Source organism: Acinonyx jubatus, chromosome A2, assembly GCF_027475565.1.
Source record: "Acinonyx jubatus isolate Ajub_Pintada_27869175 chromosome A2, VMU_Ajub_asm_v1.0, whole genome shotgun sequence".
Taxonomy (NCBI): Eukaryota; Metazoa; Chordata; class Mammalia; order Carnivora; family Felidae; genus Acinonyx; species Acinonyx jubatus.
This window is the reverse complement of record NC_069383.1, coordinates 2,775,809-2,898,428: the sequence shown is the minus strand read 5'-3', so window position 1 is coordinate 2,898,428 and position 122,620 is coordinate 2,775,809. Positions and strand designations below refer to the sequence as shown.

At 58.6% G+C, this 122,620-nt stretch overlaps 3 protein-coding genes across 3 annotated transcripts; 1 reads left to right on the top strand and 2 right to left on the bottom strand.

The window, feature by feature from the left end:
- The first annotated feature begins 63,781 nt into the window (after positions 1–63,781).
- Positions 63,782–68,770, top strand: EN2 (engrailed homeobox 2). Its single transcript, XM_027051262.2, has 2 exons — positions 63,782–64,478; positions 67,801–68,770. The coding sequence occupies exons 1-2, from the start codon at positions 63,782–63,784 to the stop codon at positions 68,115–68,117; spliced, it is 1,014 nt and encodes a 337-aa protein (XP_026907063.1). The 3' UTR covers positions 68,118–68,770.
- Positions 68,771–79,402: 10,632 nt separating this feature from the next.
- On the bottom strand, positions 79,403–99,395 carry LOC128314662 (basic proline-rich protein-like). The gene is made up of 9 exons (XM_053217779.1): positions 99,289–99,395; positions 98,884–98,972; positions 98,612–98,676; positions 97,628–97,733; positions 96,332–96,471; positions 96,069–96,172; positions 83,685–83,928; positions 82,733–82,903; positions 79,403–79,651 (listed from the first exon to the last, which is right to left on the bottom strand). The coding sequence occupies exons 1-9, from the start codon at positions 99,393–99,395 to the stop codon at positions 79,403–79,405; spliced, it is 1,275 nt and encodes a 424-aa protein (XP_053073754.1).
- Positions 99,396–103,945: 4,550 nt separating this feature from the next.
- Positions 103,946–110,438, bottom strand: CNPY1 (canopy FGF signaling regulator 1). The gene is made up of 3 exons (XM_015078096.3): positions 109,913–110,438; positions 108,069–108,165; positions 103,946–104,423 (listed from the first exon to the last, which is right to left on the bottom strand). Exons 1-3 carry the CDS (start codon positions 110,054–110,056, stop codon positions 104,362–104,364), a joined length of 303 nt encoding a protein of 100 aa, XP_014933582.3. The 5' UTR covers positions 110,057–110,438; the 3' UTR covers positions 103,946–104,361.
- Between the last annotated feature and the right edge of the window lie 12,182 nt (positions 110,439–122,620).

The following is a 122,620-nucleotide window of genomic DNA, read 5'->3' as shown; positions in this document are numbered from 1 at the left end:
AGGAATCAGTAGGAGCTACGTAGGGAGAGATTCCAGGGGAAATGCCTGGTTAAATGAAACCACACGGGTTTATCATTTCAGGACTTGCCAGAGCCTTTATTATGCTTACACGAATATCTTCACCTCTGGGAGGAGGCTCCAGATGGTGGTATGCCCGACTGTTTCTTCACGGAACCCCCTCGTCCGTTCTGCATGGCACAGACTGACATTCCCAGGAACACCATTTGGGAAACATGGACCCCGAGGTTCGGACCATGCGGGAAGTTCTGCCTGGTGCTCCCAGGAGGCATGTCACTTCCGGAGCTAATCAGGCACAGGGACACCGACGTGTAGCCTGGCTCTGAGTGACAGTCCCCATCGTTTTTATGAAGAGGCTCCGGGCCCTGGTCCACAAAAGCTAAAGAAGGGCCACGCTCTGCCTCACTTACCTCTGCCCACAGCTCCTGCCTTCCAAGAGGAAGAGAGAAAGGGGAACAGACAAGTGGTCTAGGGGGAGGAAAAAGAAGATGGGGAGGGGACAGGGAGGCTGGTGCAGGGGTGGCACCCCTCTGCGCCCTCTGGAGCTCTCAGCGGACCCACTCCCCCCGCCCCTCCCGTGGCAGCCAGGCCACAGAGGGACCAGGAGGGACCAGGAGGGACCGGGGCTGGACGCGGCGTGCACGGCCCTGTCCTCCTGGCCTCAGGGCTGTGCTGTCACTGCACAGACAGCAACCCTTTTCCACCACGGGTTTCCGGGCACATGTGCAGCTGGGCCCCGCGTGGCCCCCCGGAAGGGAGCCCGGCACGTAGCAAAGCTGTGTTCCCCCCTTCAAGGTCATGGGCCCCAGCTCCTTCCTGCTCTAAGCAAACACCTACGGACCGCGGGGGGAGGGCCGGGCAGCAGGCAACGGCAGATGGGTAGCAGTGTCCTGTCCTCGGGCGCCCGGTGACACGCAAGGACCCCCGTGGTCCCTGAACCGTGGGCACGGAGCGCCCCCGTGGAGCTCTGCCACTCCCCTGCAGGCGGAGCTTTGCAGATAAAGCACAAGCCGCGGACAGAGCTCACACGCCTGGCCTCTTCCCTGCGATCCCTCCACCTGACCTCGGGTCCCCCCCCAACCCCGAGCCAGCTCTTCCGGGCCTTGGACCCCCTCCCTCCCCAGGGAGGCAGGCGCACCTGCGTGGCTGGGTGAGCCAGGCGGCTGGCGGGCAATCCCGCGTCGTCCCTGCTCGGATGTGGGGCTTGTCAAGAGGAAGGACAGACGAGCGTTGCGGGAGCGGGTCCGTGCTGTTTTCCGTACAGTGTGTGCTCTTTCTGCCCCGGGGCAGCCATCGCAAACCAGCCACTCCACGGCCACAGAGCCACACGCCCCTGTCTGGCCTGCGAGCCCCCGGGGGTGACCCTCTTCTGCCGTCATCACCCCAGAGCTTGGAACCCACTGGAACGCTTCGAACCAGCCCTGCTGGCCTTTCCCTCGGGAACCCCGAAGCCCTGCCTCCCTCCTGCCCCTCTGCCCACCCGCCCCGCCCCACCCCGACCCTGCGTCCCCCGTGGCCCTGCGAGGCACGTGGCCACCCCTCAGGGTCCTGGGAGTGTAGGCAGCGGCTTCTTTCCAGGCCTGGCTGTCATCCCCTCCCTCGGCCTTTGCCACACCCCAGCCCACACGGAAGCTTCTGGAGCACGCAACAGCCCAGGCAGATGTTCTTGGGTGGGGGCTGGGACCAGACGGAAGGAAAGGGCGGAGGGAGTTTCCCGAACCCTCACAGCCCAGCACACCCTGGTCCCGCGTGTGCCCTGCCGGCCCCCCTCGTCAGGGCAGACGGACGAGGACACACGGGCATCAGGAACAGCACCGTGGCATCGCAGCGGGAGGGGGCTCCTGTGTCCCCGGCCTGGCTGCCACCCGGCCTGCCACGCCCCACCACCCTCCTCCTGCGGAGTCTGCAGAAACAGGGTCCCACAGGCGGGGGGCTTGAGCGGCAGAAGTGGACTCTCTCCCAGCCTTAGATCCCGGCTAAGCTGGCACCTTCAGGGGAGGCCCCCTGCCTCTTCGGGCCTCTGGGGGAGCCTGCAGGCCTCCCTGGTCCCTGCTTGTGGATGCTCGGCCCGGCCTCCACCTCCATCGTTATGTGGCCTTCCTCTCTGGATGTCTCTGTGTCCTCCTCTCCTCCAGTCAACGTCTACAGGGCCACCCTGCTCCAGGATGACTAACGACAGGTGCAAAGACCCCTGAGGGTCTGGGAAGGACGTGACGGGGCGGGACACTGTCGCCCCAGTACAACCGTTGTCTGTTCAAGCCCCCACCAGCACAGTCCTCTCCCCTCCTCTAAGGGAGGGGCAGCCTAGAGACCCCAAAGTGTGATGTGGGGCAAGGCTGTGTCCTCTGGGGCCGGAGCCAGAGGGAGCCAAACCACAAGCCGGGGAGGCCCGTCCCGCTGTCTTCTTGGCGCCTGGTCTGGGACATGACACGCTGAAGCGAGTGCGTCCCCTCCAGACCCCAGGTTCTCGGCACACCGCTCAGACCACCTAGGGGTGGGGACCGCTCATCACGAGTCCTGAAAGTCAGATGAAGTCATACGCTCCAGGGTTACTGCAGAACACAGCCTTCCCGCAGCCCTTCAGGCTCTTAAGGCCCTTCAGGAAGTGCGGACGCCAAGGTTGGGGGGGGGGGGTGCGCTGAGAGTCTGCAGGTGAGGCCGCAGGTGCTCCCGGGGAGGAGCGGGGACACCGGCTCATCCTGGGTCCGCCCGAGGGGCCACCAGGGGAAAAGAGACCCACACGTGGCTGGCACAGGTGATAACACAGATCAGGTGCTCTCACCCCACGGCTGTGGGTGTTTCTCTACCCCTCGTCCGGCCACTCGTGACACGTGACCGAGGGAGGGCCTGCCCTCAGGATGCCCCGCTCCCGGGGGTCATCGGAACTGGGCCAGCTGTATGGGAAAAGCCTGCTGGACACACAGCCTCCAGGTGCCGCGGAGACCCTGCGGGGCGCCTCTGGGACTTGGGCAAACACTGCATCTATAGGCCACGTTCCGATTTGGACGCTGCAAGGAGGGTGCACTTAGCCAGCTCTGCAGCAAAGCCATCCACTCGGTGTGGGGACGGTCGTGGGGGAGGGGGTCAGCAGAGGTGGGCAGGGCTTGGGTAGTGCTTCCTCGGCCGAGCGTCACTATCCGGGGAGCTGGTTCCTGTCTGGAACGGCGGCCCACACCTCGGTCCCCATCTTCTCTGGTCAGGCACCCTCTCAAAGGATTTGATCTTCTCTGAAGGAAAACCCATTTGCCACCTGAAAGGTGGCAAAGCGCTCGGCACCCACACTTCAAAGGCTCCCCGGCCCCCAGCCCTGCAGGTGTCCTTCCCCTTTCGTTTAAACTTCAATTTTGCAGCAGCTGTGGATGAGGCCAATGTCAGGAGGGATGTTTTTGAGGCAAGGTCGTTGGAGGCTGGGTGAATGTGACCCCAGAAGCAGGACGGCTGGGGGAGACGCTCACGAGTGCTCGTTTCCTGTAGAGCACAGACCACACGGGGGCTGCAAGCAAGTAACAGCCGCTACTCGGGGGCCATGCCATCTTGGGGTTCAGAGACCCCCAGCCCCTGCTTCACCCGGGAGCGGCTGTGCCCCTCCTCAGAGGAGTCTGCAAAAAAGGCTCATGACAGTGAAATCCAGACCTGCCCGTGTGTCTTCAGGTCTCAGATGGTCTGGTTAAAACAAACACCTGCAGCATCCGTTTATGGGGTCTGGGGTAAAGGAAAACTCGCAGGAAGCGAGTAATTTCCCCAAACTCCATCAGGCTGTTTCCGTGCCCCCAGCCCCCGAAGTGTGGAAGCCGGGAACCCCGACGTGAGTGTGGTTTTGTTCCAGAGGCAACAGGGGCACAGTTTCAAGCCGGACAGGTGAGGTAGGCTCCCTTAATAAGAAAGGCTCTCCACTTTAATATTATTTTCCCTACTTTGGAGGGAATCGTCTGATCCGTTACCAAACATACTTCCCGAGCTCTTGTCGCAGCGTATTAAACAGGCGTGGCTGTTTCTGGATGGGTTGGGAGACATTCACTTAAGGGGGCCGGTGACAGCTCCACTCCAGCTGTGTTTCTGCCGCCCTGTGGGAAGACAGGAGGTTCGGGGGACAAGGGTCGCCAGTGGGAACAGGTGTTTAGGCCGAAGAATCCCAAAGAGGCTGGCGTTGCTGCCCGGATGGTGGACAGAAGCAGATGGACGGAGGCCAGGTCGCCAGCGGGGATTAAGTCTCATTAGATCAAAGCTAAGGACGGGGGGAGGGGGGGTGGAGGGGGCCCAGGGTCAGCATCGGGAATCTCTCACGGCAGGGGTTATGGGACAAATGGCATGTGGGGCCAGCTGCGCTCTTTGATTTGGGAACATTGGAGGCTTCCTCCAGCTCACCCTCAGGGCGGGGACCAGGAGGCTCCGGGGATGAAAGGCCGGGTCCCAGCAGCCAGGTGGGTGGCCGGACCTCCGTTGCCTCCTCCTTCCCCGTCCGTTGTCCTCTCGCGACAGTGGATGGTGGGCAGGACGGGCCTCTCTTTGTGAAGGTGACGCTGTGCAGGGCCAGACCGTCTGGAGACAAAGCCTCCATCGCTTACCTGGGGGCGCGTCACTTGGGCAGGTCACCAAACCTCGCGGTGCCTCGGCTTTCTCCTCTGTAAAATGGGAAGAATGAGGCTGGAGCCTATCCCCCAGGCTCGCTGTGAGGCTGCATTCCCGAAGCGGCAGGCACGGCGATCGCTGCTCAGGGAGTGCTCCCCAAGTACGCCTGATATCAGCTGCCGGGGCTCCCCTCTTCCCCGCCCGTGGCTGGTGGATGGTCGGTCGATCATTTCATCTGGCAAGGCCCTGGGGAAACCCCGCCCCCACCTTGCACCTGCCCTCCCGAGGCTTCTTACCTGCAAAGGTGATGCACCTTTGGACCGGAAGTGGTGGGAGGTGGGACTCGTTCCCCGGCCGGAGCCCCTCTCTGCCCCCCGGAGGATGTGGTCCTAAGGGGTCAGGAGAGCAGGTGCAGAGGTGGCGAGAACGGCAGAGGCTTGCGCGAGGCAGCACGGTCTGCTCAGACCCCTGCAAGTATAAAAGGGGCCTTCCACGGGATGTTCTAGAGCATGATTGTCCTGTGCACGTGCGTTTAGATACATCTCCCTCACCTGTCGTTCTCTCACTGGCCCAGCTCAGCACAGGTGAGGAGGCGTCTTCACATGCTGGGCACTGGATCCAGGCTCGAAGCTGAGGGAAGCCGTCCACAGGAAGTGGACAGTAAAAATGGGGGAGTGAGTTGAGCAGCTTTTTCGCCATAGTGTGGAAGGTTCTAGATAGGCCTATCGGTGCCCCATTTATCCAAGCAGTAACTAGGAAACTATGCTGGAGGCCGCCTTCCTTGAGTTAAAGCACACAGATCGTGGGGTGCCTGGATGGCTCAGTCCGTTGAGCGTCCGACTTCGGCTCAGGTCGTGATCTCATGGTTCGTGGGTTCGAGCCCCGAGTTGGGCTCTGCACTGACAGCACGGAGCCTACTTGGGATTCTCTCCCTCTCCTCTGCCTCTCCCCCCCACTCATGCACATTCTCTCTCTCTCTCTCAAAATAAATATATAAACTTAAAAAAAAAAGAACACAGGGGTGCCTGGGTGGCTTACTCGGTTAAGCGTCCGACTTTGGCTCAGGTCACGATCTCGCGGTTCGTGGTTTCGAGCCCCACGTCAGGTTCTGTGCTGAGAGCTCAGAGCCTGGAGCCCACTTTGGATTCTGTGTCTCCCTCTCTCTCTCTCTCTCTCTGCCCCTCCCCCACTTGTGCTCTGTCTCTGTCTCTCAAAATAAAATAAAAACATTAAAGACAACCACACATAGTGGGGCAAGCTCTGGGGGGCTACAGGGCCCATGCACCTGCATATCCCTCAGCGCACTTAAAACCATGTTTGGCTCATAGCAGGTGCTTGATAAAATTTGCCGAGCACTGCTGTCCAGAGATCTTGGATTCCAGCATTGTCTCTCCCAAAGGACTCGACCCCACCTCCTCCTAGTCAGCTCCGTGACTCATCCACTCACATCGGAAATTTGAAACACAGTCCCTGATCGCTTCAGCGGGTTAAAAATCATCCCAGCGCAAAGCGCTCTCTTATCTGACAACGGCCCCCCTGCTCCGAAGGGCATGGCCATGGCAAGTGCACGGGGCAGAATCCAACACGCGCTTGGCCATTTGGGCCACAAGGAAGCAAAACACGTCCCGCCCCACACCACTAAGAGCAAATGTCATGCGTTGAGATATTTACGCATTTCTGAAGAAACGTATAAATGAGTATTTGCTCATCCGTTTTTAGTCTAGGCTTCTTCGCTCCAGGGTGAAGGGAGTAAGGTCGGCTGATCATCATTTTACAGGCCAGTCATCTGAGACCCCCTCTCCCAAACCCGGCGCAGAGCGGGCTCCCCACGGGCACACTGAAGGGGTCGGCAGAATATGTCAGTTCTCAAGGCAGATCTTGGTCAAATTCTGACCAACTTACTAGCTGTGTGGCCTTGAAAAAGTTGTTGCCCTGTTTGTGCCTCAGTTTCCTCACTGGATGGGATAAATGGACCTGCCTCACTGAGTCGTTGGAAAAGATTAGCCACAATAATCCACGAAGAGCGCTGAAAGCCACCTGGCCCGTCCCGTGGTTATTGTTACAAAGGAGGCCCTGGCTACACCGCCCAGCCACAGCCGCCCTCCGCCTGGGGCCCGTGAGGCCGACTCCCATGGTCACAGGAATTATTCCCGGGCCCCTCAACTCTCGCCGAAGGTCCTGTTTTGCACGCAGCTGGGTATTTTTTGCTAAGATTCTGCAAGCATCCAGGCAGGCTCCAGGGAAGGGTCTAGGGCCCCAAGAGGAAAGGGTCAGGATCCGAGGAGCTGTCCCCTAAGCTCTCCGCAGGGTTCCGCCGGCAGCCCTGAAACGTGCAGAAGAATGTGGGGACCCCATCCAACCTGTGACAGTCCCTGGCTAGATTTCCGGTCTTTGTCAGCCGAACAAAGGCGCGTCTCCCCGCTCCCTGCACCCGGGAACTAGACCACCGTGAGCGGAGGAAAAGGAAACATAATCTGGCTGCGGTTGTTGGCGGAGAGTTCAAGAACAAACTCCCCTTTGTGTCTTCTGGCTCCGTGCAGGAGAGTGATAAAGCCAGCCAGGGGAACAGGAAGACAATTTCTTGACTCGCTCTGTCGCCTAGCTCCCTTTCCCAGGACGAGCTGCTGGAGCAGCGCTGGGCGTGGGCTGGGTGCGCCCTTCTCCCCTGGGGCGTGGAGGCCGCCAGGGCGCAGCGCAGCGGGTGGGAGCGGGGCGGGATCTGGGGGCCTGGAGAGCGTCGCTCCGCCGCCGCCGCCGCCGCCGCCGTATGGGGCGCAGCCCGGAGGCCAGGCCCGCCCTATCCTGGGAGCCATCGAAAGCGCCAAAGCCTTGTCTGAGGTGATGCCCATGGTCCCACATCTCCCAAGAGCTTCTGGAAAAGTCTATGGCCCTGCATCCTGGCCTCTCTGAGCCGGAGGAGCCCTTTCTGTGGGCCCCACCCACCCCTTGAGCAGGTTCCGTTGGGGAGAGAGATCCCACCGGGTGGGACAGCGGCGCCGGCACCAAGAAAGGTCTCCTAAGCAGACCCGAGCCCCTGCCTCCACTCGCATCCTTCCACGTCTGACCTTACTCCAGCCTCATCGTGGAGGCCTATGCACTGGTGGACTCGGACTACTTGTTCTGCATTTATTCGAGAATGTTCAAGGGAGAAACCACATTTCTCTGGACCGGGCCAAGAGTTTAGGGCAGGAGTGGCGAAGACGGTCTGAAAGGACGAGGGTGCGCGCCTTGGCAGCGAGCAGACGGAATCCGCACTCCTCCTGATCCTGGGACGCAGCCCTGGAGCCGAGCCAGTCCCGCGCAAGACGCCGGCTCCGGACCCGGCCTCCGGGTCCCGCCCGTGGCTCCGCCCGCCCTGGCGCGCCCTCCCCCAATCAGGGAAGTGCTCGAGGGCAGGTGCTCCTGAGGTAGGGGAACAGCCGGCAGAGCCCAAGACCTGCGGGGTCCCTTCTCCTGTGGGGAGAAGCTCGGGGCTCCCCACCCGCGGCTGCCCCCAGAGCTGGAGGCTGGCGCCACGGGGCGTCTCAGCGCGCCCCCTGCTGATTGCGCGGGGCGGGGGCAATGCCACCTCCCTGGGGAGGCCCCGTTTCAGAAGGCGGAGAGGAGAAAGGCATGTGTCCCGGGCCAAAGACATCTGGTTTCGGAACGAAGTCTCCAGAACGAAACAAAAACCAGCCTGGCGGGACGCAAGCATTGGTCAGCGTTCCCTCTGACTGGTATATGGCCAAGGCGGGGAAGAGAGGCCCCTGCCCGGGCCGCCTCCCTCTTTGCTGACCCGCCTCGACCGCGGGCGACCCCAGAAATCAGGTCTCCCAATGGGTCTACCGCTTACACAGAATCCAGGGTCCTAGGCATCTGCGGGTCCACGTGCACCCGCAAGGCCAGAGGAAGGCCTGCTCCCTGAAAGTGGCCCGGGGTGGGACGGGACTGAGGGCATGACTTGGCCGCGGCCTCTCCCGCCCGCAGCCCAAACGCGCCCGGTCTCCTTCCTTGGGCTCCAGGCACCGAACGAGAACCGCTCCGACCCCGGATTTTTTCAAATCAGTTTTGCTGGTTTTCCGCGGCTTCCCTCCCGAGAGGCTTGGTTTCCGGCCAGCCCTCTCGCCTCCTCGCCCCACTGCTCCCTCCGCGCAGCCCTAGGGAACAGCGCTGACGCCAAACGCGCCGGGGCCCGGCAGGCTCGGTCCTCGTCCGAGTGCGCTGAGCGAGCTGCTAGGGGGCGCGGCGCCTCCCGGGTCCCCGGGAGCGCAGTGCGAATCCCGGCGCCAAGGCCCGGCCGGGCGCTCCGGTCTCCGGGCCCGAGCCCCGCCGCGCAGCTTCTGGCGGGCGCTTCAACCCTCCGAAAGCGCAGCTTCATTTATTTATGTGTTTTAATGTCGTCAACGGGCAGCTAAATGAATTGCAATTTGTAATTTTTATGGTTAATTGGAAATCTCGCTCCTGTTGGCTAATCCTGTTAGTTGGCGGCCAAACAAGGGGAAAGTCGTGTCGCCGCCGCGGTGGTTCTAACGGGCATTTTACGTGAAATGACACCGGCGGCCGGAACAAAGGGCGCAGCCGCACCCGCAGGCCCGGCGGCCGCGGCGGGTCGGTGCCGGCGCCAAGCGAGCCGAGGCCCGGGCTCCGCGCGCCCCAGCCACGCCGCCCCGACCTCGAAATCGGGGGGCCCCGGTTGTGGCCGCGAGCTCCCCCCCTCCCCCCGCGCCCCAGAGCCTCGCCCCGCGGCCCCGGAGCCGCCCCGGCCTCGCCCACCCCGCCGGGCGTCCGGGCCCTCCTGCGCTCCTCGCCTCCTCTCTGCCTCCCCGGCCGCTCTTGGCGCCGGGCCCCACGGGGAGCGGAGCGGGGAGCGGGGCGGCCGGGGAACGCCGTCCCTTCGCCCCCCTCCCCCCTCCCAGGGGCAGCCACCGTGCGGGGGCCCCAGCTCCTTCCGGCCCCCGGCGCGGCCCGGATGGGGGGGTCCCCGGGGCGGAGCGCGCGTCAGTGGGGGCGCTGGAGCGCGCGGCTCGGCTTGTTCGCGCGTTGTCGCCCGCGCCGTGTTCCTTGTCCCTGGCGCCTGCTCGGTGCCGTCCCAGTGCGTTTGATTGAAACGCGGCTGCGAGAAGGTGTCGAGCAGGGAACGCGGCGCGCGGGGCGGGCGGGGCGAGGCCGCCGAGAGGGAAGGGGACCCGGGCGGGGAAGGGGCCCCCGGAGAAGCCCGGGAGCGCGGCGGCGCTGCTTGCAGGACTCCTATTTTGAAATCGGCGGCTGTGCCCTCCGGGACGCAGGATGCAAGGGTCAAGTGTCACTTCCTCTGGCAGTCAATCTCCAATATTCCTTGTAATGTTTCTAAATGGACGAATTCATTACGCGGGGGACACGTGAATGGGGAGAGGCCGCTGGCGCGCCGGGTCAATAGCGTCCACTAATGGTTCATTTTGCACAGCGGAGCGCGGCGCCGTGGAACCCAATCAATAGTGTTCACTTCCTCGCCGCCACGGGCCTAAAGGTCACTTAGGGAAGGTGGGAAAGGGCAGGCCCCCGACAAGTCCTAACTGTCTCTCCTCTCCCCCTCCCACCGGTTCCCCCCCCCCCCCCGCGACCTCCTCCACCCTGGCGGTGGAGAACCGGGTGTCTTCCGGGGGCGGAGGGGGTTGTACGTCGCTTTTGCAAGGACAGGGGCTCTTCTGGCTAAGGGGAGGGCGACAGGGTGGCAAGCCAGCAGGCGGGACCGCGGTCTCTCCTCCCGCTGTTTTTCAGAGGAAGCGTTGAGTACAATGAAAAAGGGACCATCTTCTTGTCCCTTCCCGCGGGGACCGCCAGGACAGGAGAGGGCTGGGGCAGGCAAAGCCCACTCCTTCCAGGGGAGGAGATTTCAAAATGATCCAGGAGAGGCAATGCCCAGAGAGGAAAGCCTGCCTCAGCTGGGTGGCCTTGAGGGCTTCCCCGAAGGGGTCCTGGAGCTCAGAGGAGGGAAGGACACCCAGAAGGCCACCCAAAAGTTTCTCCTGGGGAGATGTCAGACGGGGCTGGCTCCAGATTACAGGGTGGAACGAATTCCCTGAGTTTGGTGAAGGGAAGTAAAAATTTGCCTCCTGGAAACCCCTCCATCCCTGCCCACCGCAGCAACCAGAGAACTTCACCTCTCTTCCCTTGTCTTCCTGGGGTTCCCACGGCGAGGAGGAGGAGGAGGAAGGTCATGGGGTTCACACTTGGGGGGGGCATCGAATGGTTGCATCTGACCCTCTGAAACCTGTGACGCTCTGGGTATACATGGCCGTCCCCCGGACACGTGTCTCTCGCGGGAGCCGTGTGGATGTCATAGAAGGCAGACTTTGCACAAACCCTGCTTGGCTGAAAGGAGATGGAAGGGGTTCGAGTCGCGGTAGGAGGTGCAGTGTGCGCTTACTTATGGGCGTCAAGGCCAAGGTCAGGGGAAGAGAGGGTCCTTGGTGAGCGACCCGCAGAAAACCCAGTGAGCTTCCGCTGCTCTCTCCCTTGTGGCTGGTGGCTGGCGGGGACCCAAAGGCAGGGACAAGAAGGCATCTCCGCTCCCTTTGGATGTGAGGAGGTAGAGCGGAGTGGAGGTGAATGGCTCCGAGTTAAGACACAGCCACCACCTGCTTGTCTTGGCTGCTAATGCGTTTCTCACCTCCCCAGGCTTCAGACATATCTATTCCCCCGAAAAGCATGCTTTTAAAGAAACTCAGATGTGAGGACTGTGGCAGTGCTGACTGTCCACAATGCATCCCGTCTTGGCTTATGGTCAGACGGTTCGTTTCCACCATCGTCTGCGGGTCTCTTTGCAGCAGGGGGGTTAAAACTGTTTGCACTTTGATTTACCTGGAAACGCACTTCCCTCCTCCAGCTCCGTTCCCCACGTGCGGCTGCCTGTGAGGCCACTTCCAAACCTCCTTGTCCTCCCCATCGGGTACCTGTGCCCAGGGAAGGCTAGAGCACTTTGCTCAATTGAAGGAAGTAACCTGTACGAATAGGTAAACGCAAGCTAAGGCAACACAGCTAAAATCTTTGGCCAATTACATCTGACATTTTTTTTTTTTACCAAATTCCGGATCTTAAGTTATTTATTCAATCTTCAGTTATCCTATTAAAAGGACAAACATATATCCTATTAAAAGGACAAAGGGACCTTTGGTGCCAATATTTTTTGGAAAGCAAGCTCTTGTACAGATTCCCACAGAATACGTTCTTTTACTTAAACTTGTCTATAATCGAGCTTCTCGAATAATCATATGAATGCTGTGTTCTCATCGTCGGCCTCCTCTAAGCCTCTGAGCCAAAATACTGTAAGGTCAAGCACTTGCTTTTTATTTATACATATTAAAATTGCTCCTAAGAGTGGACTTTTCGCACACGATGTGTGTCAGGACAGGAAGCAAATGTTGTTTGAGGGGAAGATTCCAATAACAACCCCATTTATGCAAGCACATCAGAGCAGAAAGAATCATTTCTGTTAGTTAACATTTTTAAGCCAGAAAATTAAAAACAAATATTTAACTTCCCAATTTGGAATTCGGGTTGGCATTTGACTGCAAAACTTTTACAATGCATACTCAATGAGTTAAACACAATCTTTACTAGCCAAATAAAACGGCCTTCGTGTGGCTCAAAAATAAGTATGAATAAACTGAAGGATAAATAAAACGTGTGAGGATGCCCGGGGAGGGAGCTGATGTGTGCGAACTTGGCCAAGAGACAGCTTTTGGACTCTGCCCAATTCAGGGGTTTTAAGAAGTCTTTTATTAGATGCTATATTTAGAGAAGACAAATATTGAATAAATACGTACACTTACAAACATTAACAGTTCCCGCTTTGTTCTCTTCCACGCCGACTTTACGGTCTGTTGGGGATAAACTTGCCCTTCTCCGGTCTCCATTGCTCCCTTTCTGTTTGGGGCTCACGCTCCCCCTCCCCCTGAGTGTTCTGTGATTGTGCGTGGGTTTATCTCATTTCCCCTACACAGGCCACCAGTGGGGAGCAAGAATTGGAACCTCGCGGCTCACTGGACGGCCTCTTGTGTGCTCCGAGCCCCTCCAAGTGAGCAAAGGAAGGAGGTTTCTAATGTGGGGGCCGCCCCGAAGCCCTAACATGATGTCCCTTCTGGTCCCAGCACACACCTGGCTAGGCCTCCCTAAAATGCAGCTTAGCTGGCCTCCGTGGTCCTAGCGCTGAGTTCTGGCCAGAGACATCCTAATATTTCCTCTGTGCTCTGCCGGTGCACTCCAAACCCCTCTCCCAACACGCACAAAAACATGAGAGCTCTCGAGCCAGGAGCTTGGGCTCCGGCCTGACCAGGGCTCTGCTGGGGCCGGGGCAGCCCCGCGTGGGCCTTGGCAGAGCTCCCTGGGCCGTGGAGCCCCGGCCCCCCTGTAATCTGCGCTCTGGAACCAGGGAGCAGCTCTCCCTTCCCCCCCCTCGGTGCGACCCCAGCTCATGTCCCGCCCCTGGGCCCCAGATCATTTGAGCTCAGTTCGTTCACCGTTCACCGGTGCAGACCGCCGTCCTTCCAGCTGGAGGCTGCCAGTCCCAAGGCCGACAAAGGCACAAATACAGTGAGAGCCCGCTCATGTCTGTGGGCTCGGAGATGGGGAGGCAGGGGAGGGGGCAGGGGTGCAGACTAAATGGCCTGAAGGAAGAGGCCGGCCTCTGGGTTTCTCCAGGGCCCCTACAGGTACAAAAGGAAAGGCCGCCCTGTCCCCTCCTAGGGATACCCTGGAGAGGAGAGTCGCCCCCACACCTATGAGCTCGAGCTCTTTCCTCTTTCACCTGAGAGGAGGGTTCACCCCTACTTGTAATTTCTGGCTAAACAACAAATGTTATAATTAATCCGGATAAAGACAGTCTCCCTCTAACACATACACCTGCTGGTTATGCACAAGCTTGGGAAAATCAGCAGAGGGTGTACATCCCAGGCCCAAACAAAGGTGTGTGAGTGAAGGGACGTTCTGATGTTTTCTACACCTTCGGTCAACACGCAGCTGCTGTGGAACTCTCCCCCCCCCCCCACTGTCCCTGTCCTCCATGTTGACAGTTGTTTAGCCTGGCCCGGTCTGGGGACGCCTCTGTGTCACTTTAAGCTTGGGGTTCAGCAGAATGAGCCAGAGAAGGGCAGGGGAGGGGTGTGCCCCACGTCCTCCCATCGTGCAGCACCTACGGGGGGGGGGGATGGTGGTAGGGGGGTCGAGTAATGATGGCAGACGTCTGGGAGAATGAAAACCTCACTAAGAGATACAGACCTGAGTAAAGGAAAACCCCCAAATGTGATAAAGATGGGGAGAAGAGGCAAAAAGGGTCAGATTCTTTGGGCCTTTAGGACCGTCAACTGTCTCATGTGTTCAATGTGTTCACTAGAGGAACCAGACCAGAGTTCAGACCAACGAGGTCGTGGGTCTTACCCCACCTATGAGAAAATAACGGGCCCTGGGGTCCTGAAGCCTTAGCAATAAGTGAGATTATTGATTAGTTTTTAAAGGGGCACCCGTGCATGAATTCGCAAAGCAAGCCATTAAAACATGGAATCAGTGAGATGCGGCCTTGCAAAAGGGCTTCGTTATTGCTAACGCGCGCGCACACACACACACACACACACACACACACACACACATACACACACACTACGTTACATCTGGGAAACAGGAAACATTTTAAAAATAAACAAATCCCTGACTGCACTCCCACCAGATTGATCAAAAGGGAACCACAGACCTCTTGGATTCACCTAAACGCATCGCCCAAGAAAACTATGAAAACGCGTTATCCAGGACTTCGCCAGCCTGCCCGCGGGGAAGCTCTCAGATAGCAGTTACCCAAGGTAGGCGAGGCCAGGGCTCAGACGAAGCAAACTTCTCTTTCCATTCCCCCAGACAGGACACAGCCAATCTGCCTCTGTGAGCAGACATCGGCAGACATCTACCCAGCGTTCTGGCCCTGCACGGTTCTTCTGGGGACACCTGTCTCTCCCTATAGAAACTGACGTTCCAGATCTGTGCCCTCCCCGGCTTACCGAGTAGGGAAGCCGAAAGAACCCCCTGGCCGGCCTCTCTCCCCGCCCTCCCCTCAAGGGGGAAACTTTGATCAAGCAGAACTTTTCTTTTCCTTTGGCCCCCCGAGCTTCTGCGGATGCACATTTTACTCTCAGCCAGAACCTCAGAAGCCTTTTGGATTAATTCTGTCCCCTCTGGCTTTCTGTCTGCAGCTCATCCTGAAAAGCGCTCTCAGAAATGCCACAGACAAGTCAGATTCAATGACTTCCCAGTGGTTCATGAACTGACCGTGGCTACCTCGGGAAACGCACCCCGGGGCCCCCAAAGTTCATGGCTCAGCGCTGTGCACACTGAAACAATTAGAAACGTTCCCTTGCTTTGCCCCAAAGAAATCGTGTTAATGTATGACACACAGGAGCCCGATTAACAAATCGAGACTAAATCTGCATGTGGCGAAATGCAATAAAGATCTACGTATTTTTCTCAATAGTAGAAACAACAGGCTTTGCCATGGAGTTCTGCAGTCTCTGCGTTTCTCTGCTTTTAAACACCGAATCTGTCTGGGTATTTAAAAAATGAATCGATTGCTGTCGCTGCCTGTGGGGAAGGAGCCTGTCTGCAGCGCGTGGGGTGTCCTTCCATCAAAGGGACGCCAGGGGGCAAGAGGCGTTAACAAAGAACGGGCGTAGACACGCTGCCTTTATCTGCCCCTGCGTGTCACTTTCCAGGGCGAAATGTCATTTTGCAAGGTTATACGTTTCCAATTCCACACAGAGCCTTATCGTTCATCATTTACCTCTTGGGCACAAACAAACATCCTCTTTAAATAAAACCAGGGAAGGGAAACGTATACCCTCGCACAATTAAAAATCACGCAAGAATGCCAGACTGTATTGAACATTGCTGATAATCCGACTTACCTTGCTGATACTTTGGCCTAATCCTATTTTCTCCTCGCAGGAGAAGGATTCTGCAAGGCCATGTTTTGTTCTTCGGGAGGATGGTTTACCTGGCCGGTGGGTCAAGGGGTGCAGAGCCCTCCCCCCCCAACACCCAGGCCACCTAAGGTGGGGAGGGGGAGATGGCGGGCTGCCCGCCTGGCCCAGCAGGTTGGATGTCCGAGTGCAGAAAGCAAACGAAATCACTCAAGGGAAACTTGGCTGGAGACAAAACACATTCAATTTCCTGACTCCTCGGCTTTCTCTCCCGAATTATTTGCTTTTGCAGGGGCACGTTAAACAAATTAAACACTAAAAACAGAACCTCCCTGGCTCAGAGCATCGTCGTTGTTTTTTCTTTAAGGCTATGGTAATAACAGTAATAAAAATGAAAGAAAACAATGGCAGCCTATCTTTTAAAAAATAAACTCAATTTGTCCCCTACAGTCCTTTTGGCAAATTCTTATCAGGCAGGGCCGAGCAGACAATGGGAGCTTTGTGCTAATGGCTGCTGCACTCCGCTAATGGTTCTGGAAGCTTCCACACTGCTTATTTGGGCTCCTTCCTGCACCTTGGCCCTGCAAACAGCGGCTTCTGGGGACTCTGACATCAGCCTGGCTCCCCCGTCCGGATCTGTCCTGAGAAAGGGGCCTGGTCTGAGCGTTGCTGAGGAGCCCCGGCGGTTTAGGATTCTGTTTCTCCTGCACACCCTTCCCTACCCACCCCCCCTCCCCCCCAGTATCATTTCTCTTTGAAATGTCATGAACTTGGCGCTTTCAGACCCAACCGCGGGCTCAGGCCCCAGACAATGGGATTGTCAGAGGGCCAGCGCCGAGTTTTTTCTGCGTGTGCACCGAGCGTTAAGCCTTTTCGCCCACAAAACGGCTCTGTCTGACCGGGTCAGACAAAAGCCAACTTCCACCCTCCGCCTCGGAGGGCATCTGGGCACGGCCGGGGTGTCCAGCGCCGCGCCGCCCGCTCCCCCTGGGGGGAAGGGGGTCCCAGCCACCCCGCCCCCGCCCCGCAGCCCAAGCGCAGGCTTCCCCCCCTGCCTCCCGCCGCGGTGCGATCACCCCAGGCCCCCGGGGCTCCCTCTGCGCCCGCCCCCTCCCCGCGGCGCAGCAGCTGGGGGGCCCCCCACCCCCCGGCCCGCCCCTTCGTTCGTCCGGCGGGCCCTGCTCTCCGAGGCCCCCCGCGCAGACATGCAGACCCTCCTTCCGCACCTCCCCGGGCTTGGGCCGCGGGGCCCTGCGGCAGGGGCGCGTGTGAGTCTGTGCGAGCGCGTGAGTGTGCACGAGCGCGTGAGTGTGCCGGGGGCGGGCGGCGAGCCGGCGCCAGGCTCCAGGAGGGACAAGAGGCCTGCTCGGTTCCGAAAAGACCGATGAGAACGCGGGCGCGCCCGACTCCGTGCGGGTGAGTGTCGGGGGGCATCTCTCTCCGGTGGCCCTGGGCTTGGGGGGTGGGGGGATGGCGGCTCCGGGGGTGGTGGGGGACCGCTGCCCGCCGACCCCCTGGCCCAGCCCGAGCGAGCGCGGCCTCCCGCCCCTGGGCGCCCCGCTCCACCTGCGGGACGAGGGGGAAGCGAGCTGGCGGCTGCTGAGAGCTGCTCCCCGGGTTCACGGTCAAGGGCGGCCCAGCGGCGTGTGCGGGGCGGGGCGGGGCGGGGAGGTGGGGGCCCGGCGCGCCCAGGGAGCCCTGCAGGCAGAGCCCGGGAGCGGGCAGGAACCTCAGGCGACGGGCGGGCGGGGCCTCGAGGCAGGCTGCGGAGGGAGGATGGTGCACTCGGGGGACGTGGTTTTGTTCCTCCCTCCTCCCCCGTGGAGTTGAGTTTCAGCACGGGCAGGGGGCGGGCTGGAAGGAGAAGGAGGCCGTGAGCGCAGAACGCCCTCCCCCACACACACCTGCAGCAGAACGTGGGCAGGTGGACGTCTTCCAGCCACAGAGTCATATGCAGCGACCCTGGGGTCTGGGGAAGGAGAGCGGCGGGGACGGGGCTTGGGAGGCCTGTTTTCCATCCCGGATAGGCCGAGGAGCCCCTCACTAGCCGTGGGGTGAGTGAAGGTGGACTGGACAGTGTCCCCCCCCCGCCTCTGGAGCCCTGCCCTCCCAACAGTGACTTCTCCCATCTCTGTCAGTGTCCTGGGGCCATAACAGGGTCCTGCAGGCTGGGGGCTTGAGATAGCAAATGTATTCTCTCCTGATTCTGGAGGCTGGAAGTCCGAAATTGAGGTGTGGGCAGGGCCTTCGTTGCCTCTCCCCAGCTTCTGGAGAATTCTTGGTTCTCCTTAGCTCCGCGACGCAGCATTCCAAGAGCGCATCGTCACCTGGCCCTCTTCTCCCTGCGAGCCTCCTGGCCTCATCTTCCCTCAGTGCCCGCAGAGGCCTCTGCTCCTACCAGGCCTGAAGATGGCCTTGGGGGGACCCTGAGAGACGACCATGGGTCCCAGCAGCCCAAGAGGCCGCCAGGGGACAGCAGGAACAGAATAGCAACACTGCCCGGGGAGCCTTGCACGTCGCCTCTCTGTTCCTGAGGAACCAGGGCTTGGAGCAAGGTGGGCATCTTGGCTGGCTCTTTCCTCCCAGCAGAACGCCGTGTCGCCCCGGGATGCGCTCAGGGTCCTTCCCCCTCTTGACCTCACCCCATCCCCTCCTCCCTTCCCTTCGGGGCTAGAGTCTTGATGGAGCGGGGACTGAGCGTGGTGGCTGACGTTGGCCGTTCCCCAAAGGCGTTGCGACAGAACAGCGCATCCCCAGGAGACTTGGGGCTCTGTGGCGCCCTCCAGAGTGAAGGGTTCCGGGGCCCCTGGAAAACTTCAGCTCCACCGAGCCCTCGGGCTGTGAGTGGGTCTCACGCATGGCTGGGACCTCAGGCCAGGGAAGGGGCAGTCACCGTGCTTGCAAACTTGTTGGTCCCTTCCAGCTCTAAGAACTTGGAACCTGTTACAAGCTAAAGCTGGCCTCCTCCCCCAGGATGCCCTTCCCTGCACTGTTTCCCCACCTCCTCCTAATTCCAGGCCAGGAAGTGTGTCCCTCATCTGGATCCTGTGACACCAGGCCCGAGGTCTGTCACCACACCAGTTCCATCGTGCCCGCTCCATGCTTGCACACGTGAAATCCCGACGCGATGCCTTTGTTTCTGTGTCCCTGGCTGACAGGGACTTTCATGGGCCCGTGTGCAGTAGGTACTTAATTAATGGAAGTGAATGCGTGTCTGGCCACCTCTCCCTGGATGGGGATAAAGGGAGCACTCCCCTGACTTAAGCCCCTTTTCCTGCAAGTTGTGTTCCAAGAAGACAGGACTTGTAGCAACGATCCACGCGTCCCTCGTTCTACCCAAACTTCATCTACAGGGGGAAAGGGAAGGAAGCCGTGTGGATTGAAACTCAGACAAGACCCCCAAGCAGAGAATTCGGGATTCCCGAGTGTGATCGCTGGGGCCGTATCCCCCCGTGGGAGGGGTGGTGCTGCAGACCGGAAGTGGGTGGAACAGACAGCTCTGGGGCCGGTGCACCTGCTGGTCCGCCCGGAGCCCCAGGCCTCGGGTGTGTTCCCGTGTCACACCAGGCATCTGCACCTCCCAGAGGGTTTGCTGCCCCCTCAGCCTCGGCAGGGAGCTGGCGAGCACCTTAAGGCCCCCGGTTTCCTTGACCTTTGCGTCAATTTAATTGTAGGAATGGTGAGGCTGGTTTGTGCACCGCGTGACGCTGAGTGGATGCGTGTCTGAAGAAATGGTCGGCGCCACAGGAATTCAGGCCCTCGGGCAGCAGGTACCGTGTGCCGGGCGCGGTTGTTCACGGGACGCACCCGGCCAATCCTCACGTGGAGTCTGCAAGGGTGGCGCTTTCGTCATCCCCACCCTCTGCAGGACGGAGCAGATGGGGGGGGGGGGGGTCAGCGTCTGCTCGGCCACTGGGGAGGAGGGGCCAAGCCTCCGTCCTTGGGCAGACCACTCAGCTCGCCCCTCTGTGAACACCTCTACGCGTCCTCCGCTCCCCGAGACGGTGAGCTGTAGGTCGTTTGGAGGGCGTCCTGCACATTGTGCGCGGATCAAGGCACATCCGGCCCCATCAGCACAGGGGCATCGTGCAGAACTTAGGGCTCCGTGTCAGAAGGAGCCCGGGACTAGGCCCGCGGCATCTGGCCCCTCATCTAGGTAGGGGAGTCTTGGGGCAACTGATCTCTCTGGATGTCAGCTCCTACGCAGGCTGCTTTCTCATCTGTACAAGGAAGCCACTGCAAGTCAACTCTGTGGGGCCATGGGGACCATCCAAACGGGGACAATGGAAGCTCCCTTGAAAAGTGCCGGGCAGTGCACAAAGGCAGCCGTCTGCTGTTGTGAAAGTGAGCCCCCTTGGAGGACACCCTCACAACACAAGTAAACCTGGGGCAGAAGGTTCTGGTTGCTTAGACCAGAACAAAGCCCTTCATCCCAGCGCGGAGAAAAGAGAACTGGCCAGGAGTCAGACCATTTGGGTTTTAGCCTGTCAAAGCCTTTTAAGTGTTCTGCTTCGTCAAAAGGTGTGTTACAAACTCAGCTTATTTTAAGGTCCCCTTCGCTCAAAACCTTTGATGTTTCATATTTGAGTAGGAGGCTGTTCCTCCCTCAGAGAGGGGGTCCTCGGCTTTCTCCGCCGAGGCCCCTGCTCACGGTCGCGGCCCCTGCACCTGCAGACCAGTGTGTTCTCCTCGGGGGTGCGGTCGTGGCCTTGGAGAGGCCTTGGGGCTGGGGGCCCGGGGGCCCGGGGGCTGCTGGGTGAGGAGGTGCTGGATGGAGCCTCTGTAAGACAGGACCAGATAGGAAGGGACGGCCAGGCCTAGGGGGGCAACACTCCCACCAAAGTGGGGAACAGGTGCCCCGGCACCAGGGGGGGTGTGCCCCCCACTGTTCGCGGGGAGAAAAAGCAGACTCACTTCCCACCCCGTAGCGTCGAAAAGAAGAAACTGGGGTTCTCAGTGGTCCAGTGAGTTACCCGAGACCCCAGACTACACTCTGTCTGTCCCACTCTTACTGATTTCACCAACGCACGCGTTTAGGTTAACGAGTCCTGCCCCAAATGTGGCAGTCTCGTTAGGAGAGCGCCACCAGCGCTAAGGGCACAGTGACGGAAGGCTGGGGGCCAGTGAGTAGCTGTGCCGTGTCCTCGTGGTCGGTGCCGGTGCAGCGGGAGTTCCAGGGAGGCGGGGCCTTCTCAGGGTTTGCAGGACACCAGGCCCTGACCGTGTGCGTGTGCCGGTCCCCCCGCTCGAGACAGCCAGGCCTGCCCTGTCGGGCACCTGCTGGGTGTCCCTGGGAAGCCTGCACGCGGGCTCTCTGCGCCCCTCCCTCCCAGCCTGCGCTGTCCTCTCTCACACGGTCCCCAGCACGGGTGTCCCAGGGATTTCCCCGAACCCGACATTTGGCCGCTCTCATCTTGGGGACTCGAGGAGGCCAAACACGGTCAGCGGCCAGGGTGGGAGAGATCACCCCTGTTATGCAGAACCCCCCAACATTTCCCGGCTATAGATTGACTTTACCACTTTGCAAGAGCTGCTCCCGTGGGAGGGGCGGTGCTGACCCGGAGGCTGAGGAGCTGGCCAGGTCTCGGGGGGGGGGGGGGGGTCTGGCCGGAACGCCAGTGAGCTGAGACTCGGGCCCTTAAAGGAGCTATGTGGTGGCCCAGGGGGCAGTCCAGCAGAAGAGTGCTGGGGCGGGCCGGAGAAGACAGGACTGGCCTGTGGGGCCACCTAGAGGACGCCTCCTCCGGCTTGGGGCTAAGGGACTGGTGGGCAGTGAAGGCCGCTTGGAAAAGCAAGAAGAGGGCCGGTGACGGATCTGGACCCTCATCCCGAACACAGCGGGTTGTCTGGGAACAGCTTGAAGTTCACGGTCAGCTTGCAACGAGCGTCAGTCGCGTCCCCAAGGGGAGAGAGGTGGCCGTGGAAGGGGACATGGGTGTGGATGCCTGGGCCGGTGATGGCAGGCAGCAGCCCCCACCCCGTGGCTTAGGGGCGGTCACCTGATGCTAGAGGAGAGGGGACAGACAAGGAGCAGGGGACGCGCACCTCTGATTTCCTGTTGACCTCCCACTACTCAAACCCAACTGGAGCCAAAGGCCAAGGCAGCTGCTGGGTTGTGCCCAGTTAGCTCCTCCAGGCGCAGAGCCTCTGGAGAAGGGCAGGCAGGTGGGGACGACCCGTCCCAGAGGCCGTAGGACCAGGTGGCCCCCCCTCTGTGACGGGGAAGCCCCCACGCCTACCACTCCTCGGTCCCCGGTTCACGAATAGAGAGGAGTCCCGGAGGGCCCCCCTACCCCGGTCCGGCATAAACAGCCCTGCGGTGATTTATTCAGAGAAAACCAACCAGCGGGAGCTCTGGCCCGTGTCGAGGGGCCTCTGTCCACCCACAGGGCTCCGCTCACGCTCCCCGTTTGGCACGTCACTGCCCTCATTGCCCCCGTCACAGGCACGTCGTGCAGGGTGCGGTGTGGCCAGCCTGCGGGGGCGCGTGACCCAGCCTGTGTGGCCAGCCTGCGGGGGCGCCGGGCCTCCCGCCAGATCCCAAATGGCCCAGGCCACGGGCTTTCGTCAGCGGCCGGGGTGGGTGCCGTGGAGTAGGAGGTACCACGTGTGTCCCGGGACCGTCAGCTGTGCGGTCCCCCCCTTCCCACGTCAGCCGCTGAGTGATACGCTCTCTGAACGAAGCGAGGGAGACCCAGGCTCTCCGGTGGGTCCTTTCGTTGGGTTCTGGCTGCGAAGTAAAGGGAAATCCAGAAACGCCGTGGCTGGAAGCTTAGGGCCCAGGTGTGGGGCACACACGGTCCTCAGCGCTACCCGGCTTCGTAAGAGACGCCAAGGTACGGAGCCCGAGGGACACAGGGACACCAACAAACTTCTCGCCGACTCCGTGCACCCAGGACGGGGGGAAGGCAGGGCGGGGTGGGGGGCAGTCTTAATCAAGGCAAGTGACTAAATGGCAGTGACATTCAAATTAACATTATTCACCTTTGGTCTGGAGAACAGTGAGCGGATGATCGCAGGTCGTGTATGTTTGAGTGGCAAGTCGTTAACTATAAAAACTCACAGTATGGTGTCTCTTGAAAAATACTGCAAAATGAAAAGCATAAAGCCTGTATTTTCCCATTTCATTAAAATATGAGTGTGACCCCCCCCCTCCCCCCACCGCCCCGCCGCGTGGGAACGTAGCCAGCGGACCGCCTCTGGCTGGGCTGAGAGTTCACGGTCCCCGCCCGGCGCTCAGGACCCCGCCCGCATGCCGGGCCCAAGGCTGCCCGAGTGTTTAAAATGTCGGAGAGCCACTCTCAATATGCACGGCCTGGGACGCGGGCTTAATAAAGCATCCTCCTTCACAGTCGCGGGTCGTGCCGACAAAACGCAGCCGCTGAGGCCGGGGAAGCCCGCGAGGCTGCGGCCTGGAGTCACGCGCTTTCCAACCCCGGGCGGGAGGGGTGCGGTGTGTAGAGTCGTGTGCAAACCCCGAGTCTGTCTGTGGCTTCATTTCCACGCCAGGCCCGGCGGCAAAGTGATGCGGTGGGAGACGCGTGGTGTTTTGGGGCAGGACCGACACGTCTGCTCACAGGCTGAGCTCCAGGGAGCCCTGGGGACCCCGGCCCAGACGCTCCCCTGGCTGGTGGCTGTGACCTTCCCCCCCCCCCCCCCCGTGGCCCCTGCGGCCAAGAGGGAGGGCAGGGCTCCTCTGGAGGGAGGGAAGGGGCAGAAGGCCAGGAGATCCCCGACGACGGGGCGGAACAGCCCAGAGTCAAGGTGCTTGTGGACCACTGGGTTTAGAGGCTCGTCTTCTTTGAACGGGGCTCTCAAAATCAGGAACCAGGGCCCTATGCGATTCTGTACAGTCTGTAGAATTTCCATTCCCAACATTGGAAAGACGTGTAAAAATACGAACATGTGCAAAAAATAAACAAGTGTAGAAAGTAAAAAAGAAAAAAAAAACCCCATCCACCACCCGTCAGAAGTAAGAGTGAAATGAATGTGTTTGTTTTCCATAGAAAGTATGAAAAAAACAGCTCTGTGTTGCTTTAGGAATCGGCCCTGGGCTCTGAAAGCCGGGGAAAGAAATCATTTAAAATTTAATTTTAAACGAATGACGCTTTCTTGAGAATCTCCATTCTGGGCCCATCGCCCTAGCAGCACAGACCACACTTTCCTCAGATACCAAATTAATTGCTTTGCTGAGAAGCCCCGCAGTCACCCAGGAGGGACTGAGGGGCCGCCCCTCCCCCGTTTCACCTGCGACCTGAGAGCTGGCGCCTCCCGCGGTCCTGGCCTTGGGGACTGTGTCTGAAACAATGAGGGAAATGCGACTGTTGTACAAACTGGGTTTGAAATGCCTTTTCCAGACTTGCTTCTGGAAAGGCACCGTTTGGTCTTTGGACGCCATCCAGGCGATGTCGAGATCACCGCCCTGAAGGGACCCCTGGTGGTCTCTCCCAGGGGGCAGAGGTCCTGGCCGCCGGGAGGGAGGGCTGCCCGCTTCTCCCGTCCCTCGATGGAAGCCGGCCCGTGGTCAGGGGGTGCACTGGCCTCCCGCCCACCACACACAGCCGCTCGAGACCGAGTCTGCTCTGTTATCGACTCTCCGCCCCTTGAGGACCACAGGGACCGTGGGGAGGAAACGGGGAGACCATGGAGGGGCTGAGGAGCCTCAAGGCGGGCGAGGCTGTTGGCCTGGGTGCAGGCCGCGGGGGACGCCTTAGCGCCCACCCTTGTTGGGGCGCCCACGGTTGTCTTTCCGGAGACAATGGCATGGCTCCCTACTCACACTCTGGGAAGGGCATCCCTGCAGGGGTGGTTCCAGCGGGCCCCAGGCAGCACCCTCTGCAAGTGCTATTTCCTGCCCACAACGTTTCGGTTCCAGTAAGTCGGGTGTGTGAGCACTAGACGCCTCAGAAAGCCAGCTCGGAGGAGCACTCCCCCGCGGTGTGGACAAGGAGGACGACGGCACGGCCTCAGCCTTGCCCGAGGACACGGACGCTTACCCCAGCTCCCCTCTCTCCCCAAACGCCATGCAGCCCGCGTGCGTGAACCCCTTTGTTCTCCTGGCTGCCGTTCCGAATTTACAATATTTGATCGAAGCTGCACGAGAATAATGATCCCCACTCCTGAATGTTTTCACGACGGCACACTGAGGAGCCGGCGGTGACGAAACGGCGAGGGGCGCCGTGTGATTCCCTGGCCAGCCAGAGGCTGGGGGCCGCCGCTGAGGGTCCCTGCCGCCCCCGGGGCCCGGCGTGATTGATGAAAACCCTCCCGGAAGGCGCTCCCACTCGGCCATGCTTTTAATATACGTCTTAACACGGTTATGCTTTTAATACACGTCGTAGCGCGTGGGAGCGTGCTGGGGCGGGTGCCGCTGGCCTCCTCGGCCTCATCCGTGACTGTGGGTCACCCGGCTGCCCCAAGGCCCTCAGACGTCATCATAAGTGACACTGCTCCCACCACCCGTGCGTCAGTGACATTATCAGGTGCGGAACGAGGGGGAGAAACAGACCGCTGGCCTCACCCTCTGACAGCTTACCGCACCCCCACCCCTAACCCTTCGGGGACAGAGACGTTGAGCTGCGGGTGGGAGTTCCTATTTTCTTTATTCTTACATTTTCTTGGAACCAGAGAATCTGCTCTATAAAGGGAAGCAACGATTTTCTAGGAGAGCCGAGGTCAAGGCGAATGAGCCCGGGAGAGATGAACACGTCTGGGTTTGGGAGTCCACCAAAGTGAGTTTGGGTCCTGCCACTTGCTAGCCACGAGTCAGGCAACTCACTCTCCCAGAGCCTCCGCTACCGTCCCCGTAAAATACGGGCAAACGTAACGGGATGCTGTGACTGCCAGACCACAAACCGGGGCTCAGGCACTCACGAAATAGCGGGTTCGCCCAGTAAGTGTCCTCGGACCAATTGCCCCATGTGATCGCTGTTGTGTCAAGGTTCAGCTTTGGGCTAGCGGTGCCACCTGTTTACTGGGCACCTATTATGCGTCAGTGCTAATGCGGAGACAAACCGTGCCTGGTGCTGCCCCGCAGGGCCTCACAGATCACACACGTGGAAAGACGAGTAGGTCGAGAGGCTGGAGAGGGTGCGGTGCCCGAGGCGGGGTCGGAAGGTGCGAGCTGGAGCTTGGAGGGGTGGATGACGCCAGGAAGGGCATTTGGTCACGAGGAACAGCGGTCACAGAGACACAGAACCACGGCCTCCCTGGTACGTTGCCGGAGCCTCCGGGAGGGCTCGTGGGGGGTGAGCTCAGGGCGGGCTCCTGGACGTGTGGCCGTGGGCTGGGACCCTGTCCTGCGAGCAGGAGGGCACCATAGGGGTGTCTGATGAGGGAAGTGACATGGTCAACATTTTGCTTTGGGAGGACAATTCTGCCAGGAATGTTTGCCTGGGAGGAAGTGAGGACAGCACGGGGGACAGCGGCTACGGAGGTGAGCCAGAGGAGTGTGGGGCAGAGCTGGGGTGAGGTCTCAGGGAGACCGCAGAACGGAAGGCAGGTGCGGGCCAGGCAGGACAGAGGTGACAGCGCCTTGGACCAAGAGGGCACATCCCGTGATGCAGGGCTTCCCGGGGACTCTCCTCACAGCAGCCCCGGGGGGGTGGGGGGGTGGGGGTGGGGGCTGGCCATTTGTTGCTTGCACCTACCTTACAGGCATGGCCCTGGGGCTGGGACAAATGTAGCCATCCGTCCAACCCACGTCGCTGGCGCACGCTGAAACCACCCAAGGCTTCCGCACTGCTTCCCAGACTCGACGTGCGCCTCCCAGGACCCCAGGGATGACGCAGGGAATGCGTCCCCACGCACCCCCTCTGGGACCACCTTCCCCTGTCTCCGGGTGCCAAGGGCGCTGAGCGAGGCCTCGGCCAGGACCGGCCAGTCGGCCGGCAGGCCGCAAGACTTGGGGCTGACGCGATGTCAACTCGGTGCGGTAACGGTGGTTTTCCCGCTACAAACGGGGAGTAGTGTCTGTGGAAACAGTGCAGGCTGCCTGGTGGCTTGTGGGATATGTTTTAAAGGTCTAGCGTGGGGGCGCCTGGGTGGCTCCGTCGGTTGAGCGTCCGACTTCGGCTCAGGTCATGATCTCTCGGTCCGTGAGTTCGAGCCCCGCGTCGGGCTCTGTGCTGACAGCTCAGACCCTGGACCCTGCTTCGGATTCTGTGTCTCCCTCTCTCTCTGCCCCTCCCCTGCTCATGCTCTGTCTCTCTCTGTCTCAAAAATAAATAAACATTAAAAAAATTTTTTTAATAAAAAAAATTAAAAAATAAAAAGGTCTAGCGTCATAAGAATGCAGAAAAGCTGCTCCTGACTCTCCATTCCCTCCTGCAATCCTGCCCCAGCCGCCCAGCCCCGTGGGGGCTGCTCCCCTGCCCAGCTGGGCTCTTCCCACTTTGCTGCCTGAGAGCTGCGGGCTTTTTTTTTTTTTAAGTTTATTTATTTATTTTGGGACAGAGTGCACGCGCACAAGCCACGGAGGGGCAGAGAGAGAGAGAGAGGGGAAGAGAGAATCCCAAGCAGACCCCACGCTCAGCGTGGAGCCCTACGCGGTGCTGGAATTCACAAACCTTGAGATCGTGACCTGAGCCGAAATCGAGGGTCGGGGGCTTAACCGATGGACCCACCCAGGTGTCCTGAGACGCGCGTGTGAGTGCTTAGCCGCGGTCGGCCAAGCAGAGCTGGGGTGCTGCCTGAGTAGGAAGCTGGCTTGTCTGGCTGATGAACACACTTCCAGACGCACGGGCCTCGTGTTACCCGTCGCGGATGGTGTCATCCTCCGTGCCCGTGGACCGTCACGCAGCAGCTCGGTACCCGCAAGAACGGTCTCACCTGAGGGGGGAGGGGACGGGGCGAAGGGGGGGGGATCAGGCTCACCTGGGCAGCTTGGTTACCCAGACGCCCTCAAGCTACTTACACAGGCTGAAGACACAGGAGGGCGTTGAGGGCAGACCCCTGGCACAGGGGTCCTGAAGTCACGGTCCGGAAAGACATGGGTGGGAATAACACCCCACGGATGCAGCGGGCAGCCAGAGTCCCTGCGAGCATCTCTCTGGAGCTGCGCGTTGAGAGCCTTTGGTGTTGAGCCTTGAGGTCAGCCGTGGTGGGAGCATTTCTACCATGAAATCCAGCGAACGGCACAAATCGGGCGCCCTGCCCCCACCCCCGACCGAGCAAGCCTGCGGACACATCCCCGCGGAGAACGGTCTCAGGGCCTGGACGTCCCAGAGGGGTCGCCGGCCACCTCGGAAATAAGAACGAACCCGGGCTTTGAGGGTTCGCTGTGTTTAAGGCCTGTCCACCTGGCCAGGCCCGAGTCCAGATTTAAGCAGCCCGTGCTGGTCCCCACGGCCCGATCCCGGCCACTTGCCTGGCCCTGACCTCACGTTAGTTGGGTGCTGGGTCTCGTAAAACTTCTCACAAGACAACAGCACTGTTGTCTTATTTATTTAGGTGTTTATTTAGCACCTGATATGTGCCAGGCCCCAGTGCGAAGGACCTCATGCGCACAAATCGTTTCATTTTCATTTTCTCCAAACGCCTACGAGGCGGATAATGGTTTCCACATTTTAACACCGGAGGAAGCTGAGTGGGAGGAGTTGAACCACGTCCCGCAAAACTACGCTACGGTCCTACCCGCGGGAACCCCAGAACGTGCCCTGTGAGTAAAACCGGGGTCATCGTACAGGGACTGAGCTCAGGCGAGGTCGCCCTGGTGGGTCACGCACAGGCCCCCACCCTGGGAAAAGGAGGGAAGTCTGGACGCAGACACAAGGGAGGAGCCGCGTGCGGGCGAGGCGGAGACGGGGCGGGTCAAGCCACAGGTCACTGGCAACAGCAGAGCCGGGAGAGGAGCAGGAGACCGGTTCCCTCACAGCCTCAGGAGGAAGCGACCCTGCCGACCTTGATGCTGGGCCTCTGGTCTCCAGAGATGCCGGGAGGCTCGCAGAGGGCAGGACGGGGCCGCGTTCACAGGCGCCCGAGGGGACACGACCACAGTGTGACGCCCCAGGGACCCTCAGGAGCAGATGGCCCAACCCCTTGGTTCCCAGAGGCAGACACTGAGGCTCGAGGAGGAGGGGACGCCTGGAGCGTCGCGGAGCAGGGGCCAGGACCGGAGCGGAGGACTGCGGAGTCCCCGCGTGTGGCCCGGCTCCCCAGCCCGCCCCGAGGTCGCTGTGTCCCCAGCCCTGGGTGTCCCCCCGGGACAGCTCACCGTGTGGCCCCAAGAGTCCCCCGCTGCTGCCAGGCCCCGCCTCGCCCGCCTGCCCACGGACCCCCGCACACCCCTCGAGAACTTTGGCTCCTCGCAGGTGGCATCTGAGGCCCCTGGAGTTTTCCAGAAGGAAAAACATAGTCCTTCCTCCTTTCCCTTTGACTACGTTCAGTCATCTTTGCGCCAGGGAGAAGTCCCCGTGTGACTTCTGTCGGACGTCTGACACTTCCCTCTGAGCAGCAGCCCAAGGGGCCCGCCGTAGAGGCTGAGGCGGGAGAGGCTCCTCTCGGGGGCTAATGATCGCGCTGGCCTCAAATGGTTGCCGCGAGAGGGACCGCGGCCAGTGCACCGTAACCTCATGCGTTAAGGAGATCAGTGAGCGCATGAGCAGAGAAGGCTGCCCGACGAAGTGTGTCCGTCTGGGGTGTGCCCTGTAACCCAGAGGGATACGCGGTCCACGGGGGCCTCGGTGGCAGCCCAGACCTCACGCGGGTCCCCCCTCCTGTCTTGCTGCCCTTTCTGCTGTGCGCTGGGCGTCCCCCACGGCTCCCAGCCTCCCTCGAGTCTCCCTCGTGCGTCACAACCAGCACAGACACGGCCCGTCGAGGTACGGCGGTGCGCAGGACTCGGACTTGCGTGGAAACTTCTAGAAGGGGCTGGAGGGGCTCGCTGCAACGCCGTTAGGTCCCAATCACGCTGGAGGTGACTTCCCACGCCGTCCCCTTGCAAACGTGCAAGTCACATGGGAACATCTGTAAAATGCTGGAGGCTCCACCACGTGAGCTGCAAAAAATGAAAGTCCTCTGACTTCGCCAGCTCAGTACCGCGGCCGGGGGCCAGTTTGTGGCGCTTCTGCCAGAAACCCAGCTGGCATGAAAGGGGGTTTTTAATCCAGCCTGGAGTAGCCTCCCGCGTTCAGAAATCCTTTGCATGACTGCAGAAGTCTCCAGCAGGCCCCGTTTTCCCTACAGCTAGAGGAAGCGCGACGTCTCGGCCGGCACCGTTCGGGAGCCAGATCCGCGCGGCCCGAGCCAGGGGCAGAGGCCGGGCCAGCGGGTCCCGTCTGCGAGCCGAGGGCCCCAGCCTGGGGACAGCTCTGACGAGGGGAGGTACCCACGTGGGATGCAAGCACAGCGTTCAGACCAAAGGGGAGAGCTCTCTGAAGAGACACGAACAGCTGAATTCAAGAGAAACAACACAGATCGGTGACCAGGCTTTTCAGCCCCCAATTCTCTTTGTGCATCCGGTCTAGCTCCCAAAACCCCGGGCGGAATCGGACCCCCGCTCACGTGGCTCGGGTGCAGAGACCTTCGTCCACTCCCCCCGCCTGCGGAACAAAGGCCACGTGCGTGCTTCATTCTGCCTTCTCTCCTGCAAAAAACAGAACGGTTTTTAAACTGATGGTGAGGATTGTGTTCGTCGAGCCCGCAGGCTCCCGTCCATTCGGCCAAAGGAGCCTGTCCATTGGGTGGGGGCGGCGGCCCGCACCCCAGGGCCCGGCCGGGGTCGCTGTGGGACGCTTGCACGCTGGCCACGTTCTCTGACCTGGGGCGGGAGGTGGGGGTGGGGTTGCTGTTTGGGCTTACTTCCGTCTCTCCAAATCTGCTCCTGGGGTCCCGGCACGGTGGCCAGCTGAGTCACGGAATCCTCCGAGTGCGCCCCGTGGCCTCGAGAATACCGTCCTGGTCTGGCCTCCACAGCCTTCGGAGCCCTCCCCGCCCCCTCGCCCACAGCTCCCTGGACACCAGAAGATCTTCAGGCCTCGCACCCGGGCTCGCACACTCTCCCCCTCACCCCCACCCGCAGAAAACTTGCTCGCCTCGAGGTCCAGGACAGACACCCCTCCTTGTGAGCAGACTTCCTGCTCCCACAGCCACGAAGTCCAATGAACTGCCCCCTTGTCTACAGGCGCGACCAGAGACCACACCGTTCCGGCTGTCCTGTGCTTCCTGTCCACGCTCGGGGCACACACGTTACTGCACAATCGCGTGCAAGTGCCTGAAAGAGAAAGGCTGTAGGTTGGTCCTCTCTGCCTCTTGCCTGATGCCGTGGACAGAATCTAACAGACGTTACAGGTTTTTAAAAGTGCGAAGAAGGGTGTGTTAGGGGCTGAATTGTATCTCCCCGGATTCGCACGTTGAACCCTAACCCCGGGACCTCAGAACGTGACAGCATTTGGAGACGCGATGTTTAAGGAGGTGATTGAGGTAAAAGGAGGTCACCAGGGTAGCCTTGATCCAATTCGACTGGTGTCCTTATAAGAAGAGGAGATCCGGGCATAGACGCACGGGGGAGGATGGTGTGAGGGGAGATGGAGGGAAGCAGAGGCTGAGGGCGGAAGGGAGGCCAGCCGCCCGAAGCCTCCCCTCCATGCCGAGAGTGGCCCTGGACCTGACAGACAGCGCCCGTGCTGGTTCCTCCTGTGCGTGCGCATGCCTGCGTAAACGCCCCCGCCACACCCCTGCAGGAGAGCCGCCACCAGCAGCTGCGGGATCAGGAGATCGCAAACCCGCTCTGTTTTGAAGATGTCAGCATTCAGGCGGATCAAAAGTCGAGCCCGGAGGCGGCTGTCAGCCTCCCAAGCACATAACTTCATACAGTTTCAGAAGCCCCAGTGCAGGGCTGTGGCTGGAGGCAGGCGAGCGTCCGCTCCAAGGCTGCGGGCAGCAGGGAGGGAGGGAGAGGGGCGGGGTGGGGGGGGGGGGGTTCTGCAGGGTTGTGGGCAGGCGGGGCGGCATCTCTTCTGAGCACCCTTCCCGGGTCGGCGGGGGGGGGAGGGCCCTGGTGGAGGGGCCGAGACACCGCACCCCCCAGCTTCTCCAGGGCACCCCAGAGAAGCTCTGAGACGGCAGTGTGATTTCCTCCACGGGGCAGCCGGGAAAGCAGGCTCAAAATTATCTGGGGGGGATGAGCCACAGCCAAGGCCTCCAAGTCCTAGAGCGCTGGGAGCAAGGAATAGCGGGGAAGGGCGGGGGGCCGGGGGTCACGGTCGATCAGGAATTGGTTGATGCACCATGTAGGACTGAGCGGATAGAGCTGGGTCTGTGCGAGCGTGCGAGCGTGCGGCCCCCCCATAGCACCCTCACAGGCTGCGTCCTGCGAGCAGTCGCTTGTATGTTTCTGCGGGCCTCTTCCCCTGTGTCCCCGTGTGTCCCCTCCCCCTTTCCTGCATCCTTAAGTCTCATTCATGGGTCATGAGACACCACCGGCGTCTCCATGACCTCACTGGGCCCTGAGCTCTAGGCGGGGATGCCTGCCCCGCTCCCAACTGTACGAATGGAAGAAAAGACCAGAGGGGGGATCTTTCATCATGCCCATTGGAAAGGCAAGGAAAGTGAGGCACAGAGAGGCCAAGACACTCGAGGTCACATAGCTCACAAGTGGAAGGAACGCACAAAAATCCAAGCAGTCTGGACCCAGAGCCTATAATGTTAAGCACTCTTTACTTACAGGGATAATTCTTCATTTTTGTAAACCAATTTTCCTGGGGTGCCTGGGTGGCTCAGTCGGTTAAGCATCTGACTTTTTTTTTTTAATTTTTTTAACATTTATTTATTTTTGAGACAGAGAGAGACAGAGCATGAACGGGGGAGGGTCAGAGAGAGGGAGACACAGAATCCGAAACAGGCTCCAGGCTCCGAGCCGTCAGCCCAGAGCCCGGCGTGGGGCTCGAACTCACGGACCGCGAGATCATGACCTGAGCCAAAGTCGGCCGCTTAACCGACTGAGCCACCCAGGTGCCCCTCGTCTGACTTTTTATCTCGGCTCAGGTCATGGTCTCGCCATTCATGGGATCGAGCCCCCCATCAGGCTCTGTGCTGACGGTGTGGAGCCTGCTTGGGACCCTCTCTGTCTTCCTCTCTGTGCTCCTCCCCTGCTCTCTCTCTCTCTCCCAAAAGAAATAAATAAACACTAAAAAAGATTTTAATTTTTCTAAGTGTAACTGTCTCCATGGTAACCTGTGGCCACATTGTCCGGGTACCACTTTCCCGAAGAGATCCCGCTCAGCTCCCAGTGTGGGCACCCGGCACACCAGCAGGGGGGCTGGGAGGTGGGTCAGGCTGGACATGGACAGGGTCACTCTCCTCTCCTCTGGGGGGTCCTCCTGCCTCTTCCCGCCTGACCCCAGCGTCCCCCTGCCTACACCCATCTCCCCTCAGGATCCCATAGCTATTAGCACCTTGTGTGGATGCTGTCGACCTGGTGACCCTCCTCGGAGTAAAGGAAGCCTCACCCGAAGGAATGAGCATCTAATAGTGAAAATCTAGGCCCGGAAGCACAACGATAGGAAGCTATTTGGGATGGGGGGAGAATTTCTCCCGGTCCCTGTGCTCAAACCGCTGGGACTGGGCGGACCGCTGTGTTTGAGGACGGCGCCCCCAGGAACGGTCTGTGCTCAGAGCCTGGGTTGTTCCAGGTCGGTGCTGACCGCAAAGGGCAGAGCCTACGGGCTGCTGGGAACACCCGCGTCTTGGTGCGCGGCGGTTACAGGCCGCCCTGCAGAGGTCTGTCCGGCCCCACGCTGGGGGTCTGTCCCCACCTAACCCGGGGCACCAGGAGCCGAGTGCGAAATCTGCCTCCTAAGAGTGCAGGTGCCGGGGGCTGTGGCTCCTGGGCAAATGTCCTGGCGGCTCAGGGTTTGAGATGGTTCCTAGATGGGGAGCGTGTGCGTGTGCGTGTGCGTGTGCATGTGTGTGGGGGTGTTTCCTGTCTCTGGAACAGTCCTCCTCCAACAAGGATTTCCCGATCTCCAGCGGGGCCCGGTAGGCCGGGGCTCCCGGGAGCTGGTCTCTTGGAGAAAGCAGGGGCGACATGGGTGTTGGAAGGATACTCGCAGCCACTGAGCTTGGCCTGCTCTGCCCGTCCCTGGCGCCCCCAGTCTCTCCGAATCTCGGAACGGGATGAGGCTCGTCGGGCTTCTTTGGGCCACGCTTTCAGACCCCCCCTCACCTGTGTCTCATCAGCCGCGTCTGGACGCGGAGACGGGGCTCTGACATCCAAACTCCACTCACCTGCCCTGCGGACGCCCCGGGGACCCCCGTGGCTGCAGTTGGCCTGCCCTCGGGCCCCCCCTCCCCGTGAGGCAGGGATGGTAGGGCCCACGCTGGAGGCCCACACGGACGGAATACACAGCTCGCCAGGAGTCACAGAGCACGGAGGCTCCCCTGCCCCCACCCCCACCCCCGCAGTGAGTCCCAGAGGCGCGTGCAGAGGAAGTTGCTCCGTTAGCATCTGTCCGCGAGCCGGCTCCTGGAACTGGGGGCCAGGGGACCTGAGCGGTCATGTACGCCCCGCGCGGCCCTGTTCCCGAGGACGGCTTGTCGCCGTTCCAAGTTACGTTACCTCTCACCTGGCTCCCTGCCTCCGTAACCTCGGACCTTCCCCGACCTCCGGCAACCTGGGGGAAGATGCAGGAACCAGTTCTGGGCTTTAGGTCCTGTTCTAGACGGTCGTAGCTTCCCATTCCTGCCGTGACAGAGGACCAGACGCAGTGGCTTTGAAACAACACAAACTCACTGGCTCACAATTCTGCGGGTCGGAAGGCCGCCGCCGGCTACAGGCGGGTGTCCACAGGGCTGGTTCCTTGCGGAGGCTGCAGGGGGGGGATCCATGTCCTTACCTTTCCAGCTCCCAGGGGTGCCCACACTCTGCTACTGGCCCTTCCTCCCCCTGGGGTGCCAGCGACACGGCGCCCCTCCCGCCTTCTCCGTGCTCACACCTCCCTCCGGCCGTGGCGGGGAAAGGACCCTTGTGACCAGACGGGGCCCACCCGGATGACCCAGGCAGTCCCCTATCCCAGGTCCCGATCACGTCTGCAGAGTCCCCTCCACCACCCAAGGTCCCATATCCACAGGTTCTGGGGATCCGACCGCGGGCATCTTGGGGGGCACACCTCCAATCCCAGAGAACCCAGAAACCCCGCCCCTCAGTCACACCCCCCACGTCTCGGGCCAGGAGCCCTCAGGAGCTCTCTGCCTCTCCAGTCCTGAGCTTGAAGCCGGTCCGGGGGCCTGACCCGCACCCTGTCCCCGCCGGTGCTGCCTCAGGCCCCCCACTGCTCTGCTGTGTCATGACCCCGTCTGGGCCCTGCAGTGGCCCTGCCTCCCCACAGCTCCTTTCTCAGAAACTCGGGGGAGGTCAGGGCCCGCCCACTGCCGCGGAGACCCCTGGGTGCTGCCCCACCGCAGGCTGCAGATGCTGGGGTACTTGTGGCTCCTTCCTGTATTGGACGGCATTCAACACATGCCCTACAACCCAGCTGTGGGTCCGCAGCGTCGCCCCACCCTCCTAAGCCGCATTGTCACAGCCACCGAGCAGCCAGGGCTGGCCCTCCCTCATGTGGACAGTGTGACGGGGAGACGCTCAATCCTGCTAAGCCTCAGTGTGCCTCTCTGTGAAACGGGGGTGATACGAAGAGCACCAACCTCATCAGGCTGCCGTCAGGCTGAAACGAAGTCCTGTGCGGGGCGCCTGGCTGGCTCCGTCTTTGCGGCATGCAAGGCTTGACCTCAGGGTTGTGGGTTCAAGCCCCACATCGGGTGTGGAGCCGACTTAAAAAACAAAAAAGAAAGAAATGAAACCCGATGGGCCTTGGGTACGGCTGCAATACAAGTGCTCCTACAGGTTAGCCACCATGATCATCACCGTCCCTGTCACCGTCGCCTGCAGACGAGTTCCATGAGGGAACCCACGTGAGGAAGGCCGAGCTTTGGGTCCGAGCCCAGTGCCGCCACCAACAAGTTCTGGAGCTTGACCGAGTCACTTGTCCCTTCTGGACCCTCCTCGCCCGTCAAGCCCGTGCCACGGGAGCGGCAGAGAAGCGGACCCACAAGGTTCTGGAAAGCTGCAAGTGACCGCGTTGCCAGAGCACGGACGTGAGTGCTCCCTGGCACAGGATAGGGTGTCAAACAAGGGCACGTGGAGGCATTCCCACCTCTGGGGTCCTCACAGCCTGAGAACGCTCTGCGCGTCCTCTCCCTGGGCACTTGGAAGGGCTCGTCACGTGGCCCCGGGGGAGGCCGGGGCCCAGGGGGGCAGAGCGTGTGCCCCGGGCCAGCAGCTGCCAACACACGGCCAGGCCTCCTGTGCCGGATTCGGTCCTCCCAGCACCCTCATGGTGTCCTTGTCCCGGGAACATATCCCCGGTCTGCAGAGAGGGCCGGCGCCGAGGAGGTGGGCTCCACCCTGTGCACGAACAGCCATAGGACTGGGGCCCCCGCTGCTCCATCACTGTCCCCTGCCACTGGCCCGCATGTGCAGAAAGCCGCCAGGGGAGGGGCATCTGAGTCAACTTGGAGAAAGTGAGACAGGGCGTTTGGGGCACAGGGTGGTCCCGACACAAGGGCCCCAGAGGGAGAGAGGGACTTGGGTGCCCGGGAGCTGACCTGCTCTGGGCTGCATCGTAGGAAAGAAGCCCCAGGTGCCCCCCCCCCCCATCACCACACCAGCACCTGCAGGAGCCCGAGTGTCCCGAGTGAATGGATAAAGTGTGGTGTGTGCACAGTGGAACATTACTCAGCCCTAAAGAAGAAGGAGATGTCGCCATTTGCAACCACACGGTTGGACCCAGAGGGTGTTGTGCGAAGTGAAGGCAGTCAGACAGAGAAAGGCAAATGCCACATGATCTCAATTGTATAGGGAAATCTAAAACAACGACGACAACAAATGCAGAAACAAGGGCAAAGCAGAGACAGATGCCCCAGTGCACACTGGTGGTGGCCAGAGGGGGTGGGGGCGGGGGAGAGACAGGCTTCCGGTTGTGGCCGAACGAGCCCCGGGGATGAAAGGGACAGCGCAGGGAATCTCGCCAACGGTGCTGAGGTACCGTTGTGTGGCGACAGCACAAGGCTGCACCTGCGTTGAGCACAGCACGGTGTCCACACTTGCCCGGTCACTGCGTCGTACCCCGGAGACTCAGGGCACATTGTGGGTCAACTACGCTCCCGTGAAAAACAGATCAGTGAATGAATCATCAAAGAACAAAAACAATTTGGGGCTCCTGGGTGGCTCAGTCAGTTGGGTGTCAACTTCGGCTCAGGTCATGATCTCACGGTCTGTGAGTTCGAGCCCCGCATCGGGCTCTGTGCTGACCGCTCAGAGCCTGGAACCTGCTCCGGATTCTGTGTCTCCCTCTCTCTCTGTTCCTCCCATGCTCACCCTCCGTATCTCTCTCTCTCTCTCTCTCTCTCTCTCTCTCTCTCTCTCAAAAATAAATAAAGATTAAAAAAAGAAGAAGAAGAACAAAAACAATTTAAGGAAAAGAAAAGCGCCCCAGCTGTGGCCCCGGTGTCTTGTTCAGGATGGTAGGGACGCCCACCCAGGCTAGGAGCCAGTTGAGGCCAAGAATCACAGCTTGGAGTGATGCTGTTTGCTCACTCCGCAGATATCTAGTGGGGCCCCCGTGGGCCAGCACCACGCTGGGGGCTGGGATGCACCTTCTCCCCTCGCTGACGGAATGGGTGATCGGACTAACGCGGCATTATCTACCTTTTAAAGATCTCCGTCTTGTTGACACACACTCATTTGCCTGTTCATTCATTCATACAACAAATGTTTCCTGGGGGCCTCTGTCCTCGGCACGGTGAACACAGCCGAGAACCAGACGGACAAAAGTCCACCGCAGAGTTCCTGTCCCTTGCTTCCGATGAGGAATAACCAGCATTCTCTCGGCGTCTCTTTTTCGTGGCAGCCGTGGTTATTAATCCATGCCTGACTTCGAAATGGAAACTCCGAGACCGAGTTAATTGCCTAATTACTTTTGGAGAATAACCCACCATGGGTGAAGGTGAGTCTAAAACTGGATATAAACGCTCAGAAATGAATGAAAATATAGCATCTCTCCCCCCCCCCCACCCCACCTAGAGTGTCTGTGTTTCTAAAGACACTGAAACATTTTGAAGGATAAAATGTCGATTTCATTGTTTAGCACGGGGTGGCTCTATGTTGTGTCTGGGTCTTTATTCTCATAAAATGATTTCAAAAAACTATGCACTGGGGAGATTCTGTAACCAAAATCAGTGTCCGACGACAGCACGTGAACAAAGAGGGAAGCCGGGCGGTCGATACCACGTGGCAGGGCAGGGTCTGGTCGGCCTCTGGGCCCAGTCACTCCTCAGCCCTCCTCTGCCCGGGGTCGCGTCTGGACGAGGCCGGGACATGGCGTGAGGATTCATTGCAGCAGGAGAGGGAAACAGACACTTGTAGGCTCAGTTGGTACGTGGGGCTTCAGGGGAAGGACGTCTGTCCCTGCGTCTGAGGCTAGACCTACATAACCCTCGGGTCCGTGACCTTGAGATTCTCTGTGAAGCTACGAGAAAATGTCCTTCTCTACGTGAAGACAAAACATGGTAATTCTGCGGGGAAATCTACTTATAAATAACACAGTGTCGTGGTCCCAGGCAACTCACATCCACCCACTTTGTATCTGAAAGAAACGTCAACAAGAGAGGTGGAATGTTTGACTTTCCCCCTAAATGTCCACTTCCTATACTTACTAAGTGGTTGTGGTTTTTTTTTTGGAAGGCAGGTTTTTTTTTTTAATTTTCTTAAAATTTTTTCAATGTTTATTTTTGAGAGAGAGAGGGAGAGTGCAAGCAGGGGGAGGGGCAGAGAGAGAGGAGACACAGAATGCAAAGCAGGCTCCAGGCTCCGAGCTGTCAGCACAGAGCCCGACGTGGGGCTCAAACCCACAAACTGTGAGATCATGACATGAGCTGAAGTCAGATGCTTAGCCGACTGAGCCCCTCAGGTGCCCTGACCGTATGCATTTCTAATAGATAAAGGCTTTTTAGGAACGTGACCACCACCCTGTTATCATGCCTACCAAGCCGGCTAACGCCCCCATTCCAGCAAATGCAGTGTGGACACCGTCCGTCAGCGGGGCCAACACCTTGGTCTCGTCCGCGGGCGTCTGCTCACTGATGGGGGCACGTGTCCCTAGGGTGGTCGTCTTCTGCCGGAACCAGGCCATTTTGTGAATCCTCTGTTCTTAGCTGACTCTGTCCCCTCTGCCCTGGGGCACCATGGACAGTGACCGGGCCCCTCCGCCCGCCGGAGCGGACTGTCCTGGGGCCCGTATGCCCCCTCCTCCCACAGCACCCCCAGAAGTGGACCAGACTCCTAGTCCTCAGCGTGGTTTGCAAACTGCTCTGAACTTTACGTTGAACGTGAACTGTGTTAAAGACAAACAGCTAGGGGCTGGGGGGCCCTTGTTCCTCTCCGAACTCTGCCGGTGAGTCGCATGCCCTGGCCAAGTCCTCTGACTTACCTTGGCTTGGATTTCCCTGTGGACAGGGATGGGGGTGTCACTTCAGTCACCCGGAGAGCCACGTATGCCCCCCCGTCCACGGAAGAGAAGGAAGCCCTCACCCTCCAGAACCCTGAGTCACCCACCGATCGGATCACCTCGGCTCTCGTTTTACGCCTGGCCGGGGAGGCAGGAGAGGGAGGACTGAAGAGGGTCATGTGCAAGGCCGTCGGGCCGTCTGATGAGTGGCCGCCCCTCCAGCACCCACGGCCGACTCTGGGGCCCCGCAGGCAGACCCCAAGCTGAGACAGGGCTCCTGCTCGAACATGTAAAGCCCTCCTGCATCATTGCCCTGGCCCCGCCCCCACCACCGCGGGAGGCCAGCTGCGGGCTGTGTGTGCAGGTGGAGTGGGGCGGTGTCTCTGTCCCCACGTGGCCTCGTGGACGCGCCCCCCCGTCAGTACCTTCAGCGCTCATCGGGCCCGCAAGAGCAGAGCTGTGCCCGCAGACTGGGCAGCCGTGTCCCCTGCCCGCGGCGGCGCACACAACCCTCTGCTCACACGCGCGTGCCCACGCGTGTGCACGATGCAGCCGCGCGCGCACACATGCGCAAACCTCCAAGCTCCAAACGACCAGAGTAACTCAACAAAAAGTGCGAGGCACGTTTCCGGGAGACCGGGATGCTGGCACCAGTTAAGCCCCACCGCGGCGAGAAGCCGCGGGCCAGACGTGGGACTTACTGTCTCCGGGTGTCTTAGCGGGGTCTCGCGGAACTCAGCAAACCGGGGCAGGAGATATTTCTAAAGGAATTTTACTGCATTAAAAAAAAAAAAAAAAAGGGATACCTTTTTCTGTAAGGCCTCCAGTTTAATAAGTATCCGGGGCTTACCCTTAAATTCACCGGGGCTCAGCGCTAAGGACTTTATGACAGATTTGCCACTCATCTGAGAAGTGGCCTGAATCCCGGCTGTTATAGCTGATAGATTTATCAAAGCCGCTCTCCTCGACTCCCGGGCGCGTGGGGAGGGCCGAGAAGCCGGGAGGAGAGACGGGAGAGGTTTGGGAGAATTAGCCGCGGAGACTGGAGCCGCCCCGCCCGGAAATGGGCCATGCGTGGGCTTAGAGACGAAATCTTTGGAACGGGAGGCACGTCTAGTTACTGGGAGCCGCGCAAAGCCGGCGCGCCGCTTCCACAGGCCGGGCTGCACCGAGTAGGGGCCGCGTGGACGTGGAAGTGGACGCCCCCTGCCCACGGCCTCACACCTGCTTCCTCCGGGGGCGGGCAGCGCGCGTTCCAGCTCCAGGGTCCCCCGCTAAAGGGTCCACCAAGGGTGGGCAGAGCAGAGTGGCGCCCACGGCCACGTGGACGCCCCTCACGCCCACTGACCACGGGGACGTCCCATTCACTTTCCTGGGTGCGCCTCTCCGAACCATCGCTGAGGGCGTTTCGCAGCGAGAACACCCAGGTGTGCGGGGGCCCGGTGAGCGAAGACGTGTCCCCCGGCCTCCGACGTCCCTGCCGGCGCCTCGACCAGAGGTGTCCACGGCGGCCCCGCCGTCTTCTCTCCCCACCAGGAACTCGCCCTACTGTGAATGGCCCCGGCAACCCGTCCTCTTGGGTGGAACCCACGCGTCCCGGGTGCCCCTACTCCCCCCAGTCCCACACCCCAGCTGCTGTGTGCCCCCCTCCGTATTCACACATTGAAACCTCCTGGTTGTGCAACCACGTTCGAGTACTTTGCAATTTCTTCACCCGTAAACTTCTTCACCCTCGTAGTGGCTACGAGGCCTAAATGTTTTGTTTAAATGCCATTGTCGTCCAGCTCAGGTACGGCCGGCGTCAGCCCTTCTGTTGGTCCCGTCGCTGAGCGACGGGAGCCGCTAACGAATGTGCAGCGACACCGCCCCTCCCAGGAGTGCTGGCCTGCGTTGCCTGCCGTCTGGTTTGGGGTCCGCCCGGAGACCCTCGCCGGGGCAAGGGACGTACCTGGAGATTCAGAGATTTGCAGAATGGCTTCTTAGGATTTAAGGGCTGGGAGGGACCCGAGTCCTCACCCCCACTTGGCACATGGACGCTGAGGTCCCTAGAGGGGCGGCCCCTGAATCAGCCTGGTCCCCTTTGAGCCTCAGGACTCGGTATGGAGCCGCCACAGCCTTGCCCGAGCTGTTCCGCGGGGCTCGAGGCCTCTGCCCGCCCCCGGGGCCCTCCCCAGGCCCCAGCCCCCAGGTGACCGCCCCCCCCCCCACGCACCCAGGCAGGGTGAGTTCCCAGGGGCCTCACCCCAGCTCCCCCAGGGATCGGCCAAGGGGATCGCCATTCGCCCCGGACTGTCACTGGTCAAGGGCTCCTGCATGCAGAGAAGGGGAGTCAGTTACCAGGCGGGTGGACCAGCTCCCGGTGCCTGCGGGCCAGTGGCTGTACCCGTGCTGGGTGTCAGGAAGGGAAGGCCGTGGGCGGGGGCGGGGCCCTCAGCAGCTGGAAGGCAGCTGACGGGTGGAAGGGCGCCACCATGGCTGGCTGCCGGGGGGACCGTGCTCACAGGCGCGGGCTGGTGAGGGACGGGCGGGTGCAGGGCAGCCAGTGCAGGGCGGCCCCAGCTGTCCCCCACCCCCAAGCTCCCCTCACCTCCAGGACACCGTCTTCCATTTCAGTCTATTTGCGCCTGATAAGCCGGACTGGGGTACATGGGGTGAAACGATGTAAATCTCTGAGCATTCTTGTGGCCCAACTATGCGTCGGTCTGCCTGGTGGTGATGGCGGCTGTGGATCGTGAGACGCAGTCAATCCTTGGTCAAGGTTCTGGTGGTCATCTGGAGGCTGATGCCGGCCCACCCCCTTGGGAGCCACAGCCGCCAATCCCTCCTGGACCGAGGGTTGGGTGGCCCAGGAGGGGGACAGCCCTGGGCCCCCGCTCTTCAGCCCATGCTTCTGGAAACGCCCTGAGATACCTCCTGACCATTGGCTTGGTTGAGGTCTAGCGGGACAGGCCAGCCACCATTAAACTCCCCCCTGGGAAGTGGGTTTCTGAGCCGTGGTTCAGCTTGTGGAGGTGCCACAATGTGTGCGTGGTGGCCATCTGCCCCAGGATGGCCACGCCTGACCCTCTGGGTGTGCAGCCTGGGTGGAGGCAGGGCTTTTAGACGGAGACCCGAACTCCTGGGGTCTAGTCCCACCTTCCCTGGAATCTTCTGGTCACAAGATGAAGAACGAGAGACAGTTCGAGAGAAGCAGACGCGTCACAGCTCTGTGTCCCGTATCCTCATTGGTAAAGTGCACAGGTCAGATCCGGTCACCTCCCGCACCCTCACAGTCCCATTCGGTGGCCGTGGCTCCGTCTGCTACCTCAGGGTCCATTCAGGTCCGGGACGATGTCATCCCATCAACGATGTTAAGCCAAAACCTACAAAGTCTGCTGCCTGGACAGCCTTACCACCTGTCACGAGACCCGATGGTGGGCTTTCCCACCTCTCCGGCTCCAGATGAGGGACTGAGCCCACGAGGCGAGGAGCTGCCCGCAGCGCCTGACCACACCGTCCCCCGTGGGTGTGCGTGGGGAGAGACGATGCGGGAGTCTCTTCAACAAGCGACTTGCCTCAGAAACTCTCTGCCCTGCCCGCAAAGCGAAGACAACCGTCTACCCATCTGGCAGACCGTCAGTGCCCCTACCGTGCGCTCTCTCCACTGGGTCACCGCACGCCTGGTGGCATTATCAGCGGTGTGGCCTCGTGGCCCCGGGATCAGAAGCCACTTGGGGTAAACTCAGCATCACTAACTGCGTGAGCCCGAACAAGTTACTTGGGCTGTCAGCACACGGGTTTCCCCTTTCCTGAAACGGGAGTCATTTCGGGCTGTGCCCGGATTTAAGCTGAATCAAGGGAGGTGGGGCTGACAGACGATGTCAGGCAGGGGTCATTCAGAACCTGTTACGAGGACAGCAGTGACACTTGGGGACAGCGGAACATATGGTCACCGTCACCCTCCGCTGTGTCTGACCCTCAGCACCTCATGATGCTCTTACCTGAAGCCACATCGGGACTCGAGTGGTGTTTTTTCCATCGGGTGCAGAAAACATCCGACTGAAGTTTGAGTCTTGCCGTGCGTGGGGAGATCCAGTGAGATATCCTTTCTGGAGAGCGAGAGAACCTGGCCTCTCTGGGCCCTGGGAGTGTGGGAGGGCAGTGAGCTTGAGGGCGAGGCCCGAGCTCCAGGTAGAGCCTGACCCGGGGGCATGTGGCCTTGGGTGGAAGCTTCCGGGCTCCAGAGGTCTGTGGACATTCATGTCCAATATGGCGGTAGGGCAGCCAGGCATCCCAGCCCAAGCTGACTCCGGGCGTCCTGTGGCCCGCTGGGGGGCGGGGGGTGAGCCGCGGATGTTTGTGGTGCTCTGTCACAGCAGCCCGGGAGATCATGCACAGAAAATGACAGAAAGGCCAAGAGAGCCACAGGACACAGAGCTATACCACGTCTGCCTGCCTCTTTGCAGAGAAGAAAGGGCTGGTTTCAGTCCCCGTGAGTTAGGTTTCCTGTTACTTGCAGGCAAACGCACTCCCCGCTGATCAAACTGTTCAAACGGGAAAGGCTGGAGATGTTGTTAAGGGACTGCTTAAGGTGCCGTGCTCTCAGCGGGCAGGGGGCTGTCGGAAAGATCCGGTCTTTCTGGGAAACAACAAGGCGCGTATCTGGGGATTCAGTAGGTCCGGGCCCCAGCAGGGTAGCCTCTTTATAGTATTAATGAGTATTTCGGTAGAGGCGTGAACAAGTTACACACGGAGTTTTCTTAGGAAGATGAATCTTCGCTGAAAACACCTCCGTGGGCGCCTGGGGGGCCCAGTCGGTTGAGTGTCTGACTCTCAATTTTGGCTCAGGTCCTGATCTCACGGTTCGTGGGACGGAGCCCCACGTCAGGTTCGGTGCTGACAGTGCAGAGCCTGATTGGGATTCTCTCTCTCTCTCTCTCTCTCTCTCCCCCTCTCTGCCCCTCCCCCCACAAATAAAGAAATAAACTTAAAAAAAAATAAAGAAAACACCTCCCTCCCTCACCAGCACCCTATGGTGGGTCAGACGTTTTTCAAATGTGCCCCCCAAAGCCCAGGTGAATGACAGTGGCACGTATCACAGTCTCCCTGTCCCTCGCTCACTCCAGCCTGGGAGCACTCGATAATCAGTCTTTCAGGGTGGGAAACCCAGTGCTAATAAATGTAGGACCCGACTAAGCACTTACTGTGGGTGCGGATTAGCAGCCGAAGCAATAGAAAAGCTCTTGGGCGCCTGGGGGCTCAGTGGGTTGGGCGTCCGACTTCGGCTCAGGTCATGATCACGGTCCATGGGTTCAAGCCCCGCGTCGGGCTCTGTGCAGACAGCTCGGAGCCTGGAGCCTGTTTCGATTCTGTGTCTCCCTCTCTCTCTCTGCCCCTCCCCCGCTCGCTCTCTCCCTCCCGTGCTCTCTCTCTCTCTCTCTCTCAAAAACAAACATTTAAAAAATGAATGAATTAATTAAAAGGAAAAAAAAGAAAGAAAACTCTCCAAGCTCATACTCGCTTAGGACCTAAGTGGACGAGTCCCTCCCAGGCTCTAACCCTCCCAGTTCTGCTACCCGCTGAACTGAAGCTTCGAGAAGACGTGTGAACGCGCTGACCCCCGCATCTGTGACTGCGGCCTTATTGGGAAATAGGGTCGCCGGGGATGCAGTTAGGTAACATGAGGTCAGACCGGAGTGCGGGGGGGCACTACTCTAACGTGCCCGGGGCGCCAAGGAGAGCCAGCACATGAAGCCAGACGCACAGGGAGGCGGCCCTGCGGGGATGAAGGCAAAGGCTGGAGCCAGCTGCCAGCCCAGGAGCACCAGGGGCCATGTGCATCCGCCAGAAGCCGGAAGAGGGAGGAAGGACCCCCCCTCCCCCTTCCTTGCAGGTCTCGGAGGAAGCAGGGCGCTGCCGCGACCTTGATTTCAGACCCCTGGCGTCCAGAACTGGGAGGCATTTGCGTGGTTTGAAGCCCCCAAGTTTGTGGTTTGCAAGGCAGCCGTAGGACAGTAATATTGATCACGGACACCCAGGGAGCACTTTGCAGTAAGCACACCCAACCCCCGGCCCTGAAATCCGGTTTTAATGGCCTCAGGGTTGGGGCTGCGTGTCTGTGACTTGGACCCAGCAGAGCCCGTGTGATGGACCAGAAGCGTCCCCGCCACGTGCTGGGTGAGGATTAGCCTCCGTCTGCAGATCGGAGGCTCCGGGGAAAACGTGCAGTGCCCGATGGGAGCCACGGGCTCACCTGCTCGGCACCGTCACCCTAGGACCCTCTGGGCTCCGACAGCCCACAGACCGGCAGGGGCCCCAGCCCCGGCCCCGGCCCACGACCCCCAGGGCCCTCGACTCCCTGAGGCCACCATGAGCGCCCGCGCCCCTCTGTGCCTCCTTTTTGGTCTGTGTGTTTACAAAGCCGACCGGAGCCAGATCCCAGGGAGCCACTAGGTGCGTCCGTGCCCAAGACGGAGAATTAATTAAATTTACGGCTCCAGGTGATGTAAAATAAATTAGGTCTCTGTGTCATTGATTTAAGTCCTCATACCTTGACAGCAAGTTTACTTAGGATGTGCTATCTCTGAGTAAAATAACGCACACCTCAAGAAACGGAAGCCGAGTGTAGAGATTACATGAGCGGCTTCAACTTTAGGAAGTAGGTCACAAATGAGGTTTTACCCTGTGCGTGGAGAGCTCAGGGTCGGCTGAATTATTCATGCAGTCTGCGCTCCACTGTTTTAAACTCGACAATTGAACACTGGCTTGGAAGGTCATTAACACCCAGGAAAAATGCAAATGGTTTTTCTCCATCTTTTTAATTGTCATAGCATGAGAATCACCAGCACGCAGAGATGAGACGAAAGCAGGTCCCCTCCCTGGTGGGGGAGGCGGCTCCCACCTGGCACACTCCTCTCGGATGGAGACTGGAGAAGGTTCCCGTGGGCAACTGCTTCCCCGCAGAGACCCTGGCTCGGTGGGTGAGGAAGCAGATTGAGGTGCTATTTAAAGCCGTGTTCTCATACGTGAATAATCAAGAGCCTCTTTCTTTCTTTTCTTTTTTTTTTTTTTCGATAGGGTGGAATTGGGGGCAATGCTCAATTAGCCTAGAAACTATCCCCTCGCCTGGCCACCTGTGGAAGGAGAAATCCCACGTAGATCGCAGTGGCAGAGGGGACTCTTCCCAAACCTTCATCTTGGAAGTCCACAGAGGTGTGGAGATTCGCCCCGAGCGGCTCAGCGACTTAATGATGGTCGGAACCGGCACCCCCTCCCGTCCCCAGCCCAGTGCCCGATTCACTGCACCCCCTGTCCCCCAGGCGGCAGATTTGAAGGGCTTATGTGCAGAACATTTAATATCTGTAAGTGCAGCTGGAAAAAAAAAAAAAAAAAAGAACCGAGCAGGTTTTTAACTGTGAATCCCAACCTCGGGAAGGCTCTGAATACAAATCGTAACCGGTTTCTGTTTCCTGAATCCCTTCGGGTCAGTGGGGGGAGGGGGGGTGCCACGGCCACCCAAAATTACAGGGTGCGGCCGGGGAGCCGGGAGCTCCTTCACGGAGCCCTCGCCAGGCGCTGCCTCAGGGTTCCAGTTCTGGAACCCGGTCTGGTGGGGGAGACAAACAGAACACACAGGCAGAGGGGCAAGAAAATGGGGTGTGCTCACTGAGGCCTGGGGGGGCCAGACGCGGGGGCCACGGGGAGGTCCCAGCTTCGCCGGTTCCTAGTTTGTTAGCCAACGGCTCATTGCGTCCAAGAGATGGTCAGATCTTAGCGTGCGTGCCAATGACCCGAGGGGCTTGTTGAAAACACGGATTCCCAAGCCACACCCTGGACTCCAGGAGGAGCTTCTGACTCAGGAGATGTCGATGAGGCCAGGATTCTGGCGGGTGAGCCTCGCTCGCAAGGTGAGAGACACCAGGCTAGGGAGAACTGGGCCCACCGTCCGGAGACGCACAGGTGAATCCTGGATGGGCTCCGAGGTGCAGACGTCAGGGGAGCAGAGGGTGAGGTGTGCAGCTCTCGGGACATCCCTGCCTGATCCCACAGACCTGCTGCGTCAGCATTATGGCCCCGCAGAGATGCCGCCGTCCCAGGCCCCGGAGCCTGCGCGTGTGTTCCCGGTGGGGACTTTGCGAGCCCCACATTCACGTGTTGGAAGCTCATCTTCAATATGACGGTGTCAGGAGCTGGGGCTTCGGGAAGTGTCTGGCTCACGAGGGTGGAGCCCCCACGATGGGCTCAGTGCCCGTATGAGAGAGACCCCACAGAGCCCCCTCCCCGCTTCAGCCGCTGGGGACACAGAGAGAGGCTGCCGTCAGTGGACCGGGAAGCGGGTCCCCACCAGACGCCAAAGCTGCCCGCACCTCGTTCTCGCACTTTCGGCCTCCAGAGCCACCGGGCTATTTATGCGGCCCGTTCTGGGGCCTGTTGTGGTGGCCTGAGCTTACGCGGCAGAAGGAAGGGACTCTGCAGATGTGACTACAATCTTGAGATGGAGACATTATCCCGGATCCCCTGGGTGGGTCCAGCGGACTCACGAAGGTCTTTATCACAGGAAAGTAGGACGGCCAGAGGCAGAAAGAGGACCCATCAGAAGCCAAGGCTGCGGTTCTGGGTCCGGGCGTGGAGGCGGGGCCCCAGCCAGGCTGCAGGTGCAGCTGGAAGCCGGACTTTGTCCGGGAAACGCACCCTCCCCTGCAGCCTCCAGGCCACCACCTTGGTTTGAACCCGCTGAGACCCGCTTCAGAACTCTGACCTCCAGAGCAGCAGGGTAGTAAGTGCGGGTTGTTTTAGGCCCCCCCGCACACTTGTGGTGATTGTTTTAAACAGCACTTTGCTGTGGCAGAGGGAGGAAATGCATCCACCTCCCAGTGAGTAAATCCGGATGGAACCGGATGGAACCGTGCCCGCGGCTCCCACCTGCGCGCACCGACCTCGTTCTGTCTCTGAGAAGCTACCCCACCCCCAGGAGGGCACGCCTACCTCGCCAGCCCCGAGCTGCCTCCTTCCACAGGACAGGACCAGAAGCCTCCAATTCACTTAGGGCACCGTCACTCGGCAGGCGGACCCAGTCCCGACCGGGACATTCGGGCACCGAACTTTCCCCCCCAGTATCACAGGTGGAAACGCGTTCCGGAATGTAATCAGGAGACGTTTGGAGCATCTTGTGGTGGGCTCCATCCTTGGGGACAGAACACACAGCGGCTCCAGGGTCAAGGCCACCTCCTTGCCAAGTGTGGAAACAGACCTCGAGGGCGAGCTGGGGGCGCGCGCTAGGGGTGCAGTGGGCGGCCTGCTCGGGGGCAGGGCTGTCGGCACCGGGTGCCTGTGCCCACCTGTGCTCCCCAGAGGGCCGGCTGTGTGTCTGAGTTAGGTCACTGTCCTCGGTAAACAGCTGGACACTGTCCCCACCTCCAGGCTGTGAGCTGACCCCCTGAGGTCCTGGGAAGGAAGCCGAGAGAGGGGGCCAGGAAGAAGCCATGGTGAGGCCCCAGGACCGAGCCTGCGTGTGGGGGTCACCGACACCGGTCCCCGGCTCTTCGTACGCAGGTGCGCCCACACCGGACAGGGATGGACCTCCACGTGCACACGGGCTCAGGATTCCCACGGCAGGTGCGTACAGCACGTCATTTACCCCCTGGCACAGGTTTATCTGATTCTCAGGTCACTGAGCCCAAGACTCATGTTACGGTGTGGAAACCACAGCTGAGGACCCTGGAAGAGCCGCCCATGCCCTCAGGCCCCGGTTCCCCGTAGGGGTCACTGCAGGCTCACTTCCAGCCCCTGCAGCTTCAGGATGCTCAAGACCCCTCCCTCCCAAGGAAAACTCGGGAAAGCCTGGCCGGTGCAGAGAAGCCGGGAGAAGGCATGGGTGGCTGCCCCCACCTCCAGGGTGGGACCTTTCCCAGTTCAAGGGCTCTCTGTCCTCCTAGGACTGAATGACAGGCACTGGGGAGCCAAGGAGAGGTGGGTTGGGGGGGCAGAGCTAGAGGACCCTCCCGAGGTCCCCAGAGTCACAAACCCTCAGCTGCCCCCTCTTCCTACCAAGCAGCCTGATGACCCCAGCCCAGCCTCTGCACCAAGCCGTTAACTTTTCCTTGTGAAACTGAACATGGGGGGAGGTGGGGAGGTGACTTTGTCAAGCTCCCTGATCTTAGTTTGGATTCACTTCCTAGCCAGGAACGAAGGAAGGCAGCAGAAGTGGGGGGCCTGGGGTCTCGGGGACGGAGCCCAGGGGGCAGGGGCTCTGGGCGTGCAGGGGACTGCCCTGGGGAGGCACCAAGGCTATCGGCCCTAAATAGGAGCGTTGACACCTTCTCGTTTTGTCTTGGGTGGCACGGCCAGCCACAGTCTCACGACCAGCACCACAGGAGAGGAGAGAGACTGTGTCAACCAGGCCACAGTGGGGTGCATGTGCGTGCGTGTGTTCCCTCATACGCCCACCAAGTCTGTCGGGAGGAGTTACTAGCTTGTTTGTGAAAAACAAAATTGAACGAAACCAAAAGGACCGTGGTGTTTCTCAATGACCCCTAGGTGACAGGGAGGTGTTAGGCCGCCCGTTGGCCAGCCACCTTACCCAGGGAGTCCCTGGGAATACCGCGCCATGTCCCTGGCAGCCAGCCCCTAGGGGTTAGGGTGTGACAGGTCCCGGGGAGTCTCGGAAAGTCAGTATTCATCAGCTCCTATGATTACAAACAGCTCCGGTTGTTACAAACGAGCCCACAGCATCTTCCCGCCCGTAGGCCCGTGGAAAGCCAACCCTCGCGGGTGCACAGAAAAACACCTGTGCCAGTTGAGGTGACCCTGCGTCCAAAGCCAGGCCCTGCGAGCTCAAAACCCTGCTCAAAACAAACACTGATTGAGCAAAGTGTATGCTCCGATGCGTCCGTCTCGTCAGTCCCCGTGAGGCTTCCCGGTGAGGGCCATCACCAGGAGGGCTTTTCCCGAGAACAAGAGCCCGAGATGAAACCCCAGCAACCAGGGCCGAGCCCACCCGTCCCCTCGGCCCGGCCCTCTGAGGCCACAGCCAGACGGGGAGCTGCCCTGGGAAGCAATCTCAGATCTCATAAAGCGTCCGCTGGAGACCACGGGTCAAGGCCGCCTCTCCTGTTCCAGCCCCCTCCCCAATACCCAGTGTGGACACACATACACAGGGGCCGCTCTGGAGGTATTTTGTGGATGTGGTTACTACCTACAATCAGTTGGCTTGAAGGAAAGGAGATCACCCTCTGCAGTGAGGTGGGCCTCGTCCAACCAGCTGCAGGCCTTCAGAGCAGAAACGGAGGTGTTCAGAGCATGAGGAAGGAATCCTTTCTCAAGACGAGCATCAGCTCCCGCCCAAGCACCCACCCGCCAGCCTGCGGGATTTTAGGTGTGCTCGACCACCGTCTCGGGAGCCAGTTCTGTAAAACCGGTCCCCTGTTGGCCGCTGGCGAGCCCTGGCTGGTACAAGAGCCCACAGGGATGCTGTGCTTTTGGATGGATCCTTCCACGTGAAGGTTCCAGAAGGATGCCCAGGACACAACAATCATTCAATAGACGTGACCTGCCGTGGCTGCTCTGGGCCAGGGACAAGATACCACGCTCCCTGCCCTTGGGGACTCTCCCTCACACGCCCCGTACTCTCTCCCCAGAGACAGGGTCCGACCACTAGGCCACCCCCAGCCCTCCCCCCTCCCCTGGACCGGGGCCACCGCCCTTCTGCCCACTGGCCCTTCTGTGGGCTTAGCTCCACTAAGTCCCCAGTGCGCTCTTGCTCTCTGTCTGCTCGGCCCTGCCCCGGGTCGCGGCCTCCGCCGCTGCGGAGCGCAATTCTAGACCCGTCCCCCAAGCTGTCCCCACCCCGTGCTCCCACACCCCTCCCCCAACAAAGCCAGCTAGACCGAGGCAGAGGCACCGAGGCACAGCCTACCCGCCACCCAGCTCTCCTGGGGCCTCACCTCCAGGAACCGTGAGGTTGGGTCTGCCTCTCTCCCTCTCGCCAGACAATGGTGCGCGTTGGCGAGGACGTGGAGAAATTGGGACCCTGCACATGCGGGTGGGGATGCACAAGGTGCAGCCACTGCAGAAAACAGTGCGACAGTTCCTCCAAACAATGTCAAATAGGGGCACCTGGGTGCCATATATATGTGAGTGTGACCCTCGGGTGGGTATTCATGTTCGAAGGTAGCTTGATTAGTTAAGAGCGGGAAGGGTCCCTGTGCACTTGAATGCCTACAAAACAGTATTTCTGTCCTATGTCACTTTTACTTCTGGACAAGTAGATCGTCATAGAAATCATTTCTCTTTAACAGGCATTATATCCTCTCCCTCAGTCCACCCAGCTCACTCCAGAGTGAAGGGTGAATTAAGAAATGTGTTCAGGGGCCCCCGGGGGGCTCAGCCCGTTGGTTAAGCGTCCGACTTCGGCTCAGGTCACGATCTCGTGGTTCATGAGTTCCAGCCCCTCGTCGGCCCCCGGACAGCTCAGGGTCTGGAGCCTGCTTCGGATTCGGTGCCTCCCTCTCTATGCCCCTCCCCCATTCGCATTCTGTTTCTCTCTCTCAAAAATAAATAAACATTAAAAAAAAGCGGTTTTATTAAACCTTGGCCCTTGGGCACATACGTATCGTTTTACCGTTCTGGGTGGAGAAGTGGCCACATCCAGCAGGGAGGCTCTTGCCGGCCGAGCTGCGAGCCAAGCGGGCCTCTATTCCTGGGACTCCATTCTGCACAAAACGACGGCTGCCGGACAAACCACGGTTATCCGGACTTGGGTATCTGACTGACGTTTTTGCAAGAATAAAAGAACCAAGGCTGGCGTGTCCAGGAAAACCAGAGCTGTTGCCAAGAATCAAATTTGAGTTTCCAAGTGAAAAACAAAATTTTAGAGACCCTGTGTCCAATACCCCGAGCCAGACCACATCCCAGTATTTCAAGCCGTTTCTGATGAATTCGACGGTGACAATAACAAATGTGACCGTGTGGTCCTGGGTGACGAAAGCATCCGCGTCTGGAAGAGCTGACCCGTGAATGGTGGTGCAAAATCTTTCATGGCTCCAAGGTCCTTTCAAATTCAAGGGGGTTCAGGAGAGTAGGAAATGTTCGTGGATGTGGTTTCTGGTCCCATGGTGCAACTAACCTTCCCGTAACTACCACTTGTTGAATTTTGGTGTAATATTATGGGGAAAACTATCCACGATTATCTGACAAAAAAAAAACTAACAAAACACTCCTTCCTCTTCCAACTCCCCGTGCCCGTGAAAGGAGGGGTTTTCTTCATATACCTGGACCAAAGTAAAGGCTTGCGCAGCAGAGGTGCGGAGGCAGCAATCTTCACTCTGAAGCCAGACGATTAAGCGTGTAAACGTGTAAAACGCTACTCTTCTGACTAACTTTGTCTTTTTTGAGGGGATACAGTAAACGTTCATTGAAACATATTATTTAAGAAAACATGAGGAGGGTTTTTATTGTCATTGTAAGTGAATCAACAAATACGTTCACAACGTTGGTCTTAATTTCTAATATAATAAATATCAGTAGCGGGGCGCTTTGGTGGCTGAGTCCTTGAAACATCCGACTTCAGGGGCGCCTGGGTGGCTCAGTCGGTTGAGCGTCCGGCTTCAGCTCAGGTCATGATCTCGCAGTTCATGGGTTCGAGCCCCGCGTCGGGCTCTGTGCTGACAGCTCGGAGCCTGGAGCCTGTTTCGGAGCCTGTGTCTCCCTCTCTCTGCCCCTCCCTCCCTCACTGTGTCTCAAAATGAATAAACATTAAAAACTAAAACTAAACTAAATATCAGCAGGTATAATCCAAATAAAGAAAGGTCTTTGGTGGGGGGGGGGGGCACCCGGGTGGCTCAGTTGGTTAAACATCAGAGTCTTGATTCCAGCCCAGCCCAGGTCTGCACTGAGTACGGAGCCTGCTTGGGATTCTCTCTCTCTGTCTCTCTCTCTGCCCCACCACTCTCAAAAACAAGAAATAAACATAAAATAGAAGACAGGTCTTTGGGACCCTCAATAATTTTTAAGACTACTAAGGGGCTCAAGACCAAAGCTTGAGGGTGCTGGCTGGGTGTAGCAGTGTTCTAGCTCCTCTTGTAGGACGGGGCTTGAAGCCACAAGGGATGGGGCCCCGCCCACCCCACGTGCGTGTCCCAGCACAGCCCAACTGCACCCACACTGACACAACCTCAGGAAGCCAAAAGTGCCATGAAGAACGCACGCCTGGGTCAGGCACGGTTTTAGACAGCATGGCCTCGTGTTGGCTGTCTGTATCCAAGGATCCGCAGGAAGGATGTTCCAGACAGCGGGGACAGAACCCCCTGAGGTGGGGGTGGCTTGCATGGAGAGGGAGAGTGCCTGGGCCTGCAGAGGGAGGCCAGTGGCATCTCGTGTCAGGCAGGGTCCTGAAGGACGCTTACAGGGTTGCCTCTCATTCTCCGCATTCTTGGAAACCGCCTGTGTAGACGAAGGACCTGAGGGCGTCTGACCTGCACTCACTCAGGCTTACTCAGACTGCAGGGACCGGCAGGGGTAGGAAGCTATTCGGAGGGATACTGCAGCCGTCCCGGTGGGGCAAGAGACGGCAGCAGAGGGAGAGGGAGACAGAGAAGCGGGGTAATCAGGGCCTAGCGAGGGTGGCCTGGAGGCTTCGACAGAGAAACTGGGTGTTTGGGGGAAACCTAGAAGGAGCAGACTGGGGAACAAGGAAGGCAGGACCCGAGCTTGTAGACTTCAGAGTGGAGGTGGCCAGGAGGCAGTCAAAGCAGGAGTCTCGCGCTCAGAGGCGGAGAGAAATCTGGATTGCTCACATCTCTTCCGAGCTGCCGGGAAATGGGGGTGGGGGTAATCACAGGCAGCCGGGTGCTGGGGGTGGGGGGGACCCAGGTGGAGAAGGACATACCGGGCTCAGGTTTTCTTTGTACTCCTGACTGCCACAGCTCCCAGAAAATGTCAGAGCCCCTCTTGTGGCTGGGGGCGGCTGGTCCCCCTTGGGGGGGGGGCGGGATTTATCCTCGGGAATCTGAGGAAGGGGAAAAGCCAGAAGGGCTTTCCCAGGAGATGGGAGGGAGCGGGGAGGCCGAGGCCCGGCTTGGGGAGTCTGGGAGTCTGGCCCAGGAATCCGAGGCTCTGCTTCTGCAGGGCGGCCAAGGAGAAAATGCATCTTCCCACCCGCTGCTGCTGAGGGGGGTGGGGGCCTCACCGGGGGTGCCCTGGTCACCGAGGGACAGAGAATCATCAGAGGCGTAGGTGGCAATGGGCACCGTCGTCGTCGGTGTCCAGAAATGGTTGATGCGGCCGCATTGAGACACAGGGTATGTTTGCAGACACAGCGCGCTTGCGGCGGCCTTGGCCTCTTCTGCCGGGCTCCTGGAGCAGAGGAAGTAACGAAAGACTTCTAGACTTCCTGCTCTTTCCTGGACCAACGCTGCCCACCCCCCGCCGCAACTGGGCTTTTTAAAAACATGTCCGGACCCTCTGCTTCAGTGATCCCCTCCCGGGGCCACTGAGGATGAGAGGGGTCGCCGAGCCGTAATCCTTTCTAACCTCTGACCTCGCTCTCCTTCCCTCCAAGCAAGTGCCCCACCCCGCCCCCCGCACCCCTGCCTCCCTTCCCGCTTCTCGGCCGCTCCCTCACTTAAATGCAGGTGGGGGGCCGCTTCGGAGGCCAGGCCGGGACCGCCTCGGAGACTCAGCGAGACCCACATTGCGGAGAAGGGGAGCCCGGCGGCGGGCGCGCGGACGGGTCTCCCTCCCGAGGGGGCTCTCCTGGGCCCGGCCCCCGGGGTGCCTGCGCCCCCACCCCCGACAACGGGGAACACCGGCGAGGCCACGACAGGCCTCGATTGCAAGCTGGGAGGAGCAGTGGGGGAGGCGTTTGAAAACACAGCTCCTTGGGGAAGCCCCGCGCGCGCGGACCGGACGGGGTGAGGGTTTAGGTGAGCGCGCCCGGTGGCCCCGGGGGGTCGGCGAAGGGCGCGCGCGCGGTGGGTCAGAGGCGGCCGCGATCCCAGGGTCGCTGCGGGCAGGAAGCGGGAGGGTCGGGGATGGGGGTGAGGGACACGCAGCTCCAGGCCGCGCCTCCGCTGCGAGCGCCACCCTTTCACTGAGGCCGGGCGAGTGGCTTTGAAGTCGCGGCCTCCGCGCGCCCCCCGCCCCCCGCGGTCCCGCCCCGCGCCGCGCGGAACCGCCAAGTCCGGGCCGTGCCTGCTTTGTCGCTAAGCGCTCTTTGCAGCGGCTCATTGGACCACGTCGGTGGGGCGATCGCAGCCCTCTGATCTGTGAGCTGCGGAGAGCTCGGCGGCTGGTTCACAAATCCGCGCCCGGGGCCGCCCTCGCTGCGCCGGAGCCTGGGGCCCCGCGCCTCCCCGCCTACCGGGGAGGGGGGGGGAGGGGCGGCCTTCACCTCGAAGGGAAAGCCGGAGGCTGAGAAGTCTGCCCCGGGGATCCGGCCCCCGACCCCCGGGCCCCCGCTGTCGAGCCGAGACCCTCTCAACTGGGCCCGGGTCCCCTCCTCGCCCGGAGGCAGGAGCCCTGCTGGGGCGCATCCCTAAGGGCCTACTCTGAGCCTCAGGCGCGAGTGTAGACCTCTATGCCACCCGGGCAGGGCCGGCGCCGGAGCCACAGCGCCCCCTCCCTCCCTCTCGGGGCGTGGCGGGGCACCTGGCAAGTCACGAGGAATCGCCCCGAAAACCCCGCCTGCCCGGGCTTCGCAGCTCACCCTGATGCTCAAGGGTGGGGGTGGGGGAGGGCACCCGCGGAGGAAACTTGCCCGGGGGCCTCCTGGGGGTCTCGCAGTCGGAGCTCAGCGAGGGACCCCCCTCACCCAACCCCGCGCAGCCGCGAGGTGGGGAGGGCAGTTCCGGGGGAGGTAGAGGAGCCGCGCCCCCGACCGAGGCAGCCACCCCTGGAAGGAAGGGCCCGGGTCACACACGAGCGAGCAAAGGCCCGCGCCCCCGCCCACCCCCGCGCGCGCACGGCCGGCCCCTGCCCCGCGTGCCCGCTCCGCCTGTCGGGCGCACGACGGGAGGACCCGGCGCGGGGCGTCCCACCCCCGCCGCCGCCGCGGCAGAGACCGCAGCCCCTGGGCGCAGAGGCCTGTGTGCCCGCCCGAGACACCTCCGGGCCCTTCCGGGGCGCTGCGGGTGCGCGGGCAACTCCCCGATCCCGCTCGGCGGAGCAGACGGGAGCGCGGCGGGCGCCCGTGGGCTGCCGGGGGTGGGGGGGGGGCACCCGCCCGGAGCACGGCCCCCCGCCCCCACCCCGCCCCGGGGCCTGCGAGGGCGAGGCGCCCTGGCTCCCGGAGAGGGAGCTCTCCTAGAGCCCCGGCCCAGCCTGGCCTCGCTGCTTTCCTGCTCGCTCGATTTTCTGTTTTCCGGGAGTTGTTCTTACGGCGGAAGGGAGGTTCCCACCCCGGGGCAGAGGGCTTGCGAGCCTGCGTTCGGCCCGGTCTCCAACCCGGGGAGACGCTTCCCTCTGCGGACCTTCCCGATCCTAAACCCGTTCCGGGCTTCGACTGCGGGGAATGCACCCGAGCGAGGTTCCCAGCAGATCCCCACTTGGTCTCGCCTTCTGTTTTCAAGGCTGAGCTTTCCGGGGCCGCTTGGCACGAGGAGCCGCTGAACTCGTGTCTGCAAATAAGACAGAAAACCTAATTGTCACCCAGAGAGTGTCGTCTGTTTGGGGGGAGGGGTGGGGGGAACCCGCGCTTCGCCCTCCCAGCGCGTGTGCCTGGCGCTGGCACCAAATCTAGGCCCGGCCGGCCGGCCGGCCGCCTCGGACCGCTCGCTCCCCCCGGGCGCCCAGGGCCCCCAACGTCTGTAACCCAGAAGCGGCGGCGCCGCCGAGGCATCCCTGGCGATGCCGACCGAGAACTAACGTCGGCGGTTAATTAGAACAGCTCGCGTTTCCCGCTCCCGGTACATGGGGAGGTGTAAATCCCGAGGAATTTAAGGGCATTAGCTACATACGTGGGAAATCCTCGCTCATATCCCATTTCTCTCTCGGAGCCTGCGCTAATACTCCAAATGGCATAGAGTCCCAGCACTCTGCCGGCCTCGCAGAGGCTGTTGTGTCTTAAGGGATTACTGACATGAGACACGCAGAAAACGCTGGAAGTCCATAACGTAAAACGCAACACAAAGAGGCTGCCTGCGGAGGGATGGGGTAGTTTTGTTAGAGGAACTGAGGGGAGGGAAGAGTTTCGCAGGAGAAAGAATGTTCTGCAGTGTGGCCTCGCTCTAAAACATCGCGCCCCGGGTTTTTTCCTGGAGGGGAGGAGGAGGGTGGAGGGAGGTTCTGAGGGTGTCCCCGGCCCTAACAGCCCTCTGAAAAGCCCGGGGAAGGGCAGCCGGGGCCCTGGTGAGGACTCCCAGAGTGAGTTGCTAAGGCAGGCACCCACTGGGCACCCCCGCCTGGTGCCCGGCCCCCCTTGCAGGTTCACCAGGCTGGTGCATGGAGCCTTTGTCCCCGTCAAGGGCAACCACCCTTCCCACGAGTGCCCTTCGGTACTTAGCACAGGAATTTGCCAGGTTGGGACGTACCCAGCTCCCATACACCGTTCGTTTGAGAACGTTCTCCAGTTAGATCGTCATGCTGAAGAGGTGACCGACTTTTTTGAAGTCCCTGAAATTGATCCATAACTCGACCAAGTACAGGGAATGTTTGGATTTAAACCACAAGGTAGTTTCACCCTTTTATATCCAAGTATCCAGTTCTATTTGCTAAAGGGACAAAGAAATCACCTTGAACATAGGTTTTTGAAAAATCCTCCCTCCCCCAGCTGAACCAGGGGCATAACTCTACTGAGCGCCCCCCCCCCCCCAGTGAGGCACTGTTCAGTCGTGGACGTGTGAGAGTGACGGTGGAAATCTAGACGAAGGCGCGGTTTGTCTCGGGAGCTGGGCTGGGTCCAGGGACTTGAGTTGAGCCTGAACTTGTCGAAAGTTCTGAAGACCTGTAGCTCCTCAAACACACTTCCAAACACAGCGTAAAGTCAGCACACGTGGGTAGCCTCTCCACGGTTACCTGTGTCTTTGAGGGAAAAGAAAGAGAGGAAAAGAAACCTCGTGCTCTGCGAGGTGAAGCAGGTGTTTGGGGAGGTTCCTTTCGAAGATCTCGTTCTCCTTCCAAAGACCCAAAGGAAGACAGTGGCTGGACATGCAAAGTTCTTCCACTATTCGTAAGTAATCATAAGATCGGAGAGGGGGGCTCGTTCTCTCCCCAGCTCCGTTCCCCTTTGCTGTGTCGTCTCACTCTGTTCCTGCTCTCAGCTCGGACTCTAAGTGCCGCTCTTCAAAATGCCTTTGCCAAACCAACTTTGCCTATTTTCCTCTGGATTATTTGGAATGCGTTGCTTTCCTCTGGGGACATTTTCTTTACAGTAGAGGCGTTTGGTCCTGGAACAGTCCGTGCGGCCCCGCCCATGACTCTTTTTGTACAGGCTGCTCTGGGAAAACATCCATGCCAGACCCCAGAGCCTGTGGTCCGTCCGGAGAGCAAGTGGGCCCAACCTCCAAAGGGGTCCGGGTTTGACTGGGATTAAGAACGGCAGTGAAACAGGGTGAGAGAGCAGGAAAGGGCCCCTCCCCTCCCGCACCGGGGCGCAAAGGGATTCCCAGAGACTCCTTCCTGAATCTGCTCGCCAGAGTCCTCTGGCCCTGGAGAAAGTCAAGGGAGGGTGAGCTTGGGGCCAAGACCGAGGAGAGAGTTCAGGGGTGAGTTCACAAGCACAAGTACGGCTGGCCTACATATCCCCCGTTAGAAGCTTCTGTTTGCAGGAGAAACCAGGTTAGGGGTGGTTTCCGCAGGCCAGTCTCCCAGCTCCGGAAATCTGCCCACACTCCACACTTGCCCCAGCTCTCCCAGGCTAGCGCTAGAGCTAAGCGGCCCAATGAGGACCTCTCCCTGTGGCCTGGACAGGAGGGCAGTCTCCAGGGGTGCCTCACCCACATGGTGCCCCCTGCCACCCAGGAGCTTTGCCTAAGCACAAGCTGCTGCTTCTCCGGCTGCCCCCACCGGAGCCCAGACAGGCAAGGCTCGCTTGCTGCCCAAATACCCTCCTCAGCTGAGCCTGCCTGGGCACCCACCCGCCCAGGAGGCTCTCTGCAGCACCTCAGGCACCTCTGGGGAGCTGGGGGACCACTGCCGGCCTGGGACAGGAGAGGCATGAGGCCTGGAGCCCAGGAGTGGAGGCACCTCAGCTCCCGCACAGGCTTCGGCCTTCCCCCGGCTGGCCACTGCGGTGTTTCACCCCTTCCTTCCTGGGGTCACCGGGCTGAGGCCCCAGACCCCAGGCCCAGCCTCCAGGACCCTGGGCCCCAAGTCACCCCGCTGGGTGTGTAGGCCCCTGCTTCCCTTGGAGGTGGGCACAGACGTGCACCCTCCCTCCTGGCCCACCGGATCCTTCCCCTGTTACTCGAGCCCCTTCAGTGCGGCCTTTGTCTGCAGGCTCAGGGCGGGCGGCTCAGCCAGGCTGGAGGCGGTTCTGCTCGGCCTCGCTTCCCCATCCAGGCCCAGCGCCCAGGGCCAGGCCGCTCGGAGCCGGGCTCCCAGCCAGGGGCGCAGGGCTTCCCAGCTTGATTGTGCCGGGGTTGAGATTTCGCTCTCTAAAACTGTGGGGCGTCTCTACCAGCCGAGTGGCAGGGACCCCTCGGGGAGAACGCCGCTCTCACTGCCTCCGTTTTTTCCTTCCTGCGTGTCCCCACGCCCACCTACCCAAGTGTGGAGACTGAGGGGACCACGGAGCTGCCACGGAAATGTCACCCTCCTCCAGCCTCGTTTTAAGAGAAAAAAAGGAGGCTGAACCTGCAGCCAGGCACCCAACGTCCCCAGGAGCTCCCCTGCCATCCACAGCCCTGCAGGTTTTATTTGCAATGCTAGTGTCGCTGTTATAAACCCACGTGTCCAGCAGCGGTCTTTCCTTTTGACACACTTCCAGGTCCCTCTTTGTGCAGCTAGCCCGGGAAGGACGGAGGTGCTTCTCCGAAAGCGGGTGGCTTGCTGAGGCTCTCCCGCACCTGGGAGAGTAGCAACGTTCGAGGTTCCCGGGCCGCGGCCTCCTTGTATGCTAAGGAGAAACACGGGTCCGGCGGTGGTCCGCTCGATCGCGCAGCGACCGAGAAACCGACCTTGAGCGCGGCCGCAGCCGGCAGGGTCCGGCGAGAGGGGGAGCGCCGCTCGCCCGGCGCAGGGGCGCGGGCCGCGGGGCCGGCCGAGCGGCGGCAGGGCTGACATCTCCGGGACCGCGCCAGAATCTTACAAACGCCCACTCCCCGCACTCCGCAAAAGCGCGGCCAGGGCAGAGTCCCGGATTCCGCGGGAGGCCGGGGCTGGGCCTCAAGCGCGTCTTGCAAGCTTCCTGCAACAGCTTGTTCGCATGTCTGTGTCGCAAGATTTAGAATCCCCTCCGCTTGTGCAGCTTCGGCCTGGATTCACTGGCCCTCCCCGCTGGCCCTTTGGATGCTGCTCCCTCTCTAGGGGTGCTCTTTTGGGGAACTATTGCCACGTGTATTGACCCGGTGTCTTCAGGTTACTGCCCACAAACAGTCTAGGTTTGCCTGGAGATCATGTGCTGCTTTGCAGAGTTCCTGCTGCAGCTATGACTCCGAGCCTGGGTTGCAGGAGAGAACACAGCAGAAGTCCAGCACCCGGGCTCACTTAGTGCTAAGGCAATCGGAGGCCAAGTTTCCCAAGAAATTAGAAAATATTTCTCGGAGCCGGCCTAATTGATTTTTCATGGGACAGGTGGGGAAATTAACCTGGGATGCCTTTGCAGGAAGCAAACCAGCCCTGGGCCTTCCCTCCGCTCCCTGCGAGTTCTGGAGCCCGAAGTAATTGGACATTCACTGGCTGGTGATGACTAGGGCTCTCAGAGGTGCAGGAAAATTTCCCAGAAGACCATAGGCATGTGTCGAAAGGGTGCTCCCGCAAACCTTACCAGCCCCATTCTCCTAGGGGCAGGCAGACTGGGAGGTTTGAGTTTCTGGGACGCAGGGAGGGCCCCTGGCAGGTGTGTGCCCAGCCGGATCATTTGGCAAGCACCCCTCCAAGGGGAGGAAAACGGAGGAGGAGATGTGGGTCACCCCAAGTGAGAAGTGCCTTCCCCACCCTGTCTGAGCCCTACAGAAGATCAAGGAGCCTCCCCATCTGCCATTAGAGCCTACCAGCCCTCAGTCCGCGTTAGTGGCCAGGCGACCCAGGCCAGCACCTTCGCCTGTCCCCATCCAGGCCCCCCCTCTGAGGGTTGATCTTCTGGGGAGCAGAACCCTTGTAACTGTTGCTCCTTGTCCCACACTGTCCCATGCTGTCCCACACTGCACCCTGGAGCCTGCAGCGGGTAGACAGAGCTGGCTTAGAGAGAGGACAGGCCCCAGGTGCCACCAACCGGAAGAGAGCTGAGCCAGACTAGGATGAAGCCTTCAATCCTCAAGGTGGCCCGGGGGTCACCGTCCTGGGAAGGCTGCTCACCCAGGCCCCATCCCACCTCGCCCAGCCTGGCAGTGCCCCCTGGCAGCCCCAGGCCCAGAGCCGCTCCGCAGTGGGTCTCAGCTGCCTGCACCCTGAAATGGCCTGGGCTGGCCAGAGCCCCAGCTCTCCCTCCTCTCCCTCTTCCCACCCCTCGTTCGGTGGAGGGTACTTTTACTGTGTGAGTGCTCCCGAACCCTCCGAGCTGTCCTTTAGGATGCTTCCCGAAGTTTGCAAATTTCCATAAAAATGCATTTTAAGTGATCGACAGGCAAGCCCAGGGAACGACAACCGCCTTCGGTGGGGTGTCTGCAGCTGGGGGCAAGGAGGAGAGAAGGGCAAACAGGAAGGAGCCTCGGGGAGGAGGGGGAAGAGAAGAGGAAACAGAAGTTCAAGTTGGACGTTCTGACAGCAACTGGAAAGGAAGTTTAGAAAGGGATAGAAAAAAAAGTGGAGGAAGTGGGGAGACCCAAAAGGACCCCCCACCCCGCCGCTCCTTTTAGATGGTCTCTGCTCTCCTAAGGAGCTCGTTTAAAAGGTTTTAAGACAAAGAAAAGGAGGTGGATGGCCTGGTAGCCCCTCAGTGGGGGCGGAGATGTGGGGGAGGAGGAAGGGTTGTCTGAGAACTGGGGGGGGGGAGGCGGCTGATCTGGGTATTTTCTCTCCGGCCGGTTTTTAAGGTTTGGCTGAGCCGTCGGCCGGGCTCTCCTTTCCGAAACAGGCTTCGGTTATAACCCGCCACGCTCCTTTATTCCTCTTTCCCCGCACGGAGCCCCAAATCCCATTCCCGCGCTCTTCGGGGTCTACATGCATGTTTCATGAGGACCGGTGTCCCCGGGTGGGATCCTACCGTATGCACGCGCCTCCCTGCTCACGCACACGCACACACATGCACACTTACAATGAGTGTCTACGGGAGGAGGGTCCTGCGCGCCAGCTCTGCGTTAAAGACAGGAATCTGCCGGGTTACCAAAGTCAAGTGTAAGTGACAATTTCCCTCTCCGCCAGCAAGGAAAGGAGACCACAAAAGTCCCTTTGTATCTCGGCGGCTCGTTTAATATTATTTATGCATTTTTGTGCAAGGAATTGTGGGATTTTTTTCCCCACGGTAAACAATATGGAAATGTTAAAAATAGCCGTCTCGCAGCGCGCGTCCACGGAGGCACACCGGGGGGGGGGGACCCGGCGGGGCTGTGGCGGGGGCTCCTCGGGTCCCCGGACCGAGAGGCGGCCGGGAAAAGCGCGAGCGAGCGCGGGGAGCGCGGTCGCGGGCTCGCTGGGGCCGGGGCTCCGGCACGCGGAGCCCGGGGACGCGGCCGCTTTAAGGGGGGGAGGGGCGGCGGCGGCGGGGGAGGGGCGGCGGGCGGCCCCCGTCACCCAGCGGCCGCCGGCTCGTCACGTGGGCGCGCGGCGCCGCGGCCATTGGCCCGAGGCACGTGTCCAGGAGACCGGCCCGCGACGTCACTAGAGGGGGCTCTGTTAAAAATAAGAACAAAAATCCAGAGTGAAAGTGTCTCAGGTTGCGCTAAGTGGCCTGGAAACCGCCCGAGCCCGCGCCGAGGCCGAGGCGGCGAGGGCGCGCAGACGGCGAGGGAGCGCGGGCGGCCCAGCCCGGCCCGGCCCGGCCCGCGCCTCCCGCCGCTCACCCATGCGCCTCGGGCCGCGGGGCTCGGCGGGGCTCGGCGGGGGCGCGGCCGCACGCCGGTGGGGCGCCCGGGCCCGCGGCGGGGCGGCGGCCGAGCGCAGCGCGGGCCCGCGGGCCTCCATGTGCGTGCTGGCGGCGGCGGCGGGCGCGCTGACCGCTCGCGCCCCGCACCCTCGAGGGCCGGCCGGGGCGCGCGGGCGGGGGCGGCCGGGCGGCGGCGGCGGCGGCGGCGGCGGCCCGAGCGGGCCCGGGCGGGCGTGAGCGCGGGGGAGCGCGCTGCCTGCATGCGCGCAGCTCCGGCCCCAGCCCCGGGCGGCCGCGGCGGCAGCGCGGGAGCCGGAGGCAGCCGGCCGCGGAGAGGAGCGCGGGTCCCCGCCGGACCTCTGTGACTGTCTAGCGCCCGGGTGCGCTGCAGAGACGAGGACCCGACTCTTTTGAATCTCCCGGCGTCTGGGCGCGGGGCGACTCTTGCTATTTTTCTAAACTCAACTCGTGGATTGGAACGTGGCTCCGCTCCGAACGCGGCCGGTGACTCCTACGACCCCGGCCCTGGCCGCGGCCGCCGCGCACGCCCTCGGAAGACTCGGCGGGGTAGGGGCGCGAGCCGGCCGCGAGTGTCTCCGTGCTCATCACCGGCGGGCCGAGGGTTGCTTGGAGCGGGCGGGGGGAGGAGTCGCCGGAGAACCAATTTGGGATTTGTCGTGAACAGCATGGAGGAGAATGACCCCAAGCCCATCGAAGCGGCGGCGGCGGCGGCGGAGGGGCAGCGGCAGCCGGAATCCAGCCCCGGCGGCGGCTCCGGTGGTGGCGGCGGCGGCGGCGGTGGCAGCCCGGGCGACGCGGACACTGGCCGCCGGCGGGCTCTGATGCTGCCCGCGGTCCTGCAGGCGCCGGGCAACCACCAGCACCCGCACCGCATCACCAACTTCTTCATCGACAACATCCTGCGGCCCGAGTTCGGCCGCAGAAAGGACGCGGGGACGTGCTGTGCCGGCGCGGGAGGAGGAAGAGGCGGTGGAGCCGGCGGCGAAGGCGGCGCGGGCGGCGCGGAAGGAGGAGGCGGTGGCGCGGGCGGCGCCGAGCAGCTCCTGGGGTCGGGCCGGGAGGCCCGGCAGAACGCGCCAGGGGCGCCCGGGGCGGGCGGGCCGCTTCCCGGCGGCGGCGGCGACTCTCCGGGCGACGGGGAAGGCGGCTCCAAGGCGCTCTCGCTGCACGGCGGCGCCAAGAAAGGCGGCGACGCCGGGGGCCCCCTGGACGGGGCGCTCAAGGCCCGCGGCTTGGGCGGCGGCGACCTGTCGGTGAGCTCGGACTCGGACAGCTCGCAGGCCAGCGCCAACCTGGGCGCGCAGCCCATGCTTTGGCCGGCCTGGGTCTACTGCACGCGCTACTCCGACCGGCCGTCTTCAGGTGAGCCCGCCGCGGGGAGGCCCGCGGGGTTGCGGGGCGGCGCTGGCGCGGGAACTTCCCCAGGGGGAGAAGACACCGGGACACCCCCCCCCCCCCGTCCCCGACACACACAAAGACGCACAAGCGGGGACATTGTGCGTGGCTGACGCCGGACCGGGCAGCGGCCGGGAGAAGGGGCACGATCGATTTCTTAGACAAGCGGAGGAGACAGGACCTTTCTCCCTCTCTCTCTCTCTCTCTCTCTCTCTCTCCTTGGGGCCACTCCTCGGAGTCCCTACCCACCCCTCCCCGGCTGGAGTTTATTCGGGAAGACTAGGGGTGGCCGCAGGGCTGGCCTAGAAGCTTGCACTCTTAACCCCTTCTCCGTCCTTCCAACTCAGTCCAGACCCAGGACCCATGTGCAGCCCACCTCAGACCTAGACTCGCCCTGCGACCCAGTTATCCCAGACGAAGCCAGGGAAGAAAGAGCAAGGCTCCCGGCTCTTCCTTCCACCCTTGGGCCTGGGCTGAGGAGGGAGGAGCGGGGGACAGAGACCGGGACGGACACAGAGGCGCTCTTCGCCCGGTTTCAGTTGCCCGAGCACACGGTGAGGGAGCTCGGCACCCATCTTGATCGCTGCCTGGAGACGGAGGGAGGCCTGCAGTCCCCCAAATAAAGGACCTGCTCCCAGAGGTTTCGTGGGGCAGCTCCCAGGCAGGAAAGAAGCAGATTTCGGCGGGGAGTGCGGTGGAGGGGCCCGCGGGTGTGTGCAGAGGTGCTGAGTGTATTTTTCATAGATCTGGATTTTGAAAAGCTACATCCGCGTCCTTGTGGAAATCATCAGTTGCATGAAATGCGGTGCTCGGCTTGCAAACCGCCATTAGGACGGACTCCATTTGTCCCTGAGCTGGTAGCCCAGACAGGACCCCTCTGCCCCCCTCACCCTCAACTGTTTTTGAGGGGGGTGGTTTACCCAGATCACCGCACAACCGAGTCACCCCTTGGCCGCCTTCCCGCAGAAATGTGTGTGCCTATTTCTGATGAAATCCAAATTTCTCTGGCTAGACCTGAAATTTGCTCCATTGTTCTCGCCTCCCTCCTTTGTTAATATTTAATTAACATATAGGCTCACAAAGCGGCCGGCGAGGTGTCTCGGCCCCGCTTTGTGCAGCGACCGAGTCGCGGCCGCCCCAGGCCCCGCTGGCCCGCGGGAGCCCCGCAGCCCTGCCGGGCCCCAGTCGCTGGTCGTCTTGCACTCAAAACAAAACAAAACGAAACAACAACAACAAAACCCATAAGGTAGCATTGGTGTTTCTTGGCCTTTTACAAAGAAGCAACGCAGAGAGTTTTCTTGCCGAGCTTTGGTTCTGTCTCTGCGACTCTTTAAAGTGTTTACGTTTTGAAAGAAAATCAAAGAGAGAACGAAACATTCTGATTTTAGGGAGATTTCCTTCCCGCACAATGGTGTGTATGTTTTTACCGGCTGGTTCGCGTGTACAAGATCCCCAGCACCGGAGGAGTTTGGAGGGTGGGGGGCGTGCTTCCCTGGGACGGTGGAGACGGACAACCGCCGGCTCCTGGCGCAGGGGGCCGCGGTCGGCCCCAGCAGGTGAGGGGCCTCGCGAGGCCTCTCCGAGCCTTCGCCGAGCCCCTCGCGGGCGCCCCCGCAGCCTCCCGATCAAAGCCCGGCGGCCCGCGCGGAACCGGCGTCCTGGGCGAGCGCGCGGCGGCCACGGTGGGTGTGCGCGCGCTGGACGCGGGCGGGGGCGCGGGGGTGAGTGTGGGTTTGCTCTAGATTCTAGAAGGCCGGGGCTTTGAGCCGAACGGCCCTTGGCGCCCCCTCTCCCGCGCCGCGGCGGCCTCTGTCCGAGTTTGCCTCTCCCGGAGCGCACGGCCGCGTCCTCGGGCCTCGGCGCCGCTGCTCTCTGGGGCCCGGGCGCGCTCTCCACCCTCCGGGGTCGGGACTGTGCGATCGGAAACCTCCCGGCGGGATCCCTCCGCCGCCGCCGCGGCGCGGGGTGGCAGGGCTGTCCCCTGGCCCCGCGGGACGGGCATGTGGGCGCAGGCGGGGACCCGGGGGTTCCGGCGGCTCGAGGGAGCCGGCAGGGCGTCCAGCCTCCCGCCGCGGGCGTCTGGGAAGGGGCCGCGGCTGGTGCTCCCCAAAGGTAGTTCCCTTCACGCACCAAGAAGCCCATACGTGCGGCCCGGACCCTCTCCCCAACAGCCTTTGCGGCCTCGGCCTTCAAGCACACCCTCGTGGGGCCGAACTTCTTGAACAGAAACAAAAAGAAAGCGCTGGGTCCTCCTTGTGAGCGCTCCCCTCACAAGGGCCTTTTCAGATGGCCGGTCCGAGAAACCTTGCACTGCCCCAAACCAACCTCAAGTGGTGCGGGGAGGGGGTCCCAGCGGCAGGAGACCCGCGTGGCGGTCAGAAGCCCGAACCCTCTGCACGAGGTCGGCTGGGCTCCCCTGTGGCCTCCAGTGAGGCAGCCCCAGTCTGGGGGAGCCGGGTCCCCTCTCCTGCACTGGGAGACTTGAGCGGTGGGGGGGGGGGGGTCGAGTGGCTCAGTGCGTGTGCCCCCTCTCTTCCAGAAAAGAAACAATGAACTTGGGCCCACAGGCCCAGTTAGGGGTGACCGAAAGGGGGCTAAGGTGGAGGCAGCCCGGGGGTTCCTCCTGTTCTCCAGACTCTGTGGCCTCCTGGCTTCTCAGGCCCCTAGCACCTCAGGGGTACCCCCTGTGGGCATCTCGTGGGAATCCTGTCACTGTCCCCTGGGCTCCTCTTCCTGCTGCTCTGACTGCCCCTCCCCCAGCCTTTCTTCGTGGCCCCTCTCTTGGCACCTGCCTGCACTCTGTCCTCACTCCTGGATAGAACCTCAGAAAGGGATAGAAAAAGTCGTGCTAGGAAGTTTTGGATTTTTGCTTTCTTGCAGGAGTTTTCCTTGGAGACCTTTTTGTTTGTTTGTTTGTTTGTTTGTTTTTAAGTAAACTCTATGCCACATATGGGGTTGAACTCAGGACCCAGGGATCAAGAGTCACGTGCACCCCCGGCTGAGCCAGCTGAGCGCCCCTGGCGACCCTTCCACTAAGCCTGTCCTTTACCCCCACTCCCTCCCTCACACTTACACTTTTTTCAGCCTATCTTCTCACTTTGTCGGGGGGGGGGGGGGGGGGGGGGGGGGGGGGCGGGTCCTGGAGGCTGTGTGGGTCCGAGCCCGGTCCCCAAGTCCCTCTGGGACTGGGTACTTTCGTCCCTCATCTCTTTGTCCCTCTGGCTCACTGAGGGGGCAGACAGGCCCCGAGACGTCCTAACCCTGTTCTCTGTCCACCGTGCCTGCCCAGGTCCCAGGTCTCGCAAACCAAAGAAGAAGAACCCCAACAAAGAGGACAAGAGGCCGCGCACGGCCTTCACGGCCGAGCAGCTGCAGAGGCTCAAGGCCGAGTTCCAGACCAACAGGTACCTGACGGAGCAGCGACGCCAGAGCCTGGCGCAGGAGCTCAGCCTCAACGAGTCGCAGATCAAGATTTGGTTCCAGAACAAGCGCGCCAAGATCAAGAAGGCCACGGGCAACAAGAACACGCTGGCCGTGCACCTCATGGCACAGGGCCTGTACAACCACTCGACCACGGCCAAGGAGGGCAAGTCGGACAGCGAGTAGGGTGGGCGGGCGCGAGTCCAGTCTCAGTCCACGCTAAACAATGCAATAATTTAAAATCATAAAGGGCCAGTGTATAAAGATTATACCAGCATTAATAGTGAAAATATTGTGTATTCGCTACGGTTCTGCAATATTCTATGTATATATAATTTACAGGTGGTGTAAAATCCAAAATATCTGACTATAAAATATTTTTTTGAGTTTTTCTGTGTTTATGAGATTATGCTAATTTTATGATTTTTTTTTTTTTTGCGAAGGGGGGCTGCTTAGGGTTTCATCTTTTTTAATCCCCTAAGCTCCATGGTGGGACATCGGACACTTTTATTTTTTAATTTCAGAAGAAGAAAAAAAAAATTAAAACAACTTGCTAAAGTCCAAAGATTTTTATTGCTGCATTTCACACGACTGTGAACCGAATAAATAGCTCCTACTTGGTCTGTGAGTTCTGCCACTTTGTTTGTGTGGGCTTGGTGAGGACAGCAGGAGGGTATGTAGCCCCCCTTGCCCTGCCCCGGGCTGGGGGGAGCACAGGGGCCCCCCCGCAGGAGCGCCCTGGGAAGCGGGCCCTTGGTGATGGGCAGCCCAGGCCCCAGCCTCACCAGGCTCCCCTCCTCCTGCCTTCCCTCCTTTTCCCCCTCCTCCTCTTCCTCCTCCTTCCCCTTCTCCTCCCCCTCCACCCCCTCCTCTCCCTCCTCATCTTCCCCCCTTCCTCCTCCTCCCCCTCCTCCTCCTCCTCCTCCTCCTCCCCCTCCCCCTCCTCGCCAAGGCCTGGCCAGCACCTCTGTGTATGCTTCATCTCTGTCGTGTCGCTGTCCCCTATCCAGCCGCCCACTGCCAGAGCCAGCTCTCTCGCCTCCAGGCACCACTTTGGGGACCCCTGGCCCAGCCTCTGGCCAGAGGCCCCTCGTCCCTCCAGGCCCAGGGAGTCTCCTGTGGCTCCATCAGCCACGCCAGGCGCTCGCTCACGTGGGCCCCAGAAATGGCAGAGGTCTGCTGCCTCTGGGCGGGCACAGGGCTCCCGAGAGGGGAGTTGGTATTTTCTTCCTTTCTGTTTGTTTTTTTCTTCCTTTCCTTTTCTTTTTTTTTTTTTTTAAGTGGCTGCTTCTGCTACGGAGAGCATTCTTTCAAGGTGCATATGCGCGTGTACATATCTATGCATTGCGTGTACATGTGCACAAGCGGGCCTGTGAGAGTCCAGTTTCCGAACACGTGGCTAGCTTGACTTTCAAAGGAACTCAGAATCCTCCAGGATCTAGAGGAAGGAAGAAAAATGTGTAAATAATCATTTCTTATCGCTTTTTGTCTTTTCTTTTTTTTTTTAATATACATTTTATTTTTTGACAGTGTGGTACAGTGTAAATTAAATATATTCAATATATCCCCACCAAGTACATATATATAAACAAACACAGTATCTATATATATAACTCTGCACTGTCTTCTGTTTGGTGTATGGAAAAAGAATCGTGTCCAAATGTCCATGTGCAGCCGGGACGGCCCCGGGGGTGTGCCCGTGGCTGAGGCAGGCCCACGGCTGGACCCCTGAGGACTGAGGGTGAACTTCTCTCTTTGCCTTAAACCTCTATTTCCCTGCGATACCACTTTTATTTTGTACATACTCGTGCAAACCTTTTTAAAAAGGAAACTATAAAAAGAAAAGCTGTAATTTAAAATTCTGTGAAATAACCAACTGCTGCTTAGGAAACTTCAATGAAATGATAATGCCTTTTTAGCAGGAAGCAAAGTTTTGGGGTTTTTATTTTTTTATTTCTTTTTTTTTTTCGTTTCTAAAACGTGCATTTTACAGTTCCAATATCAAATATTTATAATCTTATGAGAAATGAATGTTTCTATTTACAACTGTGGTTATCAGCATTGTGAACATTCCCCTTGCATTTTTTGTGTGTTCCAATTCTTGAAAGTTACATTAAATAAAAAAAACCTGCTTTATTGTAAAACATTGGATGTCCAAGGTGGAATGACTAGTTTTTCTAAGCCTGTTTCTAAGTCCAGCCCCACTGCCCTGGGCAACCTCCCCATCACTCAGGTACTCCTGGCCTTGGCCTCCATCGAGCAGGGGGTACACATGCTGTCTTTGTAGCCAGAGGTATGATTTTTTTTTTTAAACAATGAAGACACTTGGAATATCTCCTGTGTGGGCACAGAACCACCGATGTCCTCTGAGTATGTTGAAGAATTGTTGAAAACCCCACAGAATGCGAATCCCATGAAAGGGACAGAGACGCTGGGCCCGTGGGGAGGGCTCTCCTCTTTTGTGTTTTGTTATTTTTACTCCTGCCCCCTCCAAAGCAAAGGTCATGGACAACATCTCAGGACAGATGGGCGGGGGGGGGTGGAGAAGGACAGGCTTTGCCCAAGCTGACCAGAGAGGTATCTGTCTGGGGTAGTGTTTTGCGGGGGTTGACATCCAGGGCAGCCGGGCAGGGGAGCGCTCCCTGTGAGCCCGGTTGATCTATGTCCAAACTATCCTGGCTTGAAAAAGATGATTCTCCCAGTAAAAGAAGCTCAGAGACTAGCGAGAACCGTCTGTTGCCAAAGGAGACTGGTTAGGCGATTTACGTTCACGTTGGCTTCCCAAGCAGAAGCTGGGCCTCCAGGCAGGAGAGTGGCCACTCCCGGGATTTGCACAGACACGCTGAGTGAGAGAGAGCTGGGGTCTCACCACAAAGCTCTGGAGCCCTAGCTGCCTCGTCCCAGGAGTGCCCCAGGGTCATCGCCAGTAGGGCCCCATCACTCAGGCCATTCCAAGTGTCTCCCCCCTCCACTGCACAGTTCTGAGGAGTCTTTAGACTAAAAACTAAACAAAAAGCATGGGCACAACTTCTGTTACCCGATTGGCTTCTCTCTCTTTTTAATAAAAAGACGGTACAACAACTTTAAGCAATCATTCTTGTTTTTTAATTTATTCACAAATCATAACGTTGTTGAGGGGCAATGTATAGTTTTGTAAGGTAATGAGTTCCCCGTCGTCAGGGGAGTGCAAGCAAACATCAAGCCAGCAGTGGCATGAGGAGTTTTTCTTTTTTGTCTCTGATAGGGGATTGGACCGGATGAACCCCAGACCCTCGAAATGCTGAGATTCTGGTTTTGCTCCTATATTTATTACTTTTTTTAAAAAAAATTCAACATGCAATCTAAGTTCGAGACTCGCGGAGAGCCACTGTTGCACCAGCCAGCCCTCTCTCAGTGGCAAGTGGAGACCAGAGCCAGGCCTGCAGGCGAGGCAGTGCTCCTTTATGAACCCAGAGCCTGCGGGACTCCGGGCCCAGCGTGCCTTGCATCTGGACCGGGACCGAAGCCCCAGGAGTTGATGGAGCTGGACCGCTGCCAGACCGTCGCCCCTCCGGGGAGGCCGGTTCCTTAAACGTTCTCCGGAGGAACGCCCGCCCGTTTATAAGGGAAGTCCTTGCTCCTTCCAGCCAATCGGCAGCCACCCCCCAGACCTGGCTGCCCGGCAGAGTCCAGGCAGGGGCCCGGGGGCCTCGCTGGGGGTGGGGATCGCTGCCTGCCGCACCCCCCCACACCCCAGCCCTGCCCGAGCAGAGGCTCCGGCGAGGGGTGCCCGACCGAGGGGCCTAGCAGGGCTCCCTGGGGCCCAGAGGGCCTTCCTCCTCCCGCTGCCAAAGGTGGTCAGATGAATAGGGTCGGACCCTCGGGTCTGCACGGGCCTGAGCGTCACGCAGGGTGGACCCGCCAAGTGCTTTCTTCGGCGCAGACCGGGACGGAGCCACGCGGCTGTCGCCCGTCTAATCTCCAGGAGGACTCCGACTGTGGTTTTTGTCTTTTTCCTTGAGGGCAAAGGTGGAGCGGGCGGGGGCGTCTGGACCGCGCGGCGCAGGGGCGCTCACCACCGACGGCAGACCCTGGACGCGCCCAGGCGCTCACGGCCGCGGGTTTGCGGGCTCTTGCTCCGCTACGAGCCGTCCTGCGTCCGCAGGAGTAACATCCGAACCTCCGCGGTCACGGCCCGCCCCGGCAGCTCCCCAGGTGTCCCCCGCCCCCATCCCGGCTCGGCCGAAACCCGCAGCCTGCCGGGAGGAGGCGCGGCGCCCTGGGAGGTCAACGGAGACTGGCGACCTGGAGCTGTGTCGCGGCGCCACGCCCGCACCCCGACACGCGCTCCGCGCTCGCACGGCACCGCCACCCCCTCCCCCCGGGCCGGGACCCGCCTTTCCGCGCGTCTCCGGCCCAGGCGGGCGGAGCGCGAGGCTTTCTGCAGGCCTGGGCCGGGCGGCGTACGGCGGCACGGAGCGTCGCGTCCCCCGGACCCCGCGGGCTGGCAGGACGCGGGCGGGGGCGACCCCTCGCGGGCCCAGCCTGGCGCGCGCGCACGCGCGGGTGCGGGCGGCGGGAGCCCCTGGGCGCACGCAGGCCCGTGAACCCGGGCGCGTGAGCCCCGCGTCCGCTGCTCTTGGCGTTGTTAATGTCAGACACCCACGGAAAATAAAGGCCATTCTTGAAATCGCCCGAAATGTAATAATATTCATCAAAGTGGTTCCTAATTATGAGATTTAATCAAGCGTGGTCCGCCGCGCGGGCTTCGGCTGGTGAGGCTGATGACGGCGACAGAGTTACTAATATTGCTGTTGTTAGCAGCCCGGGTCTCAGCCCCCAGAGTGCCGCTTGCTTCTTCAGTTTGGGGGTTGGGGGAGCCCCACGATGGAGGAAGCGGGGCGGAACGACTCCGGAACGGGTGTGGCCCAAGCTCTCTGCCCTTGCCTACCGGCCCCAGGCCCGTGCAAGGCCTGCGCAACAGCTCGGGGAGGAGGTAGGGGGTCCCCTGGCTCCTAGGCCCCCCGTGTCCCCGAGGGACGCCAGGGCAAGTTTTCTGGGAAGGGGAACGTTAGGTCCGGGACCCGGGACACCTCCCCCCCTCCCCCCCCCGTTGGCTGCTCCCTTTTCGGGACTGAGCCCCGCGCTTTGCTCGGAGCAGAAACAAAGAGTAGCCAGATCTGCCTCCCGGGCCGCCTTTTCGCCCCCTCTGCCTGGAAGGCGTCCCAGTAGAGGCTCCCCCCCCCCCCCCGCCCCGTCCCGGGCCCCCGGAGACCCGGCAGGGCAGGGCAGGAGGGCCTAGGGCCTCGTGCGTTGCGCCGCTGCCCGGGCCTGCGGGGCGTCTTCTCCTGCGCGGAGGGACCCTGGCGCGGCCGGGGGTGCTCCGTGCGGCGAGGAGCGGTGGGGATCACCGCGTGCACGGACCGTCTGGAAGAGTCGGGGCCGGCCGCCGCTCATCCCCATCTGTCTTGGCCGCGCGGTCCGAGCGCGCGCTGCCTGCGGAAGGGGCCGCCCAGCGCCTTTCAGCCGCGCCTTCGGGGTTCTCTCCTCCCGCCAAGTCCTTTGTCTGGAAGGGGACTGTCAGCTCCGCCGCCTCCTCCTTCCCCCAACCTCTACCCCCTCCGCTAACTGCCCTTTCTTCCCTCCGCTTTTCTCTCCTCCTTGGATGGTTAATCACAGGCTCCAGCTGCCAAGCGCGGCGAGCAGTCGCTGCCCTGTTTCTGTGTCTGCGGCCCCTCCCAGCGCAGACCGGCCGCTTCCCTCCAACCTCGCGGGGACCCCAGGCCCCTGCCCTCTGGCGTCATTTGGTGGCCCCGGGGGGGGGGGGGCGCTGCCTCTGACTTTTCCCCTTTAGGCCAAAACTTTAGGTCCTCAGGTTTTTGGCAGCTTTACTCTCCATCAACTGATGTGGGCCCCCCCCCGGAATCTGGCATTTCTTTGGGTTCAGGCAGTAGGCGACACGGCAGAATCCCGGTGCCCTTGGCAGCATCCGACTCCTGCCAGGGCCAGCACCCTTTCTCTGCCGCTGCCAGTAAGGTGCCCCCGCTGAACCGCTTCCGTCATGACCCACAAGTCTCAGATTGTATCTTCTGATGCTCGAACATCTGGATCAAAGATGGGAGACCTCAGCTCCTCCTCGAATGAGTGATGCCTATGCTGGCTTCCAAACCCCTGCCGGTTGGGGGAGAGGAGAACGTGTACAGGGCAGCAGGCCCGGCTGGCTGTCAGGTGCCCCAGGCCTGTGCACCTCGGCTCAGGCAGTCCAGGGTGCACGGGTTTGTTTTTAATTTTTTTTTCTTGCGAACGCATAATATCACTCAGCACTGAAAGAAGTGCCCTACAGTGAAGGGAATTTTCCCAACTGCTCCCCGCCCCCCCCAACCCCAGCCCATCCATTCATCTCTTCAATAGAAAGAAAATCTATCTAATGGGCTTCCCCATAGGGTTTCCCATGTGGGAAAATGAGCATAAAAGCCCCTGGCACGGAACGGGGCAGGGTGAGCGAGAGGGTGACTCATCACGGGGCAGGGACTCTGGCGCTGGGCTCGGGCTGTGCCCTCCAAGCTCAGTGCCCGTTGTTGGTAGAGCGCCTCGCCTTCCTGGCTGCTACCACCCAATGCGGCCTCGCTTTAGTTGTCCGGGGAAAGGAAAAAAGGAGGAGGTCACGACTAGGACAGACAGTGTTCACACGGCTATACAAAGAGGGACCACGAGAGGAGCTGAGAACGACAGAGGAAATTCAGGATGCTGGTCCGCACTCCCCAGAAACACTACCCCCTTCTCTGGAGTACTGCTGTGTGTGCTTTGTTCCCCGCCCGGCTGGGACACAGGCACACCCCTTCCCATCAGGATTTACCCCCACATGTTTCTTGACCGCAAAGTAGGGAAGATGCTCCGGTTTCCATAGAAGCCCGGTGACTTCACACGCCACGCGGCTCTCCGCTCCGATCCCGTAGTCACTGCGTTCAGCAGCATAGTCCCATCACCCTGACTCAGACTTGACTCCATGCACAGGACGCAGGCACCCCCTGGACAGTGAGGGAGGCCAGAAGTCAGGCTGCACCTCGCACGCACGCACGTGGGGCCCAGCCTGTGGTCAGGAGCCTCCCTGTGCCCCCCCCGCCCGCGCGCCCCCGCGCACCCCCCCTCCCCGTGGCTCTTCCTCCAAGAGTGAGGGGGCGTCCTGATGGCCTGATGAGCTATTTGGTCTAAAGCAACCCCTTTAAATTAATTGCTGTTCCTATAGCTAAAAGCATAACAGGCTTTGATTACATGCTAACCAGAATGAAACATAATCCTGAGTTAATTATGTGGGGATAATTTTATAATTATATCATTCAATTTGAGAAGCAATGTGTTGTTAACCTCTCGTTTTGACAAGAGTGTTGATTCGAAGCGAAAACGGCCATAAATCTGGACCTTGTAAAAGACCTCTCAGGGCTCCCCGTTTTCCCCACATGGCGAAAGTGACTGTCAGCTCAACCCACCTCCAGTCCCTCCACCTGCGCCACGTCCCCCCAAGAAAGTGGAAAGCCCTGGCAAAGCTCAGACAAAGGGCCAGTCGGAGCCGAGCGTTTCCCAGCGCTGACCTGCTCTCGAATGCTAAGGAAGTCCGTCCGCATTTCTATTCTGCCCAGCTTGTTTGTGGAAATAACACCCAACGTCCCTCACGTAGAACCCCCCCCCCCCCAAACCGAGAATGACCAGCTCTGAGACGCTCCAGCTGGGAGTGAATGGAGCCTGGAGCCCGGGGCTGGGGGCTGAGGTGAAGGTCAGACCCCAGCCGCCCCTGCAGTTGGCTCACTTCCTCTCCCAAACACTAGTGCTCTGGGAGGGGTGGCCCGTGTGGGGCCGGCGGGACCAGGGCTGGCTGTCACCGTCTCCCCTTCCTCCCCCTCCCTCCCCTCCCCCACCCCTAAGCCACCCGAAGGCGGCTCCGGTGGCGGTGGCTTGGGAGGCGAGGTCGTTTAAGAGGTCCCCCGCTGGGATCTCCTCTCCAGGCCTGTTCTGCCAGCAGGCTGGCCTCTCCCGGGGCAGTTCGGGGAATCTGCGGAGGGCCGGAGGGCCCGAATCTCGGGTCTGGGTGGGGAGTGAAAGGGCCTGATACTTCTGGGGCCATCAAAGGTCAGCGAGACACATTCCCTCTGGGCATGGGGTGTGCCCTAGGATTCATTCGCAGCCGACTGATGGGCGAGTCACTGGTGACTCATCACCTGGAAGGGGGAAGGGCAGCTTTTCAGCCATGGCGGGAGCGCGCTGGTGGGTTGGAGGTCCTCGGGAGACAGAACCAGCGCGTCGGGAGGATAAATACGGTACAAACCACTGGAGGCACAAGCCAAACGGCCCCCGAACCCAGCGCGGGCGTGACCATGGCCTTTGTGCGGGGAGCCGCGCAGAGCCGGCCCGCGTGGGGCACACGTTTGCACGCAGGTAGGCCCGTCTAGGGGGCACACAACCCAGGGGCGCGAGGGGCCGGGCAGCCCCTCCCTCCCCCCTACGGGGCTATTTCATCCCTACCTTTTTTTTTTTTTTTTTTAAATGCTTCCTGGTCTAACTTGAATATGCAATGAGGCGCCAGACCTTTGTGGCGGAAATATAATTAAACTGGTGGAAGATGTAAACGAGGAAGAATGATGATGACACCAGGCCGATTTCACACTTGGCAGTCGGATGGCTGGGCCCAAGCCGCGCTCTCTCCACGCAAGGCAGATCAAAGTGCCCTGCCACTGCTAAAAAGGCAAAAGGGGACTTAGTATGCTAATCCCCAGGACAAATATATTTTAATCTTGTTAGAATACAAGTTAACGCTGCAGCTCAGTGGCTGAACTTGGTCAGACTGTAGAGATCCATTTTTATTTTAGCTGTGAATGAGGGGCAGACCGCCTGGCTTATTCATAGGTGGTGAAAGTAAATTTGCAAAACGAACCCCTCTTTGGGCTGCGGAGGGCATCCCCCTCACCTAGACCTTTCTCCACTGGGTTGGGGGGGGGGCGGGATTCAGGACGCTCCCGGGATGGGCTGGTCCCCAGGCCTCCCTCTCTCTGCACAGGATCCTGCCGGCCGAGAAAGGAACGCAGCTCATTTGGTGGAGAAGAAACAGGAAAACTCTGAAATTAATTAAAAGATTCTCCAAAGCAATCCGTTTCCCTTTAGGCCCGAGGTATGACAACCAACCCAATCCCTCCCTATCAGCCCCCTCACTTTAATTTTTACGATGTCAATTTTCATTACTATTAATTATTTGCTGAGCTCCAACTGTACATCCGGTGTTGCCCTGATTAACAAGAAGCTTGCGGGTGCTTGTGCCTCAGAGTTTCAGTCCCTGCTAGATGTGAACGTGTAAGGGAGGCTTGCATGCATTCGCAGGCAGGCAGTTATGCACCGAAGGAGAGAGACTAAGTCTGCAGAGCTCCCCCTCAAAGCAAACCATCAAGGTAAAATACCGTGGAGGCGTGTGGGAGTGAGAGAGAGAGAGGGAGCGGAGCGAGCACTCAACTGTAAGGTTACAGAAGGTTAAACTACCCTGCAGAACCTACCTGCTAAATATTGCTGATGGCAGCCATCTAAAAGGCAATTTCTGTCTTGCTGTTCTAGCCTGTGTTAGAATTCCCTCTGCCTCAGGCATAAAACCTGACTCCCGCTAAGGCCGGCATCGCGTCCCTGCATTCCAAAGACCCGCCTTGGCTGTCCGGATCCAGCTGACCCATAGCCCCCGCCCCCGGAACGCCCCGGTTTCCAGGACTTGGGAATGTCCGCGGCCATAATCCACCCCCCCCCCCCCAGTTTCCCTCCCGTGCACTGTAATTACTGTAAACAGCCCATGGGTCCCAGCTCTCACCACCAGGGGAAGGGGGGCCAGGGGAAGCTCACTGTTCCGAGGCCAGAGACTCCAGAACAGGAATGTCCCGGGATGCTCTCTTCTTTCTCCGGCTAGGTCTCTCCTTCCCTCTCTGTTGTGTCCCTTAGCTAGTGGCCACCTTAGAAGGCAGTCTAGAACTTCCTTTGTGTTTCTTGCCCCAGCGGCCCTGCTTCCCAGACGTTCAGTCTGTTGTATCCCTTCGGCCTTAAATAGGAACACCAGCCAACCCTGACGGGGCTCCTAGTATGCGCCCCTGGCTCAGTTTCCCAAGGCCACCATAGCAGAGAGCCACGCGCTGGGGGCTTAAAACAGCAGGAAGTTGTCGTCTCAGCTCTGGAGCCCGGAAGTCAGACACCAAGGCACCAGCAGGTCAGGTGGGCTCCTCCCGGGGCTCCGAGGGCAGAGCTGTCCCAGACCTCCTCCGGCCTCCCGTCCCACCTCTGTCTTCACAAATCTCTCCCCCTTCTAAGACACGGGTCACAGAGAACTTAGGGCCCACCCTTCCCTCGACTGCATCTGGAGAGGGTCTGTTTCCAAACAAGGCCACAGTCACAGGTTCGTGCACGGACGTGGACGCAACCGGTACAGCCAGGACGTGGCATTCGACGTAGATGGTCCTAAACTCTTGTGACATCACGCCTTGCGCCCTGGACCCTGCTCTTACCAGCACTTAGCAGTGAGGACCCCGGAGGTGAGACCCTCCCGGAGGGTGAGCGTGCTTTTGTTCTCCGCGTGACGCAGCCCTCCGGCTTCCTCTGCTGGTCTGTGGCACCGGTGACACGAGCCCTGACTTGGGTTGGGGCCTGGCCAGCCCGCATCCGTGTGACCCAGTGAGACACTGTCCCTCCCATGACACAATCATGAGAATGGCCTTCATCTGCTTGGCCAGATGCAGGGCACAAGGCAGCTACGTGGTGATGCTCCCCCTCGCCCTCCGTGCCTTGACTTCCTCGTGTGAAACCGGGAGAGAGGGGGCGACAGAAGCCATCGCAGGGGCTGGCTGGGGGGTGGTGGTGACCGGCAGGGCAGGCGGGAGGCCTTTCGACCGCCAGCCTGGCACCTCGGGCAGCTCTCAGGAGGCGTCAGCGGAGGAGATTACGACTCAGGCTTCCCACTCCTCTTTGCCAAGGTTACCTTCAATTTTTTCATCCTAAGAGTCCAACTACAAAGTCCTGTGTGCCGCCCTCTGGGTTTTTCAGGTTCAGGTGAGTCGCAAGCGGTCCTCTAGGGTCCCCGGCTCTGTGAGCAACAAGTGGAAGGGACCCGGGCTTCGGGACCAGCCGGGCCCGTCTGGGAACTCCAGCAGATCCAGGCAAGTCCGTGGTCTCTGGGTGGCTTTCCGCACGTATGGGCCCGGGGCTGACGAGGACTCCGCCACAGCCACCGCCTGGCCTCCCGGGGGCCCTGCCGGGTGCTCCAGAGCAAACCCCAGACCCTCGTTTGCCCGTCCTGTGTGATGCGAGTCCCGTTCCCGCAGAGCGGACAGAGAAGTGTGGGGCTGGCATGCTCAGAATGGCAGACGGCCGAGCGCCCGGGCGCAAGGCCCCCGACCGGATGCCTGTGGTTGGAGATCCTATTTCAGGCAGGGAGGGACGGGCGGCCGTTGTCCGGTCGGAGCCCTTGGGGACAAGCGTCAGGTGGAGACCTGCTGTCGCACCTTCTCAGGGGCCTGGCGGCACACCAGCCGCAAACGCACGTTGAAGGTACTGTCCCGGTCGTCCGGCCTCCGTCCGCTCAGGGCCTGCCATTGCCCGCGGCGGGAAGGGCATGTCACCACTGTGGCAGACACGTGGTGCTCCCCGAACATTCCACGTGCACCCGCGTGCTCCCCAGCCTCCCCGGCAGGTAGGCTGGGGACACCAGATTGGCACTGACCAATGATCTTGGGGCAAAGCGGCCCACTTGGGCCCTTGGGTACGAGGCCACTAAAAGCGGGCCTGGGTCCCCCCACATTCTTTCTGTTCTGCCTTCAGGGCTCTGGGCACCCAGGTTAGACCGTGATGTCACGGCGCGGTGAGGCCCGCGTCCGCCTGGGTCCCTAAATGGCCGTGTGGGACAGAGCTGCTGGCTCACCCTGGACGTGTACGTCACGACGTGACTCCAAAGCCCGCCGGTCCTGATGGAGGCGAGCCAGTCCCCCTGCCCTGGCCCTTCCACCCCCACTCTCGTCCTTTCTCACTTCAACCTCCAGGGGCCTAGACCCAGAGCAAGGAGGCAGACTGAGGCTCACACATGGGGCCCAGGGGGTCCCTGGGACGAGAAAGGGCACGCCCCTGTTGCTGTAACTACTTACTGCGTCTTTATGAAAGGGGAAGAGGGCCCGTCTGAACATTTGCCGAGAAAGGAAGGAGCGGGGTGAAGGGGTGTGTTCAAAGCCGCCGAGCGGCACCACAGGCCTCCCGCCGTCCAGGACCCCATACAACACGATGGGATATGTTGATAGTCGCACTATTCCTGGGGTCTCCTCGGGATGATGAAAATTCAAGACTGACGTCGTCAGTATTATTCCTACGCCCAGCCCTCTTTTATGACGGTTCTGGGTGACACTCGCCTAACTCAAATAAATGTACATGTTCTTTCTTTTTTTTATGTTTACATTTACTTATTTTTGAGAGACAGAGCACAAGCGGGGGAGGGGCAGAGAGAGAAGGAGACAGAGAATCGGAAGCAGGCTCCAGGCTCTGAGCTGTCAGCACAGAGCCTGACACAGGGCTCGAACCCACGAACCGCGACATCATGACCCGAGCCCAAGTCGGTCACTTAACCATGTGAGCCACCCAGGCGCCCCTAAATTTACATTTTCATCTCCTCTAGCTTCATAGGAGAAAATCCTACCTTTAAAACCACATGTTCGGGGCGCCTGGGTGGCTCAGTTGGTTCAAGCTCCGCCTCTTGATTTCAGCTCAGGTCATGATCACATAGGTTTGTGGGTTCGAGCCCCGCATCGGGCTCTGTGCTGACAAGAGATTTTCTCTCTCCCTCTCTCTCTTTCTCTCCCCTGCTCATGTTCTCTCTCTCAAAATAAATAAACATTAAGAAAACCAAAATCATGTGTTTAACCATATGCAATTGGTTGTTTGTCTTGTATGACCCCTTCACCCCAAAACACAGTGCTTGTTCTCTACCGAGCAGCGAATGCAGTGAGGGGTTTGTCTTCTCTTGCTTTTCAGGGAGCATCCACTGACCTACATTGGAGTTTCCTGTTATTTGCTAGTCCAGAGACAGAAGTGGTACACAGACAGGCCGCCACACACAGCCGAACAGGTTGTTCACTGTGCAAGGGCAGCCCCCTGAGATGGTTGAGCCGTTTGCCAGGCCCCATGTCCTGGCGCAGGGCTGTATCCACCTCGAGGGAGGGGTGCATTTTTTAATTTTTTAAATGTTAATTTATTTTGAAAGAGAGAGAGAGAGAGAGAGAGACCCAAGCAGGATCCATGCCACTGGTACAGAGCCCGATGTGGGGCTCAACCCCACAACCGTGAGAGCACGACCTGAGCCGAAACCAGGAGTCAGACGCTTGGCGGACTGAGCCCCCCAGGCGCCCCTGTTTCTCGTTAGGTTGCCTGAACGTGCTGCCCGCTCACCGGGGTTCGGGCTCGACTGTCCACGGCGGCTCCCAGAGCAGAGGCTTTCTCACACTTGCACACAGACCGCAGAAGCAGCCCCGCCAGAAAGGTTTGGGGCTACCCAAGGAGCGGCCACCCACACGTCACCAAGACGTGAGCACCCAGCGTGGACAAGACAGAACTCAGAAACAAAAGCCACAGCAACCCAAAGCCCTGCCGGGTACCTTGACCGTGGGGATCTCGTTCAGCGAGGCTCCACTCCCCTCTCCCAGCCTCCGCTCCTTGCATGGAGTGCTGTCCCCACCGCCTCCCACGTGCAACTCTGCTCAGGAATGAGTTTGCAGACGTCTTCGGCTTCCCTGTGTGCCCTGCTGATTGGCCGTGAGGAGACGTGGCCGCGGGCAGCCCGGACTCCAGATGCACCCCTGCGCCCGTCCTGAAGCACGGGGCCAGGGCCCATTCCTGCTCAGCCCAACAAGGGTTGTCCTATAGACCCGTGAGCGGAAGGGATCTCAACCCTGCAAGCCGCCCGGGGCTCCGCAGTGCCCAGCAGTGGTCCGCGCACTACGTGGGGAACTAACACTATTCTTTCTTTTTCTTTCTTTCTTTCTTTTTAATGTTTCTTTTTGAGAGAGAGAGAGAGAACGTGAGCAGGGGAGGGGCAGAGAGAGAGGGAGACAGAATCAGAAGCGGGCCCAGTCTCAGCTGTCTGCACAGAGCCCGACGTGGGGCTCGAACCCACGGACCGCGAGATCATGACCTGAGCCGAAGTCGGATGCTTCACCGACTGAGCCCCCCAGGCTATCCTTTCAAATGCCTTCTTTGCCCACATCTAGAATTTGGGGCTGGTTTTTTTGTTTTTTGTTTTGTTTTTGAGGGTTTTAAACACATTTCAGTGCAATCCCACTTAAACAGGCCCCGTGTGTGACCCGGGCTGGCATCGGACAGGGCGGCCCCAGGCGCTCTCAAGGGGCAGGTGGTTCACAGGCAGGTCTGGACTGAGCGTCCAGCAAGCACCAGGCCCTGTGCTTGCTCCTCGCTCAGCGAGACCCGCGTCCCCGGAGGAGGTGACTTGCATTGCGTCGTACGTTGGCCACTACGATGGCTGGGCTGATAGTGGGGACGCCCCAGGACGGAACAGGCGGACTTTGGGCTACACAGGGCCATCCTGAATCTCTGTGTTTGCTCTGTTTCTTGGACGCCCAGACCGGAGAGGTGGGAATACGTCTCCCTCTCACGTCTCTGCCTGCGTAGTCCTGCCAGCAGGCCCTCCCAGCCATGCCCCTGTCTCTCTCTTGCTCTCCCCTCCCTCCCGATTCCTGGGCACCAGGCCCTCTCGCCAAGCTGTACCTGGCCTTTCCCCTCCAGCATGGGCTCCTGGGCCCCCCGGCCTTCACCGCAGGGAGAAGGGCTGGTGGTGGGATCTGGGGCACCGAGGCAGAGGCGAGAGGCGGGGCCCCCAGGTAGAGCCGGGCCGGGGACATGGGGACCCTCATGTGCCCGTGCACGGACTCCTCCCTCTCGGAGAGGCACGGGGTGCCCGGCAGTGCCAAGGACAGCAGGGCCTCCTACAGGGTCATAAAGGCAACTCTCCTGCTCGGTGCGAAGGGTTCCAGGGCTCATCTCGCGGCTTCTGGCGGTCAAAGCCCCGCCCCGGGGAGGAGCCTCCTCCTGACGGAGGGAAAGGACCAGAATGCTGAGAACCCACCCGCCTGGCGCTGCAGGTAGGAGGCCCCGACTGTGACGTGAACTCTGTCCTTGTTTAGAGAAGTTCTGGTCCTACTGGAGAGGCTACCCGGAGGCTGCTCTCTGACCCAGGAAATGGCAGACAGTGCTGGGGACGCTGGGGCCTCCTTCCTGCCATGCCTGGACCTGGCCATCTGAGGGGACAGTTCACATGGCGGTCTCCTCCTGTCCTCTGGCTGTGTCCCTCACACCCTGTTCGGGGCGGAAGGGTGTGCGTGTGGGCTCTGGGGAGAGCATGGTCTGTGTCTGAGCCAGCCGCTGGGGACGGGCCCCCGGCACCCCGACTATCTCAGGGGTGGGAGGGGCCGGGGAGGGTGCAGGGGCAGAGGTCGCCCTCCCAGACCTGAGCGCGGGAAGCCAGCCTGAAGCTTCCCTCCTGGAGGGGCAGGCAGACGGGGCCCAGGCCTTTGGGTCACATCCCGGGGGGTGGAGGTCCACGGGGGCCACGAAAGAGGCTGTTGCCCGAGTGTGCGAGGTCGGGTCGGGAGGTGGGAGGTGTGTGCGTGCGGGCGTGCTCAGCAGACGCAGTTCACGCAGGAACGGGCGCGCGGAGGCTGGTTTCGGGTCGAATCAAGAACAGGCACGAAGGGATAGCGTTCCTACCCACTGAACTGCAGAGCCCTTGTGCAAGGGTGCGATGCAGAAGGGGCCACGGCGGGGGCGGGCCGGGGTGAGAAGGCCGAGGGCCTCTGTAGAGTCTTGGGGGCCAGACCCCAGCCGAGGGCCGGGCAGGCGGGCCAGGGAGGACAGCCTCAGCCCGCCGGTGGAGGGGGGTGAGCAGAGACCCCGACTCAAGGAGCCAGGTGAGCCGAGGGTCCCCAGAGTAGAGTGAGGGGGGCCCCAGACCCTGCGAAGGGCAGACCGGGCCCGTTTCCCCAGCGGCTTAGGCCTCCCGTGAGCACAGGGCAGGAGAGGACTGGCCGTGTGCCCGGGGAAAGCTCATGTTCCCTGAGAGCCATCGGTGCACGCTGACCTGGGGGGCAGGTGTGCCTACGTGTGGGTGAGTGTGCATGTCTGTGTGATGTCCGTGCGTGCCCATGTGTGAGTGTGCAGGCTGTGTGTGCATGTGCACGAGTGTGCCTGTGTGTACCCGCATGTGGGTGTGCACGCATGTGCGTGTGATCCCGTGTGTGCCCACATGTGTGCATTGTGGGTGTGCACGCATGCAAGCGTGTGTGATCCGGTGTGTACCTATGTGTGTGTGTGCATCGTGGGTGCTCACGTGTACATGTGTGTGTGATCCTGTGCATACCCACGTGTGCGTGTGCCTGTGAGTGCGCACACGTGTGTGCATGTGCGTTCACACGTGTACTCTACAAGTCTACGTGTGTGCGTGTACACCCGCATGTCAGGTGCGTAAGGTGTATGTGAGGAGCGGTTTCTGTCTGTTGCTGGGTTTGGGACCATATGCTATTGCTTTGGGGACCTGAAATCAAACCACGATATAGTAAACGGGAGAACAGAACCTCTTTCCACACTAGATTTTTGGGGACTCATCGGGCGGCTGCTCAGAGCACCTGAGGTTAGATCCCCGCTGTCAGCCGGGTGTCAGGAGCACCTTGTTTCTGGGGGGGACCTATGACCCTCAGCCAGCAGGGCTGGGACGTTGGGATTGCTAACAGGGACCCGGGCATCCGAGGCGGGACGGCTGAGTGATCGCTGGCCAGGCTGGTGCCCCTGCCTGGCAGCCTGAAAGGGGACACCCACCTCTGAAGGAGAATCGGCAGCCCCACCCCCAGCTATGCCCACAGGGCATCCAACCTTGGGCAGGACAGACAAAATCAAACGCGGAAACGATCCTGAAAAGTAGAGAGAGTTCTGTTTTTTCCTCCAGCCCAAATTTGAATTGTCTCTAGTGGTCTGGTTGATTCCCATCAGCAGGAGGCCTTTTTAAACATCCAGAACATGCAGGACGCAGCACGACGGCTGCCGTCCTGTACCATCCGCTCGCGGAGAAATTAAACAATGGGAAGGCACGATGACGAATTAAGTAATGCCTTTAAATGCGGCGATCACAACCGCATCTACAGATATCCACTTGTATAAACAGGAAACACTTCATTTCTCCAGCCTGTCGGAATTGCTCAACATAAAATGAATTAATAGTTGTGTCAGTTAAGACGCTTTCAGTCACAAGGAACAGTAAAAGCCAACTCAACCCGGCTTAGACAGGCCCCACGGTTCCCAGGACGGTGGCATCAGGTAAGGCTTGACCAAGGCTTGTCAAAGTCATCGGGGCTGGTTTCCTTTGCCCTTCCCTTTACCGTGGAAGGTGTCAGCTTCATTCCAAGCCTTCCTCCCTGCACGGCTACAAGTGGGCTTCCCGCAAAGACGGGGGACATGACCTTCCTCCTGCACGTTCATAAGGAAACTAAGCCCGGGTCCGCCGTCCCATCCGAGAGAGAAGGGCGGAGAGGCCCAGGAAACGCGTCTCTGTTGGAGCCTCGCCGAGCCATGTGATTTTCCTGAGCCAATGAGCAGGTGCTGTGCTGACTGGCCCGCCCAATCAGGGCCCTTCCTAGAGCTGGGGGCGGAGCCAATACTTCCCGGGGCGGGGGACCCAGTCGGGGTGGAGGCAGGAAGGCGGGGGTAGCGCTGGATGGGTCCCACGTTAGGTGGGCGTCCTCCCTCCGCACCCCTCTCGCTCTGTAAACGGGCCTCGCCCCGCCCCAGGGAGACACAGCACCTGCCCCAGGGGCGGGGTCCCGCCACTTTCCAGACCCCTTGGTTCTCGCTGCGCCCCTGCCCTGACCCTCGGCTGAGACCTGTTGGTTATTCTCCACTTGGGACATGTTAGTCTCCAAATAACTCCTCTGGGGCTTCCGCTGTCACCCTTTCCCCTCTGGTCCGTCCCTTCCCTCCTCCTCCAAGGCGAGCCCACACGTAGGGCCAGGGCCAGGCCCCAGCACCGTCTACAAGAGGTGACTTTCAGGGGCTCCGCTGTCTTTTTGTCCAGCCACCCGCCCCTCCTTGAGCGGTGACCCAAGGATTCATGTCCCTAAGGCCCCATTTTCGTCCCAGGAAGAGAAAAGCCCCTTTACCGCCTGGGCTCCAGGTCGCTACCTGCCCAACGCCAGCCTTTGGGCACAGATGGAGTGAAAACGTGCTGACCTGTGAGATGTATCTGGTCAGGGCCTCATCCTCTGAGACGGACTGGGCCTTCCTTGGCTTTAGGAAGCCACCAGAACTTAACCATCCCCGTGGCCAGCTGGCCCACGTGAGCAGGACACCCAGGCTTCTCGCCGACCCCTCTCCCATCCTGGGTCTGACACTGTCCCTGCCGACTGGCCCACAGCACATTCTTCAGCTCCTTCTCCCACCATGGCCCCTCCCGCCGGTGGGGGGCGTCCCAGGCCGCTGTCTGCTTCGGCCACACGTCAGCTTGGATGGAAAGGTGAACAGGGGCTCAAGGAGGGGTCTTCCTGGGAGAGTTCCTCCAGCACTGCAGGTCACCCACCAGGTCCCCTGACCAAACAGGCTAACCTCAGGGCCGCGGGAGGGGGAGGCATGCATATGTGACATCATGCCAAGCAGACGTGTCCTTGTCACTGAGGCACAGGGAGGACGGAGAATTTGTCATCATTCAGCAAAAAGTGTTGGGTGACCAGTACAAAAGTAATTTCTTGGCTGTCGTATGAATTCCCAGGGGACATATTCACACAGTTGCTTGTAATGTGACAGCCTCAACACGGGCCAGTGGGAAGATAGCAAGACAGCCAGAGGGGCGGCGGGGGGGGGGGGGGGAGGGGGGGTGGTGGCCTCCTGGTGGCGAGGGAGGGGAGGGGCGAGGGTGTCCTGTCCTGTCGCCTCTCCAAACTCTCCCTCCATTGGCTGCCTCTGGGGAAGCTGCACAGCAGGGTGGCCGGGAGCAGGACTCTGCACTTGGATCCCCAGTTGACCACTGCCCAGCTGTGTGAGCATGAGAAAGTCTCTCAGCCTATCTGTGCCTCAGTTTCCCTGTCTCTGGTGCTCCCCGCATTAGGCTGTCAGAAGATCATCTCCACCCCCAGGTCACACGCCTGGACACTCCTGCTTGCCTTGCCTGTTCGAGTCACCCACGCTGAGAGCCCGGTCCGGGACCTCTCGCCTGCGACCAAGGGTCAGCGGTCGAAGCCCCCTGTGCCCCCCACAACGTCCTCACAGCAGCGTGCAGACCTCAGGCTGGGCAGCTGTCCATCTGGTCCTCTGCTCTGGCCAGGCTGGTCTTCTGGCTGTGGCAGTGACTCTCCACCTTTTCAGGTAAAGGCTTTCTTTTTAACATCTAAAAATGGACTTGGAGGGGCACCTGGGTGGCTCATTTGGTTGAGCGTCCGACTTCGGCTCAGGTCATGATCTCACGGCTCGTGAGTTCGAGCCCCGTAGTGGGCTCTGTGCTGACAGCTCAGAGCCTGGAGCCTGCTTTGGATTCTGTATCTCCCTCTCTCTGCCCCTTCCCTGCTCACACTCTGTCTCTGTCTCTCTCTCTGTCAAAAATAAATAAACATCAAAAATGGGCTTGGAGATCCATGACCCGATGGCAATTACGGCTTTAGCACTTTCTGAGAAAACATACAAAACCCCCAAAACTTTGCATCTGTCGGTCACATTAGCACCCACACATGTCTGAGGCATAATCTATGTATATGTGTATGTGTGTATACACACACATACACACATTCAAAAATACGGATACCTGCAAATGTATCTTTATGTAAATATGCATACCCCCAAGTATGTATTTATAAACACAGAAACACCCACAAATACATATTTATGCAAATGCATACACATACAACTATTTACATAAACATATACACCCACAAATATTTACACAAACACACACACCCACGCATATTTTCATAAACAGATACACCCACAAACATTTACATAAACACATACACCCACACATATTTACATAAGCATATACACCCACCCATATTTACATCAGCATATACTCCCACAAGTATACACGTAAAGGTAGGTTGCTGTAACAAAGAGGCCCCAAATACAGTGCATTCTGCTGAGAAGACAGAAGTTTACGTTTCTCCGACTGGTACGCTTCTGCGGTGAGCAGGCCCGGCCGGTGGGGCGGCTCTGTGCCAAGGGATCATCTGGAAACCCACGATCCTCCCGGCTGCCGTCCTCCAGAACTCTCCACGGTGGCGAAAACGTTCTGCTCGTGCACCTTCCCACTAGTACGGCAGCCACTAGCCCACGTGGCCGTCGCGCTCTCGCGACGCGGCCGGTGCAGCTGGGAAGTGGAACGCAGTTTCCCTGAATCTCGGCTCGCTTAGATGAGGTGCCGCGGCAGCCGCGAGGCGGGGCCTGCGGGACAAGGTGGGGTTGTCGCAAGGCACACGGTGTGAGGGCTGGTACGTGGGTGGGGAGACAAACACGGAAACAAATACTCCGAGGACAACACGCAGCTTTCCGGCCGTCACCGATGGGTATGGATGCCCCTGAGAGGAACGCCGAGAGCACATTTGGGGATGTGGATGGAAACGTGGTGCCCCCCCTCAGATGGCATCGGGGGCTCCGTGCTCTGTGACCGATGGCGCCCCAACCACCAAACCGCAAACTCATCTGGACAGACCGTGCGTTCAGTGTGAGTGGCGCTCCAGACGATATGTGCCTCCAATTCTGCCATTAGAAGATTCAAAGGTGGGTCCCACCTGCAATGCCTCACAAGCGAAGACAGTGGAAAATAATTTAAGCATGTAAAGTACGGGGCTCTTCAGGTAACTGCACTTTTACTGTTTGCTATTAACTTGATTAAAATTGTTTGATTAAGCCAAAAAAAAAAAAAAAAAAGCTGCCGAGGGGGCTGGCGGCCACTGTGATGGACAGCGTAGCTCCCCCAGCCTGGCCCGGTCCCCACTGGGAGACCTGCTTGGAGGAGGCAGTCCCAGCAGGAGGACTATGTCGACTCACGCTCGAGAGAATCAGTCCAGGGCCACTCCTCCCGGCAAGGGGCCGGGGAAGGGACTGGCCGAGGGCAGCAGCATCTGGGCGCCCCGAGTTACCGTGAAAGGGGCATGGAGGACAGCTGTCAGTCTGAGCCAGGCCACCTCAACCCGACACACGCTGTTTCTTCTGTCCGTAGAACTCACCGGTGAGCCTAGGGGCCCCTGGCAGTCACTGCACACTCAGGGGTCTGTGACCAGGGGTGGGCCCCCCGTGGGCCGCCCCCCTCGCTCAGCTCCCACTCAGCCCTTCCTCGTCTGACGCTGGAACCCCTCGCAAGCCGGGTGCCCTGCCTTCCGGACACCGATCTTTCTCTGATCCCCTTGGACAGGGCTCCCTGCCTCTTGGGGCCCGGCTGCGGTGGGGGGGGCCCTTGAGACACCTCGCCCCAGCCCCGGACTCAGGGCCGCCTGAGAGCCTCCCATTTCATTGTCAGAGGACCTGGATGGCTCCTGGCTCATTCCGTCTCCCCAGCAACCCTCAGAGGGAAGGGGGGGGGGAATCCCCACTCCCTGATGAGCCAGCTCAGCCCGGCGCCCTCCCCTAAGCCCCCTTCCCTCCGACACAGCCCCACGTCCATCCCTCGTGTCCCCAGAGCGATGCTGGGTCTATCAGACCATCCCCCTTTCTCTCCCACTTTGTCTAATGGGAAATCTGATCACTTAAAACTTGACCAGCCCATAGGTATTTACTAACTGTCTGTAATAGTGGGAGCTGGAGGCCCACACCCCCGTGTGCTCTGCTCACGCCCCGGCCCCAGTCAGCCGCTCCGAGCCCTCCCTGCTCCGGGGTCTCAGGTCAGAGGACAGACTCTGCGGTTGCCTTATAAGTAGTGTGACTGTTTACACACGCGCTTGAAAGTCCTCTCCTCGACTCCTCACAACAGGGCTGTGTGGTGGATACGGTTCCCCGCCCATTTTACAGGCGGGCAAACTGAGGCTCAGAGGGCAGAGCTTAGATTTCAGGCTGAACAATTTCCTCCCCGATGCGCCGAGCACCGAGGGGTGGACAGACCCGTCCGGCGGTCAGGCAACCGGATTGCATGCGCAGGCGAACCTGGGTGGGACGCCTGGATCTGAGCCCCGGGCGGGGGCCGGTCGATGCTTCCCTTGAGCTGCGTCCCGTCCTGCCCCTGAGCCAGTGTGCAACAGCAGGGAAGGGTCTTGGCGGCCATTGGGTCCCAGAACCAAATGGCACAAATGCCAAGCGAGGCTTGGGACGGGGGAAGGCACGCCCGAGGGACGACGGGATCATTCCCCGGCTGCAGGCCTGGGCACAGAAAGGATGTGGAGGAAAAAGAAGGCTGAGAGCCAGTGAGGGAGCCCGGCCTCTGCGGATGATGGAAGGCCGTGCAGGGCAGTGTGGCCGGGCCCAACCACCAGAGGCTTATCCGGTGGCCCCTGAAGGGTGGCTGGAGGGAGGCCAGGAGAGAAGGGCTGAGGGCCCGCATGGGACAGGAAGGCAATGGCGGATGAACCCCAAGAAGCGCAGGCTGGTGGGGGGGGGGGGCAGAGGCAGGCGGGCAAAGTGGTGCGTGGGGCTGGCAGGGCAGGCTTGCTCCCGCTAAGGGTCCCCGCTGGGCCCAGACCACCTTCTCCCTGGTCCAGGGCGAGCGAGGCCCCATCCGGGCACCCCATCCCTCCACACAGTGCCGGCTGGGGTGACCGAGGCGCGTGGCAACCCGCCAGGAGCGAAGGGCGACTCTTTGCCACTAAGTGTCGTCGGGCGTTCTCATCAGGTGCCTCCTGTCCCAACCTGGGGTCGGCCGAGAACGAGGGATCCTTGGATCAGGAAACGCCCTCCTGGGGAGCTCCTCCCAGGGCCCCGGCCCCCCGGCCTGCCCCCTGCTCCCGGGGATTGTCCTGAGCGCCACTGCCCAGGACGTCATGGTTCAGAAGCCACCAGAAGGCAAAGGGTGAATGGTGGCGGTTCCCAGACTCTGCGAGGGCCCCGGAAGGGGCCGTTCCGGGCTGCACGCTTGGCTGCGCTTTCTGTGTGCTGCGCGTCTTTAAAAGTGGGAAGAGCTGAGGCCCGAAGAGAAAAGGAGGAACATCCCGGGAAGTGATGGGGTATCTGCTCTCACCAGAGAGACTCTTTTAAATTTCTAATCAGGAGCCAGGCCTGGGCCGGGCAGGACTTGGCGGGGACAATGAGGCCAGGAGGCACTGGCCCGGGCCGCGGGCAGACAGGCAGGGAAGGGCTTGACTTCGGGGCGCTGGCTTTCCAGGGAGGGAAAAGGTCAGAGAGAGAAGGTCTCGGCGGGCAGCGGCTCTGGGGCCCCTCGGCCAGGTGCAAATTCGTCGTCAGGGCCAGGACGGCTGCAGGATGGCGTTCTTCTCCATCGGGGCGTTAATGTGCGATTTTTACACACTCAGAATTCCCTGGTAGTTGCTAGCAACGCGTGCCACCCGTGAGCAGGGCGCTGTTTCCCCGCCGGGCCGCTCAGCCTCCAAACGTCCTAGGCCCGAGCGGCCTAGACACCTGGACTCCGGGCTCGGGGTCCAGAACCTTCTCCCTTTATCCCCTGCGAGGCCCGGGCCGCCCCTTCTGGCGCTTTCCGCCCGGGGAAGGTGAGGCCGGGCGCAGGCCGGCGGTTGCCATGGTGGCTCCAGGCATCCGGGGGGCCTCCGGGAAACGCCAGCCGGGCCTCGGTGCGGAGAGAATGGGCTCACGGGGAAGACGGAAATTTTTCTAAAAGTGTGCAAACAGTTGAGTGAGCCCCACAGACACAAAAGGAAAAGGAGGGAAGACAAAGCGACAAAGGCCGCAGCAAAGCCGGCTGGGCCGCAAGATGAGGCTGATGGGGGGAGGGGCGGGAGGGGGCGGGGCGGGCGCAGGTGCACCCACCGGAAGGGGCGGGGGGCGGAAGCCGCGCTGGGGCACGTGCAGGGGCCAGTTGAGGAAGTCGACCCGAAGGCCACGGCAGAGTAGGTGTGGGGCGCTCTGTGTCGCTATGGTGTGTCACTGAGGAGCCGCACAATCCGGGAGGGGCCGGAGGGGCTTGGCGGCCGCCCAGCGGAGCCCCTTTCTTCCCAGGGACGACAGAAGCTGGAAGCCAAGGGTGAGGGGTGGCCCAAGGTCACACCACGGGGTCCGGGAGGGGGCACTCCGGTGCAAGCTCTTTCCCTGGCGCCACGCAGCCTGCTTTTCCTTGTTTGTTTACAACCCTCCCCCCCCCCCAGTCTCTCTCGTTCCTCTTATTGAGGTGCTACGGCGCGATGACTCCGTACCTGTAGGTCTCGTGTGCGACAGGGTGACGGCGGTTAGCAGCGCCGCATTCCGAGTTTGGACTGTTGCTAAGAGAGCGAATCTCACGAGTTCTCACCACACACACGCAGCCGGTAACTACACTTGTTGTGGTGATGCTTTCGGGACATACTCAGCCTGCTGCTTAAACGTTCCGTCACACTTGAGCTCTGGACGCAGAGGCCTGGAAGGAGCGAGAACAGTGTTGCGAGGGCGGGAAGAAGCAAACAGACGGGAAGCGGGAAGGGCAGATCTCAGGCTGTGAGGACTGAGCGGAGCAGCACAAGGAGGCACGGGGTGGGGGCACCTGGGGAGGGCAGCTGGAGGAGGCGGAGGAGCAGCTGGAAGAGGAGGAGCAGCTGGAGGAGGAGGGGGAGCAGCTGGAGGAGGAGGAGCAGCTGGAGGAGGGGGAGCAGCTGGAGGAAGGGGAGCAGCTGGAGGAGGAAGAGGAGCAGCTGGAGGAGGGGGAGCAGCTGGAGGAGGGGGAGCAGCTGGAAGAGGAGGAGCAGCTGGAGGAGGAGGGGGAGCAGCTGGAGGAGGAGGAGGAGCAGCTGGAGGAGGAGGGGGAGCAGCTGGAGGAGGAGGAGCAGTTAGAGGAGGGGGAGGAGCAGCTAGAGGAGGAGGAGCAGCTGGAGGAGGGGGGAAGCAGCTGGAGGAGGAGGAGCAGCTGGAGGAGGGGGAGCAGCTGGAGGAGGGGGAGCAGCTGGAAGAGGAGGAGCAGCTGGAGGAGGAGGGGGAGCAGCTGGAGGAGGAGGAGGAGCAGCTGGAAGAGGAGGAGCAGCTGGAGGAGGAGGGGGAGCAGCTGGAGGAGGAGGAGCAGCTGGAGGAGGGGGGAAGCAGCTGGAGGAGGAGGAGCAGCTGGAGGAGGGGGGGCAGCTGGAGGAGGGGGAGCAGCTGGAGGAGCTGGAGGAGGAAGGGGAGCAGCTGGAGGGTGGGGAGTTGCCGGAGGAGCATCTTGGCCCACGGCACCCGGGTGAGCCCAGGGCGGGAGCTGACGTGACGGGAGGCTGATTTGGGGTGGGGGCCGTAAGGTGGGAAGCAGTACAGCAGAGATGCCGTCCCCAGGGAAACATGAGGACCACACAGAGGGAGTGTGGGCTCGCTGCCCCGGGTGAAGTCTCCCCACGGCTGCCTGAGAGCGTCTTTGGGAGAGGACGGCGACCCTGTGCCTGTGGCGCGGTGATCCTGACCGCCACAGGATGTACAAACAAACGCGAGGAAGGGAGGGATTTAGGAAGAGTCAGACCTTTGGTTTATGGAAATGGTGCAAGGGTCCCAAGTGACTATTTCATTCAGACTATTTGCTCAATCAATAAATAACCACGTACTATTCCATTCTTTGGGGTGTTATTTTCCATATATTTCTGGAAACGTCTGACATTGGTCTGTACTTTCGGGGGCTTCTTGCCTCCAGAGCGCTTCATTTTGTGCAGAATTTCGGCAACACGGGACCTCAAGACCCATTGGCCATGTCCTCCATTGCAACCACAACGTAGTAAGTGAAGCTTACGGTTAACTTATATATATAGGTATTTATTTCTTTTAAATCCGAACTTGGTCTGAAGGATTTCTTCAAGCAGTCTTATTACTAATTTTATAGCGCTCCCCAGAACGAGGGCCACGAACTGGAAGTTTGAGATTTTTCTCTAGCGAAATGAATCTTCTCATTCCCCCTCGAACCGAGCAAGTCTGTGTGTGTGGTTCAGGTGTGGGTTTTAGATGATCAGTAACTCTTTCCTGAGAGACTCTTTTCAGCGTCTTAAAATTCTGTCCATAGCCGTCTTCAGTGAATAGCAAATGTGGTCAAGTGATCTTCGTGGAAGCTCATCAGGATGAAATCTCTAGAACGCTCCTGAGGAGGACATCTGAGCCAGCACTGAAGGTCAGTGCCTTCAGCAGAAGGTCCCGTGTGGGGCTCTGACCTGCTGTGTTGCCTTGGACCAAACAGCGAGCCTCTCTGTGCCTCGGTCTCTTCTCTGAACAGGTTGACCCATTCCTGTTTACTTTAAGGCAGGAGCTCTTACTCTGGATTCCGTGAACTTGGGCCGGGAACATGCATGCTCGTTGTTGTCGCGAATTGGTGCCTACCAGCCCCCTCCCCGTTCTTTTCCTTACGAGACAGACATGATGTCGCGGCAGGAGTCAACCCTGCCCCAGCCCCTGTTGGCAACTTTTTAAAGGTTTCACTTTCGTTCCCGTCAGCGGCCACGGTGTTATATTCGTCTCAGGTGTGCGACGTAGTGACCCAGCACTCGGTGTCCACCCAGCGCTCCTGGCCAGCGCATCCTTAGTCCCCGTCGCCTGCCTCCCCCTCCCCCCCGCCCACCTCCCCTCCGGTGACCGTCAGTGTGTGCTCTGTAGTGAAGAGTCTGTGTCCTGGTTTGTCTGCCTCTCTTTTGTCTCCCTGCTCATTTGCTTTGTTCCTCCAATTCCAAATATAAGGGAAATGCTGTGGCATTGGTCCTTCTCTGACTCTTTTCGCTCAGCCTTATCCTCTCTAGCTGCCTTTTTGCCAACCGAAACCACAGATATTTTCATATCTGCTATAGTCATCGCAGATATGGCAGATCGTCATTTCGGCCCGTCGCTACTTAATTTTTTTTTTAACGTTTGCTTATTTATTTTGAGAGAGAGAGAGAGAGAGCATGAGCAACGGAGGGACAGAAAGAGAGGGGAAGAGTGAGAATCCTAAGCAGGCTTCTTCCCTGTCAGCTCAGAGTGCAACTCGAGGCTCAAATCCACAAACTGAGATCGTGCCCTCAGCCAAAATCAAGAGTTGGACTTGAAAAAAATGTTTTAAATGTTTATGTATTTATTTTGAGAGAAAGAGAGAGCATGAGCGAGGGAGGGGCAGAGAAAGAGAGAGAGAGAGAGACAGAATCCCAAGCAGGCTCCGCGCCATCAGCACAGAGCGCGATGTGGGGCTCAAACCCACAAACCATGAGCCCATGGCCCGAGCCAAAATCAAGAGTTGGAGGCCTAACCCACTGAGCCACCCAGGTGCCCTTGAGAGACAGACACTTAGCTGACGGAGCCACCCGCGCGCCCTCGCCCATCACTATTCTAAAATCATTGATTCAACCTGTGACTACGTCGTCTTATCTAACACGTTAGTACAGAAACACATCACAGTTAAAATATATTTTGTAAGTATTTTAATCCAATTGTGTTTCTTGTCACCTTGCACATTTTATTTTGTGCATGGATCTATCTATACACACACACACACACACACATACGTATCCGTCTAAGAAGGGCGTTGCCAAAGGCTTCCCAAGGCTGCCCGAAAGCTCCATGCCATGCAAAGAGGTTAGGAAGCCCTGCTTTAGAGAGACGTTGAGGCGAAACGAACGTTTACCAAAGGGCCAGCAGAACAGTGTCATTACCATGGGGAACAATCAATGAAGTAGCTCCGAGGAGAGGAGGCTGACCTTGGGGCATCACCTCAATTATTAGTATTCAGGGCAGACAGTCCCTCAGGATGGTTTTGGGGCCACACCACCTGGCCGAGCCTGGCCTCCGTGACCCCGCAAGTGGATGTCAGCGCCCCCGGCCCCGAGCTCAGCCCCGCATGTTGGGGCCACGTGCTCTGCCCCTCCTGGACACATATTTCCCCGTCCCGATCTCCAGGGGAGATGTCACCGTGGACAAGCGCGCGTCCGAGCAGCAGCTGGGCTGACGCTGGGGCCCTGTTCCCCGTGCAGCAAATTTCCGTCCCGATGCTCCGTGCACAGGGCTTCTGGGGGCCCTCGAGGCACCGAGCCCAGAAGCCCCGTCCTCCCGCCGTCATGCTCTCACGTCAGCACCCGCGGGACCGCGGGGACTCTCCTGTCCAACCAGTCCATCTCGGGGGCCTCCTTCACCGTGTCGGAGGGGGGCCCCCCGCCGGAGGCGGGCCGGTGCTGCAGTCGGGACACCGGGGACTTTGAACCCGGTCACCCGTGTTTCTCCAGACCCCGGCTTCCTCATCTGCACGGTGGAGACGAGATTGTATTTCCACACGCGGCGGTGGGAGGGTGATGTGAAACGGTACCCGTGGAAGGGACTAAAGGCACGCTCACGTGCGTCGCCGGCACAGCTGTTACTGGAGCCGTGGAGGGCTCCCGAGGGCCCCGACGACCGGGCGGCTCACCCTGTGGCTTGGGCACCACGCCAGGGACGTCTGCCGGGCGGGCTCCGCGCTGCTCCAGGGTCTCCTGTCCTTGCACCGAAGACGGGGAGTTTCCCAAACAGGAGAGGACCGTTTGGACTCCTCACCCAGGGGGGGTGCCCAGTCGGGAGGGCAGGCGCTGTTCTCGGCTCTGATGGCACCGCTGGGGACGTGGGGCCACGGGCCACCGAGACCTCCCTGCGGCAGCGAGAAACCCAGCCGAGGCCGGCGGCAGCCAGGGAAAATCCGCCGAAGATCCGGCTACCGAGATTCACCTCCGCCTCGTTCCCAGTAGTCAAACACTGAAAATGGTCTAAATGGTCCTAACATAGGAGGCCCGTTAAATACAAGTAGACATTCTGCAGCCGCGACAACTTATGTGGCAGAGGACATTGAACAGCAGCAGAAGAAACTCCTAGCGCTTTGAGGGGAAAGGCCGGGTCAGAGAACACAGGTTACACACTCAACTCCCCCCCACTCCCCCACACACGTGTGTGCACACACATATTTGATGCAAACAGTTATCTTGGTGATGGGACTTGAGGACTTTTAAAAACTGATTTTTTTTTTTTAATGTTTGTTTTTGAGAGAGAGAGCACAGGCAGGGGTGGGGCAGGGAGGGAGGGAGACACAGAATCGGAAGCAGGCTCCAGGCTCTGAGCTGTCCGCACAGAGCCCGACGCGGGGCTGGAACTCACAGACCCCGAGATCATGACCGGAGCCAGTCGGACGCTTAACCGACTGAGCCACCCAGGCGCCCCTAATTAATTTTTGGAGGAGGGGGAGGGGGAGAGGGAGAGGTAGGGAGGGGGAGAGAGAGAGAGAGAGAGAGAGAGAGAGAGAGAGAGAGAGAATCTCATCTCAAGTAGGCTCCACAGTCAGTGCAGAGCCTGGGGCTCGATCCCATAACTCTGGGATTGTGACTTTAACCAAAATCAAGAGTCAGACGCACAACTACCTGAGCCACCCAGGTGCCCCGAGAACATTGTCATATTCTTCTTTTTGAAGAAGTACATGTATTTCTTCTTACCCATAAGGAAAAACATGTAGGGTTTTTGCGTGTGTGTTTTTCATTTTGCTTTGTCTGGTGTTAAAGAAGGGAATCCAAGCTGCAGAGACTGGGGTGCCTCGTGTGCGGTCCTGCAGACTGAAGGGACCCTGGCCACCCGCCCGTCCAGGGCCCAGCTTGCTCTGCCCTGAGCGGCACCTGCCGAGTGTTTGGAGGACCAAGGGATCCCCCAGTGTTGCGCCTGAGCCCCCGACTTGCCTCCCGGAGGAACAGGGCCCGGGCACTTGGCGACCTGGAACGGGGTCTTCGGAGGACAGTGGGGGAGAAAGACCAGTGAGGGCCACTCAGTGGACTGGAGCCTGAGCGGGGCGGCCGGCGGATAAACCCACAGAAGTCGCACGGTCACCTCGACAAACGGACCCCAGCCGAGCAGGGTCCCTCAGTTCCTACCTCGCTTTGGAGACGCCCTGCGCCAGGCTTTCAGAGGGAAGGTGACCAGGAGGCAAACCGATCACAGGCACTTAAATAAATGAAAACTCTATAGAGAGATCCAAGGGATTCCTTCTGCTCTCCACCGCCCTGACCGCCCGCTCCCCTTACTGTGAGAGCCAATAAAAATTAAATGCTTTCCACTCTACTGAAAATGAGCAAAAGTAGATGAACTACGTTTACAACACAAGTTTGTGTTTAGCTTGAAGTTCAGGTAACGTCCACGCTCCGAGCCGGCCCTGGCAGGTGACCCAGTGACACAGGTCCTGCAGGAGGGGGGCTCCGGGTGCGGCCGGCCGGGCACGGTGGAGGCGGGGTGGGGGGGGCACACATGGCCCACCGTTCTTGCCAGTGAGCCTGCAGAACCGCGAGCTGACCCAGGGCGGTCATCCTCTGTCTTGGCTGGGATCACAGCGACCTGGGAGACACCCCCCTACCCCACCGAGGTGCCCTCTAGGGGCGCAGAGGGACCACCCAGCCGCTCTGACCCCCACGGTCTCTGTGCCTCTCCCCTTTCAGCACAGAAGACCCTGGGAGCCTCTGAACTCCTCTCCCCGCTGACTCCTTCCTCCCCCCAGCAGGGAACACATCCCCCCGTCCCTGTCCTCTCCTCCATAGCGTCCACGTTAGTGTTTCTTCCCACCACCTGCCCCTGCGGGGGTCTTTTCTGGGTCTGCTTGTCCCACCACTGACCTGGAAAGCAGTGGTGGCCCCCGGAGGAGGTGGCCCTTTTGAGACGAAGACGAGGACCCCGGTCCCTGTCCAGCACGCAGAGGGCACCAGCATTCACGTCGAGGCCTCCGGCAAGGTCTCCCCATGGCCCCCTTCCCGCGGAAAAGTCCCAAATTGAATGTAGAGGGGGCCCCGGCCACCGCCCCTCCGCCTCTCACCATGGGGCCTTACAACGCACAGGCGTCTGCTGAAACGTGGGCCAGCAAGAGTAGTCGTCAAGGGGGGACAGTTACTGTGGGGGTGCGGGCTTTCGGGGGCACCCTCGGCCCCACGCGGGCAGTGCCGAAGCTGCGTGACGTCGTTCAGCGCTTTCCCGGGGGGCCTGCCAGGAAGGGGCTCTGGCTGAGAAGTTTCTCCGGTTTGGGCCCACGGCTGGCTCTGAGCTATGACACGCGGCCGGACTCAGGGGCCCCCTGAGGGAGGAGCTGTGCGCTGGGCCGGTGCTGCCCGGGTTCCCCTCAGCGAGACCACAAACGGGAGGCAGCCAGTGCTTTGTCTGAGCCTGACGGGCTGACCGTGGTGTTTGGGCCTCTGGGATCCAGGACGAGGGCGGCCGGGCTCAAGGGCACTGGCTGTCAGAGCAAGGCCGCAGGACGGACCTGGACAAAGGGCTCCCCACCTGGGCCGGCGTCCCTCACCTGCCCCGAGGGGCTCGGCCCGGGGTGGGAGGTGTGAGCCGCAGGTGTGGGTCACCCAGCTGCACCCCCAGGGGCTGGGGTGGGGGGGGGCTCTGGCCCTGAGTCATCGGGTCACCGTGTGGTTACTTAACCCTGGGTCCGTGCGTGAGAGAACACTTCCCTCTTTGGGGATGGGCCGTACGAACTAGAAGAACAAAGGCTTTGCTAGGCTTAGACACTCAGTCATCGAGGGGAAGGAAAAGCATTTAATATATATATATATGTATGTATGAACGTATTCCTTTCCTTCTGTGGTATTCAAAGCACCACACCCAACAGGTGGACAGTCAGCCCTGACCAGCGCTGCTCCAAACGGACTCCATCTTTCTGCAGAAGGCACCCGCGACAGCCCTGGTCCACGGACACAGGGCCACGGAGCTCCCTGCAGCGCCGTGAGAAAGAATCTCAGCACGACTGTAGACCGCGCAGGGCGGGGGCTCAGCCAGGCCAGAGCAGAGCCCCCAGCCTGGCGCTTTGCAGTCTGGAAGTTGTCCAGGTTTCAGTGTCCACAAAGTATGCAAAATGTAGCTAATTCCCACCATTTGGGGGTATTGCTAAAAAAAAAAAAAAAAAAATCCACTCAAGTGACCCTTTAATCTTAGGGCATTAATATTTAATCACAGCTCTGATTGCATATAAGGGCAGTTCAAGGGTATATTTTCACCTTAAGGTCTAATAATTTAATAACACTTATTGAACCTGCATTTGTATTAGACCTCACTCTCTTTTAATACCGTGTTGCTTTAAATAGGGTCCATTTTTAATGGGGACCGAATAGTCTATTTTTTGGTTCTGTGCTTTCTTCTACAAACCACAGGGCATGAAGGTGCTTAATCAGTGCGCTTTGATGAAGAACAACAAAGCCATAAAGATCGTTTCTATCAGACAATGAAAACCACCTGATTGAAATCTTCTCTCCCTCTGTTGACAGTGGTGTCACTTCAAGGATTGTCATCGCCCTTCCTCGGCCGGTATCAGAGAATACGCTGTAGAGAAAGTCCCACTTGTTCGGAAAGCGGCTTTGAGGCGAACCCTTAACCTAAAACGTCAGGAGTACATTCTCTCCCTTCAGGTACCAGCCTCGCTCGTCGTGCAGTTCGAAATCGGGATTAATATTTTAACTTCTCACTTAGAGGATCTTTCCAAGTCAGAGCCGGGCTTAATTAGCCGACATCGGGCATCCGGCGTCCCATTATGGAACTTGCATTCCTTAGATATTGGTTCGTTTATGCTCCCGGAGGAGGAGGCAGCTCCTCTCTGTCCGCTCCGAGGAAGGCGTGTGCGCCTCGAGTGGTATCTTAGCTCAGCCAAGTGCGCGGTGCAGCTTCCACGGTGGTTTGGGGGCACGCGGCGCTCTCTCTCCTATTTAATCGCTCGCCTCGCTGTCCCGGCCTCCACTCTGTGCCGTTACGTTTTGGGGGATACGATGTTGACCCGCGGGTGGTCCAATAAAATGCGTGTTCCGTACTAATGAGCCATATTGCAGTTCTGACATATTTCCGGTGTAACCTCATAGCTTGTTTCCCAAGCTTCTTAACAGATGGCATGTGTTTTGTAAATATCTCGCTGTCGTGAGACAGGATATTTTTGTCAGCTGACTTCCCCCTGCCCAGACGACAGGCCCACCTTTGAGCGTGGGACGGTATGCCTGCACCTAAGTTTCCACTCTGAACCCTCAGAGAACCCAGAAGGGCACGCACCTGTGGCTGATGCCACAGACTCGTCTACAAACCGTCCCCAGGAAGCCAAGCCGGATTTTCAGGTGACGTCCCTACAGACAGATGAGTTGCTATTACGGTCACTGTAAGCACCATCTCTGTGGAGAAGGGCAGATCCTGAAAATGGACAGAACGAGTGGGTCACTCCTCCTCAGCAAACCCATGTTCGGGGGCCAAGGGCGGGAAGGACAAGTCCGGAGACGACATCATTATCTGTCCGTTGCACCTCTTCTGAGGTGACTTATGGGCGATGTAGGTCTACGATTCCATATTTCAATTTTATGTACCTCATTCGGTCTTTTGTCTGTGTAGTTCCTTGCCCTGGAACAGTGACTCCGCGGACTGTAAGGAATGTAGCAGGGGGCATTAAGACCTGGGCAGAAAATCATAACAAAACACACACTCGTATGTAACAGGTATCGTGACAATTTGCTACCAGTGCATTGTGGGATAGAACGACGCAAAATGCCATTGAGTGGGTTTCCAGATTTGAGATGAGCTCATAGTTTTGTATCAGATTTTAACACAGGCCACAAAATCACATCAAAGAATGGCTTTTTCCCATATGCCATTGCAACCTGAATTTTAAGGTTGAAAGCTTCAACTTTTTTATGTAGCTAACGCTACCACCTACGTGGATAAATATCAACCTGAGCAGAGAAACAGGTAGAACAAATAACAATTATAAACAGCAACTGACTCTATTTTTTAGGGCTTGTCTTCGTAAATAAAGTATTGATCCCTCCCATTTGGGACTCTGGCTCAATTCCACTTTTCAGTCCTCAGTGAAATGGATTCAGTGGCCTGGGCTGCTGCTTAGCAAATGGGAATCCACATAACAGAATATAAACCGCTCATCTTGGCCAACCTGGTTTCTCTCCAAGAGAACAGGTGCGCAGGATCTTCTGCAGAGACCCAAAGAGCCGGCCTCACAAAAACACAACTCGAAACCCCTGCCTCCAACATGTCTACTCTCCGCAGTATTTTCATGAGCATCACGCGCCCCCCCCCACCTTTTTTTCCCCTCCAGGAATTTCCCTGACCTAGAATTTGGTTGCTTTTCACGGACTCTAAGAAACTTTTGTGCCACGCTCTGGGTGCTGACTCTTTTTCCCCCCCCAGGCTTTTTGCTGTCTTTGGTTTTGGTCAATCAACGTCACTAAAAAGGCAGGAGTGTGGTTCAGAGGGTCGCTAAAGCAACCCACTGCTGTCTCATTATTGCTCATTAGCAAACGCAGCACAACTTGACCGTGCCCCACAGGGAACCCCAGAATATCCTCAGCCCAAAGATGCAGGGGGTTCGCGTCTACCCCTCAAGCGGACGTTTAATCGGTAACTTCGCAAAGCCAAAATATTTACACGGGTTTAGCAAGTTGGATCCGGAAAAAAACTTTCTGGAAGGAAAAAGTACATAGAAGTCGTGGGGCATCAAAAGTCTTGTAAGAGACGAGCCTATTTTTTACCGGGAAATAAGAAAAAACTGAAAAGCCGTATTCGGCGGAACCTTAGATGTGCGCCATCAGAGACAAGAAGGGTGGTTCGCGCCAGTCAAAGCAAAAGCATCCACACCCACGAGGGACACCGATCGGGGACAGAAGGCACACCTCTTGTGTTCGTGCGGGTTGGAAACGGGAGCCCCAATTCTCCTGAGCGGCGCCATCAGCACTGGCCGCGTCTGTCTCTGAGAATTTGTAGCGACCGCCAGGGAGGTGGAGACAATGCCACACGATTCCAGAGTTCCCGTTTCACTGGGCACTTCCTGCCAGGGCCTCTGCCATGTGCTCAGCAAGGAATCGAGTCCCCGGGCAGCACACTTACCAACAAGGCCCACGTTAGGGAAACGTTTATGACTATGTGAGATGCTGAACGAATCTTAAATAGGTAGGTTTACACACGGATGTACGGGCTGCGTTTTAAACACTTTCGCTACCTGACTGCAATACGGTGCTAATTATCCTGAAATCCTTTTTCCGTGTTGTGTCAGCTGTGGTGCAGGCTCGCTGGGCTACACTGGGCAGGGTCTAGACTCGCAGCCAGCTGCCGACACGTCCAAAAGCCACGTGCCTTTCCGCTTCCCCCAGTAAATAAGTGGTGTGAACTTACGACAAGAAGTGGGGAGGGAGAAGGAAAAAAGCGGAAACCGTTTCTCCTGAATTTTGGTAAATTCTCCTAAGTTCCAGAATTGTCTCTTCCCAAAGCATCAGCTGAGCGGTTTAAACAGCGTGATTTCCAGGCAATGACGTAACACACGGCGGACGGTTTTTGCTCTCTGGGGGCAGACTTTATATCACCCTGCCTAGTAAATTCTCACCACCAACAATGAGCATCTCTTCTTCAGAATAAGTTACAGAATATGCCCCGGCATCGGCAACGATTACAGTCAGATGTCACTGACTGTAAGTTTAACGAAGACAATGAAATATCCAAGCCTAGCACTAGGACGACTACGTTCTGGTATTAAGTGGGGTCAAAAGTAATTTTTCATCCGGTCCCACCTCCCCTCTGTCTCCACACCTACAAACACACCCAAATGGGAGGACAATAGATTAGTTAGTGGTAAAATACACACACTAAGCGTTAGCTGGAAGTCTTTTCAGAGACGCACATGCACAACAGAGTTTGCGGCAAAACAAAACGCGGTCACTGGTGCCATCTTTGAAGAACACACAAGATAACAGTACAGTGACTTTCTGACTCATCTGGATTAACAAGGTATGCGGAAGAAAGGCCACCATATTACTTGCGAGAAAAGCGTTCATTATTTTTTCACACATTCCGTTACATTTTAGAGATTAATACGTTTTTAAACTGAAGGTTTCTGGAACTTCGTATCTCCTTCCTGATGGAAAGAAAGTTTGTGTCTTTAATCGATCACTGTATAGAACCCAGAAGACATAATCTGGAATTTGTGGCAATATATTTTCTTACCTTCATGACCAATCAAGCATTTAAGAACTCAAATCATGCTCTTTCTCATCAACTAGAACATTATACTTGTAGACGCGCATAAGATATTGTGTATGTTATCAAATCCTTATTTCATTTATGAAATGCCTTCCGTTTTTTCTTCCTGGGCACTTAAACGCTTCACTCCTGACCCTGTCTGTATCCGAATCCACAAGGGTAATTTGTTTTATGCAGTCCTCAACTTCCCCTATCCAAAGAATCGGGTCTGTCGCGACACCAAACAACAGATTTTCAACACAATGTCATATGTGCGACAACACCGTATAAACGAGACACGTGAACTTTGTTTTCGTGAGGAAACGTGAAGATAGGAACACGGACGTTGACCTGTGGGCTGTGACTTTCCTCCTCAGTAACCGGTAGAGGTGCCATCCAGGAGCTCCGCGAGGTTAGCAGAGGCTCCACAGAGATCTGGAAAAAAAAAAAACAAACCAAGAAAAGTCACATAGCATCACTAACCCATCTCACACCAGCGCGTGAGTCACGGACTTTCTGCAAGAAACACAGTTTTGAGGGAAGCACGTTTTAAAAACTTTTTTATCGTGGAAATTTTCAAACACACACACCTCCTCCCCGGTACCCCAAACGTGGCCTCCACACCTGCCAAGGCTCTGTTATCTTTGCTGCCGTCCTCCAGAATTTTTTCCGGAGTATTTTAAAACCAAAGCCCAGGGAGCGTGTCACTTTGCCCATGGCCTTGGGGGTGTTTAAGAAATGCCTTAAATAGAGGCGCAGCACGCTTGGCATTTAACCCAAGGAGCAGAGAGGCAAGGAGGGGGCTCTGAGACGCTCCACTTTGCCAACTGGAAGCAATTAACATCCGCCCTCTCCAGAAAGGCTACGATTCTTTTTACTCCATAATTTATCAAAAACAGGAAAAAGACGAGGTTTTGAAAGTAATTATTTTGTGTAATATAATTCAACACCTCCGTTTGCGTAGGGAAGTCTGCACGAAGAGGTAAAAATGCTTTTTCTTTAGACGGAAGCCGAACATCTCAAGATACCTGGTCCTTTACTCCATAGGTCGCATTCACAAGGATCACGCGTCAGATTCCTCAGTCTCACGTTTTCAGGGTTAAGATTTAGGAGCGGAGCAGAAGTGACACGTACCCAGAATATATTCGTGTATTTACATTTAGGCCCTCACACTCCAGCTAATGAACGCCTCCACAAAAGTGAGAGGATCCATCCATTCCCAACCCAGAGTGGTACACCCTCCACCATCTGTGGGACACAGCTACCCTTTTAATCATGACCTTCTATCTTATTCAGATTTTAAAGCATCGTTTGGACTTCAAGACGTTAAACTGACAGTGTGGCCGGGGTAAGTGCCACAAAATATTCCACCAGGAAGATCGAATACACTCACTTCTCTTTTTTTGCCTGGGGACAAACGACGACGACGACAGATTGTCTATCAGGTAGTCCCATTGCTCCGTCTCACACCCCAAGAGCAGGATGTATTTGACGCCTTTTCTTTTATGCAGTGCAGAGCGGTGAAGAGGTATCCACAGACCCGTCTGCGATGCTATCGTCTTTCACCGAGGTTTTCTTTATGCGTTCAAGGCAGGGTGCATACGTTCACGAAAACCTCACTGATGGGGCCTTTTTAAATCCAGATGGTCATCGCGAATGTAATATGCGTTTTCTCCATGGTCCCCCACGTACTGGTCTGCGCACGGGGAGTAAACTGGACAGTCCTGTTAGGGTCCAGCGTCAATGAACTAGATGGGAAGAAGGTTTCACAACGTACACACGTATCAGATCGCCATGGTGCACATGTGAAACGCCTTACAGTTTATACGTCCATCAAAGCCCAATAAAGCCGAGGCTTTAAAATCCGCGAACGTGCTTTCATGTGCTCCTACGTAATTACCGAGAAGAGGGTGAAACGATCTACCCTCAAGAGAGAGAAAAGCAAAATTCATATATATACACATATAACACACACGTGTGCACACAGGCACACGCACGTATAGGTGAAGTGTACACAAAGTGTAAAAAGGAGCCGCCCTTCCGATTAAACGTCTAGTTCTAGAACCATCTATTTAAAAAAAACCGATCCCCCTAAAAGCAGAACGTACACACTCCAGCAGCCGTCAGTGCAGCGCCTTGGACACAGCACGCTCTGCCTTGGGGGATGGTCACCGGTGAATGCGGCCTCGCGGCCTCCAGCACACAAGACACACACACACACACACACACACACACACACACACACACGGCCCTGTCTTTAAAACGTTTTAAATCACGGAGCTCAATCGTAGCAAAGTTTCGGACAACAGCGTGGGAGTTTTTCTACAACACGAGAGTGTCACCTTTTCCACAGGAATCCGAAAGCCTTCCAACCTGTGAAAACACATGCTTCTTTGTCGCCGTGGTCACCGAGGGCGAGTGTCCTCACTGACGCGTGGCTTTCGGTTTTCTGGCGATAATTTTTAAGTGTGAAAAAGGCGACCTCGTTGAGTGGCGCTAACTTACTTCGATGGCGGGGACTTTGGGCTGGGAGGGAGTCTAGCCTCTTTGTAAGGTGACCGTGTTCTCACTTTTTAATTTACGGATGGTTTACAACAGCCACGAGGATGCTTCACGGGGAAACACGACCCTGAAAAGGCTCGCTAGGTTGCGGCCACGAGGCGGTGGCCCACCTTGTACTCTCAGCAGCTCGGAGGGGCCGACGCTTTACAGTGGAAATACTTCAGTTTTTAAACAACCAAATGCTATTAAGACTCCGTAAGCTGAGGTTTTCTTTCCTGCGTAAATCTTAGGGTTTTGCCTTACACTCACGCTTTCTCGGGGCTAACGTTAATGCTCAGTTCCAGGGACCAATATGCAGAAGCAATGAAAAGGCAGTCACTATTACTAAAATTAAGTCAAACTGCTGCATTTAGGAAGAGGGTCTCTCCCCAGAATCTTGTCATTATTTGGGGCCACCGCTGCCCGGAAGAGTTGGTGAAACTTTCTCAGGCCCTTCTGTGAGGTCCGAACAGGTGTTTAGAGAGCAAACCAGTGGCCCTTGCCATAGGTGATTGTGACAAGCCCAGACCCTCTGTGACAGAAAAATAGGAAAAGAGGTATTTCCAATAGCGCGCATCCCATTTTTGCTCGTATCTTCAAGCACGTGCCCATCTCTGAATCGTTCGCAAAACTTCGAAAATATCGAGCCTACTTTCTTTGGAAAATCGTGGCTACGCACTTATTGATGGGAGGCTCACGAAAGCAACCTTTCGTGTCTGAGCTCAGTGAGATGGCTCTCCGGGCCCTGAGCAGTCCCGAGTGTCTCCTTCTACGGTGCTCTTCAAACCCCCAACCAAACTGGATCATCTTTATTATTATTTTTTTTCAAACTGGATTTTAAAAAGAAAACAACCCCATTATCTACTCAGAGGAAGAAAACTTCTTCCTGTTGATGTGGCTTTGTCACTTTCTCGTTTAATAACCTTTGATGACAGAAAAACGTTTCTCCACAGATGGGCAGTAACTCTTATTTCAAGGACTGGGGCACTAAAGTGGATACTGTGGAGGAAGGTACGTTACGCTTTATTAGAAACAAAAAAATTTTTTTTAAGATATCCCGGGAAAGAAACTTGAAAAAAAAATACCCAGCACCCCTCGCAAATCGGCAAAGAAAAAAAGCTTTTAAAATCTCGTACTAAATAAAGATCCCGCCTGCTATCAGTTTAGGTTCCAGGCGAGTCATAAAGAGATTCTCCATCCTGGTCCAGGAGGGAGAGAGAACCCAACCTCTCCGAGTTTGCAAACTGGAAAGAGAAAGTGCTTTGGACCCCGCCGGTGCTGATGGGCCTGGGCCCCCTTTACCGTCTTTAGACTTCCTGGCAAAGGCAGAAGAAAGCCAGCGCCCACGGAAGAGCCACCCAGCCCCGTGGTTTTGTTTATTTGTCTTCTCTCACATGGGGTCTTTCTGACTCAGTGCGGAGCCGGTGGTGGTGGTGGTGGTGGCGGGGAGGCAGCGAGGGCGGTTTGAAAAAAAGATGCTGCCGCGCCGGGTGAGGGGGGTGGGCGAGCGGAAGACACATGTTACATCAGACACAGTACCTGCTTTCTCACTGCACAGCTTGTCAGCGAGGTCGTGTGCCTCCTGGGCGATAAGTGAGAATATCTCGTCTTCATGCTCCTCTATAATAGCTTCGCACTGCGGAAACGTAATAACAACATATGTGGATAGATCCGCGCGCACAGGGCTCTCGTGAGAAGGTCGCACCAACATTTTATTAGCTAAAAACAGAAAACCGTGTTACCACCGTGGCCCGTTTTCATCAACCCCTTTGCTTTCGGGACCTCACTGCCTGGGATGGAGCCTCATCCCCAAACGTTAATTGCGTCATTTTCCTGGGACTTAACTAACCGATTAGTCGTGTTGAAAGACGAGGGTGAGGAGGAAAGCAGTTCTTTGTATCTGTGCCTCTTCGTTACATTGGAATGCGAAGAAAAGGAAGAAAGGGGTCTCCTAGGTAGAGCTGGGGAGTCTTAGCTTTCTGGTTTTGTTTGGGTTTTCTAGACTCCTTCAAAGAACCCGGCTCCTGGAGACGCTTAAACCAGTTTCCCTCAGATTTAACATAACAATCCATTTTGTGGTTTTAAAACAGAGTCTGAAGTGTGAAAACAATTAAGCTTTCTCAGCAATCAAAACAAACCTCGTCGGTTTCACTGTGGGTAACATGCTTGGCAGTGACTTGGCCAAGTTTCTTTTCAAACCATCTAGCGCTCCGTTGATAATTTCACTTTGCTTCTAGCCCCAAATCTCACTTTTCAGAGAAGAGGGAGCCCAAAGGCGCCCGGGGCATTAAAAAAATCTTAAATTCTACCTGAAGGACGCGTCTGTGCTCAAGACCCACAGGGTTACAGCTCCTGGAACCGTGAAGCTACAGGAGGGCATTCGCTTGAGACTTGGCAAAGCACAGTCCTAGTTCATTCAGCAAGACTTTAAAATTTTTCAATGGCATTTAAAAATATGCAAATTCCACCATAACGTGTTTATTTAAAACCTGTGAAATACAAGCACACGTACTCATCGGAATTCCTGTTCCAGGGTACTTTTACCTTGGAGTTATTGCCTTTACTTTGTAATTAAAATGAAATCTTCAGAAGTCAGCTAAAGCCCCTGTTTCGGGGCGTCAGCATGCCTGACATTTCGGCCAGTGTGTGAACTTAATACATTTTTTAAACAGGCTTTGCCATCACTCGGTCTGATTCAACAGCGTTAAGTAAAGCGAAATATATTGGAATCTATTTTGCCAGGCACATTCTAGCAAGCCAGAGGCCAGCATTCACTTAAAATAAACACCATACCGGACGGGAGTTTGGCATTAAGCCAACTATCATACCTAAGCCTTTGTTTAACTTAGTTTGTGCTAAAATACTTGAATTAACTCGGGAAGGAAATTCTCTGTCTTCTGTGAAGCCTGAAGGGGGAGAAGGAAAAAAAAAAAAAGATGTTTGTCACTCTTCCTCTATCATTTGGCTATAAATATTTGAAAACGACATTCATTCTAATTTGGATTTTAACCTAGGAGCCACCACCCCTGATTCCTTCTGTGGGAACCTGGAAGAGACCTGCCTCGGCAAGGGGGGCCACTGAGACCCCTCTCTGAGCCCCACAGGGGCAGAGCAGGCGCGACCCTCGGCTTCAAGTCGCTGGGAGCCACAACAGCACTTTCTGCGAAACACCGCCTGTCTGCACAGCCCCGTGAGGTGTCTCAAAGGCAACTTCCCAAATGCATGGTCAACACTGACGCCGCCGCGGGACCACAGAGCAGCCAGATAACCTTTTAATGTTCAAGGTCTGGAAACTCAACCACAACCCAAGCAAACGGCCAAAAAGAATACCCCAAATGGTGTTCCTGGCGCGTGGGATTCACCTGCGAAGAATGGGAGCTTACCGCGAATTTCAAAGGTCTGTAAGCATCAGAATAAAAATGGAATTTTTTAAATTCTTTGTATATTCTGTCTCCTTTCCTTGGAGCAAACCTCTTAAACTTCTTCTCCCGAGTCACGGAATCTTCTTCCAGCTGGTAGTGGTTCATCCGCTCGCACACTTGGTCCAACAGGTCTGTTAGGAAAACCTCCGAGTGGGCTAGGGGGGTCTGTGGAGACAAACGGGGCAGGAGACCTGCCTTAACGTTCACGCGGTCTTAGCAGATCGTGCGCCGGACGCGTCCGGGGCCGCGCGCCACCCCCAGGAGCGCCGGGAGGCATGACCTTCCTCGCACAATGTGCTTGCGGTTGGGTTACTTACAGAACGTGGGAAGTTCGCTTACACTGTGCTTTTGGAAAGGGGCGGGTGTTTGAAAGTGGACGTGAAGGAAACCCCTAGATTGGAACTGGAAAGTGCGCTTACACAGGTAGTCCTTTTTCAAAGTCATTGCACATGCAGAATACGGCACCGAGGACAGAAAATGGCTGTGATTATTTACTAGCCGGAAAGAGGGAGGGGGGGGAGGGGCGGAGGGGGAGGGGGAGGGGCGGAGGGGGAGCACAAGAGGGGGACCGGGAGCGAGGCAGAGACCGCGGGCCAGCGCGCCGCGTCCTTCTGGACCGGTCGGGCCGAGCCGACAGTGGCGCCCGCGGGCGCCGGTGGGGGGGGGGGGGACAGGGGTGCGCGGGACGGCCACGGGCGCGGGCTCGGGGAACAGCTGGCGCCCGTCTCCCCGCGCCCCTGTCCCTCCGGAATGCGGCGAGGATTCAGGGGACGCCCCCCCCACCCCGCCCCGGCCACCACCTCCGCCCCGCGCGGGGGTCAAAGAGCACCCCTCGCCCCTGGTAACCGACACAAAACCTCGGGGCCCGTCTAGACGGGTCAAGGTGCAGGATGCCGCGTCCCCGCGGCTCCTTCCGGAAGGGGGCGGGGACCCGCCAAGGGCGCCGCGGACGCGCCGCGCCCGGGCCTCCGCGGGCTTTCTCCCTCTCCATCCTCCGCTGATCAAAGTAGGAAGTTTGCGTGACAACCGTGGTGAAAGGGGCTGAATCGCAAATGAACTCGATTTCGGCGATGTTGATCTAGCCGGCCTCCATTGTCCCCTTTCAGGCGCAGTGTGAACCCTTCCGGTGCCGGCGACCGCGCGGCGGCGAGGCGCGCGCTCTGGGCGCACAAAGGGTCCCCGCGCCTCCCGCCCCCGGGCCGGCGTCCCCGCCGCCCCCGGGGTCCGCGAGCAGTGCGCGCGGTGGGACACAGGCCTGCAGGAGCCGGGGCAGCAAGAGAGCCGAAGACGACCGCCGCCGATGGGCGCCCAGCTGCCCCCGCCGTGTGCGCGGTAACGGAGTCCCCGCCTCTCCCCGCAAAACCCGGTTCCAGGCGCATTCTCTCCAGGCCCGGGCGCTCCCTTTTGCAACGAAACCGTTTACTCAACTGGATTAAACCACAACGCTTATCCATTCACTACAATAGCCAGTTTTTAAAAACTCGCGAGTGTGGTTTGTTGTTGTTTTCGGGTCTACAGTGAAATGACCCTAAAGGTAGTGGCTTGAAGTGTATTCCAAATACAAGCTGCATTTCACTTACACTTTTAAGTATGCCAATCAAGCCCTGTAAGTTGTAAAAACAAAACAAAACAAAAAGCACAGCAATGCGTGGGTTAGGGAACAAACTGAAAATCCGTTTTATTAACCACAGGCGCTGAGGATTAAATCTGTATTGGGTCTGTACGTTATAAAACACAGAGGTAAATTCTTAATTACAGTTAATCAAGCAGATCATTAGCTGCATGATTATGGGGTGGGTTTTTTTGCCTGCCATGCGTGTGGTTTAAGTGTATTTCCTTATCTGATACGTTTGAGATGCCTTCATGGTACTTTCTGGATGTTAGCAAAGCAGGTTTTCACTTTACAGTGATGAATACACGCTTTCACTTAAAAAAGCTAACTGAAACCCGGAAAGGCACTCTCTGTCCCCTCCGGCCCCCACCTTCCCCAGCGGAAAAGTAAACAGGGTGGGGGTGGTCGTCACCGGAGGGCAGGGGTTCAAGTCTGGAAGAGTTTGGGGGAACACTCAGCGCTGCCTTGACGGATCCCAGTACTTTCCGCTGACTGGGGACGCTCTCGAAAATGTTTTTTAAATCTGACCTCACCCACCCAGCCATGTGCAGAAACTGCCCACCGTCTCTCGTGAGCAGATCAGACGCTAGCGACCGAAAGGCCTCCTCAACTTACTTTGGAGGGGTTTTTGATTTGTTTCCCGGGGCTGGCACTATTTTAGAACAGTCCCCACTTTACAACTTTCCCCAAAACGGGATTTTTTTTCCCAGTTTTCAAAGTGTCATGCTATACGTTTGAATATACTAGTATGGTACTGTTTTAACACACATATGTTATATCAAGAGATCAACACGTGAATTTTGTTGATTTTATGAGTCTGAAGGCAAACGGGTTTGTGTGCGTGTGTGTGTGTGTGTGTTTTCCCGTCATTAGCTGGCTCTTTTGAGTAAACATTCCTTAATAGGAGGAAGTGTTTGCCTGCAGATAGCTCAGAAAATGCTTCCTCACAATCTCCGCTAAAAACAGGTAAAGGAAAAACACCCAACGTGAACTTACTAGATCTGTTTTCAGAAGACTAAGAAAAAAAAAAGGATTTTAAAATCTCAGTCAAAGCATCCGGCTTTGTGAGAAAATGCTAAAGATGTCTAAGCATCGCCGCTCTTTGCACATTGACGACGACGCACACGATTGGAGTTTAAAATGATTCCATTTAGCTGAACTGCCTTCAGTAAATTTAAAGACTGTTCACAGAATAATTGGGCCTTTTTCTCCCCCCTCAGAGTGTTTTGATTATAAGAGTGCAATAAGTATTGAGACGAGTGGAATAAAACAAAGTCTGTCTTTCTATACTATGAAGATTTTGAATAGTACTTGTCAATAAAGCAATTCCTATTGTAATCTTAGGGGAGGGTGGCCTCCACCCCGGAAGGACTGTCTCAGAGATAGTAACCTCATTACAATATGAATGAAAAAGGCCGCCAGCATTGTATCGGGAGAAAACCGATTCACGGGCACCCGGTTTTCTTATCAGCCGTTACTTTTGCGCAGGCACTCACTTGGGATACGTTATACATATAAAAGCGATCCGTTATAACTTCATCGCTATCTCAGAGCGCTGAAACCTACCTGCCACTCTGAATCCTGCTACATAGTGTCGACTTTTCTTTTTTCCCCTCAAGGCTTATTCTGACCATGTGCTTATTCTGTGAGCAATGAAACGGAGCAATGAAGCGGAGGGAAGTACCCATATCCCAATGTGAAAGCGGGGAAAAAAGTCTCTGGAAGTTTTGGCTCTGGAAGGCCGGAGGGTGGGGTTCATTCCAGACCCCGTGAGCCACATTCCTAACGGTTCCAGGGCGCCTCCGTGCGCGTTCATTACTGTGTCTCTGTTAATCTTGTAGCAAATTTCTTGCTTGATAGCTATCACAATTAGGCAGGAACACAATTATGTTACGACGCACGATTGGACGCGGAAATGCCCTTGTGCTCTGTCTGTGGTTTTCATAACAGTCTGGCAATCTCAAATAAATCTCACTTATCTTTATCGTTATCTTGAGTGTTCCTCAGATAGGAACCCAGGACTTAACCTGCTTAGCGACTGATAATTGATTTCACATTGTTGCAAAGATTCCCCTTCTGGAGGTTTAGTTAATGTCGAGATTGTAATTGCACTCTGGCAAATATTGCATCTGGCTTAATCACTAACTTTCCATCCATAAAAATATTGAAATCGCTTCTGATATTAGTTAAAAGTCAATATTTAGAAGTGAAAATTCAAGCCTCCTTTGCTCTAGGCGACAACAGGGTAAGCATACATTCGGAAACTTGTAAGATGGTGAGATATATAATTAGCTTTTATGTTAATTGACTGTTATGAGTTTGTTGTAGGACAATTCTTCATATAATATGCAGATAGCATTGGCTGTTTAGTTTTATTAGACAATATAATTAGAAAGCTAAAGGAGCTCATTTCGATGAGAAGTAATAGAAGCTGATAAATTTCCCAGTGTTCTGTGTATCAGAAGTGAATTCCATCTGGATTTAGTCAATAACAGAGATTTCAAGTAGCCTTTGTTTAGAGAACTGAAGGCAGCCCACAGATAACAGAACTAATATAGTTTTTCCAGTTACCATCAATTCAGTGTGAAAACAGGTGAATTTCTACAATCAATAAAACCTTGGGGACAAAACTACAAAGATTTCGGCACAGTTTGTCACAAAGACACAGGAAATTTACGTACATAACATCACACTTTCACCTTCCGCAACTGGAATAAGGAAAAGAGTCTTTCCTCTTCTTACTTATGGACATGTTGCGTTATATCAAGTGTATGTTCAGGTTGGCAGGAAAACCGAAAGAATGAAATAAGAACATTTTGATTTGGGGGTAAATTTTCCTACAATTCAAAACTGCGTGAGTTTCGATCACATTTTTTTTTTTTTTAATTCTGGAGCCTTTTTCCAACTTACCAGGGATAAAACAGAATCAGAGAAAAATTGCGTAATGCACCATCACTGATGAGCTCCAAATGGGGTCATCAAACACAATTTGACCTTTTCCTGAAGTTTAAAAAAGCTCTGCTTTCATTGGCAAATGCAAAATTGGCCCTGCCGCTTGGTTTCCTACCCTAAAAAAGTCTTCCACCAAAAACTTTAATTTGCAAACATTTTAGGTAAAGTGAAAACAAAATGCACTTATCCATATGAAAACGTCGCGACTTTTCCATCTTTTAAACGAATCAGCCCTTCCCACAGTGGAGCCGTGCCCTCCACCGGCGTGCCCCGGAAGGATTCTGCAGATTAAAAAACAACAACAAAAAAAAGTGAATGGAAAAGTGCATGAAAGGAGACGAGAGCACCGTGGCGTTCCTAGAGTAAGATGCGAATCTGTCCATTCATGCCACGAATTCCGGTCCGTCTCCGTGCCAGGTCATTCTTGAGGCTTGGGGGGGGCCTCCTCTGTGGTTCTGAATAAAAACGAAGGTACTTGGGGGAGCCTGTGTGCCCGGGAGAGGCCCAGCGAACGCTAGCGAACTGTGATGTGACTCCTGGTCTGTCGGCAGAGCTGAAGGTCACATAAGTGCAGAATCGGTGCTCCTGGTTCACAGTTTTCCGCCCTCCCCCCAAGTCTGCATCCCTCGCTACCTTGTCACGGAAAACAGGAAGGGATTGAGTGGTTGTGTTTCTGGGCACCGTCACGCAAGGGAAAAGGTGAGACCCCACGTTTGTGGGATGTGGGGCGGCATTTCCCAGCTTTGTGGGCAAACGGTACCAGTTCCTTAGAAAGCGTTGGCGGGCTCAGGGGAGGAGGGACGGAGAAATGGGACCACAAGAACCTGAGTTGTTCCGTGTCCACGGATGTGGACACGCCCACGCACACACAGTGGTTTCCACGGACCAGAAAGACAGCGCTGTTTTTCTTTAAAACCATTTTTAATAGGAAAAGTAACATAGTCATTTGATTGGAAAAAAAAAAAAAACATTCAAAAGGAACAAAAGGGCAGAGTAAAAAGTGAGGCTGATACCCGGGACCCTATGGCCCAGCTCTCCCCCAGGGCCAGGAACCTTCCCCCTGCACATCCATGTGAATGTGTGTCTGCACGTGTGTGTGTGTGTGTCACGAGCATTTGTGAGCACCCTGTCCCCTTGGTACCCAGGCTAGGGCACAGCACTGGGCCTTGGTGACCCCATCCCCCCGCTCCTGGACTTGAGGGCACTGGAGCTTGGAGACCTCGCAGCCAACCCCCTTCTCGCCAGGGGAGGGGGCAGGCACAGAGTGGGGGGGACGGAGCCAGGGTCAGAACCCAGCCACGGGACGTGGTCGGCCAGGCCTCAGGGAAGCCTGTTTCCTAACCACCTTCAGCCGAAGCCACATGCCATATCCTCCCCAGGTGACCAGGTAGGGGCACTCTTTGGGGCTGAGTTGTGTCCCCTAAATTCCTACGTTGAAGCCCCGACCCTCAGGACCTCACAACGTGGCCTTATTTGGAGACAGGACCTTCACAGAAGTCGTTAAGGTAAAATGAGGTCACCAGGGTGGCCCCGATCCAGTGTGACCGGTGTCCCTATAAGAAGAAGAGGTCAGGACACAGACACACAGAGGGACGGCCACGTGAGGACACAAGACAGCCGTCCACACGATGGCGGGAGAGGCCTCGGGAGGAACTGGCCCTGCCCACACCTCGGTCTTGGAATTTCCAGCCTCTAGAACTGTGAGACGCTACCCCGCAAATACATCTTCGGTACCTTGTGGTGGCGGCCGGACCCGCAAATACAGTCACAGACCATGAGGTCCCCACCCTGAAGTCCTGCTACAACAGCCCAAGCCCATCAAACCGAAGATTTGCAGAGAGCTCGACGGGCTGGCTACCGCAAGGAGGCCCTGGCTCTGAACAGCACGAGGTGCGCGCCCGGCGACCCCATCCCCCTCTGTCACGTCGCCGCGCTGAGTGGGCAGGGCCCCCGCACATCTCCCCTGCGTGGCCCGGCCAGCCGCTGGCTTCTCCATTCTTCCAGGGTCTTGGCCTGTAAGGCTGGGACGAAAGTGACACCCCGGCGGTGTCTCTGATCAGGTCAAGCGACTGGAGTGACATCCTCCCAGAGCCCAACGAATAAACGTAAAGAGCTGTGATTACTCTCCCTTCGACGGGTGCTGTTTGAGTCCGTCGACGTCTTGAGCGGGACGCCAACTTCAGGAGCGGAGACTGATTTCTGTGCTCTCCTTACTGTTGGGCTGGAGGGAGGGGGCCGAGTCCTTTAGGTGCGGAGGACGGGTGGGTGACCTCCCCGGCGGTGCGGACCTCTGCGAAGCTCTCCTTGCCGCTTCCCCTCCTGTCCACTCAGAATGTGAGGGCCGCCAGGATGGGCACCTAGACCCTTGGCGCTCAAGGCGTGGTCCAGCAGCACTGGTGTCCGGGGCCCCGTTCCCACCCGGAACTGCTGGGTCCCGCTCTGCCTGGGAAGGGCGTCTAGACCCTTGGCACTCAAGGCGTGGTCCTGGACCAGCAGCACAGGGAAGTTGAGGCCTCGCGGCTCAGAGTCCTGAGCACGGTGCCTGCGGTGGAGACAAGCGTGTAGAGAGCTGCCCGAGCTGGCGTCAGAGAAGCCGGGCTTTTATTCACCGCTGCTGCGCTCCCCCTGGAGACTGGAGGGCGGGCCACGCGGTCAGCGGTCTGGCTACAAGGCGAGTCTTCAGAAACGCGGTGTGGGACGGCCTGAAAAAGGTGCCTCTGTCCTCAGACCCAAACCGCACGCGGACAGCACCTCCGGGAGAGCCAAATGCGCCCATTCTCCCGGCGAGGGCTGAATGTGATGAGGCACCGTCTTGCGGATTCGAAAACACGCTTCCAGACCCGAGCTCTTTCGCCAAGAAACCGTGAGCGGCAAAAGGCGATGAAGGGTATCACCGATCCTTGGCGCCTGTGGTCCCGGCAGGACCTTTCACTATGTCACGGGGCTGAACGTTCTCCGGAACATCGCAGAGCTCGTTCTCTGAGCTCACGTGGCATGCTCTTTCTCTCACGCATTTCCAATCTTCCCTCTGTTCTCCAGACCCACCCCAGGCGGGTGAGCCATGTGCCAAGACGGGCTCTGCTCCCGGGGGCTGGGAGCCGGAACGCACGACCTCCCGCGGGCCCGGGGGGGGGGGGGCGCAGGAGGAAGGACGGCGGCAGGAGAGAAGGCGCCGTTTTCTCTGGCGCCCCCAGTGCGAGTCATCCGATGCCAGCGGCTTGGAAACACTGAGGGTGCTGCTCCCCACCCCACCCCCCCCACCGGACGCAGAAAGTTCGGTCTCCGAAACACCTGGTCTCTCCAGCAGCCATGCAGGGGGAGGTGACCGCCCGTGGTCTAGCCTAGACGCGAACCAGGGGGTCAAGAGGAAACCCCCAAGGGTTTGAGGACACCACCAGGCCTCAGGGCCAGAAGGGATTCCCGTGTGTCCTTGCCGATCTGGCGGCTCTCGGACGCCAGTCGTCTGCCATGTCTCTGGCCTGGAAAGAACGGGGCCAGCGTGGGAGACCAAACCCAGCCCGCCCCTGTGGCAGCGAAATGGAGACGACTAGTGAATCCACTTGGTTCTCGTTAAAGAAGCGCTTTTGTTGGCTTCGCTTGCTTTTCCCTCCTTCGGCGATCCCCGAGCCTTCGTCAGTCCGCGTGCCCGCAAGGTAGATGTTCAGCAACGCGCTGCTTTTACTCGCGCCACGGGACCCACGCGTGGCCGCAAACCCTGTCCCCCTCCAGCGCACGCCAGCCCTGGCCGTAGCCCCGCTCTTGTGTCCCCGCTCGGGGACGGCAGAGGCAGAGCATCCCTGAGACCTTCCGGCCCGTCTCACGGCCCCTTGACCTTGGGACACTGAGGGAACCACCAGCACTTGAAACATTATGGGTAACTCCTCCGCTCTGTGCTCCTGGATCCTTTTCTCAGGACGGGGTCCCAAACGTCAGGTAACGACGTCATCCTTGATACGCGTTTCCACGTGTTTCGGTCTCAACCCGGCCGCGTGTGCTCAGCACACTGAACCCAGCCCGGCTAATCACAGAAAGACATCTCTAGAAATAAACTCTGAGCCAACTCGCTGGACTTCTCTGATGGCTTCCCTGAGGAGAGACGGCGCCACAGGCTGCCCGCGTCCTGAGGGTCCTCCGGTCTCCCCTCTTCAGTCCAGCTTGAGAGCAGATGGTGGGGGACCCAGAGCTCAGATCCCTCGCCTCGCGGCAGGAGGCACGGACCCACGCTAGAGGCGGCCCTCAGAGCCACAGTGACCGCCAGCTTCCGCACGACTTCTCGCGGCCACGGTGGCCTCTGCTTTCTGACGTCCATAGACAGGAGATTCTTTTGCTCCGTTGCAACTGAATTGGTTTTTCACTTCTTAAAAATTACTAATCCCAAGAGATAATGTGAAATCTGTGCCTTCCTGAGTCTCCTGGATTGGGGTAAATATTATCTTTCTGCTAGTTAGTACTCGGACCGGAGAAGAAGGTTATGCTTCTGTTTTTTTAAACAAGCATGAGATTAAAAAAATTTTTTTTTCTTTCATGTTTATTTATACTTGAGAGAGAGACAGAATGCGAGCGGAGGTCGGGGTGGGGGGGAGGGCAGAGAGAGAGGGAGACACAGAATCCAAAGCAGGCTCCAGGCTCTGAGCTGTCAGCACAGAGCTTGACGCGGGGCTCGAACCCACAGACCGCGAGATCATGACCCGAGCCGGTTGGACGCCCAACCGCCTGAGCCACCCAGGCCCCCCGAAAGGTTATGTTTCTAAATTGAGGGTATGAAATACTCCCCCTGGAGCTCCTGGAGAGAAGAAAGCGTGGTCGGCCATTCTTCCGGGCCCCGGGGCCCCTGCTGTGGGCGCACCAGCCTTCCAGGGGGGCTTGCCAGCTGGGCCTCCGATTGCAGAGGCCGCGGGCATTTGCTGAGCCCTGGGCACTGAGCGCTGTGCTGCGGGCTGATGGCAAGGAGAGTAAGCGTGTCTCCGAACGGGCGAGGTGCCTCGCCTGCAGGAGCCCCGGGAGAGGCTGGGCGAAGAGACACCTGCCCGAGAGAGTCTAGGGCAAGTCACATACCTCCGCGGTGAAAGTGAGTCACTCGGCCGCTGTTTGTTGAACGTCTACTTCATGCCGGGTTGTGCCAGACATGAGGAGGCCACGGTGAACAAAATTAAGGTGGTCCTCGTCGTCCGGTGCCGGCGGCCTGGGCCCCCGCCTGAGGTCACACGGCGGCCGTATCGGCCTTGAGAGGAGCCCTCCCTTGGAGCTGGGGACCCCAGGCCACCACCGTCTGTTTGTGCACAGCCTGGGAGCCAAGACCGGTTCTTGCATTTATAAGTGGCAAAAAATCAAATCAAATCAAAATCAAAAGAATAGCATTTTGAGACGTGTGAAAATGATAGGAAATTCAAATTCCAGCGTCCACAATAAAGCTTCCTGGGATGCAGCCACACCCGTCCGTACACATCTCGCCCGTGGCTGCCATCCGGCCGCTGTGGCAGGGGTGAGTCGTGGCCACGGGGCCCCACAGATCCTCAAGTACTCACTGTCTGGCTCTTTCCAGAAGCCACTTGCCCAGCCCTGCTCTGCGGCCCCGCCCCTCTGCGCAGGTGGTGTTGTTCCTGCTGTTCCCTGGCCCCCTGCCTGCAGGGCATGGTCCTGTCCCCACTGCCCTGCCTGTGTCCCTCCTCCCTTCTCTGTCAACAGCCTTCCTCTCCTGCCGGACGCAGCAATAGTTCTTCTAAACAGGCTTCAGACACACGTGTGTGCACCCACACACGCGCATACTCCCGGGTGCACACGGGTGCTCACACACACGCACGCACACGTGTACTCACACACATGCACGTACTCGCGCTGCACACGTGTGCTCACACACACACGCGCACACGTGTGCTCACGCACGCATTACTCACGTGTGCACACATGCATACACATGTATACTCACACGCACACGCGCGTGCTCATGTACATGCACACACGTGTGCTCACACACATGTGTGGTCGTGCTGCACATGTGCAATCACATAACACACATGTGTGTACTCACACGCGCGCACACGTGTGTGCCCACACACGCATGTACTCGCGTGTGCACACGCGTGCACACATGAATAGACTGTGTACTCACACGCACACACGCGTGCTCACGCACGCACACGTGTGTACACACACACGTGTGTACTCACACGCACACATGCATGCACTCGTGTGCGCACACGTGTGCTCACACACACACACACACACACACACACACAGTGAGCAAGCTGCATCGCCCCGAATGGAGAGGAAAGCCATTTTTACCCAGGGCATGATGACAATGTCAGAGCAAACCCCTCCCCCCTGCCCCCAGAGCACGCTCGGTCCCCACTCGTGTCCCCCCGGGGCGGCGGCCCCGTGCCACTGAGCGGAGCCAACGCAGCGCGTGAGGGAGGGCCCTGGCCCGAGATCACAAACTAGTCTCTTCGCTGAAGCCAGAAGACGAGCAGGTCTATCTGATGCTAAAGTCCTTCTCCGAGTGTCGGGGGCCAGAGGGAGTGGCGGCTTCCCAGCCCTCACGGAATGTTCCGGGTTCTCTGCCGTCCTCCCGAGAGCTGTGCGCGTGTGTCTCTACCGCCCGGCGCACCCCCCGTGCAGCGCGTCTGGCTCCTGTAGCGTCAAGCACGTGCCCCCCAGGTCGCCGTTTCCAGGAGAGTTAGTGTCACAGACTCAGTCTCCCGTCCTGGCGATCTTTCTCGAAGGCAACCGGGGCCTCGCTTTCCCTCCGACGGCTCCCTGGAAAGAACGTTCGAAACCCGCCCGACTCCAAGCTGCCGCGCAGGAAACCCGGCCTCCCTGCGCGCAGGGCTGCGCGGCGCCCACCTGGGTCCCCACCCCTGTGTCCCGGGGGAGAAGCAGCAGCAGGCCTCTAAACGCTTCCCGTCCCCCGTCCCTTCTTCACCCGATTTGCGGATTCCAACAACCCTGATTCAGTGGAATCAGGAGCAATTAACGGGACTAGGGATTTATTAAGGATAAGTCATGCAGACAGTTTTGACAGCTTGTTTTGAGTGTGACCGAATTACAGGATGCATTATGTATTTAGGCTTTTGTGCAGCGTCTAATACCAGGCTTGCGAAATTATTCTTGCCAAATGGTCTGAACCAGCCTGGATGAGAAACGGTCTCACGTACCGGAAATGAACTCGAACATCAGAGACAAAGGGTAAATGGCAGTGAGCCGCACACCCAGACGGGGGTCAGGAGCCATGGGGGGAGGGGGGGCGTGGCGTTTCCTGAGGGGCCGTGGAGGCCAGCGGTAGGGTCTGTTGCCCTTAACACCTTTATTGCTGATCTGCAGGGAGGGGGGCGGTCCCCGCCACGGGGCCACATGAGGGGTGGGAAGCGCCAGCCCCGACCAGGTGGCCCCCCGGCCTGGCAGCTGGAGGGGGGGCTGCGAGGGGGATGCCGGCCCAGCCTTCCAGCACCCCCATCGCTCGACAGTGCCCGGGAGACACCGAGGCAGAGAAAAGAACCCACTCAGCCTCATGGGATCAGACAGACAGCCGGAAGGCTCCAGGTTGCCAACTCGAAAGCCTGTGGTGGGTGAGATTGTGTCCCCCCAGAACACGTGCTCCAGTCCAAACCCTTGGTCCCTGTGAATGCAGCCTTATTTGTCAACAGGGTCTCTGCAGACGTAATGAGCGCAGACGAGGTCACATTCGGTTAGGATGGGTTCTGACCCGATGTGACCGGGGTCACGGACCCCCGGAGAGGGGTGCCGTGTGCTCACGAGGCAGACACTGGGGGTACAGCTCCAAGCCAGGGAGCTCCAGGACTGCCAGCCACCCGCAGAAGCGGGTGAGACAGGGGACCCGCTTTTCCTGAGCACTCGAGAAGGAGCCCAGCCTGCCCACACCTCGCGCCTCCTGACCTCTGAGAAACTCAGCCTCTGTTCCAGCCTCTGTTCCGGCCGCCCAGTCTGTGGCATCTGGTCGGGCAACCCCAGGACACACACCAGTCTGGTTTCAGGCACGAAGAACTAATGAGGAGGCTCCGATGGCCCCGCCCCCCCCCCCCCCGGGCGAGAGGAGGAGCGTCCCCCCCCCCCCCCCCCGCCAGGGGAAAGTGGCCAGAGGAGGGGTCTCC

Coding starts and splice junctions, on each gene's coding strand:
- LOC128314662 (XM_053217779.1), bottom strand. CDS start 99,395: ATGACTCAGGGCCAGAGCCCCCCCCCACCCCAGCCCCTGGGGGTGCAG. Junction 98,973..99,288: donor GGCCGAGCCCCTCGGGGCAG/GTGAGGGACGCC, acceptor CCTTCCTGGCAG/GCCCCCCGGGAAAGCGCTGA. Junction 98,677..98,883: donor CGAAAGCCCGCACCCCCACA/GTAACTGTCCCC, acceptor CGTGCTGGACAG/GGACCGGGGTCCTCGTCTTC.
- EN2 (XM_027051262.2), top strand. CDS start 63,782: ATGGAGGAGAATGACCCCAAGCCCATCGAAGCGGCGGCGGCGGCGGCG. Junction 64,479..67,800: donor CTCCGACCGGCCGTCTTCAG/GTGAGCCCGCCG, acceptor GTGCCTGCCCAG/GTCCCAGGTCTCGCAAACCA.
- CNPY1 (XM_015078096.3), bottom strand. CDS start 110,056: ATGAACCACTACCAGCTGGAAGAAGATTCCGTGACTCGGGAGAAGAAG. Junction 108,166..109,912: donor ACAGACCTTTGAAATTCGCG/GTAAGCTCCCAT, acceptor ACGTTTCCGCAG/TGCGAAGCTATTATAGAGGA. Junction 104,424..108,068: donor GCTGTGCAGTGAGAAAGCAG/GTACTGTGTCTG, acceptor TTTTTTTTCCAG/ATCTCTGTGGAGCCTCTGCT.